We start from the raw sequence: 144,179 nt of genomic DNA, 5'->3' as shown, positions 1-144,179 counted from the left end.
CCTGGGAGAAGGGCTTGGTGGTGCCCTGCCTGGCTAACTCGTCCGCTATGCAGGCTGATAGTAAACTGATAGTAAACTGATTTGCCAATCGGTCGTGGAGAGATCTGCGACAGTCTGCTATTGTACGGGAGTTGGTGCTTGTCGAGAAGATCGATTTAATAGCCGCTAAGCTATCACTATATATGTTTAGGTGTCTTCTTTGGAGGCTAAAGTTCCCTAATCAGGTTATTGCTTCTTTAATAGCGTGGACCTCCGCCTGAAAGACGCTTCAGTGGTCCGGGAGCCTGAATGACTTCCTGATATCTAATTGTTCGGAGTATACACCTCTGCCAACGTGTCCTTCTAATTTGGAGCCATCTGTATAGAAAACGATTGCGTCCGTCGTGCCCGGTCGGCCCTGCTCCCATTCCTTCATATCTGGAATCAGGGCCTCAAAGGGTGTGTGACTGTATTCAATGGATTTGCATAGATGGGCTTTCCACTGCCCTGTGTCCCTCAGTCGAATAGCTACCGATTTGGCCCTTTCCATGCCTGCTAAGTCCAGGCTCAAGATCGCATTCAGCGCTTCATTCGGGGTGGTTCGTAGGGCTCCACTAATACACAAAGCCGCCATTCGCTGTACTTTGTGTCAGTATGCATTGTTTGTGAAGAGCGGTCCACCACAGAGCCACTCCGTATAGTAGGATTGGCTTGACTACCGCTGTGTATATCCAGTTGACTCTTCTAGGGGACATGCCCCGTCTTAGCCCAATTGCTTTTTTACAGGAGTAAAGTGCAATGGTCGCTTTCTTGGTTCTCTCTTGGTTATTTAAGCCCCATTTGGGGCGCTTATCTAATACTAACCCCAAGTATCTGGCGTGATCTCTAAAGGAGAGATTACAAATGTTTAGAATAGGTGGGTTGAGTTGTGGGGTCTTGCATCTCTTTGTAAATAGAACAAGTTCTGTTTTTGAGGGACTTACCCCAAGTCTGTTCTCTATCGTCCATTCCGATAGTTTTTTTAGTTTAGCGGTCATAGGATCGCAAAGTGCTTGTGAATATTTTCCATTAAATATGATAGCGACATCGTCTGCGTATGCCACTACCTTACAGCCTCTTCCCTCTGAAATCCGCAGAAGTTTATTTACTGCGATAATCCACAGGAGGGGTGATAGTACACCTCCTTGCGGGGTGCCTCTGTTCACTAGTCTAGTCTGGGTTGAGGTCCCTGGTGTGGCTGTGACCATTCTGCTTATCAGCAATTTATGAATCAACCTCACCATTGGAGGCTCAACCCCTAGTTCTGTGAGAGATTCTGTTATACAAGTGGGAAGCACGTTATTGACGGCTCCCTCTATGTCAAGAAAGGCGATCAGTGTGTATTCCTTGATGCTGAGTGATTTCTCGATGCTGCTTACCACCAAGTGTAGCGCCGATTCGGTTGACTTACCTTTGGTGTAAGCGTGCTGTGCTTCTGATATTTGTGTCGGGTCTACGGTGGCCCTTATGTGTAGGCTTATCATTCTTTCAAAGCTCTTAAGCAGGAATGATGTTAGGCTTATTGGCCTTAAATCTTTTGCTGTGGTGTGAGTGGCCTTCCCTGCCTTGGAAATGAAAACCACCTTTGTTTCTTGCCACTCTGTTGGTAGTTCTCCTACCAGTTAACGGCTATTTGTCCTGCTTGCTGGATGTGAGCCGGTGTTATTCCATCCGGTTCCGGCGATTTGTATGGTTTGAAACTATGAATGGACCATTTCATGTTGCGGTCTGATAGGAGTGGATCTAATTCGATTCCCTCTCCTGCTCCTCTTTCAGGAGGATGACCTTTTTGTTGGCTCCCCGGGAAGTGAGCGTCTAGGAGCAGGTCCAAGGACTCTTTACTGGAGTCTGACCATGATCCATTTGCTTTTTGAAGATAGCCCAAAGGCGCGGCTGTCTTAGAGAGTATTTTCCTGAGCCTTGCGGCATCAGTTGTTTTTTCTATGTCAGAGCAGAAGGTCTGCCATGCCGTTCGTTTTGCTCTTCTAATGGCCTTTTTGTAAGAGGCTAGTTTATACTTGTAGTTCAGCCAGTTAGTGTCCTCATTTCCCACCTTTGCTCTGTTAAACAGGCATCTGCAGTTGGTTCTGAGGATTGATAGTTGTTGGGTCCGCAAGGGGGGTTTTTTCCTTCCCCTTGGTTTCCCTGTCGGGCATGCCACTTTGAAGGCAGTGTTGCGTGCCTCTGTGAATTTATATATTGTTCCGTCCAGCTCCTGTGGGTTTGTGATGTTTCTGGCGGTTTCATGGGGAGGATGTTCGTCAGAACTTCTTTGTACCTGTGCCAGTCGGCTCGTCTGGGGTTAGCTAAGCTGACCGGCAAGGGCGAATCAAGGGACAATACGGTTTCTATGAATCTATGGTCCGAAAAGGAGTGCTCGTCAGAGACTGCCCAGTTTTTGACTGCGCCTACGAGTGAGTCTGATACCAAAGTTAGATCTATGATCGTTTGGCAAGCTTTAGTTATGAATGTAGGGACATTGCCCCTATTGCATAAAATAGGTTCGAGTTTAGAATAAAATCAAAAAGAGACTTACCTCTGTCGTTGTTGTTTGGGCAACCCCACTGGGTGTGATGGGCGTTGGCGTCACAGCCTATTACCAAACCTTTCCTGAGCTTTTCGCATTCATCTGCCAGTCCTCTGACCAGCACATCTGGGGGGTTTCCTTTTCGAAGGCCAAGTAGGCCGATAGGACTTTTATAGAGCCACTTTGCAGCTCCTGGCTTACTGCGGTGTTGTCTCCGTTGCTGTAATGGCGAAGTAGAAACCTTGCCTCCTACTACCCAAGGTTCCTGTACAAGGACTTGGTCGGCTACGCCTTCGGTCAGGCGAAGCAGAAGTGCAGACGCTGCCTCACTGTGGTGAAGGTTTATTTGTAGAAGTTTTAGTGACATCTACAGCTTCAACCTCCACCACACTGACGTCGGCCTCCTCTGTGTCGCTGAGGTCTACGTCCTCGATAGCCGGTCCGAGCGCTCGCATCTCTCTGCTTAGCGACGAATCGGTAGAGTAGCCGTCCTCCGGCCCACCAGGTGCCTCCAACTCCTCAGCAAGCAGCTGCTCGGCTGGGTTGCCGGCAGAGCTGCCAGCGGCGTTGGAGTCGCCCTTATACACCTTGATGTGGATCGCACTGAACCCGAAGGTCAGCACTCCTCGAGCAGTCTCGATCGGAGCAACTGACTCCTTGTTCAGGACCAACACCGCCTGGTTGACGTCCCCTTCATGCTCCTCCACCCTGACGACTTTCCAGTCCTTCGTGGGGGGCGCGTTGATTGCTGCTGGAAGCCAAATCCTGGCTCGGGGCCTACTGGGGACATCACACCAGTCTAGCGCGACGATGTTCGCCCCTTAATAGACCTCACCGAGCTTGCTCGTCGCCTGTTTGTACAAGTCAGCCGACCGCTGACTGTTGCAGGCCACCACCTTGACGCTGCCCTGGTACCAGCCCACGTCCATGCAGCACGGCGAGGTGCCTGGCTTCTCCCGTACCATGCGCTGGCAAATGAGGGAAAGGTGGCACTCCACTGCCTTCCACTTGTTCCTGGGGATCCTGCCCTCCGGATTTCCCCTGTCAATTAGGCCGAGTAGGACACGGTTCTTCGTGATTTCGGCGAACGAGACCGATGGCTGGATCTTAGATCTCTTTGCCGATGGTCTGGGTAGTTCGAGGGATTGCTGCCTTTTCCCCTGAGTCCCTTCTTGAGTGGGCTTATCCTGCCCGTAGTTGGGAAGCACCTTCCTTGCCCACTCTACCTTTTTTAGCCATTCAGGCCAAGGTGTGGCAACGGTGCTCCTAGTATGAGAGCGCAGAGTCTGGGCGGCAGTCCGCCTTTCTGCGTATGTATATTTGTTTGCTCCGCCGCTGTTGTTTGGGAGGGGAGATGGGTAGGTGTTGTGTTGGGAGTGGGATTCTGTAAAGCAACAATTTAGATGCGGCTGAACAACTCGCATCGTCGGTATTGCTTCGTTGCAATATACCCGCTGGCTGTCCGGGACTATTTATTTACTGGGGTTTCCGTCCAGGATTCCGTGTATGACTTCTCCCACCAGCTTATTCACAGTTGGCTTCGAGAGAGGTCGTCCGCTATCCGCAACTTGCGACCCGCTCGGTTGTCCCAGCTAGGCGACTTTGGACCCATCTCACAAGTTCCTCAGCCGAAATTTATATAGATTACTTGTATAGATTCTTACTCGCAATATTTAGTCGAAGCAGAAATTCTTAATAAACTAAACATAGAAAATAAAGTTTCAGAAATGTTACAACAATTCCCATTAGCCAAATCTTTGATGAAAGATAACGAACCAAGTTTTTCTTCATCCCAATTTAAATCCTTAGCACAAAGAAATGGGATATCTCTGTTCTTTGCGGATCCTCTACATAGAACGTCCAACGGACAAATAGAGAGGGCACACTCTACCTTAACAGAAATTGCTCGCTGCATTAAAGATGAGCTTAATTTAATTGATTATTCCAAAACTATAATTAGAGCAGCACAAAAATATAATTTTACCATTCATTCAATAACAAACCAACCACCTTTTGATATATTATTTAATAAAATCAAACATGATGAAACTCCTAAATTATTGCAACAAGCTCAAGAGAAAATGTTGCATTCTCACAATAAAGATAGACAAAATAAGAATTATCACGAAGGAGAGGTAATTTACGAAAGGAAACACGGGGAAAGAAACAAGCTTAGTTCTAAATATAAAAAACAAGTAGTTAAGGAAAATCTTCCCAATACAGTTATTATAAATAACAGAAACCGTAGGATTCATAAAGATAATATTAAATAATTTTTTTCTAATTACATATAATGATTTCAATAATGTACTTATTATTGCTGGTAGCTACAACCAAATCCGAAATTATGGATTACACGAACCATGATTTCCTTCTTTACAAGGATACCAAAGATGTTCTTATTTATAAATCATACGCAGATTTATTTCATATAACTAATATAAGCCTTTATAGAGATATAATACATCTTGAAACAGAATTTCTAAGACGGCGGAAGACAGATTTAAGCGTTGTGGGCGTAAGGGTAAGCGTGGCAAATTTTTTTTTTTGGATCAATCGATAGGTATTGACGATACCAAAGGGGTTTGGGCGGTTTGTGGGCGTTATAGTGGGCGTGGCGTATTCGCGTAACAAAATTGCGCTGCGTACAAGGCTACAAAATCTAAATCTGAGATCCCGATTCTCTATCTTTGATAGTTTCCGAGATATCCACATTCATACTTACGATTTTTTGAAGCTTGTGGGCGGTTTGTGGGCGTTAAAAAGGGCGTGGCAAACTATTTCTTGGGTGAATCGATAGGTATTGATAAGAACAATACATTCCAGCTAAAATTTTTATTCTAGCATCAAAACTGTAGGAGCCACAGTTTTGGGCGGTTTGTGGGCATAAGAGTGGGCGTGGCACTTTGCTGAAACAAACTTGCGCTGCGCAGGAATCTCAGGAAGCTGCATGCCTAATCCCAGTATTGTAGCTTTTATAGTCTCCAAGATCTCAGCGTTCATACGGACAGACGGCCAGACGTACAGACGGACATGGCTAGGTCGACTCGGCTAGTGATCCTGATCAAGAATATATATACTTTATGGGGTCGAAAACGCTTCCTTCTGCCTGTTACATACTTTCCGACGAATCTAGTGTACCCTTTTACTCTACGAGTAACGGATATAATAATAACGATCATTATAAACTCTAAAATATTTAAAGAGATAAAATCTTTATCTGAATAATTCAAAGCACCCCTTAATCATCAAGAAATTCCACTTAGAAAATATCGTCTGCGCTTGCTTACTTACGATCTTATGAAATTAATGGACACAATTACACTCGCCAAAATTTATGTATTTAATACTAAAAATCGGAACAATGATTATATACAAGAAATTTATAAGCACGAAAATAAACATGTAATTATAACAGACCTTTTAGACATATCTGAATTTAAAATCGATTTGCATCAAGATCTTATTATAGTTTACATAAAATTCCCTATTATTACCGATGTTTGTGACGTTTACTAATGAAGGAAAATTATTAATTGATAAAGCATGGTAAACTGTTTTTTTTATCAATCGATAGGTATTGATGAGAACAATACATTTCAGTTTAAATTTTTATTATGGCACTGTAGGAGCCACAGTTTTTGGCGGTTTGTGGGCGTAAAAGTGGGCGTGGCACTCTACTGAAACAAACTTGCGCTGCGTAAGAAGCTCAGAAATCTGCACGCCAATCTCAATAGCCTAGCACTCATAGTTTCCGAGATAAAATTGAAGATGCTGGATACGTTGGGGATAACAGCCCCAGCTTGTTTAGGTAGTTTTATTCTTACTAAGAATACGCGTTGAATGACACCCCATTTGTTGAAATACGATGTCTCGTTCAAAAACAATTTAAAAAAAAATTTTCTTCTTCTTCCCAAAATGAAAATGTTTGTCCCTTTGTTTCTGGGTTTGTATGCATCCCATATTAGTTTAAGGGTTTTGGAAACCCTATGGGTGTATAAAGTAGCTTGAAATAGAAAACGTTTGTTCTACGACTTTTGGAAAAACCCGCTAGTTTAGCGGAAAATCAAAAAAAGCCAGATTTCAAGTGCTCATGGTATCTAAACAACTAATGCTACAGAAACATGCTATATATCTCTGAAAAGATAATTTATTTATTTATTTTCTCAAAATTGAGTGAAACGATTTCTTTTTAAATTTTAAATCAAATAGCCCTTGAGATTCCTCAACTTTTGATGTATAACACTTTTTGCCCTAAAAATTATCCTTTGAAAGATATTAAGCGATGAAAAATGCAACTCGTTATAGCTCCGTATACGAAATATTTCATACTTATTGGAATAAACAAGAAAAAAACCAATTTGATGACAAATATTCTTATTAGACTTTTTCAAACGTAAAATCTGTTATGGTTTTAGCGTCCTTTACTTGCATGAAGCTAATCGAAATAGGAAACTTCATCTATTTGTACTACCACTTTGGAAAACCCGCTATCTCGGCGGGAAATGTAAGAAACGACAGATTTCTCTTGGAATCTGAAACTATACAGCCCTTGAGATTCCAAACTTGTGCTATTAAAATAGGTTATTGAAGCGTTAAAACTTATTGTGCCTAATTTAAGGTGGCGTTCAGCTAGGACTAGGGGTCGAATATGTGTGTTTGGTTTTTCAATAGCCAAGCCATATGTGGACGACTCCTAGTCATGATATTGAGGTACTTAAGTTCTTCAGAAAAAAAAAACTTCTGATATCAAACCAGAACACCTCTTAACGAGGTAAAAAGTAGTGGCGAACGCGCCTTTAACAAAAATATCTGATATTAACAATTGTGACGAAAAATGATATTACATTCGATAAAATAAATAAACTATATTAAATTTATGTATTCGGCACGCTACAACAGAAAATGTACGAGTGGTAAATAAATATTACTGTTGCGGGCCGAAATCATAAATGTTATATAGTTTATTTATTTTATCGAATGTAATACCATTTTTAGTCACAATTGTTGATATCAAAAATTGTTGTTAGAGGCGCGTTCGCCACTACTTTTTACCTCGTTTAGAGGTGTTTTTGTTTGATCTTATTTTATTGGGTATATCATTTTTTGTATTTTTAGGAATTTCGAATTAAATGTAATAATAATATTTGCAAGGGTATACAAACTTCGGCTTGCCAAAGTTAACTTCCATTCTTGTTTTTCTTTAAGATTCTGCTGTTTGACTCCAGCTCGACTTTGAAGAGTGGTTGCGGCTCTTTTGTCCAGTTAATGATGTAAGAGACGTTCTTTGCAGAAGCCCCGTTTTCTTTGAGAACATCGATAACTTCCTTGGGGGTTACGTCGGGCTCGATTACTTTTAGTACCACTTGCAAGCTCTTGCTGCCGTTTAGTTGCTACGTTACTACACGTACACGTTTTTTCCTAGCTTCCTGCAGGTATTTGGATACAGCTCGGAAATGTTCTTCAGATTTGGTCTGAAGCTTGATTTCATTTATATTTTATATATATTTATATTTTGTATATCGCCTTTTGTGACCGGAACAACATGCAACTTTCCATCCCCGGTCAGGGCAACCATTTTGTTTACCAGGGCATTCGAGATTTTCTCCCTAATGTAAATTGGTGAGGGTTAGGTTTCGGTTGGGTCTCTTGAGTCTGTTCTGGATCATTTTCTGCTAGAAGCGCAAATCTGTTACTGTTGGATTTTTCGGGTAATTATACACGTTACTCGTAGAGTAAAAGGGTATACTAGATTCGTCGGAAAGTATGTAACAGGCAGAAGGAAGCGTTTCCGACCCCATAAAATATATATATTCTTGATCAGGATCACTAGCCGAGTCGATCTAGCCATGTCCGTCTGTCCGTATGAACGCTAAGATCGGAAACTATATGAGCTAGGCTATTGGATTTGGCATGCAGATTCCTGATCTTCTTGCGCAGCGCAAGTTTGTTTCAGCGAGGTGACACGCTTACTCTAACGCCCACAAACCGCGCAAAACTGTGGCTCCTACATTTTTGATGCTAGAATAAAAATATTAACTGAAGTCTATTAGTCTCATCAATACCTATCGATTGATCCAAAAAAAAGTTTGCCACGCACACTCTAACGCCCATAACGATTTAATCTGTCTACCGCCCACATAACCATATAATGAGATCGCGGGTAGGTGGCTTCAATCTCAATTTCAATCTTGCTTTGCTGCTAGCATATCTCCATTTCCCTTTGGTCCCTTTAGCTGAGTAACGGGTATCTGATAGTCGAGGTACTCGACTATAGCGTTCTTCCTTGTTTATTGTCTCTTTGGTCACGGTTTAGTTTTGGCTTATTACCTACCGCGGTGTTCTGTGGGCTAAGCTTATGCTTGATATGGATATAGCGATCTAATCCGGTCTGTATGGCCGGGCCCGCTTGCTGAATTTTGTTATACCCGTTACTCGTAGAGTAAAAGGGTATACTAGATTCGTCGGAAAGTATGTAACAGGCAGAAGGAAGCGTTTCCGACCCCATAAAGTATATATATTCTTGATCAGGATCACTAGCCGAGTCGATCTAGCCATGTCCGTCTGTCCGTCTGTCCGTCTGTCCGTCTGTCCGTCTGTCCGTATGAACGCTGAGATCTTGGAAACTATAAGAGCTACAATACTGGGATTAGGCATGCAGATTCCTGAGATTCCTGCGCAGCGCAAGTTTGTTTCAAAAGAGTGCCACGCCCACTCTAACGCCCACAAACCGCCCAAAACTGTCGCTTCTACAGTTTTGATGCTAGAACAAAAATTTTAACTGAAATGTATTGTTCTCATCAATACCTACCGACTAACCTAAAAAAAAGTTTGCCACGCCCACTTTAACGCCCACAAACCGCCCACAAACTTCAAAAAATCGTAAATATGAACGCGGATATCTCGGAAAATATCAAAGATAGAGAAACGAGATTTCAGATTTAGATTCCGTAGGCTTGAGCGCAGCGCAAGTTTGTTACGCGAATATGCCACGCCCACTCCAACGCCCACAAACCGCCCAAGTCTGTGGCGCCCACAATTTTCATGGTAGATACAAAATTTAAACTGAAATGTATTGGTCTCGTCAATACCTATCGATTGATTTAAAAAAAAATTTGCCACGCCCACTCTAACGCCCACAAACCGCCCAAGCCTGTGGCGCCCACAATTTTCGTGCTAGATAAAAAATTTTAACTTAAATGTATTGGTCTCGTCAATACCTATCGATTGATTTAAAAAAAACTTTGCCTCGCCCACTCTAATGCCCACAACGCTTAAATCTGTCTACCGCCGGTAGGTGGCGCATTTGCTGCTTGCATATCTTCATTTTCCTTTGGTCCCTTTAGCTGAGTAACGGGTATCTGATAGTCGAGGTACTCGACTATAGCGTTCTTCCTTGTTTTGGTTTTGATTTGTTGTCGTAGTTTTTGTTGCCGTTGTATTTTGCGCTGCGGTCGACGACATCGCAGTCGATTCCGAAATAATAGCCGTAGCTGTGGTTGTTGTTGATTTTGTTTCCGTTGCTGTACTTGCTGATACATTGAGTGCGATTGCAGAAGTTTTACCGCTGCATGTTGTTGGTGCGTTAGGGGTGGAAACTGATGTTGGGGGGTTTTGCACTGAGAACTCTACGCCGTCGCAGTAGGAGTAACAGTAAGTAGGCATGGTGAGCAAGATCGTGCTCCTTGGCTATCGACCGTCAGTAGGGTTATTTCTTGCACTTCGCTATCCGGCGTTGAGACATACGAGAAGTACCCGTCTCTTCGGCTAACGGAGCTTAGTCTCTCTTTAGTTTGTTCGTTGCTCAGGAAGGTCCACAATCGGAGCAATAGAGGAAGTCGATTTGCTAAACAGACGCTTCCATATCTCAGAATATCTTATGCGGCTAATAGACAACTATCTACGGAATCGAAAACTGACTTATCTGACAAGAGGAGGAGAAAAATTGATGGACATCACCTCGGAAGCAGCTCAAGGATTCATACTAGGACCGGTACTGTGGTATATCAGTTATGACGATATCCTCAGCACAGAAATGCCTGTCGACGCATTTCTCGAAGGATATGCGGATGCCATAGTCGCACTAAACTAAGTCATGATTCGGGTAAACGAATGGATGGACTCTTATGGCTTACAGCTGGCTTTTGAAAGCTATTGCTAGTCACCAGAAATCAGATGCCACTGGAGATAGAATTAAGGCTCACCGAGACAACTATTCGGACACAGAAGTCATAAAAATTACCTTAGGGTCAGGCTGGACTCAAAACTGACCTTTTGATCATAAATTAATAACGCTAGAGCCAAGGCTGCAGCGACAACAAGGTCCCTTAGTAGACTTACAAGTATGCCAAACATCGGTGGACCAATAATTTCTAGACCAAAGTTTTTAATGAATACAAACAACTCCATTCTTCTGTATAGATGCGAAGTGTGGGCTGATTCGCTGAAAACAAATTTCTGACTGAAGACTTTGTTGGCTATACAAAGAACTTCTGCCTAACGAATAATAAACGCATATCGCACGGTGTCGTGTGCTGCAGCAGTCGTCTGAGCATGCGTGATCCCGAAAATCTTGCTAGCCAAAGAACGCAAGAGCCTATATGACCTCCGACAAGCTGGAGATGCATCTAGACACCTAAAAAGAGAGACCCTCAATATCTGGCAAGAAAGATGGGATTGCGAAGGCACTGGAAGATGGACAAGAAGACTTATCCCCGATGTACACAAATACGTTACCCAAGTGCTCTCAGGTCAGGGCTACTTCAGTTTCTTTTTAAACAAGATGGGCAAAACACGGAAGTCAGCCGTATTTACGTTGATTCCGAGGCCGACAACGCAGAACACTCAGTGTTTTATTGTACGAAATTCGCCCAGCAACGAAATATTCTGTTAAGAGCAATCGTACAGATTACGCCGGAAACTATAGTCCTTAATATGTGCGAAATCGAAATGAACTGAAAGGCAGTAGCCGATTTTATCGGAGACATTTTGCGCTCGACGAAAATGGACCTTGATGAAAGGGTAAAAAAGGGCCGACTGGACGCAGACGATCAGACGTGCTCTGGAGATCGCCTCTCCTTGGGTGCCAATGAATATCTACTGTGGTATATTTAAGTAGAAACGAGCCTTAGAGCTTTAAATGAGCAGATGATGGGCGCGTTCTGCGCGCAAGAGACTCCACTTTGAAGTAATGCGGCAGCTTTTCCGAATTGGATAAAGGCCTGATGAGGGGTTTTTTTAGTTGGTGAAAGACCCACATACCACCCCTACGACGGTGAGATGCAGAAAGCATTTCCCCCCCTCAGCCCAGAAAAAAATGATTATTATTATTGTTATTTATTATTATTATTATTATTATTATTATTATTATTATTATTATTATTATTATTATTATTATTATTATTATTATTATTATTATTATTATTATTATTATTATTATTATTATTATTATTATTATTATTATTATTATTATTATTATTATTATTATTATTATTATTATTATTATTATTATTATTATTATTATTATTATTATTATTATTATTATTATTATTATTATTATTATTATTGTTATTATTATTACTATTATTATAATTATTATTATTATTATTATTATTATTATTATTATTATTATTATTATTATTATTATTATTATTATTATTATTTTTATTATTATTATTATTATTATTATTATTATAATTATTATTATTCTTATTATTATTATTATAGTTATTATTATTATTATTACTATTATTATTATACCCGTTACTCGTAGAGTAAAAGGGTATACTAGATTCGTCGGAAAGTATGTAACAGGCAGAAGGAAGCGTTTCCGACCCCATAAAGTATATATATTCTTGATCAGGATGACTAGCCGAGTCGATCTAGCCATGTCCGTCTGTCCGTATGAACGCTGAGATCTCGGAAACTATAATAGCTACAATACTGGAATTATGCATTCAGATTCCTAAGATTCCTGCGAAGCGCAAGTTTGTTTCAGCAGAGTGCCACGCCCACTCTAACGCCCACTCTAACGCCCACTCTAACGCCCACAAAGCGTCCAAAACTGTGGCTCCTACAGTTTTGATGCTAGAATAAAAATTTTAACTGAAACGTATTGTTCTCATCAATACCTATCGATTGAAAAAAATTTGCCACGCCTACTTTAAGCCGCCCACAAACTTCGAAAATTCGTAAATATGAACGTAGATATCTTAGAAACTGTCAAAGATAGAGAATTGGGATCTCAGACTTAGATTCCGTAGCCTTGTACGCAGCGCAAGTTTGTTACGCGAATATGCCACGCCCACTCTAACGCCCACAAGCCGCCCAAGCCTGTGGCGCCCACAATTTTCATGCTAGATACAAAATTTTAACTGAAATGTATTGGTCTCGTCAATACCTATCGCCCATAACGCTTAAATCTGTATACCGCTGGTAGGAGGCGCATTTCAATCTCGCTTTGCTGCTTGCATATCTTCATTTCCCTTTGGTCCCTTAAGCTGAGTAACGGGTATCTGATAGTCGAGGTACTCGACTATAGCGTTCTCCCTTGTTATTGAGGGAGAGAGAGCTAGGCTATTGAGATTTGACGAGCAGATTTCTGAGCCTCTTACGCAGCGCAAGTTTGTTTCAGCAGAGTGCCACGCCCACTCTAACGCCCACAAACCGCCCAAAACTGTGGCTCCTACACTTTTCATGCTGGAATAAAAATTTTAGCTGAAATGTATTGTTCTCATCAATACCTATCGATTGACCTAAAAAAAAGTTTGCCACGCCCACTTGAACGCCCACAAACCGCCCACAAACTTCAAAAAACCGTAAATATGAACGCGGATATCTCGGAAAATATCAAAGATAGAGGAATGGGATTTCAGATTTAGATTCCTTAGGCTTGAGCGCAGCGCAAGTTTGTCACGCGAATATGCCACGCCCACTCTAACGCCCACAAACCGCCCAAGCCTGTGGCGCCCAAAATTTTCATGCTAGATACAAAATTTTAACTGAACTGTATTGGTCTTGTCAATACCTATCGATTGACCCAAAAAAAAATTTGCCACGCCCACTCTAACGCCCACAACGCTTAAATCTGTCTACCGCCGGTAGGTGGCGCATTTCAATATCGCTTTGCTGCTTGCATATCTCCATTTTCCTGATAGTCGAGGTATTCGACTATAGCGTTCTTCCTTGTTTTATTTAGGATAATTTATACAGAGATTAAGTTTTACATATTCGCTGGCGATAGCGGTGCGCAGAAGAAGAAGAAGGAAGACAATCGTTAGAGAAGTTACATTATACGATGACTTTACTATCGATAGTTCGGTATACGATATGTGAGTGTAGATCAATACGGTGCCAATTGCATTTCCAATACTTCCCCTCAATTGGTAAGGCGTCATGCAGGTATTGTGTTTTGAAGCACCGAGTCCCTTTGTCAATATGGCTGCTGGCATCTCGGTCGTTGGAATGTAGTTTACTGAAATAGTTTCTTCTTCAACCAGCTCTCGGTTGAAATGGTGGCGGATGTCAACATGCTTGGTGCGTTTTTGGAACACGGGGTTGCGTGTAAGTTGGCCAGCACCTTGATTGTCGTTGTGGATGATGGTCGTCTTCAGTTGGCCCAAAACTTCTTGTAGAAAGCTTTTAAGATGAACAGCTTCCTTTGAGGAGTCAGACAAAGCCATATACTCTACTTCTGTGCTTGATAATGCAACCGTCCGTTGCTTTCGGCATTCCCAGGATATTGCTGCACTGGCGAACTTAAAAGCAAAACCTCAAAAAGATCTGCGATCATCAATGTTGGCGGCCCAGTCACCATCGGCGTAGCCTACAAGGTCTTTGCCACTTCGTTTGTAAACCAGGCAATAGTTCTGAGTGCCTTATAGGTAATGTAATACCCTTTTCGCAGCAATCAATTGTTGTTTTCCAAAGTTAGTATTGTATTGACTCAGTGCACTCACTGCAAGTGCAATATCAGGGCACTTTGATACTGCCAACCACATTAGGGCTCCTACTAAACTCTGATACTGCACGTTGGAAACATCTTCTTTCTCGTCTTCGGCTTTTGGACACATATCAGTTGAAAATTTCTCATTCGTGTTGATTGGTGCATTTACGGGCTTACAATTCTCCATATTGAACCGTTTGAGAATATCTGCGATATATTTTGGCTGACCCATGGTAAACTCTGTTTTGTCTTTGTTTTGTTTAAACTCGATGCCCAAGCAATACGATAGCTTACCCAAATCTTTCATCTGGAATTTGTTGGACAATTCGCGCTTCATTTCTAAAAGCATTTGGGTATTATTGGTCGCAGGATTCCGTTTTGTTCATTTTTCAGGTACACGCATTTGTCGGCGGTTAGAAGTACCCATTTCGTTTCGATAACCCTATGGTTTTTCTGTCGATCAACAACTTCCCAGGTATTGTTCATATTCACTGACCTGTACTCGTTTATTAACGCCTCCTTCCATTCGATGGCATTTGTACCTTCAAGTGCTGCGCTGGCAGTTAGTTCCTTTGGGTTCGTGAAGTGGCTTCGTGGAACTCATCTTCTGATTCGGACTCAAACTGCTGATTGGGTGTGTCGATCTGGTCTGCAAGTATTTGATTCTAAATTAATCTGGGTCTTCCTGGTTTACCTGTTAGCAGCTTCCTTGGCACTCCACGACCACGTTTTACTGGCTGTCTATCGTCTGGCTCATTGTCCTCTGACTCAGGATCTTCTGGTTGGATGCTTTCGTTGTCATCTTGGTAATTTTCTGGTTGATTGTCTGCTACCGGCTCAATGTTGACATCGATCCGAGGTTCAATGAACTCTTCGATCTTATACTCGTGCCCAAATAGATTTGTGAAAGCGACGTCTCGGCTTTTAATTAACTTTTGGTTTATTACATCATACAGCCTATAAGCTTTGGCATCGGTGCAGTATCCAACGAATTCGCATTTCTTGGATTTTGCGCTGAACTTACTCTTTGATCGTTTGTCCAGTGAATATGCAATTTGACCGAATTTTTGCATATTCCTTACAATTGGGATGCGATTGTTTCACAGCTTAAAAGGCGTTTCTCCACATAGGCTCCTTCAAGGACATCTGTTTCTTAAGTAGTTTGCTGTGTTTACTGCTTCAGCCCAGTAGCTCGCAGGAAGTGCGGCCTGCAACATCAGGCAGCGAGCCATTTCAACAAGGGTCCGGTTTTTATGTTCGGCTGTACCATTTTGTTGAGGAGTATATTCTACGGAATACTCGTGCTTTATTCCCTGGGCTGCAAGATAACTTTTGAACTCATTATTAGTGTATTCTGTTCCGTTATCTGACCTGATTGTTTTTATCTTCTTTCCAGTTTGCCGTTCAACATAGTTTTCCAATTCCTTAAATTTCTGGAACACTTCAGACTTGCTTTTGATAGTGTAGAGCTCGCACCATTTTGAGAAATCCTCGTTGAATGTCAAAAAGTAGAGGGTGCCGCCGTGGCTATTTACACGCATGGGACCGCATACGTCGCTGTGTATTAGTTCTAGTACGTCTCTTGCTCTTGAATTTGATACTGGGAACGGCTTTTGGGACTGCTTCTTCTTGATACATACTTCGCAATTTGGAAGAGTCTCCTTGAGGTTTACTTCGGCTCCTTGTACTTTACCTTTCCTTATTGGTTCTTTTAGGTCCGGCTCATTAAGATGGCCGAAATGTTCATGCCATTCTTTGATGCTGTTTTGCTTACCTGCAGCGATCTGGATGCATTCGTGATTTTCTTCTATCTGGTATAAGTCCAATTTGAGACTAGCGGTGAACACTATTTCTCCTCCTGTAGCTCTAATTATTTCAGCTTTCTCCTTCTAGAAAACAATATTGAAGCCGTGATCACATATTTTTGAGACCGATAAGAGATTGGTCCTTAAATCCGGCACATAGAGCGTGTTCTTCAGGCTGGCGTTGAACTTGTTGTTTGGCGAGAACTGCACGGATCCATATCCTTTTATGTCTGTAGCCTCATCATTTGCCAGTTTTAGCTTCGGACCTTCTGCATGCTCAAGATTCACGAACATACTTTGTTGTGAGCACATGTGTGACGTTGCTCCAGAGTCTAGACACCAGTTACTGCAATCACTGCTTGTATGATAAGCTGCGTTGATGTACATGCTATCATTCTGGCTCTTTATTGGCTTCGACCTGCCCTCAGCTGCACGGTGACCGACTTTTCCGCAGCTTTAACATTTAAACTTAAACTTCTGATTATACCCGTTACTCGTAGAGTAAAAGGGTATACTAGATTCGTCGGAAAGTATGTAACAGGCAGAAGGAAGCGTTTCCGACCCCATAAAGTACATATATTCTTGATCAGGATCACTAGCCGGGTCGATCTAGCCATGTCTGTCTGTCCGTATGAACGCTGAGATCTCGGAAACTATAAAAGCTACAATACTGGGATTAGGCATGCAGATTCCTGATTTTCCTGCGCAGCGCAAGTTTGTTTCAGTAGAGTGCCACGCCCACTCTAACGCCCACAAACCGCCCAAAGCTGTGGCTCCTACAGTTTTGATGCTAGAATATTTTTAACTGAAATGTATTGCTCTCGTCAATACCTATCGATTGACCCAAAAAAAGTTTGCCTGAAATGTATTATTCTCATCAATACCTAGCAATTAAGCCAACAAAAAGTTTGCCACGCCCACTTTACCGCCCACAAGCCGCCCACAAACTTCAAAAAATCGTAAATATGAACGTGGATATCTCGGAAACTACTAAATATAGAGAATTGGGATCTCAGATTTAGATTCCGTAGCCTTGTACGCAGCGCAAGTTTGTTACGCGAATATGCCACGCCCACTCTAACGCACACAAGCCGCCCAAACCTGTGGCGCCCACAATTTTCATGCTGGATAAAAATTTTAACTGAAATGTATTGGTCTCGTCAATACCTATCGATTGATCCGAAAAAAATTTGCCACGCCCGATCTAACGCCCATAACGCTTAAGTCTATCTACCGCCGGTAGGTAGCGCATTTCAATCTCGCTTTGCTGCTTGCATATCTCATTTTCCCTTTGGTCCCTTAGCTGAGTAACGGGTATCTAATAGTCGAGGTACCCGACTATAGCGTTCTTCCATGTAAGTGATTAATTCTTTCGGTTTGCTGTTATTATAGTTCTTGTTTGCCAACAATGCTCCGGGCGTCGACTCGCTTTGATTTCTGTTTATCGCCTCGTATTCGTCTAATAACTTTATTTTAAGTGCCTCCGTTAAGATTAAGTTTACCTGCGTTTAAATCGCGATTCGAAACTGTTCATATTCCTCAGGAATACTGTACAGTAGCAAAATGGTTAACAGATCGTTGATATTCATGAGATCAACTTCGTTTATTTTGTCTACTAAATCGGAAAACATATCTATGAGGCTTCTCAGGTCTCCGCCTGCATTAATTTTTAGTACACCAGATTTCAACAGTGCGGCTTTACGGGCTGGCCCCGTAGACTGGTAAGTGCTATGCAGCTTCTTCCATATATCGTTTGAAGTTTCGCAGTTTTTTGTATGCCTTAGTTCCGATGTTGACATGACCAAAATGAGATCGGACTTAGCCTTTGCATCTTCGTTTATCCACTGCGTGTCGTTTGCTTCGGGTTTTAAATGCGTCCCGTTCACATATTTCCACGAGTCGTTCTTGACTAACAAGGCCTGCACTTGTATTTTCCAGGTGTCGAAATTATCTTTGCCCAAGAGCTCTATGCGTATACTAGCAATACTCATTTTTCTTTATATGTTGCGTTTAGTTTTGCTACACAAGCAACTATTTCACGAAGCTACACAAGCAACGAAAACTCGTATTTTTTCTATTACCAATTTGACGCCTTCTCAAAAACTAGTCCAATCTCAAACGGTGTGCTCAGGGACATGGCGACCCCCTGTTCTAACTATCGCCTTACCCGGGCATCGCGGATCTCTGCCCGGGCGGACTTTTCCCCTTCTCCGCAACTCGTGGGACCAATTATAGAACATAAAAAGCAAATTAACAACACAACACAAAACACAGAGACGGGAACTCTCAAAAAACCCATGGATAAGCTGAACACTGGTTCCACCGTCCATACCAGCACGGTCCCGAAAGGGCCGCATACCAAACTGGGGATGACGGGTGGCAGAAAGCCAGCCGCAAACGCCTCCGCCACGAGCGCATCTGCGCCTAAAGCAGCGGAAGGCACTGCCAAGGCGCTCGGGCCACCCGCTGGAGCAAACAAATACACATACGCAGAAAGGCGGACTGCCGCCCAGACTCTGCGCTCACATACCGTTGCCACACCTTCGCCTGAATGGCTAAAAAAGGTAGAGTGGGCAAGGAAGGTGCTTCCTAACTACGGGCAGGATAAGCCCACTCAAGAAGGGACTCAGGCGAAAAGGCAGCGATCCCTCGAACTACCCAGACCATCGGCGAAGAGATCTGAGGTCCAGCCATCGGTCTCGTTCGCCGAAATCACGAAGAACCGTGTCCTACTCGGCCTAATTGACAGGGGAAATCCGGAGGGCAGGATCCCCAGGAACAAGTGGAAGGCAGTGGAGTGCCACCTTTCCCTCATTTGCCTGCGCATGGTACGGGAGAAGCCAGGCACCTCGCCGTGCTGCATGGACGTGGGCTGGTACCAGGGCAGCGTCAAGGTGGTGGCCTGCAACAGTCAGCGGTCGGCTGACTTGTATAAACATCGTCGCGCTAGACTGGTGCGATGTCCCCAGTAGGCCCCGAGCCAGGATCTGGCTTCCAGCAGCGATCAAGGCGCCGGAGGACATCCTCTTTATGTTGCAATAATGCAACCCGCACTTCCCCACGAAGGACTGGAAAGTCGTCAAGGTGGAGGAGCATGAAGGGGACGTCAACCAGGCAGTGCTGGTCCTGAACAAGGAGTCAGTTGCTCCGATCGAGACTGCTCGAGGAGTGCTGAACTTCGGGTTCAGTGCGATAAACATCAAGGTGTATAAGGGCGACTCCAACGCCGCTAGTAGCTCTGCCGGCAACACAGCCGAGCAGGTCCTTACTGTGGAGTTGGAGGCACTTGGTGGGCCGGAGGACGGCTACTCCACCGATTCGTCGCTAAGCAGAGAGATGCGAGCGCTCGGACCGGCTATCGAGGACGTAGACCTCAGCGATACAGAGGAGGCCGACGTCACTGTGGTGGAGGTTGAAGCTGTAGATGTCACTAAGACTTTTACAAATAAACCTTCACCATAGTAAAGCAGCGTCTGCTGCACTTCTGCTTCGCCTGACCGAAGGCGGAGCCGACCAAGTCCTTGTACAGGAATCTTGGGTAGTAGGAGGCAAGGTTGCTGGACTAGGAACAAAGGAATACAACTTATGCTTGACCCCAAAGAAGGTAAAATTCGAACCTGCATATTGGCCAAAAGGCATCTTATTATATTTATACTTCGCAATTACAGCAACGGAGACAACACCGCAGTAAGCCTGGAGCTGCAAAGTGGCTCTATAAGGGTCCTATCGGAAAACCCCCCAGATGCGCTGGTCAGAGGACTGGCAGAGAAATGCAAAAAGCTCAGGAAAGGTTTGGTAATAGGCTGTGACGCCAACGCCCATCACACCCAGTGGGGTTGCCCAAACAACAACTACAGAGGTGAGTCTCTTTTTGATTTTATTCTAAATTCGAACCTATTCTTATGCAATAGGGGCAATGTCCCTACATTCATAACTAAAGAAGGGATTTTCAATCGACTTTGTTTCTCACTACACCTGACCCCTCCTCCGCGAGTTAGGTCTATTTTTCGAGTCCGACAGCGCCAAAGAAACTCACTTGTTGACCCAATAATAATAATAAAAATGGATCACGTGCGCGAAAAAGCTGTGCTGCTGCGGGCGATTGGAGTGCACCGACAAACAACCAAATCGCAGCTGAGCTTACAGCTGATCGGTTTTGACTCGCCGGCACTTATATACTTAAACGAACAATTAACGAAAACAAATTACGACATTTTTAAGCATGTCATGCGCCTCAAAAAACAAAAGCGCGTAGCGGCCGTCTTTACTCGCCGTGGAGACATATTTGTTAAGCCTATAGACGGAGGAGAGGCTTACTACGTGCAAAGCTCCAATGAGCTTTCTGATCTGAGTAGTGATGTGGGCGAAATCAACTCAAGCAGAGATGCCGCTTTAGAGAATAATTCATTTCGTAATTAAAATTTTTTTTATCTCTATATTAGGATTTCAAATCAGTTTAATATCTTTATCTCTTGTTATTCATATGTTTAGGATCAGTCGCATTGTTAATTTAGTAGTCTGCCTAATTTTTTGTCTGGTGTCTTGTCTTGTTTTTTTATTTTGAAATTTAAAACTATTCACAATGGAAGAAAGCCTTAATAATTCAACAGCAAATAGTCGTGCCCTATTGTGCATCCATGGCAAAGCAGAGACTTGGTCTCAAGATTTGTTATATAAGTGCCCAAAGCCTGCCAAAGTGAAACAGTGAATCTTTCATTTCCAACCCACTTCAGCAGAACACGTAACACATTATTAGATTTGTTTTTTGTGAGTGATGTTAATAAAATATGTTTGTATGATCAGATAATCGTTCCGTCCTTTTCAAAACATGACCTTATATACCTGACCTATAACTTTGACCTAAACTATACCATACAATATTTTATCGTGACTTTAATAATATTAATTACATACTGTTGAACGAAGCATTTGACCTGTGTGTATGGAACAATATTTACAGTCTTCCAACAGTCGATCGTCAACTTAAACTTCTACAACATAATATTAGCCACTTATACGATAGTTTTGTTTCAGTTAAAAGTAAAACAATTCGACCGTCCGAAAAAACATGGTTTACCAATAATATAAAATTGGCAATTATAAAACGAAATGAAGCATACCAGAAGTGGAAAAGATACAAAACACCGCAACACCACAGCATGTTTGTATCTCTGAGAAAAACGGTTACCAAACTAATCGACTCTGCAAAATCAAACTTTTTTAGCCAAAAATTTAAAAACTCAACTTCTTCGAGTCAAACATGGAAACAGATTAAAGCTCTAGGGATAGGTAAACAAAAGACATCACAGGAACTAGATGTTGACATAGATGAACTCAACCTTAAATTAGCAGAATGCCGAGTTCCTGAGGTCACAACCAACACGTACCTGAATTCAGTACCTGAAAACATCTGTGATACAAGGTTTAGATTTATGTGTGTTGACCAATGTGATGTTTTAGATAATATTCTTAAAATTAGGTCTAACGCAATTGGACCTGACGATATTCATCCTAAATTTATAAAAATCCTACTTCCTTAACTTATCCCTTACCTTACGTACACGTTTAGCATGACTCTTACCACGTATACGTTCCCTGTTTGCTGGAAAACCGCCAAAATTATCCCAGTACCAAAATCAAACAAAGAATACCGGCCGATTTCTATTCTTCCGTACCTCTCGAAGGTGTTTGAAAATATTGTCGCATCACAAATAAATAATTTTATATCTGTCAATAGCCTCTTAAATGACCATCAATCTGGATTTAGAAAAAATCGTAGTTGCACTTCAGCCATCTTAAAAATAACCGAAGATATACGTCAACAGACGGACAACTCGTATGTCACCTTCTTACTATTGCTGGACTACAGCAATGCGTTCGACACAGTAAATCATGATATCCTGTGCTCAAAACTCAAAAATTTGTATTTCTTTTCCAATACTGCCGTCAAACTTTTGTGTTCGTATCTTAAAAATCGTCGTCAGTATGTTGTATCGTCAAATACTTGTTCTTCGTTTGCCTGTCTGAAGCGTGGTGTACCCCAGGGTTCGGTTCTTGGACCACTATTATTCACACTTTATATAAATGATCTTCCTTCTGTGCTGTCGAAATGTAATGTCCATTTATATGCTGATGATGTTCAGATGTATGTTAGTCGTCCCTTAAACAGAATTAGTGACTGTTTAGATATTTGTAGAATGGAGCTTGGAAGAGTAAATGAGTGGGCCAAAAACAACGGTCTAGCCATCAATCCATTGAAATCAAAGTGCTTAATCATTTTTAAGAAGAAAATATGCAATATTGAACTGTTCCCCTTGATGATTAACAGAACACCAATTGAGTACGTGGAAACCACCAATAATTTGGGTATCACATTTAATAGAACCTTGAACTGGAATGACCACGTAAACAAAGCTGTAGGCAAAACATACGGACTAATAAGATCATTGTCACTAGTTAAATGTTCCTTACCTGTTAGTGTGCGTCTTCTAATTGCCAAGTCTTGTATAATACCCACACTCTTTTATGGTCTAGAGATCTATGCAAATTGTGATGTAGCAAGTCAACATAAGCTGAAAATAGCATACAACAGTATTACGCGTTTTATTTTTAATTTGCATAACCATGACCATGTAACTCAATTTGCTTACAAGACATTTGATATAAGCTTGGCAGATTATATGAAAAGTAGTACAATAATCTTTTTACACAAAGTTATATACACTAGGAAGCCATCGTACTTATTTGAAAAACTACAATTCTCCAGATCTACGAGAACAAAGAATATTATCTGCATCCGACACAGGTTTCTGCTTTCAAATAGACAATTTTTTATAAATGCGATTAGAACGTGGAACGAGCTTCCCAACTACATAAAGGAAACTAGGAGCACAACACTATTTAAGACAAAACTTCTCTCACACCTAAAAATTAGAAGTTCTAGTCTACTATAAGATATATTATCCTATTTTAACATTGCCACTTATCCCCAAAACCTTTTCCTTAGTTTTTTAATTTCGATTTAACTTCATTTCTATTTATCTAAATGTTCAACAATAAATGTAACAATGTATTTCATTAAATTTAAGAACCAATTTTGTCCAAATTTAAATATGTTTACCAGTTGTGACTAGCGCTGTAATTTATAAGTTTTAGAACTTGTAGCGTTAGGAAGCCTTAAACAATAAATAATAATAATAATAATAATAAATAATAATAATAATAAAGCTTGCCAAACGATAATAGATCTAACTTTGGTATCGGACTCACTCGTAGGCGCAGTCAAAAACTGGGCAGTCTCTGACGAGAACTCCTTTTCGGACCATAGATTCATAGAAACTGTATTGTCCCTTGATTCGCCCTTGCCGGTCAGCTTCGCTAACCCCAGACGAGCCGACTGGCACAGGTACAAAGAAGTTCTGACAAATATCCTCCCCATGGAACCGCCAGAAAGCATCACAAACCCACAGGAGCTGGACGGACCAGTATATAAATTCACAGAGGCATGCAACACTGCCTTCAAAGTGGCATGCCCCACAGAGAAACCAAGGGGAAGGAAAAAACCCCTCTGGTGGACCCAACAACTATCAATCCTCAGAACCAACTGCAGATGTCTGTTTAACAGAGCAAGTATGAACTAGCCTCTTACAAAAAGGCCATTAGAAGAGCAAAACGAACGGCATGGCAGACCTTCTGCTCTGACATAGAAAAAACAACTGATGCCGCAAGGCTCAGGAAAATACTCTCTAAGACAGCCGCGCCTTTGGGCTATCTTCAAAAAGCAAATGGATCATGGTCAGACTCCAGTAAAGAGTCCTTGGACCTGCTCCTAGACGCTCACTTCCCGGGGAGCCAACAAAAAGGTCATCCTCCTGAAAGAGGAGCAGGAGAGGGAATCGAATTAAATCCACTCCTATCAGACCGCAACATGAAATGGTCCATTCATAGTTTCAAACCATACAAATCGCCGGGATCGGACGGGATAACACCGGCTCACACCCAACAAGCAGGACAAATAGCCATAAACTGGTTGAAAAAAATCTTCCAATCCATCCTGGCGGTAGGAGAACTAACAACAGCATGGCAAGAAACAAAGGTGGTTTTCATTCCCAAGGCCAACACATAAGGGCCACCGTAGACCCGACACAAATATCAGAAGCACAGCACGCTTACACCAAAGGTAAGTCAACCGAATCGGCGCTACACTTGGTGGTAATCAGCATCGAGAAATCACTCAGCATCAAGGAATACACACTGATCGCCTTCCTGGATAACGTGCCTTCAATAACGTGCCCCCACTGCTATAACAGTATCTCTCACAGAACTAGGGGTTGAGCCGCCAATGGTGAGGCTAATCCATAAATTGCTGATAAGCAGAATGGTCACAGCCACACTAGGGACCTCAACCCAGACTAGACTAGTGAACAGAGGCACCCCGCAAGGAGGTGTACTATCACCCCTCTTGTGGAATATCGCAGTAATAAGCTAATATGGATTCTGGAAGGAGGAGGTTGTAAGGTTGTGTGCGATCTTATGACCGCTAAACTAAAAGTACTATCGGACGATAGCGAACGGACTTTAGGTAAATCCCTCGAAAACGGAACTTGTTCTATTTACAATTAGATGCAAGACCCCACAACTCAACCCACACATTCTAAACAATTGTAATCTCTCTTTTAGCGATCACGCCAGGTACTTGGGGTTAGTACTAGGTAAGCGCCTCAAATGGGGCTTAATCAACCAAGAGAGAACCAATACAGCGACCATTGTGCTTTACTCCTGTAAAAAAGCAATTGGGCTAAGATGGGGCATGTCCCGTAGAATAGTCAACTGGATACACACAGCGGTAGTCAAGCCAATCCTACTGTACGGAGTGGCTCTGTGGTGGACCGCCTTGCACAAACAATGCATACTGACTCCTCTAAACAAAGTACAGCGAATGGCGGCTTTGTGTATTAGTGGAGCCCTTCGAACCACCCCGAATGAAGCGCTGAATGCGATTTTGAACCTCCCTAGCCTAAGCTAACTTGCGCTTAAGTTAAGTTAGGCTTAATGAGTTCTTATGTCCAAGTGAACCAATAAACACCTATGCACGTCGCGCAAAAAACCCCAAAGTACCCCCGTGTTCTTTTGCGTACCCTTCGTTCTTGGGACTTCATCTATTTTAGCGCTCAAGCCACCCCGCCCCAACATTTTGGCCCAGTCCGGATTTAAAAATCTTTGGATTTTCATCTCCTGGAGTTTTCTTTGATTTTTCCCAGCAGGCTTGAACCGCTCCAGATAAGTTCCACTTACTATATTTTGCCGGTCATACAGTCAGTTTTTCGAACCCTATTTCGACTAACTTTCTGTTTGATATATTGTCTAAATCCAACAGTGATTAATCCGACGCAACAGCAATAAATATATGTATTTCAATTCCGTTACTTGTGCCCGACAATATTCCAGTTTTCTTTGCCCACAATTGTACACTTTAAACAATTTCAGTAAATATTTCAGTGCTACTATTTAACTAAAATAATTCTCAAATATATTTTCAATTCCAATTGTGATTTAAATATAACTCAGTCACAGTAAAAAATTCCCGATCATAAAATTGTTCCTTAAGATTTGCACTCATTATATTTTACTGTGTTCCAGCTGCGTGTGTATATTTACATAAATATTCTAGTACAGTCCACTCTAACTACTCTTTCTAATACAGTCCACTCCGGCTACCTTTCTCGACCTACAAATACGGCTAAATTTTTTTGCTAAACTCAGTTCCATTCCTAAACTTTTTGAAAAAATTATTACCTGTCAGTTGCAGCATCATTGCAGGTCTATTATTTCACCTTGTCAGCATGGCTTCACTAGATGTCGCTCTACTTCTACAAACCTACTTGAATTTACGTCTTTAATTACTAGAGGATTTCTGACACATCATCAAACTGATGTGATGTGATTAACATGTTGAATTTGAACTATTCTAAATGTAACTTTATGACCTTTTATCGTTGTAATCTATCTCTGTATTCTTATTCTATCGGAAATAACGCCCTTGAACGTATTTTTTCTGTTCAGGATCTTGGCATTCTATTTGATCATAAACTTAGTTTTAAGGACCATATATCTACTATATCTAACAAAGCCAGAAGGCTCCAGGCGTTTATGAAGCGTTGGTCAAGGGAGTTTGATGATCCATACACAACAAAGCTTTTGTATGTTTCTCTTGTTCGTCCGTCAATGGAATATTGCTCGTGTATATGGTCACCTCAAATTAGCTGTTACCAAAATATGTTAGAGTCCGTTCAAAAATAATTTCTTTTATTTGCTTTGAGAGGTTTAAACTGGGACACAGGAGGTCGATTGCCCTCTTACCATGCGAGGTTGCGCCTGCTGGACTTACCAACCCTGGACAATCGTAGAAAGTGTCATGGAGCTATGTTTTTGCATAAATTAATTAATGGTGATGTCGACTCTCCCTTCTTTCTTAGTTCCCACACCTTGAATTTACCCTGTAGAACACTTCGTCGTTTTCGTCCGTTGTCCCTGCCAATTTGTAGATCCAATTATGCCCTTCATGATCCTTTTTGGGTTCTTTGTGACGACTATAATGCACTGTGTCGCGTCTTACTGTTTGATAGCCCTAATGCAACTAATAATGATAAACTTATGTATTTTCTATCTTCCAATAATTTGTAAATTTCTATGTTACTAGCCATTCTATGTGAGCATGTATTTTAAACTGTCTATTGTTATGTCGTCTTTTTCCATGTCCGCGATTTCGTTTACTTGCCCAAATCGGTTTAGGGCTCGCGCGTAACAAGCGTTGCTTGGTGTCGTAAGGGCCACTTGTTTGTACTGACCATAGTGCATCAACGTCGAAGAATATAAACTATTTCTAAAATTAAAAACAAGGTTACAATATCCACAAATTTACTCCAGCAAATCGTCTGCAATTTAGTTGTGACAAACAAACGCACCGACTAACAAACATAAGTGAAGTCTTTACAATTCCCGCAGCGTTATTCCGCTATTCGCACCCCACATATGTACATGTGTGCAGTGTATATACATACGTATATCAATATTTTTGCCAGTGCACAGTGGGTCCAGGGGTCACAATAAATGTTCCTTTCAAACAAACAAAATTAAAATCCGTAATTCTTTACATAAGTCGGACCATCCGATATAATAAATATTTATTGACTTTACCGTATATATTTACAATCTTGATTGGTTCCTAAATTCCAATTGGATTCTTGCCCGTTTCCTTACTTCTGAATTACAAATTTTAAATTTTTTTACGTCATGGCAACATCAGTCAAATCCACTTTAACCAAATTTATGGCCACAGCTGACTGTCTGATCCACTTTGAGGCCACTGTGATTGCTCCAGGTGCTCCTACCCCAACGTTATCCGCCTGTAAAATCCGACGCGATCACTTAAATTCCTTGTGGCAAACGGTAAAGGCAGCATACGACATATGCTCCGACTGCATTATAGCTGCAGGCGAGGGCTCCGCAGACACGAAATCCACACTAAAATCCAAGTATTACCAAACGTACTCCACCTATGAAATGTTTGCCGCGCAGCTCATGGAACAAATCCAAAAAGGCTTCTCCCAAATACCTCAAGCTCCAGTAAATCCATCCCAAAATTCCACGTCGTATGACTGTCGACTCCCTCCTATCGACACAGAGGTTTTCTCTGGCGATTATCTTCGCTGGCCAACTTTCCGGGACCTTTTCACGGCAATATACATAGACAATCCGAGTCTAACGCCCGTTGAAAAATTATTCCAATTAAATTCAAAAACAAGTGGCGAAGCTCATTCCATAGTTTGGAGATCCCCACTCACCAATGATGGCTTTCGCTCAGCCTGGAAAAACCTAACTAAGCGTTTCGAAAATAAGCGATTGCAGGTGAACAGTCACCTGAAAACACTTTTAAATGTGCCTTAAAGGAACTTCAACGCACTTTTCAAGGTTGCTTAACTTTCTTAAAACTTTCCGGTGTTAATATTGAGAATTGGGATCCTATCCTGGTATATATGTGCTCGACAAAACTTCCAAAGCTCACTCTCGCATTATGGGAGCAATCCATCCAAAATAAAGCCGAAATTTCTACGTGGCTTGAGCTTGATTCCTATTTGACGGAGCGCCATCGAACTCTTGAGGCCGTCGATAGTTTCCGATCTGCCAATTTCCTCCACGTCCAGTCCAAAGGCACAAATCGAGTGGCAGAATTTCCAAAAATAAATTCCTTTAACACAAGGTTAGTTTCGATACCCAAAGGCTGCGATCTGTGTTCGAAGAAGAACCATCCCGTGCGTATATGTCCACGCTTCCTACAAATGACGGTAAACGATCGCCTAGCCTATATCCAAAGGAAGCAGTTGTGCTCCAATTGCTTTACAAGTAGCCATCAATTCCGGGATTGAACAAGCGCTCACAACTGTCTCACTTGCCAAGATCGGCATCACACAATGCTGCATCGAAACAGCGGTCCTACTACTCTGCCGATTCCATCCGACCCTCCAAGGCCAGTTCCACACACCATTTCGTCCTATTCAACGCAAGTTTCCGTACAAATAGTCCCTCCTAAAAATACTTCATCCGAATATTGGATTCCATACCCCGCCTTGGATGGCAGACGTACTCGAGGTATTAAATCCTACCAATGCCGTCTGCCAAAATATCCATCCTCTACGGAAGTGCCACCACTTTCTACGGCTAAGCCCCCAGAATCGGCTCCAGGAAGTACATATCCAGAAGTACTGCTCCAATTGCTTGGCTCACAATCATTCCAAGGACTCCTGCCGCAGCGGCCATCACTGCCACAAGTGTGGAAAGGACCACCACACTCTATTATTATTATTATTATTATAATTATAATTATTATTATTATTATTATTATTATTATTATTATTATTATTATTATTATTATTATTATTATTATTATTATATTTTATTATTATTATAATTATCATTATTATTATTATTATTATTATTATTACCCGACAAGGGCGGCGGCTACACAATTGCATTTTTTTAGATCGGCAACGGCATTAATTGAAACCCTGGTAAAATGGCTGCTGGGATAATGCCAAAGCTACCTCCGCCCTTTTTAAACGAGTATTTAAGAGAACTCCTGCTTAATACCCGTCCTAGCTCTGAACGTACCCATAAGGACCAATTCAAGGGGGCATCATGAAGGACTGTACATATGTGAGCAGATAGCGATTTAAAGTTTGTGCATGTAGCAAGCAGAACAATAATAAAACCCAAGAAGAATAGAGAGAAGCGACCCAGAAGTGTAGAAATTTGACGAGGTCGCCAGATCAAGGCGTTCCAAAAGAAGGAAAGACTTCGCAAGTGGTTCATCTCGAGGAACAACCAAACCCATCTACGGGAATACTGCACGAGGATCAGCAAGCCCCTTCTTCAGCCCAAGATGTCAGACCTATGGGGTAGGCTCCCCAAGACAAGAGCTTATATATTAGATGAGAGCCCTAGAAGAGGAAACGATCGATAAATGCAGAGCAGTGCTTCGAAAAATTAAACATTAAACATTTTGTCGGGAATTACAGGAAAAGCTGGCTGAATGCCGAAACAACAAAAGGCTAGAGGAAACTTACACACCAGTTTCGTCCCGAAAAAAGCGGACTACCTCTAGCTCGACCAAGCAAGAGGCATCTAAAAAGCTTAAAAATAAAGAAACGAAGGAAAACCAACAAAGAAAGATAAAAACCCCAAAGTACGTACCAGATCCCGCCCAGAAGCTGTATTGGTCAAGCCCGCAGAAGACAGGAGTTACGCCGAGGCGTTGAGGGAGCTTAGGGAAAACTTGAAGCCTGGCGAAATATAGATACCCTTCAGTTCCACTTGTTCACTTGTGTTTCACTTGTGATTCACCTTGTGAATCCCGTGGGACATGTCCTCTTGCACAAGTGAAGAACAAGTGACACTCCATATAGACAATTGTATGGGATGTCCGCTTTTTCACAAGTGAAAATGAAAATGAAAATTTTTGGAAGTCCCACGGGATATCACTTCTTCCTTATACTCATTTGTCGTATGGCCTGTCACGTGCCGGTGACACGTCCAACGTGAAATCACTTGTGAAATTCAGAATATTTCCAATGACTTTTCACTTATGAAATCACTTGCAAGTGACACGGCCCAAGTGAAATCACAATTCAATTATGAAAATATTGAATTTAAAATACATACATTTTTAAATACATTGTCACGTAGTTCTCTGGCCGGGGTAAAACCTCACTCGGGGCCAAGGAACCTATACAAGAAATTTATGTAGAAGGGTGGAACCTGTAGTAGGAATTTGTATGGAGGGTGATAGCACGAGGTACTGAGGGGTGCGATCGCACTGCTTGGTGGTGAACTTGGATGACTCCGACTGGGAGGTGGCAGCACGAGGTACTGAGAGGGCGATCGCACTGCTTGGTGGGGAACTTGGGGGGTCCCGCTGAGAACGCTCTCTGGTGGCAGAGCGAGGTACTGAGAGGGCGATCGCACCTCTTGGTGGTTAACTTGGATGACTCCGACTGGACTTGGCTACGGGGATTCCGCCGGGCGTGAACGGCGGGGTTTATCTACCCCGGGTGAACTGGGAGTCTACGGGGGTCCTACACTCCGGATATTCTCGGAGTCTACTCGGTTTTTACACTCCGGATGTTCTAGGAGTCTACGGGGCTTCTACACTCCGGATATTCTCGGAGACTACGAGGATTCTGCACTCCGGATGTTCTCGGAGTCTACGAGGATTCTACACTCCGGATGTTCTCGGAGACTACGGGGACTCTATACTTCGGATGTTCTCGGAGTCTACGAGGATTCTACACTCCGGATGTTCTCGGAGACTACGGGGATTCTATGGTGGGAGCTCTCGGCCAGATGCGCCGCGTGGATGCGAAACCAAACACGCGCCGTTGATCTGGGTCGATAAAGGGTATGAGAAGAAGGAGGGGGGTGTAGGGGTAGAAATAACACACGGGGTTTTTTAAGTTTCAGGTTTGTATTCGCAATTGATAAGAATGGGGGGCCCTGGCTGCTGCCCTCACAAGGGGTATGCTTGCTGACGTGTATTTTGGTGCGCTGGTCGGTGTTGCGCAGATCGACAAGAGCCTAAAACACTTAACACAAAGGTGCGGCGTCGGGCGCGGGTTCGGATCAGCGCGTATCTTGTCGCGTGTGTGTCGGTTGTGGCGTGCCGGAGGGATGTTCTGTAGTATGCATGCAACTTATGGGAAGTGCTAGTGTCAGCATATTCCCATGGCCCGAGTGCAGACACATACAAAGCATGCATGTACAACTCCTCTCGCGCTCTCAGTGCTACCAGCACAAATACAATTGAGAGCATATACTTCAATATATATGACGGCCGCTGCCAATGTTTGCAGGCAGCGCAGCCGCAAATAGCTAGCTGTAATTCATTCATATTTTGACCATTGCTAAAAAAAGATCTGTTCATGGCAATCGTAACAAATGACAATTCTTTTAATGAAAATATAATGGCTAATGCAAGAGTTCGGACCACACGTCCACTCTCGGCGAAAAGTCAAAACGGAAGAGGCCAAGCTTAGGAATCAGAGATCGCACATCAGTCGAGCGTCGCGCTCGCTGAATCAGTTCCCCACTATCGGTGGTGCTATCGATCGCGGGCCTCACGAGTGCGATAACGCGTTAGGGGGCTTTGTCTAGGGTGCGTGTCTTGGCTCGAAATGAATACTAGTTTAATTAGTTTCCTTAGTTCCTATTTAATTCATAACGTTGAACTTCATGTCCGATCTTAAAGCTAATAGCAAAACTATGAGTATGACTACAATAAACTAAATATGAATGAATAGGACTTGTGCGCCCTTGATTTAGGGCGTTACAGCATTTTAATTCATTTTAATTAGATGCTATTATTCAAATTTTCAACTAGTGGACAATTATTGCTTCTGTTTTTTTGTAAGCTTATTTTTAACATTTGTCATCGCCTTTCTTAAACCTTTGTCCGGGTCCTCCGAATCCTTGGCCAACGCTCCTGGGCACGTGTTTAAAAATGCGTTTTATTTGTTAATTTGTATATTTACCTTTTATAGCTGTGATTAACCCTTTGCAGAATTTTTATTGGCACAAAACATTTCATCATCCACTTTCGGCTAACGGAACCCATTGAATACCTTCAAAATTTTCGTACTTTAAACTAAGATCAATGCAGAACATCTTAAACTTAATGTAGCACTTACCTGACTTTATTATATTAACTAAACGATTAAAGTTACTCTGCTGCGCACAATTAAAATGGATGCTTTCAATCACTCAAACAGAATGCACCAAGTCTTCTTCTCACCCCTTTACTCGATTTCTTTTGTTTTCTCTTCGCTGTTGGCGCCTGCCACTGCACTTATACCCTTTCTAAGGCGAAATATATCCGACTATATAATTTGTACTTCTTAAGTAAAAAAACAATACGAATTTTTAAAAAAATGTTAATATTAAAATGTTTTAAATATTGAAATCAATTTTAACGGACTAATTTTCTATAACGACACAAAAAAACAAGGAAGAACGCTATAGTCGAGTACCTCGATTATCAGATACCCGTTACTCAGCTAAAGGGACCAAAGGAAAATGGAGATATGCAAGCAGCAGAGCGAGATTGAAATGCGCCACCTACCGGCGGTAGACAGATTTAAGCGTTGCGGGCGTTAGAGTGGGCGTGGCAAAGTTTTTCTTGGATCAATCGATAGGTATTGACAAGACCAATACATTTCAGTTAAAATTTTTTATCTTGCATGAAAATTGTGGGCGCCACAGGCTTGGGCGGTTTGTGGGCGTTAGAGTGGGCGTGGCATATTCGAGTGACAAACTTGCGCTGCGCTCAAGCCTACGGAATCTAAATCTGAAATCCCATTTCTCTATCTTTGTTATTTTCCGAGATATCCGCGATCATATTTACGATTTTTTGAAGTTTGTGGGCGGTTTGTGGGCGTTCAAGTGGGCGTGGCAAACTTTTTTTTGGGTCAATCGATAGGTATTGATGAGAACAATACATTTCAGTTAAAATTTGTATTCTAGCATGAAAACTGTAGGAGCCACAGTTTTGGGCGGTTTGTGGGCGTTAGAGTGGGCGTGGCACTCTGCTGAAACAAACTTGCGCTGCGTAAGAAGCTCAGGAATCTGCACGCCTAATCTCAATAGCCTAGCTCCTATAGTTTCCAAGATCTCAGCGTTCATCCGGACGGACAGACAGACGGACAGACGGACAGACGGACAGACGGACATGGCTAGATCGACTCGGCTAGTGATCCTGATCAAGAATATATATACTTTATGGGGTCGGAAACGCTTCCTTCTGCCTGTTACATACTTTCCGACGAATCTAGTATACCCTTTTACTCTACGAGTAACGGGTATAATTATATTGTAATAAAAATGTATAGTAAGTAAACATAACATTATAAGTAAGTCCAAATTACTTAATTTTATTATAATCAAATAATTTACTTTTATAAAACAATATAAGTCGTTTGTTTTCGATATACAATAATGCTCCTAAAATATTAGGGCATTCACATGTCGCTGCTCCACGAAAATTTTTCCGCCGAAATATTGGCCGCTAGCCGAACATAACGGAGAGACGCAAAAAAAACAAAGGACCGGCTGAAATTTGTTTCTGCGAGCGCGGAGTGCAGGCAGATTATAAGACAATAAAGAGAGGGAAATCTCCGAATATCTGCCTCTCTTTATTGCATGACCGTTTTCGTAGGCAGTCTTCTACGCTGCGCCGACTGCTCTGCTGACGTCAACAGCGGCACAGCGTTTTATGCACAAAAAAAAACAAAAAAGCTTTTTGCCTTGAGCCATGTCACCGCGTCCCTACTGCAGAACTGAAGGGTATAGACATCCGCTTAGTCACGAAAACAAAGTCAGGGGACTTGCTTCTCGAGTTATCAAAAGGAAGTAAGTCTGCGAATCTTTGCGAAACCATTAAGCACACAGGCTCAAAGAAAACGCCACAGTGAGGATTATAAGGCCGTTGTGCAAGTTGGAGATACGAGACCTAAACAGTCTGATAAACGAAGAGGAAGTCATCTTTGCAATCAAGTCCATAATAGGCGAGCAGAGTCAGGATGTCAATGTGAAACTGACTGGCGCAAACAATTCTGAGCCAAAACGTGCGTTCGTTATATTGCCTACAGAAGAAGCAGCTACAATTCTCAAGGAGCCAAGGATGAAGATCGGATGAACACGATGCCGAGTGAAACGGTGGCTCGAAATTACACTCTGCTTTAGATGCTTTGGGGTAGGCCACCTCCAAAGAGATTGGTCGGGACCAGACAGGAGAGATCTGTGTATTAGGCGTGGAGAGCCGGGGCACAAGATGAGGAGTTGCACCAAGTCACCGAAAACCATAAAATGTATTAATTTAAGCAATAAAGGACATATCATTTGGTGTCAGAAGTGAGTCAACGTGGCTGAGGGAAACCTAGATCTTAACAGCTTAATTGCTTCTATAAATGCTGCAATAACACAAGCAGCCGCAAGTACTGGCCAGGTTAGCAGCTCCTCAAAGACGCCGCCTTTTTAATGAAAAGCATGAAAATTGTGGGCGCCACAGGCTTGGGCGGTTTGTGGGCGTAAGAATGGGCGTGGCACATTCGCGTGACAAACTTGCGTCTAAATCTGAAATACCAATTCTCTATCTTTTATAGTTTCCGAGATATCCGCGTTCATACAAACGATTTTTTAAGTTTGTGGGCGGTTTGTCGGCGTTAAAGTGGGAGTGGCAAATTTTTTTTTGGGTCAATAGATAGGAATTGATAAGAACAATACATTTCAGTTAAAATTTTAATTTTATCATCAAAACTGTAGGAGCCACAGTTTTGGGCGGTTTGTGGGCGTTAGAGTGGGCGGTGCACCTTGCTGAAAAAAACTTGAAAAAAAAGCTCAGGAATCTGCATGCCTAATCCCAGTATTGTAGCTTTTATAGTTTCCGAGATCTCAGCGTTCATACGGACAGACAGGCAGACGGACATGGCTAGATCGACTCGGCTTGTGATCCTGATTAAGATTATATATACTTTATGGGGTCGGAAACGCTTCCTTCTACCTGCTGTACCTGTACTTTCCGACGAATCTAGTATACCCTTTTACTCTACGGGTAACGGGTATAATTACTAGGCGGGCGAGGACGTTTCGGTACGAGAGTACTTCACACGAATCGAATGCGCACTGCTAATTAGCAAAATTCCCGCTGCTGACTATCAAAACTCCATACCAGTTCACATGGGTCCAGAGCTTAATTCCGCGCTGCGAATTTTAATAAGTCCACGAAATCCGAAAGAGCTTCAGTTCAACGAGTTTAAGGAAGTGTTAATTAACCACTTCGATGGAAAAAGAAACACGTTCGCTGCGAGCTTTAAAGTCAGGCAGATTCGTCATGAAGCAGGAGAGTCAATTGCGACGTATGCTCTGCGTCTTCGACAAGCAGCAACATGTTATGATTTTAGATCTTTTCTAGATAGAATGCTAACGGAGCAAATGCTTTTTGGAATGGAGTCTCGCAGTATATGTGACGAGATTATTTCGCGAACTCTCACAGATGCTTACGAAATTGCTTGTTCCAGAAAATTTTCGCATCGATCTACGGGGATAGAAAGTGCATCAGAGTCTGTATTCAGCGATGTAACAATAAAGCCAAATCCTACTTACAAATTGGGATATTCATCAGTAAGAAAGAAACCAGGAAATACATTGGGACACACGCAGATGAATTCTGTGGTGGCCAACATCTTCGGAAGAACGGCAAGTCTAAGAATGAGAATTGGTTTTTTATGGCAAATTGGGGCACATAAGAAAGATGTGCAAATCTACTACAAACCAAATCATTGACTCCGAAGCAGATGAAAATGAACAGGTACAAGTATTGGGCCAATGTAATAAGTTGAGCACGTCAGGGAAACACGGATAGAAAATTGTTCAACTGCAGATCAATGGGAAGGAAATAGTAATGGAACTAGATACAGGGGCTCCATGTAGCATCATAAATCATATAGAATTTCGATAGAATTTACCTGCCACACCCCTAATAAGTACAAACTATATATTTGCGAGCTACACTGGTCAGGTCGTCAACTGTATAGCTCGTGCAGTGGTCAGCGTGAAATATAAAAACACCAACCAGAAGCTAAGTCTGTATGTAGTTGATGAAAACTTAGATACATTATGTGTACGAGAGTGGATTTCACCATTCGTGCGAGAAATAAATATTTCAAGCCTATTTGCGCCCGATCACACACCGCAGTCGTCCTATCAGGGAAATGCGAGTAAAGCGTTGGTCAACGCAATAGAAATACAAGCAACAGATTTGCGCACAGATGAGATGTTGCGCCTTCAACAATTACTCCAGCAATTTACAGATGTTTTCAGTACAACAGCGAGCAAGCAGATGCCAAGCCGATATTCGCACGACCAAGAGAGGTACCCTTTGGACTTTACAAACATGTCGAATTTTCGGAGTGGGTATGGAGGCATTCGCATTACAGGCAACTACAATCCAACAGTAAGCCCGCAAATGATTATCGACAAACATCCGATCCCAAGCAGAAGAAATCTTTAATAAAATGAGAGGAGCGACGATATTTGCTCACTTAGATGTAACTGATGCCTATTCACACTTACCTATCGACGAAAAATTTGGTCACGCATTGACATTAAGCACTCTTACACATGGTCTAATTCGCCCAACACGTACAATCTATAAGGCCGCAAATATACCTGCAATTTGGCAGCGTACAACAGAATCTGTGCTTCAAGGCATTTCAAACATATTACATTTTTTTGACGATATCTTGACCTACGCTAAAAATGTAGAAGATCTTCTAAAAACCTTAGAAAAAACGTACGTTCACTTAAGACACTGGGATTCAAACTGAATAAGAACAAGTGCGTGTTTGCCGCCCGATCGATCGAATTTCTAGGTCATAAGATCAATCTTCAGGGCATTAAAAACTCGAACAAACACGTTAAGCTATCCTTCAGGCACCAATGCCGAATAAATTAAGGAAAAGCAGCGTACTACACCAACTTCATTCCAAACCTGGCCAGTCTAGAAAGACCGCTTAGGAATATCCTTAAGAAAGGCAAGTTTTATTGGACCTCAGATCACAATTCGGCATACAATAGCATTAAGAAATTGTTAGTATCACCACAAGTCTTAATGCTATAATATATATAAGATAACTGACTGGAACAGAACAGCGATATCCGCAGATTGATAAAGAGGCGCTTGCTATCGTATGGGCTGTGAACAGATTCTTTAAGTATCTGTACGTAAGGCGTTGGACCCTTATAACAGAAAACAAGGAAGAACGCTATAGTCGAGTACCTCGACTATCAGATACCCGTTACTCAGCTAAAGGGACCAAAGGGAAATGGAAATATGCAAGCAGCAAAGCGAGATTTAAATGCGCCACCTACCGGCGGAAGACAGATTTAAGCATTGTGGGCGTTAGGGTAGGCGTGGCAAATTTTTTTTTTGATCAATCGATAGGCATTGACGAGACCAATACATTTCAGTTAAAATTTTTAATCTAGCATAAAAATTGTGGGCGCCACAGGCTTGGGCGGCTTGTGGGCGTTAGAGTGGGCGTGGCATATTCGCATAACAAACTTGCGCTGCGTACAAGGCTACGGAATCCAAATCTGAAATCCCAATACTCTATCTTTGATAGTTTCCGAGATATCCGCGTTCATATTTACGATTTTTTGAAGTTTGTGGGCGGTTTGTGGGCGTTAAAGTGGGCGTGGCACTCTACTGAAACAAACTTGCGCTGCGTAAGAAGCTCAGGAATCGGCTCGCCAAATCTCAATAGCCTAGCTCTCATAGTTTCCAAGATCTCAGCGTTCATCCGGACAGACGGACAGACGGACAGACGGACAGACGGACATGGCTAGATCGACTCGGCTAGTGATCCTGATCAAGAATATATATACTTTATGGGGTCGGAAACGCTTCCTTCTGCCTGTTACATACTTTCCGACGAATCTAGTATACCCTTTTACTCTACGAGTAACGGGTATAGTAAGCCACTTTCCCAGATACTCCACCCAGCGAAATCTTTACCAACGCTATGCGATTCGCGTATGGCAAACTACGCCGACTTTTTGTATAATCTTAACTTTGGCGTGATACGACTACGCCGACTATTTATCCCGTTTGCCTATCATGGAAAAAATGAACTGCGATGTAGAACCCGATGCATTTGACGTCTTCGTAATACACCAAAACAAGCAACTACCATTAACATCTACTCAAGTAGCACAGGAGACAAGAAAATATGAGCATTTGGGAAAAATAAAGGCAGCCAGTGCCTTAAGCGAGCAAGATATAAGGCTCCAGAACATCACTACCAAATCTCATCTGGCTGCCTAATTTTCGAGCAAAAAGTGGTAGTCCCGACCAAACTGAGGAAATTGGTACTAGAAGAACTTCATGGTGCACATTGGGTATCGTAAAAACGAAGAGCATTGCTTTATATACTGGATATGGAAAACATAGCCAAATTATGTAAGGGTTGCGCAAAAAATGCTCATTTTCGGCCAAAATACTCTCACCATCACTGGTAATATCCGAAAATACCCTGGGAACGCGTGCATAACGAATTCAATCGCAGCATCAGCTACCTGCGCTTTACTGGATGATCTTTTTGCGAAGTTTGGAATATAGGGTATAGAGATGGTAGTTTCCGATAAGGGAACCAATTTTAAATCCGAGGAGTTCAACGATTTTTTGACCAAGAGTGGAGTTAAGCACCATAAGTACACGTTCCATATCACCCCGCAACGAACGGACAAGCAGAGCGCAATGTACAATCTGTCAAAATTGCCCTTAATGCTATGGGTACTTCATCTAGTTCCTTAAAGGCAAATCTCAACGAATTTTCCCGTCAGTCAACACTCCACAACAGGCGAGACACCAGCGAAACTATTTATGGGCCTGGATCTAATTCGCCCTGACGGACCCCAGATCAGAGTAAACAATCAATACTATGCAAACATTCCGACGATTTGTTCCAGGTCAGAGAGTCTACTACACTCCGCGAATGGATAAGTGGGTACCTGGCAAAATTGTCTAGAATTTGGGTGACCTTCATTATGAAATCGAGCACAACAACAAAATCTATAAGCGACACATTGACCAAATAAAGAGCGCGCTGAATGGTGAAATTCGGGAACGCCAAGATGAAGTGAATATTTCGAACACCACCTCTACCACCTACGGGAAGAATGAAGAAATTAACAACGATATTCTCCCAATTAGCGTCGAAGCGGTCCTAAGCATCAATACTCCATGCAAAAACCACCTGGGCGAAGAAGCAGACGATGACCATTTTGGCACTCCACTCCACTCTAGGATGAAGAACAAAGGAAGGAGTTCGGGAGACAGGATACTCCTCAGTCGGCACCACCACCACAACAGATCCTTCGGCGTTCCGCCAGAGTTCGTAAGCCGAGAGTGATATTTTCATTATCACCCTGAGAGGGGAAGAAATGTTATGTTTAAAAGAATGGAAGCCCTATTCGTTGGACAATCTCACCTTGTGCATTAAGTGTGGCGATGTCTTTATCTTGTTGACTGTCGTACTCTTATCCCCACCTCTAACTTTGCTTTGACTCTTCGGTTTTGTGCACAATGCGAAAACCATAAAATGTATTAACTTAAACAATAAGAGACATATCAAGAACATTGCGTGAATTTGGTTATAATTCGCGAACTATATAGAGTGAAACAACCCGGTAGCTTGCTGGACAACAAGGATATGACTGCAGCTATCCCACAAAAGAGCCACCTGGGTCGCTATTTTTTACTTTATTTATAAATGACCTTCCCTCAGTTAGAACTCATTTTCGTGTACTAGTGTACGCAGATGATGTTAAATTTTGCCTGCAGGTGCAAGGATACTTCTTGCAAGTTCAACTTACAAACATGGTGCTCTGACAATTTACTGGATTTAAATGGCTCTAAGTGTAAGGTAATAATTATACCCGTTAGTCGTAGAGTAAAAGGGTATACTAGATTCGTCGGAAAGTATGTAACAGGCAGAAGGAAGCGTTTCCGACCCCAAAAAGTATATATATTCTTGATCAGGATCACTAGCCGAGTCGATCTAGCCATGTCTGTCTGTCCGTCTGTCCGTCTGTCCGTCTGTCCGGATGAACGCTGAGATCTTGGAAACTATGAGAGCTAGGCTATTGAGATTTGGCGTGCAGATTCCTGAGCTTGTTACGCAGCGCAAGTTTGTTTCAGTAGAGTGCCACGCCCACTATAACGCCCACAAACCGCCCAAAACTGTGGCTCCTACAGTTTTGATGGTAGATAACAAATTTTAACTGAAATGTATTAGTCTTGTCAATACCTATTGATTGATTGACCCAAAAACAATGTTGCTACGCCCACTCTAACGCCCACAAACCTCCCAAGAAAAAAAGCTATGACGTCAGAGCCAGACAATGCGAAATGTTTTTACGCGTGTATGTGTGTGTATGTAAATAGTTGCCGGCCGAGCTTAGCGGCAAAGAAAAAAGCCCTGCCGGCGCTCAGAGAGAGCAAAGTGCGCGGCTAACTTATTTTATTGAATAATGAACCCTTTATCCATTTGTTCCAATGACGGGCAAGAACCTTTTAAGATCTGTACATCTTTATTTATCTCTTTTAATGAATATGTATTAGCTTAATAAATACCTATAGATTGTCCCAAAACACTTTTCCGTTTTCAGTCCAATGCTCTCAAACCAAAGTAGTTAAGACAAGCCTTGAAACTAGAGCCAGAAAACGACATACATACATACATATGTATTTATGCATGTGTGTGGGTGTAAAAATTGCAAACTAATATCCGCGGCAAATGGAATTCTTTCAAACACAGCTATTCAACCAAATATTTTGAAATACAGAATGTGCCTTAAAATTGTGTATGTTTAGCAAGCATACATAAATATAAATGTTTTTTGTCTATTTTATGTGTTGCTTTCTCATTCTTGGCGCTGGCTGAAACAAAAGCAGAGCCGAAAAATGAGAGCAAGGGAGAGAGAACAAAGTGCGCAGCTAACTTATTCAATTAAATAATGAACAAAAAAATAAACTATTTGTCCTTTTTTTCCCCTGTCCTCTAACCACTTTACTTATTGCTGTAATTTTGTTGATTGCTTATGTTCAACAAACATATATTAATACAAATGTTTTTATTCTATTTTATGTTTTGCTATCTCTTTCTTGGCGCAGGCTGTAACAAATGCTGGTAAAAAAAACAATGACAGTTACAGCGCTGCCAACGCTAAGAGAGAGCAGGTCAAAAAAAAAGAGAACAAAAAGCGCTGCCAACGATAAGAGCGTACAGTGCGCGGCTAACTTATTCTATTTGTTCACGCTTGCCTCTTTATTTTAGTTGAAATTGTATGCTAAAAGATTACTCTCTATTGTAAAGCATTATGATCCACAATGAAAACGGTAAATCATAAGCTTTCTTGTTATGCACAGCCCAACCAAATGTATAACCAAAAGCAGAATACAGTCTCACACAGTACTTCGTGAAGTAAATATCATTGACTCCGTCGTTTTAATTTTTGGATCAAGCTACGCCATCTGCACAGGGGCAGAGGCGGTGCAATAACAACAACCACTGGCGTTTGCACGAGGGCAAATTTCACCTTTGGCTGCCTCCCATTAGGCAGCGGATTAAACATTGGCGACCGTGACAGGACAGCTGTCCTAAACCTTAACAACTCGGCTGTGAGGGATCACAAGGGATTGAGTAGCAGCTACAATTTCAAGCGGATCAGTTGGAATGTTATCTCAACTTGGACTTTACGGCATCACACCATTACGTCACCAGTACACCTGAGACACTTACTGGAGCACGTAAGCTTTTAAATCGGCAGATTTAACCCAGTTCATTTGTGATTTGATCTTTCGGACGCTAATAATACAAATAAAAGAAAAGGAAAAGTCTGGGTTTATCTATATATATAGGTGTGATTTATTTAACCTATGTCGTAAAAGCTTCTTAGAACACGCAGGCTTGCTGTACCCCAGTTTTACATCAAAAGGTTTCGCAGTTACTCTAAAACTGTTGTATTGTTTCAAAACTTGTCAAAGCTTCTCAAACGCATTTTTCTTACAGTTTGGCTGATCGTTCATCTCTTTGCAAACATGACCAAACCATCTGTAGAAGAACAGCTAGCTGCACTTAGGCGCAAAAGAACTCTGCTGCAACGAAACATGCAACGATCTTCGAATCGAGCGGTTGCAGACACAGCAATGGATGCTGCATCGGCAGAGTGTCACTTGGCCCTTTTGGAATCGCACTTTAGGCAATTGTGTCAAGTTCAACAGCAAATTGAAGAAATAGACTTCGAAGAAGATTCTCGCGATCAGTTTGAGGCAGATTTTATAGCAACAAAATCTACGCTTTTAAAACGTACAAATGTTAGCAAGCGCAATGGCCCTGAGGACTCCGTCTTGATAAATTCCGCATGCTTAGGGGCCAGTTCCCATAATCGATTACCTTCTCTAAAACTACCAAAATTTGACGGAAAATATGGGGAGTACAACCGTTTTATTGCAGCCTTCAATCATATGGTTCATGATGATGTCTTACTTTCTGATATTGACAAGTTTACGTATCTACTCGGATGTCTTTCTGGTCCTGCATTGAGTGTAGTGGCTGCATTTCAACTATCAGAAGAAAATTACAAAAAGGCATTGGAGCGCTGTGTTGTATATATCTGCGCTCAATTCAAAATGGATCAGTAGAATCGCATTTACTCATAGCAAAGTCAAAGGTTGCATCAATTAAAGTCCTTTCTCTTCCACGATTAGAGCTCTGTGCTGCATCAATTCTTTGTGATACGTGGAACAAAATAAAATATAAGTTCAGCAACATACAAAAGGTTGTTTTCTGGACAGACTCCAAAATCGTATTACATTGGCTCACTATGCACTCTTCCCAATGAAATTGCTTTGTAGCCAATCGGATCTCAGGAATTCAATCTTAATCATCGAACATTTCTTGGCGTCATGTGCCAGGAAAAGAAAACCCGGCTGACATCATATCACGTGGATGCAAGGTCAGCGAACTTCAAAATACAAGTTGGTTTAAGGGGCCAACCTTTCTTAAGTTGGAAGAACATCTTTGGCCGCAGTCGTTGGACAAAATCGAAACCATAGATGCGGATTTGGAAATAAGAAAAATTTCATCATTGAAATGCACCGAATCTAAAGAAAACATCCTTGATCAAATTCTCAATCGAATCTCTTCGTATCATCGTGTTTTTCGAGTCACAGCTTACGTTTTGCGGGCGTTTAACAAGATCCCTGCAAGCAAAAACCTCTGCGTGTCGCAAGCGGTTGAAATGCCAGCAACTGAGTTACAGCACTCGTTCCTGTTTATTGTAGGACTTATTCAGCATCAAACGTATTGGAAGGAAATAGATTTTTTACAGAAGGGTAAAGTCCTCAGCGCAGATCTTCAAAGGCTGACACCTTTTCTGTCGGAATCAGCTATAGGAACTCGCACGGTGACACTGATTCGTGTTGGCGGGCGTCTAGAAAATGCGCAAATCCCGGTTGAAGCCAAGTACCCACTTTTACTGCCAAAAGGTCACAAATTCACATATAAACTCGTCGAATTTCTTCACCAAACTAACATGCACGCAGGTCCCAAGGCTCTAATCGGAATCCTGCGTCTCCAAGTATAGATCGTTAATTCTCGTCGACTAGTTAGCAAAGTGGTGCGCAACTGTGTCCACTGCTATTATTACAAGCCTCATTTGCTGGACCAGATCATGGGGTCACTTCCTGCGGAACGGTTGTCACTGACAAATCCCTTTGCTATATCTGGAGTCAACCTGTGTGGTCCATTTCTGGCGTCCTATCGCATTCGCGGAAGGGCTCCATACAAAACATATATGGCCGTCTTCGTTTGCTTTGCCAGCAAAGCACTAAATGTAGAACTTGTATCTGATCTGTCAACTAATACCTTTATTCTCTGTTTAAAGCGCTTCATCGGGCGGAGAAGTTTGCCAAATCGGATGTTCTGCGACAACGCAACCAACTTCGTTGGAACCCGCACTCAATTAGAGGAATTTAAATTGAAACTCTTCAGCCAGCAAGCGTTGAAGGACCTACAAATGTTCACCTCATCCAATGGCGTAGAATTTAGCTTCATTCCACCCCGCGCACCACATTTTGGCGGCTTGTGGGAGGCGGCGGTAAAGTCCATGAAGCTTTTATTGGTAAAAAACACTGGTCACTCACATCTGACGTACGAGGAACTCCAAACTGTCGCAGTTGATGCTGAAGCGGTTGTCAACTCACGATCCCTCGCGCCTCTTTCAGAAGATCCAAACGATGGAGAAGCCCTCACTCCATCGCATTTTTTGGTCGGAACAGCAAGTGGCTCTCTCCAAAGGCGAACATAGTCCCGGGGCAGCTGGTCATGATCCATGAAGACAACGCTTCACCTTAGCAATGGCCCTTGGGACGCATTACCAATACTTGCTCTGGAGCGGACGGAAGAGTCCGAGTCGTCGATATTAAGACAGCAAAAGGAGTCATTCGTCGTCCAATTCGTAAGGTTGCGCCCCTGCCTATCTCACATGTATCTTGAAAGAACGACCGTCCTTCCAACGGGCGGAGTATATTCACGCTTACCTCTTTATTTTAGTTGAAATTGTATGCTAAAAGATTACGCTCTACTGTAAAGCATTATGATCCACAATGAAAATGGTAAGTCATAAGCTTTCTTATTATGCACAGCCCAACCAAATGTATAACCAAAAGCAAAATACAGTCTCACACAGTACTTCGTGAAGAAAATATCATTGACTCCGTCGTTTTAATTTTTGGATCAAGCTCCGCCATCTGCACAGGGGCAGAGGCGGTGCAATAACAACAACCACTGGCGTTTGCACGAGGGCAAATTTCACCTTTGGCTGCCTCCCATTAGGCAGCGGATTAAACACTATTGAATATTTAACAATTTACTCCTGTTCTCTACCCTAACACCAATTCATTGGTCTATTAATTTCAATTACCTAATTCTGATTATTGTTAGATTTAAATTGCTGAAAAGCAACAGCATGGGCGCGGGACGGAGGGCTTTTGCTCTTTGCATTTTTTCTCTTCTTAGTGCATTTTTATGCGCCAAAAGAGTAGTATATTTGGGGGAAAAGGACCGAAATCCGTGCACTTTAAATTGGCGGGCTAAAACTTTACAGCGCTGCAAATATTTATGTTGTCTTTTAAAAGATATGTATGTTTATTTATGTTGCTTGTATGTTTAATCAATGCCTTTGATTGTCAAAAAAAATAGCCAGTTCACTCCAACGCCCACAAACCGCCCAAGGAGTTGAGAAAAGCAATGACGTCAGACGTCAGTCAGACAATGTACATATGTATACATCATTATACCCGTTACTCGTAGAGTAAAAGGGTATACTAGATATGTCGGAGAGTATGTAACAGGCAGAAGAAGCGTTTCCGACCCCGTAAAGTATATATATTCTTGATCAGGATCACTAGTCGAGTCGATCTAGCTATGTCCGTCTGTCCGTCTAGGCTATTAAGATTTGGCGTGCAGATTCCTGAGCTTCTTACGCAGCGCAAGTTTGCTTCAGTAGAGTGCCACGCCCAATCTAACGCCCACAAACCGCCCAAGACTATGGCTCCTACAGTTTTGATGCTAGAATAAAAATTTTAACTGAAATGTATTGTTCTCATCAATACCTATCGATTGAACCAAAAAAGTTTGCCACGCCCACTTTAACTTTAAATATCAAAGATAGAGAAATGGAATTTCAGATTTAGATTCCGTAGACTTGAGCGCAGCGCATGTTTGTTACGCGAATATGCCACGCCCACTCTAACGCCCACAAACCGCCCAAGCCTGTGGCGCCCACAATTTTCATGCTAGATAAAAAATTTTAACTGAAATGTATTGGTCTCGTCAATACCTATCGATTGATCCAAAAAAACTTTGCCACGCCCACTCTAACGCCCACATCGCTTAAATCTGTCTACCGCCGGTAGGTGGCGCATTTCAATCTCGCATTGCTGCTTGCATATCTCTACTTTCCTTTGGTCCCTTTAGCTGAATAACGGGTATCTGATAGTCGAGGTACTCGACTATAGCGTTCTTCCTTGTTTTTTGTCGAGTCACTCCTCAATATGCGACATACACGCTGAGTGATGGCTCATTGAATAGCTCTTTTGGACCCAAGACTAAAATTTGGTGATCATATTTCGTCCATGTTTAATAAAGCGAGGAGTGCGCATCGCTTTTTTAAAAGGTGGTTAAGGGAATTTGATGTTCCTTATATTACGAAGACCTTATTTATTTCCCTTGTCCGCCCGATACTTTAGTCCCCAATACGGAAATCATGTTGATCGTATCGAATCTGTACAGAAGAACTTTTTGCTATTTGCTTTAAGGCGCCTAAACTGGGATGCAAGCCTGATTCTATCTTTTTATTCTAGTAGATTACTCCTAATTAACTTAGCCTCCCTAGCCAACCGCAGAACGATGCTTGGAACAGTCTTTATTTATAACCTTATTCGAGGCGAAATTGATAGCCCCTACTTGGTTAGCCAGCTAAGCTTTTCTGTTCCATGCAGATTAACAAGAAATTAGATTCCCCTTATTTTAAATCATTGTAGATCTATCTATGACTTGCATGAACCTTTCAGAGTATTATGTTCTGACTATGATAGACTTTACCATTATATAAAAATCTGACTCTCTGCCTCTATTAAAACTATTAATATTAAATTTTCTTGCATAGATTTAGATCCTACTTTTTTTCTACGCGACAATCATCTCGCGAATTCGTGCCATACGACACATGGCAGCGCCCCTCTGCCGGTTGGTCGGGAGGTGTAGATGTAGGATCACGCGAAAAAAAAACAAGAAAGGAAGTTAACTTCGGCAAGCCGAAGTTTGTATACACTTGCAGTTATAATTATTAAATTAAAAACAAGGAAGAACGCTATAGTCGAGTACCTCGACTATCAGATACCCGTTACTCAGCTAAAGGGACCAAAGGAAAATGGAGATATGCAAGCAGCAAAGCGAGATTGAAATGCGCCACCTACCGGCGGTAGACAGATTTAAGCGTTGTGGGCGTTAGAGTGGGCGTGGCAAAATTTTTTTTGGATTAATCGATAGGTATTGACAAGACCAATACATTTCAGTTAAAATTTTTGATCTAGCGTGAAAATTGTGGGCGCCACAGGTTTGGGCGGTTTGTAGGCGTTCTAGTGGGCGTGGCATATTCGCGTGACAAAATTGCGCTGCGCTTAAGCCTAAGGAATCTAAATCTGAAATCCCATTTCTCAATCTTTGATATTTTCCAAGATATCCGCGTTCATATTTACGATTTTTTGAAGTTTGTGGGCGGTTTGTGGGCGTTCAAGTGGGCGTGGCAAACTTTTTTTGGGTCAATCGATAGGTATTGATGAGAACAAGACATTTCAGTTAAAATTTTTATTTTAGCATGAAAACTGTAGGAGCCACAGTTTTGGGCGGTTTGTGGGCGTTAGAGTGGGCGTGGCACTCTGCTGAAACAAACTTGCGCTGCGTAAGAAGCTCAGGAATCTGCACGCCTAATCTCAACAGCCTAGCTCTTATAGTTTCCGAGATCTCAGCGTTCATCCGGACGGACAGACAGACGGACAGACGGACAGACGGACAGACGGACAGACGGACATGGCTAGATCGACTCGGCTAGTGATCCTGATCAAGAATATATATACTTTATGGGGTCGGAAACGCTTCCTTCTGCCTGTTACATACTTTCCGACGAATCTAGTATACCCTTTTACTCTACGAGTAACGGGTATAAATACAAAAAATGATATTCCCAATAGTCCCAATAGATAATATGTCAAAAAACATCGAAGCTATAATTTGTTTCATATTATTATCCCACCAATTTTTCGATAGTTCCTATGGCAGCTATATGATATAGTCATCCGATTTTGATAAAATTTATTTTGAAATTCAGAACTAATTAAAAAATGTTATTTCCAAGCGTAGGAGGTTATATGTTAAAAGGCACCGAAGCTATAATTTGTTTTATATTATTTTCCCACCAATTTTAAGATCATTCCTATGGCAGCTATATGATATAGTCGTCCAATATTGATCAAATTAAGTTCGAAACTCAGAACTAATTAAAAAATGTTATTTCCAAGCGTAGGAGGTTACATGTTAAAGAACACCGAAGCTATAATTTGTTTCATATTATTTTTCCACCAATTTTCCGATCGTTCCTATGGCAGCTATATGATATAGTCGTCCAATTTCGATAAAATGTAATTCGAAATTCAAAACTAATTAAAAAATGTTATTTCCAAGCTAAGGAGGTTATAAGCTAAAAAACACCAAAGATATTCTTTTTTAAAAATTTTTTTCCGATTATTCCTATGGGAGCTATAAGGTATAGTTGTCCGATCCGTCTGGCTCCGACTTATATACTACCTGTAAAAAAAAGAAGACTTTTGGGAAAGTTTCAGCCCGATAGCTTTAAAACTGAGAGAGACAGACAGTCGGACATGGCTAGATCGACTCGTCTAGTCATGCTAATCAAGAATGTACTTGTATATACTTTATGGGGTCGGAAACGTCTCCTTCACTGCGTTGCAAACTCTCTGCAAGGGTATAAAAATATTTAAAAAGGATCCCAGCTGCGGGTAACATACGATGTTTCGGTGATGGTAGAGGTAGCTGCAACGTACATATATGTAGAACATAAGGAATTCACCATCTTGAGTTCTAATCTAACCCCTACCGATAAAATATAAGCCTTCCAACATAAAATCGGCAAATTGGCCAATGCATGGAAGCCCTTTAGTTACTGGTGACTTCAACTCTAGAGCAGAAGAATGGGACATGCCAACGACAAACACCAGAGGCCGAAGAATTCTTAATATGTGAGTACATTATAAATTTATTGAGTAATATATCGGGGTGCGCCGGAAATGAGTAATATAGTATTTGCTAATGCATATGAAATTAATTTAATTGACAATTAATTTTATCAGCGGAGAGTATCGAATTTACCACATATTAAGGTGCACACATCAGCAAATCGCGGACTATTCACGACTACACAAGTCGCTCAGATGAATATTGCAATTGCACATACAACTACAAGACTGATGCTCGCTGCTGAAATATTTATAGTAATCTATAAAATTGTAGGATACTGAATGAATATTTATATATGTATGTTTATAAGAAAGGAACCGTGTTCCGTCAAACTTACCCTCTTTTAAAGTCCTGGGCGATGAGATCTCGACAACCGGATCCTGGGCCTTGGAAAATATTATATTGGATATGTAAAATACTAGGGGGGTGTTAGCCGCTTCTACACAACTGGGTTCCGCTTAGGTAACATGCTCTTTCTTTCCCTTTCTAGTCAGCTTAAATGTTCCAAACGTAAACTGGCAATGTTTAGACAAGGAATCTGTCCAAAAAACCCCTTCCGCCAGTCATCAGAAATCAGGTTGCTTGACCGATCATTCTCGGGCTCCAAAACCGATTTCTATTTCTCTGGACTCGGACCAATCAAACGACCTGACAAACTAGCCTAGTACGTCAGTCCTGGATCGACAAACGAACAATAGACGTGCACCGCAATGGCTGAATGTGCAACCGTAATGCTTGCCCTCCTGCTCTTTCTGGACTCGAACCTCTCAAACGACCTAGGCTAAGCCTAGCACGTCGGCAGCGTCGGCCAGAAAGCACATCTCAATTGTATTTACGTTAATTTGAACAAATAGTGGGTCGGCACGTAGTGGAAACCTCATAGTTCTTGATTAAAGGAAATTCAGGTAAATTTTGTCTATGAACATAACAGGGAATCTCTACAATTGTAAAAGACAAAAATTAAAACATCTTAAAGTTTATCCTCTATTCAAAGACAAAGTTCTGATTGAGCTGCCACTCAACACTGACAGTCACAGAAGTTGGGGATATATATTTTCCGATCGTTCCTATGGCAGCTATATGATATAGTCATCCGATTTTGATAAAATTAAATTTAAAATTCAGAACTAATTAAAAAATGTTATTTCCAAGCGTAGGAGGTTATATGTTAAGAAACACCAAAGCTATAATTTGTTTCATATAATTTTCCCACCAATTTAACGATCGTTGCTATGGCAGCTATAAGATATAGTCGCCCGATTGTGATAAAATTATATTCGAAGCTCAGAACTAATTAAAAAATGTTATTTCGAAGCGTAGGAGCTTATATGTTAAAAAACACCAAAGAAAAATTTTTAAAAAATTTTTTTCCGATTATTCCTATGGGAGCTATAAGATATAGTTGTCCTGCGAAAGAAAGAAGACTTTTCAGAAAGTTTCAGCCCGATAGCTTTAAAACTGAGAGACTAGTTTGATAGAAACAGACGGAAAGACGGACAGACGGACAGACGGACATGGCTTCATCGACTTGTCTAGTGATGCTGATCAAGAATGTATATACTTTATGATTGAAATCAAAATACCCTCTGCAAGGGTATAAAAAGGTTAAGAAAAATTACGTGCCTGTAGTAATCAGCACAAAGTGACAAAGCTATTAAAACAGCGAAAGCCGACAAGGAGGCCTGGTCCTACTCCAACATAGCACCGGAAGAGTCACCCGAGCAACATTGCGCGTAGAAAATCACCAACCCAGCAATGCGAACACTCCAAGGCTTGGCGATTCACATGAAAGAGAGCCGTGAGAGCTAGCACAAAACCAGACAGGACAGGTAGATACCCTGTCCAAAGAAAACAATCTGGACCAACTAAACGGTTTGTAAGAAACCGCCGGTGGGGAGAATCTACCCCTCGGAACGCCAATTGGAAGATCAAGTATGCTTTCCCAATACCAGAGGCACAAGGAAGACAACTTAGAGGCGAACGAGCGGCGTGATCAGAGGTTGATGGAGCTCTTAGGACAGAGCAATAAAATGCAGCGAGGCATGAGCGCCCAGATAGAAGCTCTAAAGACGCAAGTGGCAGAGTTGTAGTCTCCGTCGTCTAGGAGGCTCGAGCAGAGGGACTGCCCCCATCGCCCCGATCCATTCCGAGTCGCACCGATAGTTTTTTGAGGTATCAAGAGACGCCGCCTCTAGAACCGGTAACACAAAACATGCTCAATAGCTAGATGCACCGGTTAAGAACACCCAGACGGATGAACACCCCGTCCCACAGCCAGTCCCGAACCAACGGGATGGAGGCGAGCCACGAGCTTCACATGGCGGTAGATCGGAACCCATCGTTACTGGGACCGAGGCCAAAAGATGTCAGGCTGGACAAATGGAACCTAAAGTTCGATGGAAGCGGCATGACAGTTGAAAGTTTCTTGTTTCGCGTCGACCGGTTTCTAGAAGGGAATTCTATATTCTACTGGTAGGTGTGGCCACTAAATGGTATTGGCAGCTGATGGAGGCTGAAGACTATAATTTTGATCACTAATCATTGACCCAGGAAATGAGATGGGCGTTTTCCACTACCGGGAGTGACCTTTTGAACGTCAAGGAGTTAATGGAACGCAAGTAAGGGACGCACGAGACCTTTAGAGATTATGTCTCGGATATGCATAACATGCATTTTAAGCTGAAGCATAAAATCGCTGAAGATGAATTAGTCGAGCTTTTGAAAGACAAGACGAACTCCCAAATAAGCGGCTTGCTGCTAACATCCCCATTAACTTCGTTAGCGGGATTCGAAAGGGAGGGTCTCCGAGTGGACCGCTGGCTAAAAAATACTGCGAGAAACATTTCCAGCACTACAACGCTTTAATAATAATACAAAAGTTCTTACACCTTATAAGCATGTAAGTCAAACATTTGTAATAAATATGATTTTATCGATCGCCTGTGAGATCATCAAAGCCCAGAGTCCACGCGCCAAGTTAAAAAAAAACCGTACTACAGAATATACCTTTAACATAAAGCAACAGCATTGAAGGTATCAGCCTGGACAGCTCAGCCGATAAAACATGAGACTCTTTATTACAGGAGTGGGTCGAAATCACACCGTAATGGGCGCCTGAGAAGGAGGAGAAAAAAACACGGAACGATGGTAGTACGCAAATTACTTTTGCAAAATCATTTCATGCGGTCCGCATCGATCACTTCGAGTCTGTTACGTTCGCCCTCCACATAGAGAGATTAGCATAGAAAAACAATGACGAATATTGAGTAGGCGGGGGGAGGGGTGCATTTGACTAACCAGACGCAGACTACTAAAGGCAGAAGGAAATGCAATTCGCCAATTCACGGGTGTCGCGTGGCCAGAACAGCGGCCACGATCGACCTAATGGTAACCCTACTCCGGTAGCTGGCAAAGTGCAACAGCCGGCCGGATATCGAGAAACAGTAATCCTAGGTGGGAACACCTAGTTAATCCGATCCATACCGGCAGCCAAGTAAAAGCTCTAGTCTGGTGTAAAAGGCCATAGACAATTAGTGAAAAGGGGAGAATCCATTGGGGTGTCTTGCTGACGAAAGCCAGCAGCTCCTAGGGAAGGCGACTTTTCCAGAGGAAGTCGTCCGCGGAGTCTTTTGCCACCAGGGCCAGTCACCATACCCAACAATCCTTAAGGAGGTCACAAATAGCAGCTCGAAAGAATCGTATGTGTCGAACCACCGCCGCCATTGTCAACAAGGAACGTGGAGAGGATCAACAATTAGGACGACAACCGACATACTGTGATGTTTGTTCCCGTAGTACCCGTGATCCCCATGTTCCTGAAAATTCTTCAACTGTAGAAGCCGTTCAGAGGCGTAGTGACCAATAGCATACTTCGGAGAAAGTAGAGCTGCAATATATATTTGTTAGTCGAGCCAATCAAAGCTAAAGTAAACTTTTGCATTACCAAAGACCAATAGCCTAAAAATAATACAATTGGAGAGCAAGTGAGAATAAAAAAACATCGGAAGCATAGGCAAAGTCCGAATCATGCTGAGCAATTAGAGAAGACGAGTCTCTCCACCACCCGTTGAAGAAGTCGCATGCCTCTGGCATAATACATCTATATATTTTGTGTTTAAGTGAATTGGTACGCAGCCGTATTTTGGTGCACGTATATTTATATACATAAATATATGTAATATTTTCCAAAACCCAAGATCAGGATCGTCGAAATCTCATCGCCCAGGAAAAGGGGGCAACTTTGTCGGAACACGGTTCCTTTCTTATAAGCATACATATATAATTTCGTGCAGTATCCTACAATTTTATATACTTATATTTATTTTTCAGCCTTGTGGTTTTGTACTATTTGCTTGTAGTTGTATGTGCAATTGCAAGAGCCCTCTGAGCTATGTTTGTAGTCATGAATTGTCAGCGTTCGAAACTCTCCGCTAAAAATTATAATATGCAATTAAGTTAATTGCATATGCTTCAGCCAATACAATATTACTCATCCACGGCGCGTGCCGATTTATTTCTCAATAGATTTATAATTGCGATCAAGTGACAGCTAAGCTTGTGAAGCAGTGTGAAAAGACAACATTGAGTCAGCAAGCGGCCCTCAAATGGCATCTCGGCGAATTTAGAACAACGACTAAAAGCCAGGTATCAAAACGGCTAAATCTTCGAGTATATGTTCATTAAAGGGTTTGAACAACAGCTTCGAGCACTACACGATGCAGTGCGAAAGTCTCAATAAGTACCCTTAAAGCCTCGATATCAGCACAAGATCCTGGGATCCAATCCTGTGTTTTATTATCAGAAGAAAACTAGACCAGCAGACTCTAGAGGCACTTAAAAATTCAGCGGATGCACTTACGGATTCACTAGCGGATACCCTACGGACCCCCCAACCAAACCACCTCGTGTTACTCTGGACGGCGGCCAATGATCGGTCAGTGGCCGCCCATTCCAACCAGAAAGTGCAGTGTCAACAAGAAGCAGGATGTAGCTCTGTCGCAACATCGGTTGTCGACACCAAAGACCTACACACATACTTACACATATACTTACACTTAGAATTACGAACATTGTATTTAGCTGAATAAGACATTTTCAAGACTTGCAGCGAGGGTATACATAAGCCCAAGCTGAGTAATAAGCTTCACTCTTGATTTTAAACTCAAACGGAGTAGCAGCATTCTTTATTTTTACTGGAACCAACCAAATACTTAACATTACCGCTCACCACAAACATAGCTCGTTTGCATGTTGGAGACGATAAGCGCACAACCTACACCAACGCTCCTAGGACCACATCACCTTTGAGCGCGTACCCGTTTTCATGAAATGGACCCCAAAACGCGGTCCCAAGCTATTATTTAAGTAGGAGCATGCACAAATTGTTTGTCCACAGCTCATAAGGTTGAAAACTGTGGATCACTGGCCACTGGTCGAGTCAGCCAACAACGGCAGAATTCACTGCTACACAAAGGACCAACGAGCAGTAACCATTGGCCTATTACAAGGGCCAAACGGTCAGCTACACACTTGTCGCGCTGTAATAGATTCTGGATCACAGGTAAAACTTACCTAAAGGAAGATGGCAGATCTACAATCTCTCAAGGAAATGTCTTCACCGATTAAAATATCTGCAAACAAAGGAAAAATAACATCAGTAATTAGATCAATATTAAAGCTCTCGTCATGTACATCAGGTTTTAACAAAAGTAGAGGTATTTATTATTTCCACTGTCACTACAAGCCAACCGTCATTATCGATTGCTAACGATCGTAACATTCCCGAGGGATAGCAGATCCTGACTTTCGGAACCTGGACCCATTGACCTAAGCTTAGGGGCTGGTTATATCCTAGTTTAATGATCGGTGAACTTCTTAGACTAGGACTTAATAAGCCTCTGGCACAAGGCACAAGGCTTGGGTATCTAGTCAAAGGTTTTCTCAATAAAGAAACCTCATCTGATACGGAAATCAACCCTATTTTGGTAAAAGACGTACACGATCTGGCAGGACCGAACTCTGCTTATAAGCAAACGAAAGACGAAAATTTGGTGAATGATAACAAATTCGATATAGACGACAGCAAACAGCAGAATGAGATATCTTGCGTTGAAAAAAGAGTTAAATTAACGAACTTAACATTGATGGATTATTTAATAATAGGGCCTGAAGACATATGTTGCCAATCAAGAACTAACGACACTGACTCGTCCGAACGAGAATCAATCTCTACATATAATGGTTCCTTGCAGCTGACTGAATATCATACTGCAAGAGAAAATCCAATCTATATGGAACCGACTTCCCATCAACTTAAAAACTAGAAAAAGTCTGACTTTTGTTCAAAATTTAAAAATTTAAAATCATATGACCAATTTCTACGAGAGCACAATTTCACGGTAATGTCAGTTTTATCACAAAGGGGAGTGTTAAGCAGCATCAAGAAGATATGAAGGACCTTAATCACAAACATGAACATCCATAGCTGAAGGAAATATCCTCCAAGGTCAATGATTTGTTAGGTGCTTTCTATATAATTCGGCCAAGGCCTGACCGACATCACACCTTAATTAAGGATACCCCTCAATGGGCGGGAGAATGTTCGTACCCAAGGGTGCTTAATATGGCCAGCACCCAACAAATCAAGCAGTGGACAAGTTGGGAACAGTACCAGGCGCTCAGAAGCACCCACTGCAGATCAGAATTGCTGATCAACATAATATATATGTCCCAATAATTCACCGTCTCACCGGCTCAACGGCACACTAACCCGTCAATGCAGTCAGCACATTTTGCAGTGTCGGCCGAGCCAACTTCGCATGCTGCTACCATAATCAAAATTCCCTGACCTACTTCATATACATATATAGTCTGAGTTGTGATTCTTGGGGTTGTTTTTTCGAGTGTTGATCTTAAATTATCAAACTCGGCATATAACTTTTGGGCTGTTGCCCACGCGGGACGTGATTTGTTTGTGTATAGTAGCCACCTTATGTATGCTATTCATTTTTTTATTTTGTGGCTTACACCTCCTGCTGTTTGTTTTGATTTATTTAATTTCGGAGTGTGGCATCAGTCCTTGATAAATTGTGAGGGGCTCGACCGCCCTGATCTTTATCCAATGTTATTCGGATCCTTATCTGATGTCAAGGTCGCCATGTAAAGTGTTCAGCGATACCCTTTTGTTTGTCTATTCAGCAACTACTTTGTAAAAGATCTTGGAGCCAAGCTTTTTCTCAGTCCGTCTGCCGCTCCGAATAAACGCTTTACATTAAATATAACCTATTCGGGCGTTATTAATTATAAATATAAGGGTGGCATATTTTTTGTCTTCCCCACAAACATTGTGTGACCCCGACGTGATAGCAGTTTTTATCGGAGTCTGCAACTCGGTCACACGATTGTTTAATATAGCTTAAACAAACGCTTTGTTTCGCTGTCGTTATCGTGCATTCGGTCAAAAACACACGAACATACATAAATATGTGCATATTAAAGTGCACAGCCGGTCGTTTAATTTTTTGTACATTATGCGCTGTGAAAAAACACCAAAACTGTGTTGTGCAAATAGTTCTTAACAAAGTGAATAGCATTTAATCTTTGTTAATGGCGCATATTACATATAAATATATGTACATATAACCATACATACATTCGTTTGGCAGTTACATAAATCCGCTGTTGCTAGGCAGGCAATTTATCGGCAAGAACAACAACAACCAAGTCTTGGCTGCTCATCGCAAGTCACAATTGCCGGCTTCAACCGCTGCAAATTCAACATCTATTGACATCACTAATAATGCAGATCTATCTTTTCGATCTAGGAAGCCTTGGTTGCCAAATATGGAAATTGCTCGTTTCATGGATCCAACTCTGAGTGGCCGGATTTCCTTGCGACTTTCACGGAAATGATTATGAATCTTCGATATAAGGAATGTGCCGAAAAGAAACTGCACACTTTCAATTGTCAAAAGCTCTCAGTGGGAGCTTTCGATCATGCCATGCGATGCACCGTTAGAAAGCTGTATTAATTCTGCGTTGTTTGCATGTTCTCTTTTCACTATTCGTTTTGCACATTTCGCAATGCCTCGAATTGAAGAGCATGTTCGCCAAAAAATTGTGAACAATTACTGTACAGAAAACGGTGTTTCGTACCGAAATTTGGCAAAACGCTACAAAGTTAGTGTTAATAGTGTTAAAAATATTATAATCAAGTTTGGGGAGACATGCTCTCTAAAAGATTTGCCAAAGACTGGTAAAAAAAAAGGTACAAGGGATGCCAGCGTCGATAAGAAGGTGCTGGCCTTAATTCACAAAAATCCCACGATGTCAGTTCGAGATTTGGCCAAAAAAACGCGTACGAGTACAAGTATGGTTCAACGCATAAAACAACGGCATGGACTAAAGACGTATAAAGAACAAAAAGTTCCAAAAAAAAGTCTGCGTCAACAAAACGTCGGCAAAACGAGAGTGCGCAGACTTTATGATCGCTTGCTCACTGATGCAGTGGAATGCGTTGTAATGGACGATGAAACATATGTAAAATTGGACTCCAAAACTTTACCAGGCCCCCAATTTTACACAAAAGCCAAAGGTGAAACAGTTGACGACTCGGTCACCAAAATAGAAGTGGACAAATTTGGGGAGCAATTTGCACCTGTGGCTTAAAAACCAGCCCATTTTTTACAAAAGGCACAATTAACGCTGACGTTTATCAAAGAGAGTGCATTAAAAAACGTTTAATACCATTCTATCGAAAGCACAACGTGTCGACAATATTTTGGCCAGACTTAGCGCCAGCGCACTATGCCCGGTCAACATTGGCGCTCCTTGAGGCGGAAAACATCAAGTTTGTTTCAAAAGAAGAGAACCCACCAAATTGCACAGAGCTGCGTCCCATTGAGAGATATTGGGCCATCGTTAAGCGAAATTTATTAAAAAATGGTAGTCTCTCCCAAAACAACATAGACATGAAAAAAAACTGGATGCGTGCAGCCGGCAAGGTCACCAAGGAGGGTGTGCAGAACCTGATGAGAGGAGTTAAACAAAAAATTCGCTCAAAAATAAGATGTTATTTTTTTTTAAATTCTGTTTATAAAAATTGAACGTTTAAGTTTTGCTTTAAAAAAACAAAAAGAAAAATTGAAATCGAATAAAAAACATGAAAGTTATAGTAGAAAGAAAGTGTGCAGTTTCTTTTCGGCACATTCCTTAGAGAAGCAAAGAAGGTGCACCTTTGCAATGCAAGTCGACTCACTGCAAATATTGTCGCATGAAGCACCATTCATTATTACACATGAACCATGACCCATCCGCAACATCCACCTCATTTTCATCTCCATCATGCGATCCATCCTCGAGCTCTCAGGCATTACCATCTACTTCATCAGCATTAGTATCATGTTCGCATACATCATTGCATCCTGATCATCATTTACTAAGCCCTCAACCCAAAAAAAAACTCAAATATTTTGCCGATCGACTACGTGTTGCTTCCAACTGGTATTATCTATGTTAGAAATAGAATTGGAGCATTTATGCCTTGCCGAGCAATTTTAGATTCGGCCTCCCAGCTAAACTTCATACCCTCTCGCTGAGCTAGCCAACTAAATTTTAATCATAGAAGATCGCAAACCTCAATTTCTGGGATAGGGGAATCTTCCATGATCTCTGATAAGACTGTCGATATTCTTGTGCAATCACGCGATGCCAACTATCGTACAGCATTCACAGCGGTTGTGACTCACAGTATTACTGATTATCAGCCCCATTTCAATATAAATGCAACATTATGGAGGATACCGCAAAGCATTTCGCTCGTTGATCCTCATTTCAATCAATCACAACAAATTGACTGTTTACTCGGCGCTGGGTTGTTTTTCGAAAAAATTTCTATGGGACAAATTCATTTGGATAGGGCTTTGCCAACTCTTGAGAACACCAAGCTTGGTTGGATAGTCTGTGGAGGGTTATCATCGAACATGCCAACTCATAAATCGGTTTTACAAGCCAGCATCAAGGACCCAGCTGATCATTCCGATGACACACTTTCCGCCATAGTAAAGCGATTTTCGGAAATCGAGGACTTCACTTCGTCTAAGCCATCTTTATTGCCGGAAGACTTGCGATGTGAGCAACTTTTCACTGAAAATTGCATTAGACTCGATCTAGGTCACATGTCTCTTGTAACTAAGGAACCGTCAGAAACACAATTCTTTTTGCCCCACCATTGCGTACATAAGCAGGAGAGCACGACTACGAAGCTTCGTGTCGTTTTTAATGAATCTGCTAAATCAACTTCTGGTGGCTCTCTAAACGACTTACTTCTGGCAGGACCAACAATTCAACAAAAAATCTTCGATTTTTTTAAGTTGCCCTTTGTGGAGATATCTGCAAGATGTACCGTTGCGTGCGTGTTTCGTACCCGGATGATTTCTTGCAGTGCGTTGTTGGAGAGAGAGCTCCACGGAAGAGTTGAGTGTTTTTAAATTGAACACGGTGACTTATGGAACCAAGCCAGCTGCCTTCTTGGTTATAAGAGCCATGCATCAACTCGCTTACGATGAGGAGGAATCATTTCCTATTGGAGCAAAAATTGTTCGTAGAGATTTCTGTGGATGATTTAATATCTGGTGGGGACTCATTTGAGGAGGTGAGAGAAATTCGTCGTCAGGTGAAGGAACTACTGTCGCGAGGCCACTTTCCAATCCGCAAATGGTGGTGAATGCGACAAGGAGCAGTTTATCAAATTTCACGATGGATCGGATGTCGCCAAGGCATTGGGAATAATCTGGGATCCATCTTCTGATCAACTCCTATTTATTTTTTCTCAACTGCCAACCAAGCAACGACCCACTAAGCGGGTTGCATTGTCAACGATTGCAAAATTCTATGGTCCACTCGGCTTAATAACTCCAATTATCACAAAATCTAAGATTTTTCTGCAATCTCTATGGAGGGCGAACGTGGATTAGGATGACGCACTGCCAGAGCCCATTCTTTCGTCATGGGGGGAGTTGACCTCACAGTTATCGGTCGTACAGAACTTAAAGTTTTCACGCCAAAAAAGCCATAGATTTCGATTGCACCTTTCATTGCTGGTCGGACTCGTCTATTGTGTTGGCGTGGATTCGGCAACCTTCGTGGCAGTTTAACATTTTCGTATCAAACAGAATCGCGAAAATTCAGGAGATGACGAAAGACATGACTTGGCATCACGTTCCTACAAACGTGAATCCGGTAGTATGACGTCTGGAAGATGTACCCCAGGAGAATTGTTGGAACATTCCCTTTGGGCTAACGGGCCTCCATTCCTTCTGCAAAGCTCGTCGAGTAAAGTAAAGGATCTTCCAGAGCGCCGTTCTGTGACTCTAATTGGGGCCGTTTGCATAGACAGTTCATCAAACTGCAAATTCCTCAACTCTTTCGATAAGTTGCAGCGCGTATTTGCAGTTTGATGAACTGTCAATTGTTGGAACATTCCCTTTGGGCTTACGGGTCTCCATTCATTCTGCAAAGCTCGTCGAATTGGCCGTCATTGCTAGACTCAGTAGAGGATCTTCCAGACCGTTTAGACAGTTCAAACTGCAAATTCTTCAACTCTTTCGGTAAGTTGCAGCGCGTATTTGCATACATTTATCGGTTCTGTAAGGATGCTTTCTCGGCCGGGATAGAGATCTCAGTCGGATCCAGAGTCCTTTACAAGAAAATTTGTAAATCACCGAAACGCCGGACTAGAGGGTTCCACTCCACAGGGGAACGGGTAACTTTGAGGGGAGTCTTCACCAGAGGTCCTTATTTATGTCGAAGAAAAAGCAGATGACGTTGGTTATGCAGAGTCCGATTCCTGGGCTGCGACCTAACGGGCTGGCCGGAGTCTTGCACTTCGCGTCAGAGGCGAAAAATCCACCGGGCTGGACCTTCGGGCGAGGCCAAGCCGGCAGATTACTCGGCGGGCGTAAGTCTTGGGCTTCGCGTCGGAGGCGAAAACTCCACCAGGCTGGACCTTCGGGCGAGGCCAAGCCGGGAGATTTTTTGGCGGGCGTAAGTCAGCACGAGGGCGGGGCCGCGCACGGGCCCCAGGATGGCGAAGGAGGCGGTGGGAAAGCTAGAATTGCGTATACGGCGGGAAGGGTGTCCACGCACGAATCCAAAAACTACGGGGGAGGCAGGAAAACTAGGCTTGTGGATACGGCGGGAAGGGTGTCCACGCACGAATCCCAAAAACTACGGAGGCGACGGGAAAACTAGGATTGCGGATACGGCGAGAAGGGTGTCCACGCACGAACCCCAAAACTGCGGAGGAGACAGGAAGACTAGGCTTGTGGATACGGCGGGAAGGGTGTCCACGCACGAACCCCAAAACTGCGGAGGAGACAGGAAGACTTGGCTTGCGGATAGGGCGGGAAGGGTGTCCACGCGCAAATCCCAAAGACTTCTGAGGCGGTGGGAAAGCTACTGGACCGGACGGGAAGGGGGTCCACATCCAGGTCCGAAGCAGCGGTGTGAGCGGGGTAAAGTTAGGTTAGCTTTGGTACCTGACTACGAGAAAGAAACACACGATCGAGAGATGCAATAAGATATTCTTCACCGTTTATTCATTTTATCCTCACTCGGGTCCGCTACGCTGTTTTGAACACATGAGAACCTGATCGTACTAACCTTAGCTGACTTGCTTATATATATATATGTGTCTTGTAATCGCCCGCGTGGCCACTCCGTAGAACTTGATCGCCTCCGGTTGGCGATCTCGAGAAGCACGCGTGACTTTCGAAATCCTCGCTAAGCCGTGTCCCAATCACACGTCTTTTCCGTTCCGCGATCCCGAGAGAAGAGAGCCGCCACGATCGCCGCGTGACCCTCCCTCATTTTCTGGCCTTTTACTCTATTCGGGATTTCTAGAATTTTCCTACTTCTGGTATTTTAGCTCCTTTGCTTTTCTAGTATTTAACATGTCTTGATGAACTATCGGTTGGCGTTGCCACCCAGGGTTCTGAACGTAGCTATGACTTATTTATTCTTAATTCGACTTAATATTTATTGTAATTCACTGTATTTCTCTTAAAGCTATAATAAAGAAAGTAGTACTTATTGTGGCGCACGTGCCTTCTAGGCGGGTTCGTCACAGTTCATTTCAAATTGCAGAGCCAAATATGCACCGTTAAAAGGTCGTCTTTCGGTGGAGGAGATCAACTCTGGAACTGTACTTCTTTTGAGGAGCATCCAACAGGTTAACTTGGCGAAGGAGTATGGATATCTTAGCCAGGGCAAGCCGTTTCCATAGAAAAGCAAGCTGGTTTCGCTTAGGCCTATACTCGGCTCCGATGGGTTACTTCGCGTGGGTGGAAGGATTCAGAACGCAAACTTGGACTACGATACGAGGCATCCGATACTGTTGCTCAAGGATCATCCAGTCACCAAGGCGATCATCGTTTATTATCATGCGAAATATTTGCATGCAGGATCGCAGGCGCTGCTTGGAGGCTGCAAGTTCGTGGGCAGCGTTATCAACAAATGCATCCGATGTTTCCGAATGAAGCCTGTTACTTGGGAGCACGTCATGGGTAGCCTGCTTTTGTCTGCTTTTCCACGAAGGCTGCTCATCTGGAAGTGGTCCAGGATCTCACGACGGATTCTTTCATCGCAGCGCTGAGGAGATTTATCAGCCTTAGAGGCAGTCCGCGTACCATTTGGAGCGACAATGCTACAAACTTTGTCGGTGCAAAGAGCGAGCTTGCCGAGCTGAAAGAGCTTTTTTTGAGCGAGCAGCAGACAGCATCGATATCTTCCGTCTGTTAAGCTGATGGGATCGATTGGAAGTTCATCCCTCTGCGTGCCCCGCACTTCGGTGGTTTATGGGAGGCTGCTGTGAAGTCAGCTAAATTTCACTTCTGCAGAGTCGTCGGTGCATCCATCTTAGCCATCGATGAATTAAGAACTCTTGCATATGAGATTTCTGCCATCCTTAACTCCCGTCCCCTCTGTCCAATTTCAGAAAATGCTGAAAGATTTTTTTTCTGAAGGGTTCCAGATCTGCCGCTCCAAATAAACGATATACATTTAATATAACCTATTCGTGCGTTATTAATTATAACAAGAAAGGAAGTTAGCTTCGGCAAGCCGAAGCTTATATACCCTTGCAGCTATAATTATTAAATTTAAAAACACAAAAAATGATATTCCCAATAGTATAAGATAATATGTCAAAAAACACCGAAGCTATAATTTGGTTCATATTATTTTCGTAGCAATTTTCCGATCGTTCCTATGGCAGCTATATGATATAGTCGTCCGATTTTGATAAAATTAAATTCGAAATTCAGAACTAATTAAAAAATGTTATTTCCAAGCGTAGGAGGTTATATGTTAAAAAACACCGAAGCTATAATTTGTTTCATATTATTTTTCTACCAATTTTGCGATCGTTCCTATGGCAGCTATATGACATAGTCGTCCGATTTTGATAAAATTTAATTCGAAATTCAGAACTAATTAAAAAATGTTATTTCCAAGCGTTGGAGGTTATATGTTGAAAAACACCGAAGCTATAATTTTTTTCATATTATTTTTCCACAAATTTTCCGATCGTTCCTATGGCAGCTATATGATATAGTCGTCCGATTTCGATAATATTTAATTCAAAATTCAAAATTATTTAAAAATTGTTATTTCCAAGCTTAGGAGTTTTTATGCTAAAAAACACCAAAGATATAATTTTTTTTCATTTTTTTGTCCGATTATTCCTATGGGAGCTATAAGATATAGTTGTCCGATCCGGCTGGTTCCGACTTATATACTACCTGCAAAAGATATAAGACTTTTGGGAAAGTTTCAGCCCGATAGCTTTAAAACTGAGAGACTAGTTTGCGTAGAAACGGACGGACAGACGGACAGACGGACAGACGGACAGACGGACAGACGGACAGACGGACAGACGGACAGACGGACATGGCTAGATCGACTCGTCTAGTCATGCTGATCAAGAATATATATACTTTATGGGGTCGGAAACGTCTCCTTCACTGCGTTGCAAACTTCTGACTGAAATCAATATACCCTCTGCAAGGGTATAAAAATAAGGGTGGCATATTCGTTGTCTTCCCCACAATCAGGTATTATGTATTTTTTGACTTGACCAACGGGTCAATATGTAATATTTATTGTTGAATGTTCTAATTGAGAGTGTCTTAAACTCCAGCGGATCGCGGCTGTGTTGCCCGCTGATGCCGGCAGCGTTCAAGTATATTGGAATATCTATGCGCGAAAGAGGTTGTACATGCATACATCGGCAGCGGGCAGGTCATGGGAATATGCTGACACTTGCACTTTCCATATGTCTGTCTCTGAGGCAAGTTTGGGTAATCGCATTTCAATTGGCCATTTGAGTTTTACGGCCGGGACTTTGTGTTTACTTAAGTACACTATAAGAATATATTGCCATTAATGCAGTGGGTACTCCGTATATGCATACTACTCTTTTCTCGTAGGAATTTATTCTCCGAGACGCAGAATTTGATGTAGATGCCTTGGGCTGAGACTGACTAGACGGTCGCACATCATCTATGGCTTGTTGTGTCCAATGACGCTCTGTAAGGAAGACGTGTAAAAAGTTTTATTTATCTAGTGTTCAAGGCTTCGGCTCGATTGATCAAAAGCAACCTCGACACCGGCTCCTACGCTCGCTTTCCTCATCAAACGGCACAGTGTCAACATCCTGCCGACGGCCTTGGTCACCCCGAGACCGGCCCTAAGACCTTCGACCCATCCACCCTTATAGACCTGTGTACCCCGACGAGCTGCATCGATGCAGGTTTGTACGGTGACGATTCGGTCAAAGGTGTAGGAAGGGACTAAGTTGGAGGTGGTTCTGAAGATTGAGCCAAACGATCCGAGCGCTCTCCGAAACGATCGTCGACAAGTTTAAGGATTTCCAGCTGGCCGATAAGCAGTTCTACCTGTCGACAACGATCTCCTTGAACCTGGGTGCGGATGTGTACAAAAGGGCATCCAATCGTAATTCCATCTGGTCGACGATGGACTGCCTGTGGTACAGAATACGGAGTTTGGCTGGATCCAATCCGGTGCCTGCAACCAGGGAAAATAATGTTGCAACGCCAGTGGTTGCACGGGGGTGGAATGTTTAGGCCGCAAAAGGGGGCCTAGACTCCACTCCCCCGCTCTCCCACTCTCGCGACTCAAGCAGCTTCCAGCGTACCAACGGGGCTCTCGCATAGCTTAAGCTAGTTTCTAAATTTTAGTTCTTTTTGTCAACGACTTGAATAAAGTGCCCGCCCGGTCCGGACTTTCAACAGAAAAGACTTCCTCTGTGTTCTCCCACTTCTTTTCGCATTCAACGATCGGGCCCGCCGAGTGCATTTTTTTCCCCACGGCTTGCCACCAAGAGCCTAGAGCTGCACCCTGAAGCTGGCTATCGAAGACGTTGACAACTACCCGCCCAAAACAGGTATAACAAGAAAGTACGCTATAGTCGAGTGCCTCGACTATCAGATACCCGTTACTCAGCTAAAGGGACCAAAGGGAAGTGGAGATAAGCAAGCAGCAAACCAAGACTGAAATGCGCCACCTACCGGCGGTAGACAGATTTAAGCGTTATGGGCGTTAGGGTGGGCGTGGCAAATTTTTTAGGTCAATCGATAGGTATTGACGAGACCAATACAGTTCAGTTAAAATTTTGTATCTAGCATGAAAATTGTGGGCGCCACAGGCTTGGGCGGTTTGTGGGCGTTAGAGTGGGCGTGGCATATTCGCGTAACAAAATTGCACTGCGTACAAAGCTACGGAATCTAAATCTGAAACCCCGATTCTCTATCTTTGATAGTTTCCGAGATATCCACGTTCATATTTACGATTTTTTGAAGCTTGGGGCGGTTTGTGGGCGACAAAGTAGGCGTGGCAAACATTTTTTTAGCTCAATCGATAGGTATTGATGAGAACAATACATTTCAGCTAACATTTTTATTCTACCATCAATGCTGTAGGAGCCACAGTTTTTGGCGGTTTGTGGGCGTAAAAGTGGGCGTGGCACTCTACTGAAACAAACTTGCGCTGCGTAAGAAGCTCAGAAATCTGCACGCCAAATCTCAATAGCCTAGCTCTCATAGTTTCCAAGATCTCAGCGTTCATCCGGACAGACGGACAGACGGACAGACGGACATGGCTAGATCGACTCGGCTAGTGATCCTGATCAAGAATATATATACTTTATGGGGTCGGAAACGCTTCCTTCTGCCTGTTACATACTTTCCGACGAATCTAGTATACCCTTTTACTCTACGAGTAACGGGTATAAAAATTCATAAATATTATCCGAAATATTTGTTTTTTCCCTTTTTTTGTTCTCTAAAAATTCATATTTTATTTATTCTAATTATTTGTTCAAGCAGTACATTTTGAGATACACTAACGTACAACATTTACATTATACATTTTCAATGATACTTAGTCAAAGTATCAATGTTAAATGGTCTCAGTAAAAGAGTTTACGGTATAATTAAAATGTTGTTTTTATGTAACATATCAAATAAGCTTAAGATATTATTTTAAATTGTTTAAATAAGATCATGAAAAAATGCTTGATTTTATGTCGAAAGACATTCTTATCATTTTTTCTTCGAAATCACAGTATCACGTGCCTCTCAAGTACTCATTTTGAAGTTCCTAGCCCTGCATGAATCAACAGTGGTAGGATCATTCTGTCACAGTAGGTTTCATATGTATCGGTGTTTCGTATGACTCGAAGTCTAAATGTTTTAATGTTTCAAAACATTATATTCGAAACATCTTGAAACAGTTACACAAAATGTAAAAACAATTAATTACAAAATATATTTACAGCAGGGACCGTTAATTACACTTGCTTACAGCCAAAATGCACCAAGAAGGATGCTGGTAGTTCCTGGTAGATCATATGTTCCAGCTTAAATCTATAGTTCAGAATCTATATTCAGAAACATTTGAAAGGATGGATGAATGTTTCTGAATAAATGAATAAGCAACATTGAGTATATTGTGAACCTCGTAAGTAGGCTGTTTGTCTTTAAATTCGCTTATGTCGCTGCTATCTAGGATAGCCGAGCTAATTGTTTTACTATTTATCAATTTATTATTTTCCAAGTGAGAAGGGTAGCTTTTCGAGTGGTGTAGGTTTATTTTAGGATAGTTGTGTTGGATATAAGGTTACATATAGAAATTATAACTATAAGTGTTCTGCGCACGTTCTGCTCTTGAGTACGACTCTGTCTCGACTACCTTACATTTGTAGAGTCTGGTAACATTATAAAAAAGGACTTATTCTACACTAATATTGAAGGTTTGGTATATACTATATTAGGCGCTGTTCACAGTCGGCCTCTCCTGACAAATCTCTGCGTCCTCGCAGGATTCATGGGGTGGATCATCTTCAAAGTCGTCATCTTCATCGGGCTCCTCCGGTGGCAGCTCACACCAGCGCTTCATCTTGTCGGACGAAAACACCGACTTGTAGTGTCTCTGCTTTCTTTGTGCGTGAGGGATATCTTCTACAAGATATCTGTCGTTCGGCAGGACCTTGTTGATTATAAAAGGACCTTTGTAGCGCGGCTCCAATTTGCGTGATGTGCCCGTGCTGAATGGCTCATTCTCGACCAGCACAAGGTCTCCAAGGCTGTAAACAGTTGGCTTAGCATGTTTGGCATCGTAGCGTTTCTTGGCAGCAGCTCGGTGATCGTTGACAGTTGTCGCAGCATCTGCTCTAAGTTGATCCAATTCCGCATCGGTTAGCATCTGTTGGTTATCGCGTTCTTCAGGATATCTCGAGGTTCATACCCGTACAGGAGCTGAAAGGGAGAGCATTTAGTAGTACTATTTACCATGGTATTAATGCTCCACTGGATTGATCGGATATTGTCATCCCAACGCTTATCGATGTCATTGGAAGGCAACAACATTGACAAAATGATGCGATGGGTGCGCTCTGCGTGACCATTGGCTCTGGGTGTTCTTACAGCATTTAAAATGTGCTTAACATTGTTTGATTTGCAGTACTTATCGAAATCTTTTGATGTAAATGCTGTACCACGATCTGTTACAATTCGATCTGGCATTCCCAGGTAGCTGGATACATCTTGCAGGACATCCAGGACGTGTTTAGTGGCTGTACTTTTCACCGCTCGTACAATGGTGAACTTGGTGAATGCATCGACTATTACCAAAATATGCTCGTTTCTCTTGGAACTCTTTGGAAATGGCCCCAGGTGGTCCATGTGTATCGTGGAAAAGGGAATCGGCTTGATGTCATCGTAGTGGTACTGACCTTCCTGACGTCCACCTGGTGTTTTATAAAACGCACAGCCCACACAGGATTTGATGTAGCTTTTGACATAGTTTCGCATTCGGGGAAACCAAAATAAATTTAGAATTCTTGCCATAGTCTTATCCGTGCTCATATGTCCGGCCTTATCGTGACATTCATGTAAAATGTGGAATCTCAACTGCTTCGGCACAACCCATAATAAATTGTTGCCATGTTTTCGAAACAAGCGATCTTGCTCGATCACATACTCGTCGCTCTCAAATTTCTTTTCCAATGTCATGTTTGCGACAATTTTCTGTATTTTCTCGTCCTGTAGTTGTATGGAAAATAGCCAGTCCTCTTCGTCGATTATCGTTTTTGCTATTTTCAGACTTGCGGTATCCATCTCTCGAGCATCTTTGAACGGAGCTCGACTGAGTGCGTCTACGTGGTTCATCTGTGTTCCTGCTCGATGAACGATATCTATGTCGAATTCTTGAATGCGTAACCACCATCTTGCAATCCGCGGTATCAGTTCTCGTTTCTCCATCGACGTCTTTAGGGCATTGCAGTCTGTGATAACCTTTATCTTCTTGCCATAGATGTAATATTTGAATCGCTCCAACGATTCCACGACGGCTAGAGCCTCAAGTTCGTAGCTGTGGTAATTTTTCTCCGGCTTAGAACTAGCTCGGCTATAATAAGCGATTGGTTTCAGCTGGTCCTCCTCACGTTGTAGCAAAACTCCGGCTAAACCAACGGCGCTGGCATCGGTATGTAGTTCATGTTCTGCGTCTAGACGATAGCTGGTGACAACTGGATTTGTTATAAGACATTTTTTTAATTCGTCGAAGGCTTCTTCTTGTGGCGCTTTCCACGAAAACGGCTGATCCTTGCGCAATAGGATTCTTAATGGCGCTGAAATGATGGCATATCCAGCAACGAATTTTCGGAAATAACCAGTGAGACCCAAAAACTTTCTCACATCGGTAATATTGGCTGGTTTCGGGAACATTCTGATGGCGTTCGTCTTAATTTCTCCAGGACTGATTCCTTCTGCGTGTATCTGGTGACCAAGGAATGTTATTGACTGCTTATATAACTCACATTTGTCCAGGTTTAGCGTTAATCCGCACTCCTTTAAAACTTTTAGGATCCTCTCAAGCTTCTCGTACATCTCATCAAATGTTTGCCTGCCAATAAGGATGTCGTCCATGTAGTGTATCATGTCGCCTTTCTGCACTCTCTTTTGTAACTCTGCCATGAGTCGATTAAAAACCGCAGGTGCGTTCTTCAATCCGAACGGAAGTCGCTTGAATTCGTATAATCCATCTGTGGTGATGAAGGCAGTAAACTTTCGGCTCTCTGGGACTATCTCTATCTGATAGTATCCACTGTTGAGGTCTAGGGATGAGAAGTACTTAAACCTTTTCGCCTGCTGCAGACGTTCTTCGATGTTCGGCACTGGAAAATTCTCCTTCTTGATCAGCTTGTTTAGGCGGCGGTAATCGACGCACATTCGATCGCTACCATTCGGCTTCTTGATGAGCACCACCGGGCTGGCGTACTCTGATGTTGACAACGTGATGATGTCCTGCTTTAGCAGCTCGTCGACCATGCTGCTTACGATTTCTTTCTTTGGCTCGGATACTCGGTATGGGGCTTGTGCTACTACCTGATTGCTTTCGACGGTGATGTGTGCTTTGACCACGCTTGTCTTTCCTATGCCTTCCAATCCTGTCGAGAAAACATCGGCGAAGTTCTCCAGTAGGCTGCGCATCTGCTTACTTTCTTTGTCGTTCTGAAAATTTTCTAGCAGCTTCCCGATATTGGTGCTTACAGGGGTTGTCGGCTGATGGACTGCTCGTTTGATTTTAGAATCGCCTGACTCAAAGTTCAGCTCGAGATGAGCGGAGATGATGATGTCCTGTCCCAACAGAAAGTCCTCCTGCAATATATCGTTGTCTGCTATATACACTTTCGCTGTAATCGTCTTCCCATCGATATCCATATCCACAGTCATCGCTTCTGTGAGGATACATGAACCTCCGCAAATGCCTCTAATCTTCATAGAGCACTTGTGGCGCTTGGCGTTTATTTGCTCGGCAACCGATTGTCGGATGAGACTGGCTTGACTACCCGTGTCGATGAAGGCGCCGTGCGAGTGTACGCAGATTATCCTCGTGAAAAGTTTGTCCTGATTTGCGGCTCCTAAACGCATGACATTGGTGGCTTGGCAACTTCCATTTGGCTCGTGGAACTTGTTGCATTTGGTACAACGTGACTTTTTCTTCTCCTTTGGACACGAATTGGCAAAGTGTCCTTTTTCTCCGCAGTTGTAGCATATAACGGATTCCTTTGTCCTTGGTGGTTTAACATCGCTGTCTGGTTTCTGCTCGAAGTTGCTGGCTTTCGGTGAATACTCTTTCTTGCTCGTATTTGGCCGACATCGATTAACGAAATACGATTCGGCTGCATCACGAAGCTGTTTCATTGTGGCGAAATGAATAGCTGCAATACTGTTTTGCAATTCACGATGCTGTAGACCTGCGCGAACATATCTGATGATCGCTGCCTCGCTGAGCTTGTAGCGCACCCCAAGGGCTGACATCCGGAAACAGTACTCCTTTACCGTCTCCTTTGATCGCCTGGTTGCATTGGCCATGTTGAAATGCACTTCTGCTTCGTCTGGATTAGCGCCGAACTCCTCCTTTATAGCTTCGGCGAAGTTTTTCCACGTAGTGTGTAGAATGGGTGATGAATCAAGCCACATCTTAGCTGGAACTTTAAGCTTTGTATAAATGGCGAGTAACAGGAACTTCTCGTCCCACTGGTAGGCATCAACCACTTTGTTGACACGATCGATGAACTGATTGACTGAAATGGCGTTGTCGTCGTTGGGATCAAATTCTGGCAAGGTGTTGGCAATTTCCTTGACTGAAGCTAGCCTCACGTTGTTCGTAGCCTGTACAGGAATGCTCTCGTTGTTAATCTCGTTGATATCCAAATCGATTATTTGGTGCTGTTGCTGACTTCCTGCATGTGCTGGTGCTGCGTTTCCCATTTGAACGGTAACTAATTGAGCTAACATGTCCTTTAGTTCCTTCATCTCGTTTTGCAATTGTGAAATTGCCGCTGACTGTGCTGACATCGCTTCTTCTTGCTGCATGTTGATACCCACTGCTGCTGGCAGTTCTACGTCCCCCGATTGTTCAAACGCTATTAATCTTTGAACCAATTCGGCTCTGGTGCCCGAAACTGACACGTTTCTAGATCTCAGCAGGAATCTTAACACGTCGCCTTTAAGATCTGCTATCTTTGGCATATTAATGTTGTTTTTAGCGACTAGGTTGGCAGTCCTCTTTGCGAGCGAGACAACTATATGTACCTCAAAAAGTTCTGCATCTGCTTTCTCCCTTGACCAATACACACAAACTCCTTGTATGCATGTATGTGCTCCGGCTTCTAGAAAATTCTGACTTGCATCGACTTGTAAAATTCACCAATACTCACAGCCGCTTTGTGTGTATGTGCTTTGGCTTCTCTTGAGACTTCTGCTGCTCTTGAGACTTCTGCGGCCACAGGCTCACTAAGAATCCTGATCTAACTGATGTGCTTAACTCCACGGGTTCACTAAGATTCCCGATCTGCTTTCCTTGAATCCGCCTGCCACGTAGAACTGGAAAACATCCGTAATTTGCAATTTTAGCTGTCACATTGACCTGTGAACACATCCCATTGCAAACTTTCCACGCCGACGATTCTTGCTGCTTTCCTTAGAGTTCTTGGCACAACTCCTCCGCTTCACACATATCCAACCACACTGATCCCACTTCTGAACTGAGAAGGGTAGCTTTTCGAGTGGTGTAGGTTTATTTTAGGATAGTTGTGTGATAGAAATTATAACTATAAGTGTTCTGCGCACGTTCTGCTCTTGAGTACGACTCTGTCTCGACTACCTTACATTTGTAGAGTCTGGTAACATTATAAAAAAGGACTTATTCTACACTAATATTGAAGGTTTGGTATATACTATATTAGGCGCTGTTCACACAAGTCTTTAATAGTAATTATATTTTTCGCTAAAATAATTTCTAAGGGGTGTGTCTTCTAATCTTTGTCTACTTTTTGAATTTAGTTCGTAGAATTTTCACGTGCATATAAACGTTTTTAAAATTTGGTATTTAACTCACATTGTCATTCATCAGCTTCAAATATTGCGGTTGAACAGCTTGTAGGTCGCAACAACACTGATCGCTGTTGTCTGTTTCTCTCTTGTCAAGAAAGTGATTGAGTGGATAATAGAGATCATAGGTTGGCGCAGCACCCGTTACCGTTGTTTAGAGGCCAGAAGAGGATTCAACAGATTGCGTACTGTACGTAATGACAGTGTTTTTTTTTTGTTGGTAAAGATTTAAGAAAATGATCAATTTAATAAGGGGATTATAAGTTAAAATCAGCACTGCTAACAAAGATAGCCAACTCTCTAAGATGGAGGTGCTCTTTTTTTGCTAGTAATTCTATTAGACTTTTATATCTGAAAATTTTAAACTTAGATCTCAAATTGACATGTTTCGGCAGTCGAAGGTCGAATGTTCGACATATTCGCATAGATTCGACTCGGCAGCCTTAGTCCGGTGAAGAAAAACGTTGTCATACCTATTTTCGGTCATAAGTATATTTATTACTTTAATGTTTTTAGCTTTCCACCGGAGGTCATGGTGCCATCATATCTGGAATGTTCTAAAAAATGTGGATCAGATTGGAACCTTTGATTTGACATTGGTTATTGTATTCTTCATTTCATTTAATATTTACAATGGTTTTAATTCTCCTTAAAGTCTTCCTGATGTAAATTTATATAAATGTGACCGTCCAGAAGCTTAGTGAGAAAGCACAGAACTCACGGGTTCGTAGTGGGCTTATTGCGGGTATAATATTACAGCGGCTTGGCAGCTCAGCTGGCCTTGATATCGGCACTCGTGGCATTCGGTATCTCCGAAGGCTCCTGGTCGCCTCGGTGATTTCTCGCCTCGTCGACTCGGTGCTCCGGTTCTGTAGCTCCCTGAAGACTCTTGAAGCTCCCTTAAGACCCTCGGCGCTGCTCGTCTCTGATGCGTTGACTCGACGACTGCTTATGAAGTCTTTGACTCGCGATGGGGTCAGCCGTGCGGGCTTAGGGAAAATTCACCGTTCCCAGAGTAGGGTGAACAGGTGCTGCGCTCTCCAGGATCACTCCTTTCGACACACAGCCGCCTGTCCCTTGCTCTGTCCCGGATGGTCCCACTGGGGTTTCTGCTCAGCCCGCGCGGACAGTCGAGGCTACACGCCAGGAAGCTGCCTCGCGCTTCACTTCGCTTCTACGCCTAGTGTAAACGTACGTTCCACCCTAGCCTCACCCTTTTGTTTATTGTCCGGGACGTTTCCGCGTGGCTCGATCTAACTTGCGTGGCTGTCGTGACGTGGTGGCTGCCTTGCTGCTGACAATATCCTGCGCACTGTTCCTGGCTGTGCTGGCTGCGCTGCTGGACGTAGCGTGGATTCTGGTACTCGTGGTTTCGGGCATACGCCGATCCGGAATTTCACGAGTCGAATCCGTAGGGCTCTCCTGGACGACTCCACTCGAGACCGCACCGATCGACCGATCCAAAGTTCACGGCAGGGTCCAAAGACCGGTGGAGTTCCGTTATTCCCTTTTGCACACGGCACTCTCGCTCTGCCCGCCAAGTCTCCACTCTCGCATTCTCCGCACCTTGGTCTCCAAACTCTCTCATTCTCCATCGTTGGTCTCCAAACTCTCTCATTATCCATCCTTGGTCTCCAAGCTCTCATATTCTCCCATCGCTCCTCGCCGGGCCATTAATACGCGAATTCGCCACGTATCTGGTAAGCAGCCGGCCATCTGTTGTTGCTGCTGCTGGGATTTGTGGGGAGTTATTCAACTCACCACATCCCCCCCCCTTACTTCAGGAAACATTTAAAAGCTCGTTTCTAATCTCCAGCGTTTCCTTGCATATCCTAGCCTTCGAGGCCTTGCGATGCTCCTGCCGATTCCCCCGGCGCTCTCTCGTTGCTCCCTCGTTGCTCCCTCGTTGCTCCCCCGATGCTCCCTCGACGCGTTTAACTCCATTGAGTTTCTACAGCGCTGGTCGTCCTTCTCGTAGCAACTTCAAATCTCCCGCGCCGATCCTCCATCTGTTCTCACTGGGCACCGATACCCATCAGCTATCGATAATCCAGCGGGACTCCCCATTATATCGATACCCATCACCCGATATCGCTGGGGCGGTTGCTTGCTGCTATATTCACCATGAACGATGTTTCCACTTTGCTTGTGCCCATCGATCGCACTATCGTCCAGTGCCAATCGACCGCCTATCGAGGCGCCCCCTTCCCTGGTTCATGGATTTTGCAAGTTTCATGGGTAAGTTTCCGAATTTCTTCACTCCTTTCTCTCTCCTTTCTTTCTCTTTCGCCCTTCATTCGTCGACCAACTTGGCCTGATCATCGCGCATGAGTCGCAGGAAGGCGCTATTGACGCCATCGCTGAGCTCCGGAACAAGAAAGACCTGCGTTCTCCTCCTCCATCAGGGCTCAACAGGCCAGCACAGCATTGGTGGCCTTCAACGCCGCTATTAGCAGTTCATCGGACTGCTGCAGAATCCTGCCCAGATTCTGGGCGGAGTTTTCGAAGGCGGCAAAGCAGACTTACCAGTACACAGCGTCCTCCAGCTGCTGTTCGAGTGGCGATTCCGGCTGCAGCTTCACCAATTTCAACACCGTCTGCAGGATGAACTGACTGCTGAACATCGTTTTGCAGGCTGGGGCAGAGGCGTCGCTCTACTTGTGGGTCGCATTTTCCACGGGAGGCACATCGCTTTCCTTGGCGACCTCAGCTCTCTGATCTGTGCCGTCTTCCCCCTTTCTTCGGCAGACTGCTGATGCGTGTTCTCCGATCAGTACCAATCGAGTCTTTGGACGCTCTGGTCTGCTGCCTTTTGTGTTCTTGTCGTTCTCCTGTTGTCCCTTACGTATTTGCTTGCACCTTTGTAGATGCCCTGTAGTATCCTTGGAGACTCCTTGGATTTATCTTATCGTGTCCTTGTAGCTATTTCGTAGTATCCTTGGAGCGTCTCTAAAGTTATCCTTGGAGTCACTTCGTAGAATCCCTTTAGAATCCTTGGAGTTATCCTTGGACTCTTTCGTAGTATCCCTTAAGAATCGTTGGAGTTATCCTTGGACTTTATCCGCAGTATCTTTGACAATCCTTGGACCCTTTCCGTATTATCCTTTGAAAATCCTTGGGCTTATCCTTGGATTCTTTTCGTAGTATCCTTTGAGAATCCTTGAAGTCTCTTCGTAGCATCCCTTGAGAATCCTTGGAGTTATCCTTGGACTCTTATCGCCCAGGTTGGGCGCCAGATGTAACGAACTAATTTTTATGGTCTGTTCGCTACGAGATTCGTGCGGCTAGCTCAGTAGATTGTATGTTCGTCCCACCAAATATATATAAACGTTACCGCCCAATAGCTCAGTGAGAAATCACATAATTTACGGGTTCGTAGTGGGTTTGTTGCGGGTATATTACTACAAATGACTTGGTAGCTTGGTTGGCTTGATATCGCAACTTGTGACCTCTCGTCTCGTTGACTCGATGCTCCAGTCCTGTAGCTCCCTGAAGATGCTCGCTCGCTGCTCGTCCCTGACGCGTTGACCAGTGACTGCTTGTGACGACTCGGACTCGGAAAGGGGGACTAGCCGTGCGGGCTTAGGGAAGCGTCAGCGTTCTTAGACTACGGTGAACAGAAGCTGCGCTCTCCAGGATCACTCCTTTCGACACACCGCCGCCTGTCCCTTGCTCTGTCCCGGATGGTCCCACTGGGGTTTCAGCTTAGCCCGCGCGGACAATCAAGGCTACACGCCAGGAAGCTGCCTCGCGTTTTACTTCGCTTCTAGGCCGTGTGTAAACGAACGTTCCTCCCTAGCCTCACCCTTCTGCTTATTGTCCGGGACGTTTCCGCGCTCGATCGCTCTGTGTTGCGTGGCTGTCGTGATGTGGCGGCTGGCTTGCTGCTGACAATGTCTGGCTAGTAATACTCGGGATTCGGACACGCCGCTCCGGGACTTCACGAGGCGAAACCGTAGGGCTCTCCTGGACAACTCCACTCGAGACCGTATAGATCGATCGCTCTCCTTTCTGGCTTGTTATACTCGGGGTTCTCCAGGCGTAACGCCAGGACTTAGTTGATATGGATAAACAGGCCGCCTTGACCTAGCCGTGTGATGCCCTCTGGACCTCAGCTACCTGCGTCTCAATTAGGAGTTTCCTGGTATCCCAATCCCGAATGTCTCGACGTAGCGATCTTGCTCCCTGTAGGCTCCCATGGCGCTGCTTTTCCGACGACTCTACTTGTTGTAACTCCCTTGTAGTTAATTTGGTTGACTGACTGTTCACTTTGGTATATGGACTGATCTTGATGGTTTGACTCCTCGTGATCGACTGATCCTGCTTCCAGCGCTGGGCCTACTTATATAGGGCTCCTGGTACCGTTAATTCTTGGCATCTGCGCACGGCACCACTTCAGGGTCCAAAGTCCGCGGTTAAACCGTTCGACCTTTCGCCCTCTGCCCACGGCCCCACGCTAGGGTGCTAAGCGCGGCGATCTACCGTTAACCCTTCGCTCTTTCTCTCCAAGCTCTCTTTCCTCGTACTCTCCAAACTCTCTTGAGCCGAATTCTCCAAGCTCTCTCGTTCTAAATTCTTCAAACTCTCTTGAACTAAATTCTTCAAACTCTCTTGAACTGATTTCTCCAAACTCTCTTGAACTGAATTCTCCAAACTCTCTCTTCCCGCAGTGCCGTTACTAAGCGTATTCGCCGCGTATCTGGTAAGTGGGCGGCCATCTGTTACTGCTGCTTCTGAGATTTGTGAGAAGTTATTCAACTCCTCACAGCTCATCCTTGGGAAACAGTTCGGAATTTTGACAAACGGTAAACTCCGGTTCCCACAGAGTACACCCACCACCCTCCTGCGGATACCGGGTAACGTGAAGAGCAGCTGCTTATCGAAACATTAAAGTTATCTTATTATGTTATGAAATTTTCAGAGCTCGAAAAATATTAAAAGTAAGTACACTACGTGTTAACCTGAGTTACTCCCTTTGGAGGAGATGTAACGAACTGATTTTTATTGGTTTGCTCAGTAGATTGTGTGTTCGTCCCACCAAATTTATATGACGTGACTGCCCCGTAGATCATTGAGAAAGCACAAAATTCAAGAGATAACAGTCAGCTTATTTTCATTTTACTTATTACTGCGGGTGGGTCGCTCGGTTAGTCTCGGTGTCGCCTAACGCTGATTCCAATGGATGCTAATGATGCTCGAATTGGCTCACCAATGCGTTGACTCGGTGATCGCTGACTCCTTGTAGTATCTCGACACGCTCGTAGTTTCCTTCGACTATGCTCGCTCGCCGACGCCTTGACTCGAGACCGCTTGTCGCGCCTTGGACTCGCAGAAAGATCGGCCTTGCGGGCTTAGGGAAGCGTAACCGTTCCCAGACTAGGGTGAACAGGTGCCTCGCTCTCCTTTCGAGACAATGACCGCATGTCCCGTGCTCTGTACCGGACGGTCCCACTAGGGCCTTGCACAGTTCGCGATGACAGTCACGTTTAACGCCAGGAAGCTGCCTAGCAGTTCACTTTGCACTTCACCCTATTGCTTGACGTCCGTGACGTTCCTGCGCTCCTCAAAGAGTTCGCCGCGGCAATCGTGACGTGGCTGTCGGCGATGTTTACTGATGTCGCTGCCGATGTCCTCTGCTCTGCACCTTATCTTGCTTGCTACGGCACTCGATTTATCGTGGTCTCTGCCCCTTGAGGTCTTGGACGATTGCCGTTCCGGGACTTGCTGAACCGTTGTGCCTCTCCAGAACAACGCCTCTTAAATGCTTCAACCGGTCGACTGCTTGCCCTTTCTGGCTGGTAGTGTGGTTCTCTGGCACTCAGGGTTTTGATCGGTTACTGTTCCGGGACTTCGCCGGTAATTGCTGGGCTTCCCAGGACAACGCCTCTTAAAACCGCAAATCAACCGCTCGTCCTTCGCGCCAGGTCTTGCTCAGTCTGGCAAAGCACACTGGGGCTACGAGATTCGTTCGGCTTGCTCAGTAGATTGTGTGTTCGTCCCACCAAATTTATATAAACGTGACCGCCCAGTAGCTCAGTGAAAAAGCACATAATTCTCGTGTTCGTAGTGGGTTTATTGCGGCTATATTATTACAAACGACTTGGTAACTCGGCTGGCCTTGATATCGCCACTTGTGGCCTTCGGTATCTCCGACGGTCCAGGTAGTCTCGATGACCTCTCGCCTCGTTGACTCGGTGCTCCAGTCCTGTAGCTCCCTGAAGATGCTCGCTCTCTGCTCGTCCCTGACGCGTTGACTCGTCGACTGCTTATAACGAATCGGACATGGGAAACCGTAGGGCTCTCCTGGACAACTCCACTCGAGACCGTACCGATCGACCGCTCTCCCTTCTGGCTTGTTATACTCGGGATTCTCCAGGCGTAATGCCGGTTAGTTGACAGGGATAAACAGATCGCCCTGAACTAGCCGTTTGGTGCCCTCTGGACCTCAGCTACCTGTGTCTCAATTCGGAGATTCGTGGTATCCCAATCCCGAATGTCTCGATGTAGCGATCTTTCTCCTTGGAGGCTCCCACGGCGCTGCTTCGACGACTCTACTTGTTGTGGCTCCCTTGTAGTTTACTTGGATTCACTTTGGTATCTTGACTGATTTTGATGGTTTGTCTTCTCGTGATCGACTGATGATTTGGTGCCAGCGCCCTGCGGCTTTATATAGGGCCTCCGGGAACCATTATATCTTTATCTACGCTAAACCGTAGGGCTCTCCTGGACAACTCCACTCGAGACCGTACCGATCGACCGCTCTCCCTTCTGGCTTGCTATACTCGGGATTCTGCAGGCGTAATGCGGGTGAGTTGACAGGGATAAACAGATCGCCCTGAACTAGCCGTTTGGTGCCCTCTGGACCTCAACTACCTGTGTCTCAATTCGGAGATTCGTGGTATCCCAATCCCGAATGTCTCGACGTAGCGATCTTGCTCCTTGGAGGCTCCCACGGCGCTGCTTCGACGACTCTACTTGTTGTGGCTCCCTTGTAGCTTACTTGGATGACTGACTGTTCACTTTGGTATCTTGACTGATTTTGATGGTTTGTCTCCTCGTGATCGACTGATGATTTGTTGCCAGCGCCCTGCGGCTTTATATAGGGCCTCCGGGAACCATTATATCTCTTTTGCGCACGGCCCGCTGAATCTCTCCACTCCGGGTCCAAAGTCCGTGGCTCCTATTTGACCCACTTACCCTTTACGCACCGCTTCCAACCGAAGTTCTGCCTAATGCTGCCGACACGCTGGTTCCCATGATGCATGTGGCACGCCTGTGTGCAGCTCCGCCGCCGAGATGTGGGACTTCTTTCCCCGGTCCAAAGCTCTCGGCAGAGTTCAAAGTCCAGTGGAGTTCCGTTGTTCCCTCTTGCACACGGCACTCTCGCTCTGTCCGCTAAGTCTCCAGTCTCTCATTCTCCGCATCTTGGTCTCCAAACACTCTCATTCTCCATCCCTGGTCTCCAAACTCTCTCATTCTCCATCCAAACTCTCATATTCCCCCACCGCTCCTCGCCTGACCGTTAATTCGCGAATTCGCCGCGTATCTGGTAAACGGCCGGCCATTTGTTGTTGCTGCTGCTGGGACTTGTGGGGAGTTATTCAACCCAAGAGCGGGAACAAAACACTGGAAAAGCTACTGGATCTACACATCAGGAACGATGTAGGAAGACTTATGTCATCCAACCAGCACGCCTACACTAAAGGGAAATCTGTGGTAAGGGCCCTACACTCGATAGTAGTAACCGTTGAGAAAGCCCTACACATTAAGGAATATACGCTTGGAGTATTCGTAGACATATCCGGAACATCCGTTTTGACATTGTTTAATGCTCCGGATATATCTACGAATGTGTACTATCTATGTGTACCCCGCAATAAGCCTCTGGGTAAGAAACCTGCTTGGCTGTAGGCGGGTACATTCAGAGTGGGGCACTGCTTCCATGGTAAATGGGGCACACAGAGGCACACCACAAGGCGGGGTCCTCTCGCCTCTCCTATGGAATAACAGCCTATCCGGACGGCATAGGCATAATTATTACGGGAGTCTGTCCATCGACCCTCAGCTCCATAATGGAATCAACACTCAGGGAGGTATGTGAGTGGGCGGAAAAGGTGGGACATAGTATCAACGCGGACAAGACGGACCTCATTCTCTTTACTAAGAGATACAAGGTACCGAAATGGACCCCGCCCAAAATTGGCGCAACCAGGTTGACCCCGAAAACACAGGTCAAATACCTCGGCACAGTACTGGACTGCAAGCTGGCATGGAGACCCAATGTAGTGGAAATGGTGAAAAAGGCCACAGTGTCGCTATATGCATCCAAGAAGATGCTTAGCAGCACATGGGGCCTGTAACCTGCCCTGATGCACTGGATCTACATCTCGGTGGTGCGTCCGACTCTGCTGTATGGAGTCTTAGTGTGGTGGCAAGCCTCTAAAAAGTCGACCCATAGATATCGACGCTCAACTGAATGCAGGAAAGGCAGCACAACGTCTAGTTGCATCAGATAACATGACGACGCAAAGTTTTATTTTAATCGGCCGAAACAAGATCAACAAAACGGTCTACATGATCCCCAGAACGTGCCCGGTGGCTAAAACAACCTCGGTTATGGAGCCAGACGACTGGAAAACGTGTCGGGACCAGACTCAACACCTCAACATAGACACAGACGGCTCCAAGATGGAAGGGAGAGTAGGAGCGGGCTTATACTGTACAGACCCTTAAATAAGGCTATCCTATAAGCTACCCAGCGATGGCAGTATATTTCAGGCAGAAGTCAGAAGCCATTAGAAAAGCGGCAGAAGTGACTTCAAATATAAACCAACCACATGATGTGGTCAACTTGTTCGTGGACAGCCAAGCGGCCATAAGATCCATGCAGTCGTCAACGGTCAGTTCCAAAAAAAAAATGGCGAGCAGGGAGGCACTAGACAGCCTCAGCCCGGCAAAGTCAGTACGGATCTATTGGGTTCCCAGCCACCAGGGCATCGATGGCAACGAAACAGCTGATGTTCTTGCAAAGGAGGGCGTAGAGCTGACGAGCGACAGAATGGAGAACGTTCATATCTCCCTCCGAACGCTACAAAGCGCCCTGGAGATACAGGCGGACACGCGAGTAAAAAGCACGTGGAGAAATACCAAGACTTGCCGAATCTCAAGAATTATGTGCAAAGGGCGCAACGATAAACTCAGCCACTATGTACTGCATATACCACGGAAAGACTGCAGACTGTTAGTGGGAGTCCTCACAGGCCACTGTCTGGAAGCATCATACGCAACCACACTCGGATTACTCAACAGCCGCACCTGCAGAAAATGCGACAAATCGGGGGCTATTGAAACCCTGGTACATTTCATCTGCAATTTCCCGGCACTCTCACGAGCAAGAAGAAGTAACCTCAGTGCCCCAGTACTGGCATCCCTAGGAGACGCCTCCAGCAGGAAACCAGGCGAACTTCTTGCCTTTGCCAAAAGCACCTCGACCCTTGCGTACATAAAAACCTCTTAACTCATCTCAAGGTCCAAAAAAATCAACTGGACAACTAAGGGCCATATTGGCCTATGCGTGGCCCCGTGAGGGCCGTCCGGGTAAACCTAACCTAACCTAATTCTGCGGATTTAAGACTAAATAAGCTAATACTATTTTATTTTTTATCTTTTCCCCGTTATCACTTCTCCCCTTTTCTCCGTACCCCGTTGCATTTTATACCATTTCACCAACTGGCTTTGTCGTTAAATTAAATTTTTATTGATGAAGACAGGTTCGAGGATTTCCTCGTAGAGTAAAAGGGTATACTAGATTCGTCGGAAAGTATGTAACAGGCAGAAGGAAGCGTTTCCGACCCCATAAAGTATATATATTCTTGATCAGGATCACTAGCCGAGTCGATCTAGCCATGTCCGTCTGCCCGTATGAACGCTGAGATCTCGGAAACTATAAAAGCTACAATACTGGGATTAGGCATTTCTGAGATTCCTGCGCAGCGCAAGTTTTTTTCAGTAGAGTGCCACGCCCACTCTAACGCCCAAAAACCGCAAAAACTGTGACTCCTAAAGTTTTGATGCTAGAATAAAAATTTTAACAGAAATGTATTGATCTCGTCAATACCTATCGATTGACCCAAAAAAAGTTTGCCACGCCCACTTTAACGCCCACAAGCCGCGCACAAACTTCAAAAAATCGTAAATATGAACGTGGATATCTCGGAAAATACTAAAGATAGAGAATTGGGATCTCAGATTTAGATTCCGTAACCTTGTACGCAGCGCAAGTTTGTTACGCGAATATGCCACGCCCACTCTAACGCCCACAAACCCCCAAAACTGTGGCTCCTACAGTTTTAATGCTAGAATAAAAATTTTAACTGAAATGTATTGTTCATATCAATACCTATCGATTGACCCAAAAAAAAGTTTGCCACGCCCACTTTAACGCCACAAACCGCTCACAAACTTCAAAAATTGTAAGTATGAACGTGGATATCTCGGAAACTATCAAAGATAAAGAATTGGGATCTCAGATTTAGATTCCGTAAATTTGTGCGCAGCGCAAGTTTGTTACGCGAATATGCCACGCCCACTCTAACGCCCACAAGCCGCCCAAGCCTGTGGCGCCTACAATTTTCATGCTAGATATAAAAACTTTAACTGAAATGTATTGGTCTCATCAATACCTATCGATTGACCCAAAAAAAATGTTGCTACGCCCACTCTAACGCCCACAAACCTCCCAAGAAAAAAAGCTATGACGTCAGAGCCAGACAATGCGAAAGGTTTTTACGCATGTATGTGTGTGTATGTAAATAGTTGCCGGCCGAACTTAGCGGAAGCGAAAGAAAAAAGCCCTGCCGGCGCTCAGAGAGAGCAAAGTGCGCGGCTGACTTATGTATTCTATTAAATAATGAACCCTTTATCCATTTGTCCCATTGACGGGCAAAAACCTTTAAAGATCTGTACATCTTTATTTATCTCTTTCAATGAATATGTATTAGCTTAATAAATACCTATAGATTGTCCCAAAAACACTTTTCCGTTTTCAGTCCAATGCTCTCAAACCAAAGTAGTTAGGACAAGCCTTGAAACTAGAGCCAGAAAACGACATACATACATACATATGTATTTATGCATGTGTGTGGGTGTAAAAAATTGCAAACTAATATCCGCGGCAAATAGAATTCTTTCAAACAAAGCTATTCAACCAAATATTTTGAAATACAGAATGTGCCTTAAAATTGTGTATGTTTAGCAAGCATACATAAATATAAATGTTTTTTGTCTATTTAATGAGTTGCTTTCTCATTCTTGGCGCTGGCTGAAACAAAAGCAGAGCCGAAAAATGAGAGCAAGGGAGAGAGAACAAAGTGCGCGGCTAACTTATTCAATTAGGTAATGAACAAAAAAATAAACAATTTGTCCTTTTTTTCCCTTGTCCTCTAACCACTTTACTTATTGCTGTAATTTTGTTGATTGCTTATGTTCAACAAACATATATTAATACAAATGTTTTTATTCTATTTTATGTTTTGCTCTCTCTTTCTTGGCGCAGGCTGTAACAAATGCTGTTCAAAAAAAAACAATGACAGTTACAGCGCTGCCAACGCTAAGAGAGAGCAGGTCAAAAAAAAAAGAGAACGAAAAGCGCTGCCAACGATAAGAGCGTACAGCGCGCGGCTAACTTATTCTATTGAATATTTAACAATTTACTCCTGCTCTCTACCCTAACACCAATTCATTGGTCTATCAATTTCAATTACCTAATTCTGATTATTGTTAGATTTAAATTGCTGAAAAGCAACAGCATGGGCGCGGGACGGAGGGCTTTTGCTCTTTGCATTTTTTCCCTTCTTAGTGCATTTTTATGCGCCAAAAGAGAAGTATTTTTGGGGGAAAAGGACCGAAATCCGTGCACTTTAAATTGGCGGACTAAATATTTACAGCGTTGCAAATATTTCTGTTGTCTTTTAAAAGATATGTATGTTTATTTATGTTGCTTGTATGTTTAATTAATGCCTTTGATTGTCAAAAAAAATAGCCAGTTCACTCCAACGCCCACAAACCGCCCAAGGAGTTGAGAAAAGCATTGACGTCAGACGTCAGTCAGACAATGTACATATGTATACATCATTATACCCGTTACTCGTAGAGTACAAGGGTATACTAGATTCGTCGGAGAGTATGTAACAGGCAGAAGGAAGCGTTTCCGACCCCATAAAGTATATATATTCTTGATCAGGATCACTAGCCGAGTCGATCTAGCCATGTCCGTCTGTCCGTCTGTCCGTCTGTCTGGATGAACGCTGAGATCTCGGAAACTATGAGAGCTAGGCTATTAAGATTTCTGAGTTTCTTACGCAGCGCAAGTTTGCTTCAGTAGAGTGCCACGCCCACTCTAACGCCCACAAACCGCCCAAAACTGTAGCTCCTACAGTTTTGATGCTAGAATAAAAATCTTAACTGAAATGTATTGTTCTCATCAATACCTATCGATTGAACCAAAAAAAGTTTGCCACGCCCACTTTAACGCCCACAAACCGACCACATACTTCAAAAAATCGTAAATATGAACGCGGATATCTCGGAAAATATCAAGGATAGAGAAATGGAATTTCAGATTTAGATTCCGTAGACTTGAGCGCAGCGCATGTTTGTTACGCGAATATGCCACGCCCACTCTAACGCCCACAAGCCGCCCAAGCCTGTGGCGCCCACAATTTTCATGCTAGATAAAAAATTTGAACTGAAATGTATTGGTCTCGTCAATACCTATCGATTGATCCAAAAACTTTGCCACGCCCACTCTAACGCCCACATCGCTTAAATCTGTCTACCGCCGGTAGGTGGCGCATTTCAATCTCGCTTTGCTGCTTGCATATCTCTATTTTTCTTTGGTCCCTTTAGCTGAGTAACGGGTATCTGATAGTCGAGGTACTCGACTATAGCGTTCTTCCTTGTTTTTTATTGCTAACGTTAATTCGGGCACTATTTTTGTTCTTAATCCTAAAAAAAAAACTTTAAAATGAAGCACATCAAGGTTTTCAACATGAAGTGCCCCTCTCATTCGTTTTACGACTTACCTGACTTAAGAGGGTAAGTATTCCTGTGTTTTGTTAAAATTGCTCTCGCTCTCTTTGCTCTCGCCCTCTTGGACCTTCAGCATTACAATGCGATCCAATAATGTAAAAAATCTAAAAAAAAAATCTTTTAATATTCCTTAAAGCATGTTCGCTAAAAAAAACTTGGGCATGTGGTCTTGATCTAAAAATAATCTTAATCGGACAAACGGGGTAATTTTTACACCCGTTTTTCGTAGAGTAAAAAGGTGTACTGTATTCGGGTATGAGTATGAGTAAGTATGTAACAGGTAGAAGAAAGCGTCTCCGACCCCATGATGAATATCTATTCTTGATCAGCATCACTATCTGAGTCGACCTAGCCATGCCCGTCTGTCCATTTCACGATTTCATTTCAGGAAAAGGGCTGATTCGAGTGTACATAAACACCGTTTCATGAATTCTACAACTTATAAAATTGTGACAATTTAACTTTGGTAAATCTATATAATTATCGGAGTTGCCAGATCGATAGAAATACATAAATACGCCTAAATCTAAACAAGTTGTTTCTCCATTCTATTAGTTAGCATGTTTTATTTTAATGGTAAAGAAAAGATATTATGGTTTTCACACACTACTTCTTTAATATATCAAGTTTATTACATGCGAATGGATCACACGTTTTCCCACCGGTCCCAGCTTAGTTATCGCTCTTTCAAGATTAGTATCTTTGCTGATTAGAGCAGGTACCATATTAAATGTTTCATCTATAATTGTAACGCTCCCACGCCACTATCTTTTTACTTTAAAGAACTTTTTCTGCGTTGCAATAGCTTTGAATTTTCGGGAAAGCCAGCCACGATTTGGTAATCAGAGGGTTCAACGTTGTTTAAAGATCAGTGATAAGCTGACTAGAATATCATTGTTTCTAAAATACTTTTTCTTGTGGGTATTCTCATTGACTTAAAATGTACCTTTCAAACTTTTAAAAACAGAGAGAACATATCAAACCTTAACCACAAACCTAGGACATATTCGCAAATTGGGTGCTAATCTTAAGGTCGACCACAAGGATACTAGGTGTATTTTCTTAATCGAAACAGCACTTATGGTCATTGCAGGAACTACCGACTGCAAAAACATTTATTTGATGCTGAAAATAGGGACAATTTGAGTTAAGAACTTAGTTTCCAAAACGTTTATATGCACTTAAAAATTCTATGAACCAAATTCAAAACGTAGATGGAGATGAGAAGACATACTTTAGAAACTATTTTAGCGAAAAAAAGAAATCTTATTAAAGAACTCCAAAATATTAAATAAAAATGGGTCTAGCCCTAGCGAACCTTCTTAAGCCCGGCTATCCTAAATAGCAGCGACATAAGCGAAACTAAAGTCAAGCAGCCAACTTACAAAGCTCGGTTTTTAAAATTTGTCGACTTGAAGCTCACAATTGGAAAGGATGATATTATAGTTGTAAACTGAAACATATGATCTACCAGGCACTATCATCATTCTTTTAGGAGCATTTTGGCTGTAAGTTAGTTTTATTTACGGTCACTGCAATAATTATATTTGGTATCTAACTGTTTGAAACCTTGAAACATTTGAGACATTGAGACCGATACATATGAAATCTACTGTAACAGAATGATCCTAACACTGTTAATTCATGCAGGGCTAGGAACTTCCTATATATCAAGATGTACGTACAGCTGTGAAGTCCACTTCATAAAAAATATGTTCTAAAATTGTTCAAAAACACTTGATAGTACATTGCAATATCCATTTTCATAAGAAATCTCGAGTCAAAAACAAGGAAGAATGCTATAGTCGAGTACCTCGACTTTCAGATACCCGTTACTCAGCTAAAGGGACCAAAGGAAGATGGAGATATGCAAGCAGCAAAGCGAGATATAAATGCGCCCCCTACACGCGATCTCAATATATGGATATGTGGGCGGAAGACATATTTAAGCGTTATGGGCGTTAGAGTGGGCGTGGCAAACTTTTTGGGTCAGTCGATAGGTATTGACGAGACTAGTTCATTTCAGTTAAAATTTTTGTTCGAGCATGAAAATTGTGCGCTCCACAGGCTTTTGCGGTTTGTGGGCGTGGCAATCTTTTTTTGGGTAAAAAGTTTTCTTGACTCTCAAAGTGAACGGTCCTGTTTTTCTGCGCTCCGAATGTTTTTGTTTTTGTGTTTGCCTAGGACGGCTCAACTAAAAAATTTTAAAATTTGGTCCTTAAATTGATTAGGATCACTATTTCGTTCGCTTTGCGAGTGAATTTATTCTATTCTGTGTAAATTCTGAGTAAATCCATTTACAATTTGAATTTTATGTTTTCTTTTTTGATATTGTGATTTATATTGCCTTGTGTGTTGTCCGTAGAAGCTGCAGTAATATTTTGTGCTGTTGTTTTCTGCATGCACATTAACTGCAGTACGCTCCCGCTCTCCCACGTACTCTCTGTCTAAATTTTGTTTCTGTAATTTCCATTGTTACCTTTTGTGCGTTGTCCGTCGTAGCTACTGTGCTGCTTGGATGCTAGGATCGGGAGCTGAAAAAAAAAAACAAACTGCAATCTAAATCGTATGCAATTGACTCACCAGTTCGTCCTACACTAAATGACACCGTCAGTTAATACAGATCCTATTCTACCGGCACAAGTTGGCTCTGCAGAAACACAATCTGGCGCACCAAAACTCCAATCAGTGGTTCTGCCAAAAAACAAATATTTTATTCTCGGCTTTCCTCTGACCAAACGTCCTCCGAGGTGTTGGACTGCATACAACATAAAACAAAGGCCAAAAATATTTCCGTGAAAAATTTTATTTTACCTATGACAGGAACACCTCGTCTTTTAAGGTCTCTGTTCCAAACGAGCTCGTTTCAACCATATGTTCTGCAGATTTCTGGCCTGCACTTATGGCGGTAATGGAATTTAAAACTAATAATAGGAATTCAAGTAAAAGAAAAAGACCCGTAGAAACAAAACTCAAAAAACTAAAGACTAGCTTAAATTATTTCTATCAGAATACCAGAGGCTTGCCTAGCAAGCTAACTAAATTGTATTCGGATAGTCTTTCTTTTGCATCTTACATTATTGTGTTCACTGAGACCTGGTTAAAACCGGATATCCTAAACTCCGAGATCCAGGCGAGGAGGTGAAGTCTTAATTGCCGTGTACTCCACCCTGAAGTCGGAAGAGATACGTGTTGAGAAATTCAATAATACTGAATTCGATGAAAAAACGAATGTCTCACTTCCTTTAGCTCATAATGAAATCACTGAAGGTGCCTGACATATCTTTATCTCAAGTTAACTACATTTTAAATTCCTTAGGCCATTTACTGGATCCCTGCTTTATAACTAATCCGGACTGCGTGTTTCTGTCCAAAGTAGGACCTCTTACACAACACGAAGATCCATGTCATTCTGCTTTCGAGGTCTCAATCGACAATGGCGCTGTGTTAGAAGAAAAATCAGACAAATCAACTAACTTTCAGCGGCTAAATCTTTATATATGAGGCTTTGTTTGGTCCGATATCTGTTCATCCCAAAATATGGATGATGCTATAAATATTTTTTATAGTACAGTAAATTCAATTTTCAATTCTTGTGTTCCGTTATACTACTCATCAGTCTCCAGCACGCCACCTATGTTCAGTAAAGAGTTTGCAGAAATAAGAAGTCCTGATTTTAAAGGAAATTCATAGAAACCGGTTCTTTCTAGATACTTAAGTGCTCGGTCTAGTTTTACCGTATCAAGAAATAATTTGTAATTCCTCACCAAAAGAAGGGTGGCAAAGCGGAAGCATGCAATTATAGAGGTATCTTTAAATTGTCAGCGATCCAAAAGCTCTTTGAAATTATTATTACTCCCTACTTGCGGCACCCCCGTAGGTCAGTTACATCTCCGTGTCAACACCGGATTATTGAACGTAGATCAACAACCACTAACATTTTGGAACTTACATCGTTTGTGATAAAGGGACTTACAAAACATATTCAAGCAGACACCATCTACATTGACTTTAGTAAAGCATTTGACTCTCTTAATTACGTTCTTCTGGTTGGAAAACTGGATTAATTAGCGTTCCCTATTGATCTTTTAATACGGATCTTAAGTTATCTGAACTGCAGAACACAAAATATTAAAAATTCTCTCTCTTGTATACTTCACGTTACCTCCGGTGACCCACAAGGGAGCCACCTGGGGTCGCTACTTTTTACTTTATTTATAAATGAACTTCCCTCAGTTACAACTCGTTCTCCTGTTCTAATGTACCCAGATGATGTTAAATTATGCATGCAGTACAAGAATACTTCTTGCCAGTCCAACTTACAATCTGATTTGAAAAATTTTAAAACATGGTGCTCTGACAATTTACTGGATTTAAATGACTCTAAGTGTAAGGTTATTACTTTTTGTCTAGTCAATCCTCAATATGCGGCATATACGCTGAGTGAGGGCTTATTGGATAGAATAACTCTAGTAAACGATTTAAGCGTTCTTTTGGACCCAAGACTAAAATTTGCTTATCATATTTCGTCCATGGTAAATAAAGCTAGGGGTGCGCTTAGCTTTATTAAAAGGTGGTTAAAAGAATTTGATGATCCTTGTATTACAGAGACCTTATTTATTTCCATTATCCGCCCGATACTTGAGTATGGATTTCCCGTCTGGAGTCCCCAGTACGGAATTCATGTTGATCGTATCGAATCTGTACAGAAGAACTTTTTGTTATTTGCTTTAAGGCTCTTTAACTGGGATCCAAGCCTCATTTCTTATTCTAATAGATTACTCCTAATTAACTTACTCTCCTTAGCCAACCACAGAACGATGCTTGCAACAGTCTTTATTTATAACCTTATTTGAGGGGAAATTGATAACTCCGACTTGGTTCGCCAGCTTATCTCTTCTGTTCCGTGCAGATTAACATGAATTTTCATTCCCCTAATTTAAATTGCATGAACCTTCCAGAGTATTATGTTCTGACTATATTCCTGATCAATAATATATAATCTTTATGGGGTCGGAAACGCTTTCTTCTCCCTGTTACATACTTTTCGACGATTCTAGTATACCCTTTTACTCTACGAGTAACTTGTGTATCTTTCGAAGAAAGAATGATAAGAATGTCAAAAAAAAAATTTTTTAAATATTAAATAGGCGCATAAATTCGTATATTTATTTGAAAAAATTGGTACATTGTTACGTGGACATTTTAGTGCCCGAGTCCTGAACGGGACTTGGCCCGAGGAGAGGCGTCCGAGCTTAGCTGCCGCTTGATCATAATACAATCGGGCGGTGTTTCGATCATATTCCCTCCCCTTCAAAGATTCGTGTGCCAAATGGATTGTCGCGGGCCGTTCAATACGATCCCCTATTGTCAAGATTGTTCGTCGAAAGTTATGTCGTTGACCTAGTCCACTTCCCGCGTCAGCATATCACCCTTTTTGTTAAGGCTTAGCAAATCATGGTTTTGAATTCTTTTCCACATTATAAGTTTATTGAATAGTATATCGGCGTGCTCCGTATATAAGTAATATGGTATCGGCTTATCAAATGGAATTAATTTAATTGATAATTATTTTATTAGCGGAAAGTATCAATTTTATCACCTGAAAAGGTGCACATATTAGCAAATCGCTGACTTTTCACGACTGCAATCCTCGCTCTGAGGGCTCTTGCAATTGCACATTCAACTATGATAAAAGGCTGACACTCGCCGCTGAAAAGTTGTTTATCTAATTAATACATAAAAATAGTAAGCTTATAAAAAATATGGTAAGTATATCCAAATGATTATGTATTTTCGCTTATTTACTAGAAATTAATTCTTCAATTTAACTATGAATTATAGTAATATTACCCAATAATATGTTTTTATCCAAAAGAAAAAGGACAATGACTTTCGGTACGGTAGAGATGACAATAGCTTTTTTTATCCTGTGACATTGTATAAACGGTTAGAAATATAGAAAGAAGGTCTCAAAATATATATGCTGTTTATTTGGACACTTTGAAAATATAACTACTTAAGCCTAGCTTAACTTATGCGCTCCAGAGAGGGATAGCGAAGGGCAGTGCGAGCGCGTGAGATTTAGACATCTGGATTAAACTGCCGCTCGACACTGCCTGAACATTCCCTTGCGAGGACACCCGTACCAAGATCCTCAGGATAGTAGGCTCAGAAGTATGATGGAAGTGAATATCGGTCGTCTGGTGGCCCTTTCCACAATTGTGGCAGTCATGATCACTGCGGCAGGAGTCCTTGGAATGATTGGGAGCTGTGGGAGCCTGTACCTCCGATGATCTCTGAGAGCGAGAGAGCGGGTCATTATGACTCTCAATAGGGCTATACTTTGACTCTCGACTATTCTTGTTTTCTAGTCTAATTCTTTGAGCCGCAGTGAACAGACCACCGCGCATAAATATTTATATAAAGTCAATTAACAATTTTTGGTATTATTGGTACGGTTACCGGGTTAATACATTGGCGACGAGGTAAATAAAAAAAAGTAGTGAAAGTAAAAGAAAATAAAATGTATACAAATGAAAATAAACGCAGAATAAGGAAAAACAAGAAAGGAAGTTAGTTTCGGCAAGCCGAAGCTTGGATACCCTTGCAGCTATAATTATTAAATTTAAAAACACAAAAAATGATATTCCCAATAATAGTATAAGATAATATGTCAAAAAACACCGAAGCTATAACTTGTTTCATATTATTTTTTTTTTACCAATTTTCCGATCGTTCCTATGGCAGCTATATGATATAGTCGTCCGATTTTGTTAAAATTAAATTCGAAATTCAGAACTAATTAAAAAAATGTTATTTCCAAGCGTAGGAGGTTATATGTTAAAAAACACCGAAGCTATAATTTGTTTCATATTATTTTCCCACCAATTTTTCGATCGTTCCCATGGCAGCTATATGATATAGTCGACCGATCTTGATAAAATTAAATTCGAAACTCAGAACTAATTAAAAAATGTTATTTCCAAGAGTAGGAGGTTATATGTTGAAAAACACCGAACCTATATTTTGTTTCATATTATTTTTAGTAGGGTGGATTTGTATGTTCTGGACCGCTGTGGGGTTTGTATGTTCTGGACCACTTTTTTATCGCTGGTGCGGGGGCGCTTATCGCGAGCGGAAGTTGTTGTTGTGGAAGTTTCTGGGGCCGCGCTCACTTCCCCTCCCCCTTCCCCTCCCGCTTGTCCTGGGGCTTGACTCTCTGGGGGGTTGCGCTCACTTCCCCTCCCACTTCCCCTCCCGCTTGTCCTGAGGCTTGACCCTCTGGGGGGTTGCGCTCACTTCCCCTCCCGCTTGCCCTCGGACTCACACTCTCGTTTGCGATAGCGCCCACTCCGCCCTCCCCTCCCACTCCCCCTCCCACTTGATCTCTCTCACTCTCGTTTAAAAGCTATGCATGTATATATATTATTTTCTTTGGTTTACAAACTCCTGTATTATGTGAATATTAATATAGTACAAACAATTTGTACCCATAAAAAACAATATACTCTTTTTATATCAATTTACTTTCTCTGATTTTTTTTTTTTTTTTTTGAAGCGTTTTATGTATATTTTTTTCTATGGAATACAAATCGTCGTATTATGTGAATATTAATATAATACAAAGAGTTTGTGCCCCATAGAAAACAATATACTCTCTTTTTTTATCTCACTTCACTTTCTCTGCATTTTGAAGGCTTTAAATATATTTTTAAAGTTATCGTGTTTAGAGATCTATTAAATATAGTAGATTTTTCCACATGATAACGTTAAAACAATATACTCTTTATCTCACTTCACTCTCTCAACATTTTGAAGGCTTTAAATATATTTTTTGATGTCATCGTGGTGCAATATCTATTAAATATATTAGATTTTTCCACACACAATAACAAGTTATGCGAAAGATAACGAAGGAAAAAAAAGGGATTTAAATTTATTGGCTGAGTGTGTGATTTAAATTCACAACTGCGCAACAAGTGAGTGATAAAAAAAATCCCGGTCTCGCCCTCCCTCCCGCTCCCGCTCTCCCTCTCGCTCTCCCTCCCGCTCTCTCTCCCGCTCTCCCTCCCCCTCCCGCTCACCACAATATTAAATACGATTTTTAATTTCACCACAATATGAAATATTAGTATTTTAATTTATTTTTAATTTTTTTTTTGTTTTTTAAATATTTTGAGGACAATAAACATTATTAAGTTCGTGATTATTATTTCGAAGTGCTGATGCTGTATCTTCAGTCATCGCAACTTTGATGCAGTCTATATAACAAGAAAAGATTATTTGAAATATTACAATTGCAAGATAGACTATCAAAAGCAATAATAAGAGTATAATAGTAATGTTAATATGATTGACATATTTTGGTACAAATGGTGTTTTTGAAACGTCATCGTTGTCTGCTGCTGCTGCTGCTGTTGTTGTTGTTGCTGAGGCTGGTGCTTTGGTGCTGGTTGTTGTTGTTGTGTTGTCTGGTGCTACTGCTGCTGCTGCTGCTGCTGATGATGAGTCTGGTTCTATGATGCTGCTGGTTGTTGTTTGTGTTGCTGCTGTTGTGTTGTCTGCTGCTGCTGCTGATGAGGCTGGCTCTTTGGTGCTGGTTGTTGTTTGTGTTGTTGCTGTTGTTGTCGCTGTTTCTGTTTCTGTTGTTGTTGTTGTTGTTGTTGTTGGGGGTTGTGGTGTTGTTATAGTTGTTGTTGTTGTTGTTGTTTGATTTGAAGTGATTTTAGCGACTGCGCATACTAACAGTAATAGGAATACGTGAAAATGCATTTTTTTTGTTCGAAATGCTGGAGAGAGAGAGACTCGAGAATAATTTCCAACATACTAAATCTACTGACCAACATACAGTCAATTTTATAGCTGAATCTATATACTATTTTCCCATTTTCTTTGTTTCCTTTTTACAATCTCTCGCTCTATAATATACACACATACACACAACACAGGAAGCCTCTCACTTATTATTCAGATATACTAGATGATGACGATGATGACGATGATGTCGATCTGAAATATATAAATCAAATAAAATAATTGATATAGTATATATATATATATTTATTAGTAGTATACTTACAAAATTTGATAGGAGGTCATAATTTGTAATGCGTCATGTTCATCAACCAATTTTTGTTGTATGTATTTGGAATGTTGTTCTTTTTTACAATCTACTACATCATCAGCAGCAGCAGCATAAGTTGTACTCATCTCTTTATTCGCTTCCATTTGATTAAAGGTAATATTTAAATTTTTAATATGTTCTAATCGCATATGTATACTTTGGAGAGTTTCTTTATCCTCGGGCGACAGAATATGTAGATAATTTTGAATGAAATCAATAATTTTTTTTGTAAATGTCATTTTTTTTTTTGTGATGTTATTATTGAATATTCATATGCAAGATCTGTTGATAATCATTGATGTTATACGTTCCGATGTGACTCTCTAACTGAAGGTGTGTGGGGTTGGCTTCATCGTAATTATCATCTCCCTCATCGATGGTAAAGTCTCGTTCAAAAAAATAATTTTTCTCTAATAGGTTTCGCTCATTGATATTGCTTACAGCATTATAGTGATGACAAAAAATTCGTAATGTTTTATTTGTGAAATCGCTATAATAATTGCATCGAATATTGACAATACTTCTCAAGTATCTTAATTTGAAATATCTACAAATTACAGCGGGTGCATCAATTATTCCACCAATATCCTCTTCTTTTCTAATTAACTCTTGACGGAAATTTTCAACTACCTCATCGATCGTGGGGAAAGTATGTGGCATTTGCTCGAATAGTATCAAATCTCGTTTAAATCTATTATCATGTTGATTTTTGTTGTTGTTGTTGTTGCTGGTAATGCTCTCCCGAATCACTTCCAAAAATGCGGTATTAAGTTCAAAAATTAAATTTACTTTGACAGTCAATGTTTCGTTTACAACGAGATCAAAACTAGAGTATTTAATTTCCGTTTGATAGGGAATTTTTTTGATATCAGATTCGCTTTTTACTCGCGTTATTCCTCCGACGACGATTCCAAGTACAAATAATAATATCAAAACCATAATTATTTTCATTTTTTTTTGTATTTTATTAATTTTTAATATGCGATTATATACTTTCCCTGTGGGCGAATGCTTAGAGACTAGTTTTACAGAATTGTGATTAAAGTAAAAAATGCATGAATGCATGTATAGTATATAGGTATAAGGAATATAAATTTTTTTTGTCGTCTCTCTCTCGGGCTCTGGCTTTGGCTCTCTACTGATTATTGAGTATTAGATGCATTTGTTAGGGCTGATAGCTTAGCAACACACTAGTAAGTAAATGCATGAATAAAGTATGTGTATATGTGTATAAGTATAAAAAAAGATTAAGAAAGTTTTTTTGTCTGCTCTCTTTCTCTCGGACTCCGGCTCTCTCCACTGCTTATCGTTTATTGGCTGCGTCTGTTTGTTTGTATTGTCATCGACTTCTAGCGCGTGCCCCTCTCTCAAGTGATTGTCATCGTCGCAGTTTGTACATAGTTGTTGATGTCTTCGTTGAGGATAATGTTCTTCAGGGTGTTGGGGTTTTTTTCAACAAATGTTTGTTCTACCTCACCGTTTGGTAATAAACGTTCAATTAAGACTGTTTCAATATATTGCTGGCATTTTATATTTAGTGTTCTCTTCTCATAATTGCTTTTATACAAACAACGAATTGATATAGCCGACTCTTTATATTGGAGATTAAAGTGCCTATAGAATGGTACTGTTGCATTCAATATTCCTCCAATATTTTTCTCCTTTTCTATTAGGTTTGCTTGGAACAATTCGATTACTTCATCCACCGTTACTTTAATATTATCCTCGGCATTGTCCTCATCGTTAGCTGTTGATGTTGATTCTGCTGGTGGTGGTGGTGCTGGTGGTGGTGTTGACGATTCAGTTATCAATTCCACCAACCCAATGGGTTTTATAGTTGTGGTTGGTGGTGGTGGTGGTGTTAATGATGATTGTTTCAAAAATTGTAATGAGAGGTTTACTTTTAACACCTCGTTGTTCGATAATGTTATATTAAATTCTACACTTTTTGTATTTGCATTGATACTATTGGTGATATTCAGAATAGAAGCAAATTCAGGATTCGGAATAGGATTACAGTTTCCTCCCGAATTGCAACCGAATAGTAAAATAATTGTAATGATTATTATTCGCAACATTTTTATTTATATTTTTTTTTGTTCTTATTCTAGTTTTGATTGTAGTTTCTAGCTTGCAGTTCGACTTGCTACTAATGCTTGCTTGCTTGCTTGCTTGCTTGCTTGCAATCTCACAGAGAACGAAATAGAAAAAATATTCACATATACGTACATATATTTATATATATATATATATATATATATATATATATATATATATATTTATAATATTTTTCTGACCTCGTTTGATAGCGGTGTATATTCGAATAATTTATCATGAATTATGAGACAGTATGCAGATGTTTTTGAAGGGATATTACTTTGTGTTTTAATCTCAATTCGTATATCAATGGGTCCACTTTTTACTGCTTCATTTTGATGTGTAACATCTAAGACAATAATGGGAGCCTTATTTTTATAAGTCTCTAGCGATAATAACGGTTGTGACTCACAGCCGTAGTAACTTTTTTGAAAATTGATATACATATCGTATAATAGTGCATATCTATTATAAGAAAAATTTTGATTTAATCCGTCATACGGATATACTTCAGAATTGAGATATACTTTCACATCGACTAAATCACAATGAACATACTTCTTATTGTTTTTAAATGCGATAATAACATAGCGAGGGCGTTCAGTTTCAGCAGCTAATTTAACACTCCAAATAAATGTAGTAGTCTGTGGAACTACTGGGTTATAATATATATCCCAACTCCTGAAGGGAATCAATAATGGCGTTTGTTTGTTTATCACATTAAACATATACAATTTATAAGCATCAGACAATTGTACATGGGGCATTTTCCAAACAATGCTCGAAATCGTCATTTTCAATTGACTCATTGTTAAAGCTACAGCAGTGCTCTTATAAACATCATCGTTATCTTTTCCTCTTAATAGAACTAGCTCGTGTTTCCCATTAAGCAATATTTTATTGTAGTCTTCAGCAAATCCAAGTAACAGATTCAACGGTACACAAAAATTAAAGTTTCCTCTTTCAAGTTTTAAATTGTCTGTGATGGACCATCCGCAATTTTCGAGCAAGTGTTCTTGATTTCGTTTAATTGATAAATAATTTTTTAAATCGCTTGTTACACCCAAATGTCGTGTTCGATCAATTTCAATACCATTCAATTCGTATCGAATTTCACTAAATAGATACGCCATACAATTATTCAATAATGCTATTGTGGTTTCGATTTGATCATCAACTTTTGTAATATGCCCTTGAATGAGAAGAAAACTTTCGCTCGGCAACACATACAAATCTTGATTTTGTATGGCAATCCGAATTTCGTCATTGTCCTCATACGATCGCAAATAGGGTGAATAACTATGATAATCTTTCTTTATTATTGAATTATCAATAGTCGGTTTCTCGAGCACGTTAATTATATGTGACATTTTTTTTTGTTTTTAATTTGAGTCCTAAACTCAATAAAAATTTTTTATTGCACTCCGTTAATGGGATTTGTTTTTGTTGTCGTCGCCGTCGTTGTTGTTGTTGTTGAGTAGCTAATCTGGTCAGCGTTGGTGAAGCGAGTGAGGGAGAATTGAGTGATAATGCCTTTTTATAGACGTTGTTGTTGTTGTTGTTGTATATAATCATTTTTTTTTTTTAAATTGGTTTTAAATGTAATCTTATTGTAATTCTTTCACCGCGAAAATTAATCAGATTACCGTCTTGATCACAGATTTTTAAAGTTATCGAATGTATTTCTTTTGTGTTTACTGGTAGATATATAACATTTTGTGGTACCTCAGTTATTTTATATCCAGGACTAACGACAAGCGCAAACTGATGTAGTGTGTGTGTTGTTTCGTTGTTTATATATGTACCATTTATAATATTGCATTGTACACAAATGGTATTAATTTTTGTGATATCAATTGCCTTATCAGAAGTATGTAATATATTGGGGCTTAATATATTCGAGGTGAATCCCAATAAAGAGCCGATTGACTTTTCCTTATTAAAATATATTTCATCAGTTGCAGAGAAAATTTCTGATTGCAAAGTGTTATAGTTTGGAACTAGATAAAATTTGGGACTTCCGTCGGCCACATTCTGTGTTAACTTTCTATATTTTCGCGTCAATAGGTCGTTAATATCGCTGATTTCGTAGGAACCTACGGGGATTTTTATCAAATGTTTGCCAATATGAAATAAATTATTGTCTACGTCAACGTTTGGAATCGAATTATAAGTGTCCAGGCTGATTAACGCACACTGATAGTTCTGTTCAAGTTCAATTGGAGGAAAATAATCTGCAACAAGTACTGACGTATTGCCTGTTAGTGTTAATGTTATCGACATCTTAACGGTTCGGGAGGAAATGAAATGTTTATAGACTTTACACATACACATATATAGTATGCTGCGTGTGTGTGTGTGTGTGTGTGTGTGTGTGTGTGTGTGTGTTTACAAATCAATCCAGGAATTATGCTCTGATGAGAATCCCAACCATTTAACGAATGCTCTACCATTTCGACGTCTAATAACCTTCTCCACTAGATATGTATCGGGAAATTTAGTTTTCATCAGCTCATATTCGTAAAATCCTCCCTTAATATCATTTCCCTGATAATCTTTCAATATATACGTGATGGGATTGGTATTTTGTATCCGTTTGATTTGGAATATCTCTGTTGTCCAGTTTGGAGTATAACCTTTTTCGAACACATGTTTATATTTACTTATTCGCACATAATCGTCAACTTTGAATTTTGGTTTATGAGTGATTTTCAGATGATTGTAAACGGTTTGGAGGAGTAATTCTTCATTTAGAAAACTTACATCGTTTGGTGCCATCAGAATTGTTTTATGGTATGTGTTATATGTTGTAATCCATTTGTAGCTACCTTGATAGCTGAACTCTTTCCACATCATATTTTTGATGGTTCTATTAAATCGTTCAACGATGCTGGCTTTTAAAATACTATACGTTGAATAATGATTAATATGATTTAATTTCATCAGATTTTGAAATGTCTTATTGAAAAATTCTTTACCATCATCTGTTTGTAAGTTTTTCGGTTTTCTTTGTGCGTCATCGAAAATGCTTTTCATATTCTTTGTGACGCTGTCTCCTGTTTTGTTTTTAATAGCAACAGCCCATGCTTGCTTCGAAAACGTATCAATAACAGTTGAAAGATAACGATATCCCTTATTATATAATTGATAGGGTATCATTTCAACTAAATCGGCTTGCCATAAATCATCTATCCCCTTCATTATCACACGTCGTCTGATAAAATTTTTTCGTCCTTGTCTATGCAACTCTTCGGTGAGTTGTCTTTTATCCGCATTCAAGTTATTGTTGTTGTTGTTGTTGTTGTTGTTGTTGTTGTTGTTGTTGCTGTTGTCACTCATTTTGTATATTTTCAATGCCTTTGATAATAATAGGAAACTGTACTTTAATTCTTTTCACCTCATCTGAAGGTAGCTGTGTAGAGAGTAATTTAAAGAGAACGTCCTCAAGCCGTTGAATATTGTCTTCTAATCGCTCTATATACTTAGTATAAATATCTTGAGAGTAGTCCTCTAGAGCTAATTTTATAATATTCGCACTTTCAGTGACATCTGATTGAAGGTTTGTTTCCAATGAAATTATTTTGCTTTTCAAAATATTTATGCTCTGTCTCAAGCTGTTTAAATCAATATCCGTTTTCTCTTGTCGATTTAAAATATATTTTTTTAGACTTGCTCCTCCTCCTACTCCTCCTCCTCCTCCGGACGATAAGCTTTCACCAAATTTATTAATCTGATTCATTTTATTATATTTGCCTCTCTAAGCTCTTCAATAATGGATATAATTTCGTTTTTGTGATTGGTATTTCCAGCACTCTCGGATGCTAATAGTAATCTTAATCTCTCGATTAATTCATTCGGATCATCCCAATACTTGTATCCTCTATCCTCCGTGGAGTAAGATTTTGTTGTTGCTGCTGTTTGTGTTGTAAGCAAACCTTTACCAATAAGTTGTGTTTTCGGTTTGAATAGATTTTTTATAATATGCTGATACTTAAATGATTTAGACCCCTTAACTTGTGAACTATTCTGATATTTTCGTTTGTGTGCGTTTGTTCTTAACAGAATATCTCGATAATTTTTCAAGTCCAGATTTGAATAATGCGCGGGCTTTGTGTGAAATAGCAATTGAAATAGACCAGGAGTCAATTTCCATTTTTCCTTATCAATAATAATTGTATTATTATTATATTTCAATTTACTATTGGCAAAATACCATTCACCATTTTCTTTTATATTCAGACCATACAACATGTCCAATTGTTTTTGACTTTTTAAGAGCTGAATATTATGCAAAAACGGTGATTTCTTGATCGAAACTTTTCTCTTGATTGCATTTTGTTTTTCCTTTTTGATCACATTGTTGTTGTTGTTATGTTGTAGTTGTTGTTGTTGTTGTTGTTGTTGTTGTTGTTGTTGTTGTTGTTGTTGTTGTTGTTGTGGTTGTTGTTTTGTCTTGTTATATCTTGGATATCTGGGTCCATTTATCAAAAAACTTTTCTCAAGCATAGAATCTCTTTTTTCGATTAATTTCAATCTTTTATTAGAGGAAGAAGAAGAAGACTGAGGCAGAGGTAAATTTTCTGTGTGAGCACTTCGTTTTTTTTGTGTGTGTGTGTGTGATCTCGGTGTAAAATTTATAATGTTCGACGACGACGATGTCTGTCCTGTTTTTTTAAATCTATTAAATTTGGGACCATTGACCTTACGACTTTTTTCAAGCATAGAATCTCTTTGTAGCAGATTAAAAGGTAATTTGTATCTCTTGTTATTAGGCTGGAGTGCTGCTGCTAAAGATAAATTCTCAATGTTAGCATTACGTTTGAGATTTTTAAAAAGACTTAATTTTTAATTATAATCATCATCATCAACAGAAGCATCAGCAGCAGCAGCAGCAGCAGCAGCAGCAGCAGCAGCAGCAGCAGCAGGGCGAACTGGGGGGGCAGGGGGAGCAGGAGGGAGAGGGAGAGGGAGAGCAGCAGATGTACTACTACTAACTACTGCATTGTGGTCGTCGTCGTCGTCGTTGCCGTTTTGTGTATATGCAGGACTGTTTTTTTCTAATAAATTAGAGTATTTTGCTCTTTGACTATCCAAAAATGAAGTATAGTCTGATAGGATATCGTTGGAAGTATCTATCAAGTCGGGTGGGTTGTTGTTGTTGTTGTTGTTGTTGTTGAGTATTGGAAAACTCGTTATTTGCGGACGATTAAATTCCATATCAAACACATTAGCATCATCATCATCATCATAATCAGCATTAGCAGCAGCAGCAGCAGCATCCTCATGCTGGATGTTTCTTCGTTGATAAGGTCTTCTTTTCCTTCTGTTTGCATTAAGGATTTAAATTTTCCCACTTTTATCCCCAAATCGTTGTTTTGTGTGTTGTCGGTGTCTAGTCTTCTTCGCATAACCCTCTTTGGAGAGTATCGTCTTTTGTGTTTAACCATTTCAACATGTTGTTGCTGCTGCTGCTGCTGCTGCTGTTGCTGTTGTTGTTGTTCTCCTTCTCGATGCCCCCGATGCTGATGATCATCATATTTTATCAGTTCACGCTTATTATTGTTGTTGTTGTTGTTGTTGTTGTTGTTGTTGTTGTTGTTGTTGTTCGGGTTAGTCGGATTCTCAACGTTGTATTTATTTGCCTTCTTGTTCTTTTTTAGAAAATTTTCCGCAATCACATTCAAAGGTTTTGTGATTGGTTTAAAAGTATTTTCCAGCATATTAATTCGATCCATTTCATTCGACTTCATGCTCTTCAGTTTCTGTGTCAACAACAATCTGGTTTGAACCAGATCATCCAACACTTTAGACTTATTTTTTGATTTCACCATTGCTGCTGCTGTTGTTGTTGTTGTTGTTTGTTTAAAAACCAATTATTTACTAGTAAAATATATGATATTATATATATATATATATAACTGATCCAAAGCTGATCCAAAGCTGATCCAGAGCTGATCCAGAGCTGATCCAGAGCTTATCCAGAGCTGATGCCGAGCTGATCCAGAGCTGATCGAGAGATGATGATGATTATAGATGTATAAAACTATCGAATCCTTTTCTATATCGTCCTTTATCAATATCATTATCTTTACTTATGAGAACAAATTCATATTTTTGCTTCCAGCATTCCTCACAAATTTTTATAAATTGCTTAAAAGTCATATCGCCTATAACATGATCATTGTAAATATGTTTAATATTCATTTCATCTTGTTTAAAAATTATAATCAAATTAGCGTTGTCACGTATTAAGTGTTTTGGTATTTTTGTATAAGTTTGACATAGATAGAAGGAGTCTATGTGTTTGTGGCGACCCATACAGAAATAATCTCTTATTGCTGTTTGCTTATCACAGATTACGTCATCAAATATCATTATTGAGTGTGGTCTAGCCCTTTCTGGACTGACGACTTTTTCCTTGTCTGAAAACGTGAACATGTGTATCCCCTTTATTGGTTTAATCAATTTCATTAAATATTGATACTTTGGCTGATACAACGATTTTGAATAAATGTATATATTTTGAAATTTAAGTCCATTGGAACTTTCGATCAAACTTATCATTACGTTTGTCTTTCCACAATTAGATGGCCCCACAATTAGAGCGCGTATCGAATTCGGTAACAATGGGCTATGTGTAATTTTTCCGCTCCTCTCCCCCTCACCACAAATTTGATCGACATTTCGAACTTTAATTTGTCTGGTTTGTTTTATAAATCTCATTTTGTTGTTGTTGTTGTTGCTATTGTTGATGTTGTTGTTCTTGTTGTTGTGGTTGTTTTATTGAACAAATTTTTACAACTACTAATGAATATACTATAAATATTTGAGTATATATTTCGTTTTTGTTTAATATACGATTGTCATTGAAACAGAATAGTCATAAACCAAAAAAAAACAGAAATTCAATAATGCGTATAAATTGCAAGCATAAATTAAATTCATATCAGTATCGAATTGGTAGTGGACTCGTTAACAACTTGATTAACACACTACCAATTGAACTTCATTTGCCAGGATATCAATTTTGTGGACCAGGCACAAAACTTGCAGAGCGTTTGAAACGTGGAGACAAAGGGATTAATCCGCTAGATGCGGCGTGTCGAGAGCACGATATTGCATATTCACAATTCAAAGACCTGAAAAATCGTCGTCAGGCCGATGATATATTAGCTAATAGAGCGTGGGAACGTTTTAAAGCAAAAGATAGCGGTCTAAAAGAACGTTCTGCTGCTTGGTTTGTGACTAACGCCATGAAAACAAAAGTTAAATTCGGTCTAGGTATGTCTAAAAACAAATCTCGTCGACGTCAACGTAAGAGGAAACCAGCTAGTAATAAAAAAAAAAACAACGTCGACGTCATCGACAAACAAAAAAAAAATCATTCGCAAGCATTGTGAGTCAAACGAAGCGAATTTTGAAACGAAGAAATCCTACGAGTATCGATGAAGCAATTCAGATATCTCAACAATCAATCCCACCAAGTTTTCATCGAGGTCAACGAGGACGAGGTCGACGAGGTCGACTAGGTCTAGTGAATAATATCTCCAATATTCCGAGGGTGATACCATTACCAAAAATTGGGGGATTCCTACCGTTGATACCAATATTGACTGCACTTGGCGCAGTTGGTGGTCTTGCCAGTGGTGGATCTGCTGTTGCTAAAGCAATAAACGCTGTCAAAAATGGTAAAGAACAATTAGCCGAAGCGACACGTCATAACCGCTATATGGAATCAATTGCGATGGGAAAAGGTCTTTTCCTGAAACCGTATAAGAAAGGATATGGACTATTTTATAAACCATATTCACCAAAAAACTAATAAATATGCTACCCAAACAAGCACTTACCGATATTGACTTAATTGATTTTGGTAAACAGCATTTTAGACACTTTCGTGGTGTTTTTATGCGTGATCGTCTCCCCAAGAAACCATGGACCAAGGAATGTGGGACAATTAATTTACATAACGAAAGCGGTAGTGGCACGCATTGGGTAGCATATTTCAAGAATAGAAATTATAAAGAATACTATGATAGTTTTGGTGATTTGCAACCGCCCATTGAAATTGTGAAATATTTAAAACCACCCATTGAATATAACTATAGAAATGAACAAAAATTCAATACATATAACTGTGGTCATTTATGTTTAAAATTTTTATTTCGAAAAAATAAAATGTAATATATTTGTATAAAAAAGACAATATTTTTTTTATTTTTAGCTTAACTTCGTAGGCTATATATCTTTGTGTCCCCATGCAAGTGTGTCTATATTATTCTCTTTTATATAGCGCTTATCATCTAAATAGTTTAGGGTGACTTTTGTATACTCTTGTGTATAAATTTGATGTAATTTCGATTTAAATAAGTACATTGTTCCAACTTGCTTATTTTTTTTATACAAACAATCTCGAAAATCGTTAATAGTTAATTTTGAGGTCACACTCGCCTTTACTCCTTTAATTTTTTTGATCTCCCTTATTTCAGCATTATTTATATTAGAGACTTGTATTGAATACATTTTAGCTCTGAGTCCAATAAATTCTTTTATTATATCCCCCCTGCACTCATCTTTCATCATACCTAATTTTTTTATGTTTATCAATGGTAATTTAAAAACATTATCCTTATCATATTCTGAAGTATCGAAATGCTCATCAATTTCAAAACGAATGTCATCATAAAAATCTATAGTCTTAATATCATAGATAAAAGAATCAGTATCCATATACATTAAATTGATATTTTCTTGATATTTCGGCTTCATATAGTCATAGTGAAAATTGTACATTTTAAATTTTGATAATTCTAGAACGGTGAAGCCAATGTAGACAGGCTTATCATAGACAACATGCACTTTTTTCATTTGAATTGCAAAGAAATCATCGGCTAATTGCAATACATTCTTAAAATTAAATTTTGAGATAAGTGCTCTAGCTCCCAATTTTTTACCATCACTCTCCCACCTGGACACTAATTTAATTGATTTTCTCTTGTCGACATTCTCCATTGTCTTGCCATAGACTGCGTTGTTTAGCAATTTGAAAAAATTCTTTTCAAAATCATTAACAGCCAATGTTCTGTGATGATTGTTGCAATCAATATATTTTTTAAGCCAATCAGATTGATCAAATTGTAATATTCGATGAATTTTCTTTAAAATCAGTCCATGTCGAAGACATTGCTGCAAATTTCTATAGTGAATTATATAATTATATTTGTTTGTCAAGTCTGCAATCAATTTTGATTGTTGCATATTTTCATTTTTTTTGTTTTGCGGACAAAATGGTAAATCATTGCGCTGGCTGTGTAAGTTTTCAGTGTATTCCAAATCTACCTCTAAAATATAACCAATTGATTGATCATCTACGCACGTGTTTAAATCAAAATTTTCAAAATTTCCCTCTTCTGTTTCTTTTAGCCATTTAAAATTTTTATACGGAATAGCTTGTGACATAGCATACCCATATAAATTATTAACATCTAAGTATACAATATAATTTGATTCTTTCTCACAATCGTAATCGTTATTTAGATATTTGTTATTTGCAATAGAATGACGTTTACTACATTGAACAAGACCACCTCTAATACCTTTCATTATAAAATTATACATATCAATATCTGTGAGTAGTTCTAATTCAATTTTAGTTGTCTTCAACATAGCATCCCATGATAGACCAGGGGTTGTATAATATTGACAAGGATCTAAATTATAGATTTTTTTACATACTTTTCTAAAGTTCTCAAAAACATCGCATAGCAACAGCACATCTACCTTCAAATATAACAATAAATAATCTAATAAATTTGTGCACTCGAAGGCATTCCAAACGTTTTGAGCGTGCTGATAACTCTCTTCAGAACAGTGTCTATCAGTTAATTGATTATAAAAATTTTCGCGCAACGGTAATTGTGTATCTGACAAGCGTTCAACTGAATTTAAATAGCTATACGGAAATATACCTTTACGTTTAACCATTTGAAATTTGTTCGGGTCCGTGAAAAATGACTTTATTGTGATTAGATTTTCTTCTTTTAAATAACTGGCTAAGCTGTCTAAACTGGAAGGCATAAATCTAAATGAATCTAAAAATCGAAGTTCTAACGTTTCATTGGGATTTATATAAATTTTCTTTGACATCGAAATATAAAACTCTTTGTTTAGCGGAATTATAGAAATATCACCAGGAATTTTAATTAATTCTTTCACAAATAAATGAGCATCGTATGCCGAGAGATTATGGAAAAATATTGGGAAAAATTTTGCTATTTTATAGTTTAAATTGCAATCATTATGAGCTACACCTCTATATTTGCCTGTTAAGTGACAATGGTCTAGAACTCTTTTAGTTTGATCAATGATTAAATTACCGCATATACTACAATTTTGTTCTAAGTCAATTATTTTTTGTTGCTCCATTGATAGCGGATGCAAGGGAATCGTTACACTTAAGTGATTTTGATATAACACTAAACAATCATTATATATGCTCTCAACAAAATGTGCTGCACAATCTTCACCATAATATATTCGATATATATCCAAACTATTGTCAAATGAACACTTTATATAATAACTATATGCATACGGTATGTGCTTTTGAATTAAATTTATGTTATCCGAAGTTTTCAGATTCATCCCTTCTAAAATACACTCAAAATCAGCATATGCCACAAAAGGAACATCTAATTGATTTTTTAAATTTTTAAATCTTAAAATCGCTGTTTCATTTGAGGGCATCTCAGTTATAATTCTATTACACTCCATACTATGTCGATCCAGTTTGTCGCTATCATCGAAATGTAGAAAACAGCCTTTGCATAGATGAATCTTCCTCGTACTTTTAGTTATTTGTTTGCGAAGTAATCTAATGGAGAAGCAAAGAAATAAATATATTTTTTTTTAAATTTTTTAATTTAATACTTACTTGGAAATGTTTTTAATCCAAGCATAGTGATATTTGTCATCCTTCTCGAGAAGTAGTAGATATATAGTGTGTAAGACGTTGCTAGTTTTATTATTAGTTAAATAATATGGGCCGATAATTGTCTTTTCATCGCTGTCTACACCCAACACAGTTATACTAATTTCAGGATTATTTTCTTCAAATATGTTTATGCTGTCGACCGGTGTGGGGAATTTTAACCCACTAAAATTTAACGATCTATTATTTATATTTATTATATCCGACCTAATGTTGTAAATGCCTTTACGTTTATATTGACTGGGTCGATTCTTATGATGAGGACATTTCACAAAAGCCGATATTAATGCCCATTTAAAACAATATTCGTCTCTATTTTGTACGTTGATGCAGGCTTTTCTGCTTACTATTTCTCTGGGCAAATTAATGAAATTAGAACCCTTTATGAGTTGGTATTTATTTATATTAACTTCTAAATGTACTATTTCAATTAGGGACCAACCACTGTCTCGTTCTTGAAACTCGCTCATCTCACTTTTTATATAGTCATTTAAATTATTGATTATTTCATTTAGACTTTCAGTCTGACTCGTTGTTGGATTTAAGACTTGCATTTTTGTTTGAAATGACTTTAGATTTATTTGACAATGATTTTCACTCTCTTTAATCAAAACATAATTACAGAATTGCTCAAAATTAAATTTGATATTGATGTGTTTTTTTTGAGCTTCTTGGAGTAGAGTGATCACTTGTTCTTTGATTGATTGTTGAAATAATTTGATATCCAAGCACTCCTTATTGTGATTTGTGATTATATAAGTTTCAATACGATTCCGAAATGCACTTCTTATACACCGCAAGTTATCACTTATTTGCGCGCCAGATAATTGTTTATGCAAGTTGGTGCGTAAGTGATGCGACCAACTAATTTTAGCAACATTTAGATTACAGACATCACAATATCGTATTTCACTAGCGTTAGGATTTGTGTTACTAGACCCAGGATTGTTATTGTTATGTAAAGCATCAGCCATTTTTGTTTTTGTTTTGTTTTTTAAATGTTAATTAAAAAAGTTTATTTTATTTATTTTTCTTATTCGTTACAAAAATTTAAAACATAATTATCCCCATCCGATCTAAGTTTGACTAGCTTGTAGCCCCCCGTCGCCATGTGCTCCACAGCGTTCGCTGACAGCGTACTAAACCGGTCTGGCAAGAACACCACAAAATCTTCAAATGTAAGCATTATTTTATCGCCGTAGCGTGTCCGCTTCACTTCAGCGTTCTGTATCACAAGCGGTGTGTTAAAAGGGAGAGCCTTAACACTTTTAATCGGGGGTAGAGAGACGGCCCAAGCTCGTTAAACTGTTCTCCAAAGTCAGACATGTTGCTGTTGCTGTTGCTGCTGCTGCTGCTGGTGTTAATGCTAATGAAAGATTCTTCAAATAGTGCGAGTGACTTCTTGCTCTGAATTTGACTTCTGCTTTCTGAATTACTCCAGTACTCTACATCTCATATTTATACCAGTTTGCGAGACGAACAAATCTGAAAAGAAAGAGAGATAAGTACTTATGTATATTTAAATAAAATAAATACTTGGGGTAAGTAAGATAACAAGAATATATATAAATATACACACAACAATGTTTTACGATAACAATATATATATACATGCATAGCTTTTAAACTAGAGTGAGAGAGATCAAGTGGGAGGGGGAGTGGGAGGGGAGGGCGGAGTGGGCGCTATCGCAAACGAGAGTGCGAGTCCGAGGGCAAGCGGGAGGGGAAGTGAGCGCAACCCCCCAGAGGGTCAAGCCTCAGGACAAGCGGGACGGAAAGTGGGAGGGGAAGTGAGCGCAACCCCCCAGAGAGTCAAGCCCCAGGACAAGCGGGAGGGGAAGGGGGAGGGGAAGTGAGCGCGGCCCCAGAAACTTCCACAACAACAACTTCCGCTCGCGATAAGCGCCCCCGCACCAGCGATAAAAAAGTGGTCCAGAACATACAAACCCCACAGCGGTCCAGAACATACAAATCCACCCTACTATTTTTCCACCAATTTTCCGATCGTTCCTATGGCAGCTATATGATATAGTCGTCTGATTTCGATAAAATTTAATTTGAAATTCAAAACTAATTAAAAAATGTTATTTCCAAGCTAAGGAGGTTATTTGCTAAAAAACACCAAAGATAGAATTAAAAAACAAGAAAGGAAGTTAGCTTCGGCAAGCCGAAGCTTATATACCCTTGCAGCTATAATTATTAAATTTAAAAACACAAAAAATGATATTCCCAATAGTATAAGATAATATGTCAAAAAACACCGAAGCTATAATTTGGTTCATATTATTTTCGTAGCAATTTTCCGATCGTTCCTATGGCAGCTATATGATATAGTCGTCCGATTTTGATAAAATTAAATTCGAAATTCAGAACTAATTAAAAAATGTTATTTCCAAGCGTAGGAGGTTATATGTTAAAAAACACCGAAGCTATAATTTGTTTCATATTATTTTTCTACCAATTTTGCGATCGTTCCTATGGCAGCTATATGACATAGTCGTCCGATTTTGATAAAATTTAATTCGAAATTCAGAACTAATTAAAAAATGTTATTTCCAAGCGTTGGAGGTTATATGTTGAAAAACACCGAAGCTATAATTTTTTTCATATTATTTTTCCACAAATTTTCCGATCGTTCCTATGGCAGCTATATGATATAGTCGTCCGATTTCGATAATATTTAATTCAAAATTCAAAATTATTTAAAAATTGTTATTTCCAAGCTTAGGAGTTTTTATGCTAAAAAACACCAAAGATATAATTTTTTTTCATTTTTTTGTCCGATTATTCCTATGGGAGCTATAAGATATAGTTGTCCGATCCGGCTGGTTCCGACTTATATACTACCTGCAAAAGATATAAGACTTTTGGGAAAGTTTCAGCCCGATAGCTTTAAAACTGAGAGACTAGTTTGCGTAGAAACGGACGGACAGACGGACAGACGGACAGACGGACAGACGGACAGACGGACAGACGGACATGGCTAGATCGACTCGTCTAGTCATGCTGATCAAGAATATATATACTTTATGGGGTCGGAAACGTCTCCTTCACTGCGTTGCAAACTTCTGACTGAAATCAATATACCCTCTGCAAGGGTATAAAAATTTTTTTCCAAATATTCCTTTGGGAGCTATAAGATATAGTTGTCCGATCCGGCTGTTTCCGACTTATATACTACCTGCAAAAGATATAAGACTTTTGGGAAAGTTTCAGCCCGATAGCTTTAAAACTGAGAGACTAGTTTGCGTAGAAACGGACGGACAGACGGACAGACGGACATGGCTAAGTCGACTCGTCTAGTCATGCTGATCAAGAATATATATGCTTTATGGGGTCGGAAACGTCTCCTTCACTGCGTTGCAAACTTCTGACTGAAATCAATATACCCTCTGCAAGGGTATAAAAATATACGCATAACAAGCACATAAAATTTTCAATTGCACTATCCTTTTTGCACACCGTTCGTCACGTAGGCATAAAACCGGCGTTGCCACACGGGCATAAATATATGTACGTGTATGTACATACATAAATGCATGTATGTGCACATACAGCTGCGGCAACAAAAATAGCACCAATGTGTAGGCAATTCTTCTTTGTGCTACAAAATGGTAATTTTTTGCAATATTTTTATTCTGTTTGTATGGGTAAGTAGGTTTACATATCTTTTAACTAAAATAAAAGTGGTTACGCCCACAATGCGGATGGTTTTTAAAATTTCGACACACTTATCAAAAAAAATAGCAAAGTTAAGCGGCAACAAAAATAGCACCACGCCCACTCTTACGCCCACAAGCCGCCCAAAACTGTGGCTCCTACAGTTTTGATGCTAGAATAAAAATTTTAACTGAAATGTATTGTTCTCATCAATACCTATCGATTGACGTTTGGCGTTTGCCACGCCCACTTTATCGCCCGCAAACCGCCCACAAACTTCAAAAAATCGTAAGTATGAACGTTTATCAAGGATAGAGAACTAGGATCTCAGATTTAGATTCCGTAGCCTTGTACGCAGCGCAAGTTTGTCACGCGAATATGTCACGCCCACTCTAACGCCCAAAAACCGCCCAAACCTGTGGCGCCACAATTTCCCTAACGCCCACAACGCTTAAATCTGTCTACCGCCGGTAGGTAGCGCATTTCAATCTCGCTTTGCTGCTTGCATAAATCCATTTTCCTTTGGTCCCTTTAGCTGAGTAACGGGTATCTGATAGTCGAGGTACTCGACTATAGCGTTCTTCCTTGTTTTATTTATGCAGGTACCCCTGCATATAATACCCAAAATAGAAAAGAAGCTAAAATAGAAAAAATTTATAAAAAACGACAACATTTTGAGGTAAATACCAAATTTAAAATTACACAATCCTTATAAAAATACAGGAAATATAGAACAAATACATACTCTCCAACTCTCCCGTGTACAGTCGCTTCATTGAACGCTCTATAAAATAAACGATATTCCACGGAAAATAACATTTATTAAATGGAAGAAAGTCTATAACCGCCTAATATACCACCAGCTCTATCCGCGAACAACACAACATAGTGCTAATAAACAAAGTTGACTCTATAAACCAGAAAATAAATTCTTGCTGAACAACAAGTGCGGTTGTGCGTGCATTTTCAGTGAGAGACAATCGGTGCGGCAGCATCTTCGGAGTGCAAGAGAGAAAAAGGTTGCCCCATCAGCTACGCTATCGCCGATAAAGCAGCTATTCACCATTGTCGATAAGGCAGATTGTCGGTAAAGCAGTGAGTGCAAGCTAAGCTACAACTTAAACTTAACGATTAAATCCGAAAGATACAATACAAACACAACCGACAAATACACCCAACTTTAATTAAATCAAACAATAAATACACTTAATAAAGTCATGGGTTCTTCTGCTCCACCCGCAACAATGCTGGATCTGCCAGCGAACGCATCTCGGATGTAAATTCGCCTCAGCTTCTGGAGCTCCTAAAGACTCGCTTCGAGGAACAAACCGAGAAAATTGAGTCGGCCGTTCGGGAAGCTGAACAACGAATGCTCAGAAGCCTTATGGATCGCTTGGACATAATCGCCGGGGAAGTAAAGCAAATGGATGCTCGTGTCCTGACGTTGGAGCGCGAGGTTGCCGATCTTCGCTCCATGAGGGACCGAATGGGTGAGCGGGTTGAGACGCTGAACCGGGAGGTAGAAAATCTACAAGCAGCAGGTGAGAGGGTGGGTGCACTGGAGGCCAGGCTGGCAACGCAAGCTCGTGTGATCTGAGAGTTCATGGAGTTCCCTATGTCGAAGGTGAAGATCTCAGAGCTCTCTATCACAAGCTATGCTTCAATCTCCAGCTGACTCCACCACCAAAAGTCTGCGATATCTTCCGAGCAAGGAAATCACAACAAACACATGTGGATCCAGTGATAATAATTAAAATGATAAACCCACGCGAAAAGATCAAGCTGCTTGGTCAAGTCGGAATGTACAGGCGCGAGCACAAGAAACAACTTAGCTTGCAGTTTCTGGGTTTCAATTCAGAAGCGTTATATATATTAATGAGCAATTGTTAAAAGAGCATTATCTCATCTTTAAAGAGGCTATGCGTACGAAAAAACATAAAATCCTTAGGGCTGTCTTTACACGACGCGGCCTTGTGCACGTACGCTGCACTCGAAGAGAGGGTGTATGTTGCATTAACAGTATGGAGGAACTATCGTCCATTAATCATTCGCCCGATCCACTTTCTACATCTCTCACTAACGCTTCGGCTGGACCTGAAGCTGATAGCTTTCGTTCTTAAGCGTATAAATCGTATCCTCTTAATTAAGATGGGTTTAAAACTAGTTTACTTTAAGAAATGTATAAGATGCTCATTGAATATTGAGATTGCGCCCCTAATAATCATTGATAACGACAATGCAGGATGAGGAAGTTTGTTCCATAGCTAGTGCCATGATAAAAACTATAAGTAGTTATAAAAATGGTCTCAAAATCGTTCACTTAAATGCACAAAGTTTGCTAAAGAAGATTGATGAGTTTAGATTCCTTTTCACTCAGTCTAATGTCGATTTGATATGTGTGTCTGAGACGTGGTTTGTAAATGATCTATGAGATTCGTCTATTCGTCTTGGTAAGGCTTTAATGTTTATCGGTCCGATCGTACTGGTCATGCAGCAGGTGTTGCTATATACGTGAATGTGAAGCTGAAATGTAAAGTGGTACTTAAACAGCCAAGTGACAGTACTATTGAATACATTCTATTAGAACTTCCCAATAAATCCCATGGAAGAACCCTTCTAGGTTGCATATATAGACCGAATCGGACAAGTGACTACGGGTCATTACTTAATGTTGTTTCAGACATTTCGTTGAAGTACACTGACATCATATTGGCAGGTGATTTTAACAGCAACCTATTGTCAGAAAGCCATCTCGTAGATAACTTTAAGTCCCTATTTTGTTTTCCGTAAACGAAACGATCCCTACGCACTATAGCAGCCACTGTGATACATTACTTGACTTATTTCTTATCAATGACCCTAGCAAAATCATACATTATGACCAGGTTTCTGTACCAGCCTTCTCCAGACACGACTTAATATTTTTAACATACGACTTGACCTTTGACAGCAAAATCAATTCTTTTACGTATATAGATTATAAAAATATAAACTATAATGAATTAAAAACGTAATTTTTGTGTTGTGACTGGTCACGTATTTACCAACTTCGTCATGTAGATTGTCAAATAGAGGTTTTAACCAACAATGTCCAGTATTTGTTCAACAAGTTTGTGGCCCTAAGGACCAAGGTGATTAAGCCAATGCAAAATCCATGGTTCAGTAGTGAAATCAAAAACCTAACCCGTCAGCGAGATGTAGCTTACCTCCGGTGGATGCGATACAAAACTGATGAATTTCGAAAACAATACAAAGAGGCTAGGGTAAAAGTAAACAAAAAGATAAAATCAGCAAAGAAAGAGCATTATAACATATAATTTAATAACTGTGTTAACTCAAAAAACAGATGGAACAAACTAAAACGGTTAGGTATTGGAAAATGTAAGCAACAGACAGAGTCTGAGGTGGATGTCGAATTGTTAAACAAAAAGTTTTTGGAAATTGATGTACCTGAAGCAACATGCAATCCGTACCTGAATACTCAACCCCTCTGTGATAATAGTTTTAGCTTTATATGTATAAACCAAAGTGATGTCCTAGATAGTATTCTGCATGTCAAGTCCGATGCTGTTGGTCTCGATAATATGAGTCCCAAATTTGTTAAGCTTTTGCTCCCCTTAATGTTGCCCCATGTTACATATATTTTTAACACTGCTATTACAACGTCTTTTTTCCGACAATATGGAAAAACGCAAAAATTTTCCCAATTCCTAAGCTAAACAATGACTTTAGACCTATTTCAATATTACCTTTTCTATCAAAAGTCTTTGAAAACCTTATGTCCTCACAGATTCAACTATACTTAGCTAATAATTCTCTACTTGATGAAAAACAATCTGGATTCCGTAAGAAAAGGAGTTGTATTACTGCAATCACTAATATTGTTGAGAATATAAGACAAAAACTGGACAGTAACTGCGTAACGTTTTTGAAGCTACTTGACCACAGTAAGGCTTTTGATTCTGTGAATCATAACATTCTCTGTACCAAGCTTAGGAATATGTTTAATTTCTCAACTAATGCGATGAAGCTTATTAGGTCGTACTTAACGAATAGATATCAAGCTGTCGTCTCTGGGACGCAAGTTTCTTCTCTCCGGAACTTATCCAGGGGAGTGCCACAGGGATCTGTGCTAGGCCCTTTATTGTTTTCTATATATGTCAATGATCTCCCTAGTATCCTGTCTGAGTGTGAAGTACATTTATATGCTGATGATGTCCAAATATATGTTAGTAGACCCGTAACTGAAATACATGCCTGTGTTCGTATAAGTAATAAAATGTTGTGGCTAATTGAAAAATGTGCAAAGGAAAATGGCTTGGGTATAAATCCTATAAAATCAAAGTGCTTGGTAATTGGTAAAAAGCAACTTTCAACACTTTCACTCCAAAAATTATATATAAACCATACGCCGATAAGCTATGAAGTGTATGCAGTTAATCTAGGGATAACATTTAACAATACTTTATCATGGAGCAACCATATAGTCAAAGCGACAGGGCGTACATATGCTCTGTTGAGAAAATTTTCATTCTCTAAATCGTTCCTAACTGAGGAAGTTAGACTATTAATCGCCAAAGTTATCCTCCTGCCCACTCTCTTTTACGGCATAGAAATTTTTGGAAATTGTGATGCGCGGGATTTGCGCACACTAACTGTAGCTTTCAATTCAATTGTCCGTTATGTGTTTAACTTAAGACGTTTTGACCATGTATCAGAACTGACATATAAAATACTTGACCTTTGGATTGATCTCAGAATTGTAATCTTCTTTCACAAAATAGTGACGAGTGGAGAACCAAAATATCTTTTCAATAAACTTACCCCAGCCACATCTGTAAGAACCAAGAATTACATATGCCCTCGAATACAAACACTGTGTTCCAGAAGGCAATTTTTCATAAATGGTATCCGGTTATGGAACAATCTACCGCACCAATACACAACAATTAGGAGCGCAACTCAATATTACAATAAAGTTAAAGATCTTTTAAAATACCAGTACACATAAGTATAAAAACAAGGAAGAACGCTATAGTCGAGTACCTCGACTATCAGATACCCGTTACTCAGCTAAAGGGACCAAAGGGAAATGGAGATATGCAAGCAGCAAAGCGAGATTTAAATGCGCCACCTACCGGCGGAAGACAGATTTAAGCATTGTGGGCGTTAGGGTAGGCGTGGCAAATTTTTGGATCAATCGATAGGCATTGACGAGACCAATACATTTCAGTTAAAATTTTTAATCTAACATAAAAATTGTGGGCGCCACAGGCTTGGGCGGTTTGTGGGCGTTAGAGTGGGCGTGGCATATTCGCATAACAAACTTGCGCTGCGTACAAGGCTACGGAATCTAAATCTGAAATCCCAATACTCTATCTTTGATAGTTTCCGAGATATCCGCGTTCATATTTACGATTTTTTGAAGTTTGTAGGCGGTTTGTGGGCGTTAAAGTGGGCGTGGCAAACTTTTTTTTGGGTCAATCGATAGGTATTGATGAGAACAATTCATTTCAGTTTAAATTTTTACTCTAGCATCAAAACTGTAGAAGCCACAGTTTTGGGCGGTTTGTGGGCGTTAGAGTGGGCGTGTCACTTTACTGAAACAAACTTGCGCTGCGTAAGAAGCTCAGGAATCTGCTCGCCAAATCTCAATAGCCTAGCTCTCATAGTTTCCAAGATCTCAGCGTTCATCCGGACAGACGGACAGACGGACAGACGGACAGACGGACAGACGGACAGACGGACAGACGGACAGACGGACATGGCTAGATCGACTCGGCTAGTGATCCTGATCAAGAATATATATACTTTATGGGGTCGGAAACGCTTCCTTCTGCCTGTTACATACTTTCCGACGAATCTAGTATACCCTTTTACTCTACGAGTAACGGGTATAATTAAATGAAAAAAAAAATAAAATAAATAAAAAAAATATATATATATATATATATTTATTAAAAACAATAATAATAGTAACTAAGAAAATTTGATGTTAGTCATAAATATTAATTAAGAGAGCGAGAGAAATTGCTTAAATAATTTAAAAATAATAATAATATAAAATATCAACTCAATGTGACTAGCGCGATAATTATAAGTGTGCACTTGTAACGCTAGGATATAAACAAATAAATAAATTAAATTGAAATTAAATTGGAATAGATAATGATCATTTTGAGGAAACTAACAGTGGTCGAAAAATAAAACATTACAAAACAAACTTCCAGAGACAAAAGAAAGTTAATAAAAGTAAATATTTGCAGGAGGACCCAGATCAAGAGCCAGCGCTTCGACTTTTATCTTTCTGACATCAACGTTAATAATAATGATGCCAATGGCTAACAACCAATTTATAGAAATTAACACTTTAAAATCATACAATGCCTATTTGAAAAAATGACCGACACAATCAACATCCTAGATAGTTTTGATTACCATTGCCTCACAATTAATATTACAAAAACGGAAGAAACTTACACAAACTTGCTATCACAAGCGTTTGGCTTTAAGGAAATAATACAGATTAAATATTTAACGGAAAAACTACAAAGAGAAATGAATGGGTTAAAAATTGTTAGGAGAAACAAAAGAGGATTAGCTAATTTTGTAGGAAGAGCTTACAAATATCTTTTTGGAACATTAGATAATAATGATAAAGAAGAATTAGAAGAAAAACTCAAAACAGTGTACAGGTAAACGAACTAAATAATATAATCGATACAGTTAACAAAGGCATCGATATAATAAACAAGCATCTCGAATACAACGAAAACGAAAAAATACTTGAATTATTGATTTTTAATTTAGAACATTTCGCAGAATACATTGAAGACCTGGAAATGGGAATGCAGTTAGCAAGATTAGGAATATTTAATCCAAAGTTATTAAAACACGACTACTTGACAAACATTAATTCTGAGATACTTCTGAACATAAAAACCTCAACTTGGCTTAAGTCAGATTCAAACGAAATTTTAATTATATCCCACATACCCAGAGAAATAAAGAAACTTCCCGTATACGAAATATTACCTTATCCAGATGAAAATAATAAAATATTACAAGATAACACCCAAAACAAATATTACGTGTACAGAAATAGTTTGTATAACAAAGAAACAAAAAAACCTGTTACCAACGCATGTCTTTTAGGTCTTGTTAATCAAACAAATACTAGTTGCAGGTTCACAAAAACGCTATTAACTACCCAAATTAATTATGTCGAACCAAATATCATAGTTACATGGAATTTGTCAATAACTATACTAAATCAAAATTGTATTAAAAATGAAATTGTAATTGAAGGAAACAATATGATCAAAATAATTGCAATTAACGATTTATCCATAAGCAATTCTAATTCTAACTACACACAAAGCATATACACAAGAAATATTGATACCAAATTAGAACCAACATCATACATACAAGCAAAAGAAATATTTTTTAAACAAAATAAAGAAAACCAGATTTACAAAATAATTGTAATTGTAGCACTGGGTATCTTAATATTAAGTATATCACTGTACCTACTTTATAAATTTAAAGAGATATACCTAAAAGAATACTTATTAAATACAATAACACAAAAGATGACGACCCAACAATAGAAACACAAGAGTTACAAAACTCACAAGAGTTACAAGAAATACCAAAACTATGCCCCAAAATCACATAAATAACCATATGATTTTTTCTAAGTGTTGGGAGTGTGACGTACCTGCATTGCAATTTCTCAACGGCCACCAGTTCAAAGAACGAAACCGATCACAAATAAACAGAATCGCCAATTTCGGCTTTGATTAAAAACGATACAGAAGCTTGAGATCCCGCAATGCAAACAAACAAAGAAAATTGATTAAGTCCGAACGTCAACAATGACGTAATTCCATAAAATCCAATAAGATCGAAAAATCTAACAAGACCGAATTATGTAAGCATAAACAAAGAAGTGGCGATCACATTATTCACATGCGATTACGTCACCTAATGCACTAACAGTAAATTCTAGGACGCAAGCCGAGGTTTCATGCTAACCAATTCTGTAACTTTTTCCTTAGTTCTTAGTCTTAGTCTTTTTCCAACGTTCTAATAAAGAATAATCAATAAATATAAAAAGTCTCAAGATTTTTTATTTGGGCGAAGAGCAACTCATGTAAATATATATGTATATATATATATATATGTATATATGTATATATATATATATGTATATATGTATATATATATATATATATATCTATATATATATATATATATATATATATATGAATATACATATAGTGACGTGTCTGCACTGCGATTTCTCAACGGCCACCAGTTTAAAAAACGAAACCGTTCACAAATAAACAGAATCGCCAATTTCGGCTTTGATTAAAAACGACAGAAGCTCGAGATCCCGCAATGCAAACAAACAAAGAAAATTGATTAAGTCCGAATGTCAACAATGACGTAATTCCATAAACGTAAAAATCCAATAAGATCGCAAAATCTAATAAGACCGAATTATGTAAACATAAACAAAGAAGTGGCGATCGCATCATCCACTTGCGATTGCGTCACCTAATGCACTAACAGTAAATTCTAAGACGCAAACCGAGGTTTCATTCTAACCAATTCTGTAACATACAATTAGTCTTTTTCCAACGTTCTAATAAAGAATAACCAACCAATATAAAAAATCTCCTGATTTTTTATTCGGGCGAAGAACGACTCATGTAAATGGCCCAGTCGGTAGGATCTCTTTAAAAAAAACAAGGAAGAACGCTATAGTCGAGTACCTCGACTATCAGATACCCGTTACTCAGCTAAAGGGGCCAAAGGAAAGTGGAGATATGCAAGCAGCAAATGCGCCACCTACCGGCGGTAGACAGATTTAAGCGTTGTGGGCGTTAGAGTGGGCGTGGCAAAGTTTTTTTTAAATCAATCGATAGGTATTGACGAGACCAATACATTTCAGTTAAAATTTTTTATCTAGCACGAAAAATGTGGGCGCCACAGACTTGGGCGGTTTGTGGGCGTTAGAGTGGGCGTGGCATATTCGCGTGACAAACTTGCGCTGCGCTCAAGCCTACGGAATCAAAATCTGAAATCCCATTTCTCTATCTTTGATATTTTCCGAGATATCCGCGATCATATTTACGATTTTTTGAAGTTTGTGGGCGGTTTGTGGGCGTTAAAGTGGGCGTGGCAAACTTTTTTTTAGGTCAATCGGTAGGTATTGATGAGAACAATACATTTCAGTTAAAATTTTTGTTCTAGCATCAAAACTGTAGGAGCCACAGTTTTGGGCGGTTTGTGGGCGTTAGAGTGGGCGTGGCACTTTTCTGAAATAAACTTGCGCTGCGCAGGAATCTCAGGAATCTGCATGCCTAATCTCAGTATTGTAGCTCTTATAGTTACCGAGATCTCAGCGTTCATACGGACAGACGGACAGACGGACAGACGGACAGACGGACAGACGGACATGGCTAGATCGACTCGGCTAGTGATCCTGATCAAGAATATATATACTTTATGGGGTCGGAAACGCTTCCTTCTGCCTGTTACATACTTTCCGACGAATCTAGTATACCCTTTTACTCTACGAGTAACGGGTATAAATATCCTTGCGAAAAAACAAAGTCAGTAGCTTACTGATCAATTAAAAGGATATTTCTAAACAACTAGGATATCCAGATCAGCGCGTGGAATTGCCCACAAGTATGCAATTTATTCGACTAGCTCGGAAGTGCAACTAAGAGATCCGCAAAAGAACCTAAGTGCAAATTAAAGGCACTGAACAAAAAATATAAAAAATTAAATTTCAATCGACTACTGAATAAATCCAATTCGGTCAGTAATAAAGTAGAGTGGAATTTAATTAAACACAACAAAATGGACCAACAACCACCAGCTCAAGGGCAACCACAAATTGGTGTGGCACCCAACCCATTGACGGAGCAAAACTTAAATCAGCTTTTGTCCCAGATCCGGAATATTCCAACGTTTGAAGGAGATCCATCTACCCTAGGAACCTTTGTCAGAAGAGTTAACTACCTTTTGCGTCTGTATCCTACAACCAATGATCGACAGACAAGCGTTATATTTGGAGCAATTGAACTTCAAGTCACCGGTGATGCCCAGAGGATTCTGCAAGTTCTACAAGTCAACAACTGGCCAGATCTTAGAGCAGCCCTAATCGACGAGTACAAAACGCAAACACCTGTGGAGGAACTATTAAGGCGATTATACAATACTAATTTTCAAGGTAATCTAAGAAAATTTTGTAACGAGATCGAGCTTAAGCAGTTAGTTATAATCAACAAATTAGAACTAGAGGGAAATCCAAATGAATTAATATTGTACACAGAAGCAATGTTTAGGACTACAAAGATCCTAATACAACGAAAATTACCTGATAGAATTTTTATGACATTAGCAAGAAGCGATATTTCAACAGTACTTAAACTGAAACAAGCGGCTCAGCAAGAAGGGCTATACGAAGAAAATGAAAATTTAAAACATTATAACATCAATGTTAATAAAATTCAAAAGCATCAACAAACAAATTATACACGTAACCCCTACCCTTTCACTAATTTGTACAACACCCAACAATTTAATCCTGGCCCAGCTCTTTCAATTCAACCACACCCCAACCAACCCCAAAGAATGGTTCCACAAAATTATAGGTTCCAATCGAATAACCGAAATAATACTTTTGACCAAAATAGGGGGAGTTACCAAGAGTTTCGAAGAAATTTAATTCAAGGACAGCAAAATAATACAATGAATCAAAGCCAACAGCCAAGTGGACGATCGGGCTCAGTACCCAACCAATCACAAAAGAGAGTCAGAGAAAGTAATAGTGGACAATCAAGAATGCAAGTAGACGAAAATTATCATCAAAATAAGGAGTACAAAGAAGATGTTTATAATGAAAATGAAAATTTTCCATCGCAAGCTTCGGACCAATTACATACATAGAAATAACTATAAATAATCATAATTATCGTTGCCTCGTCGACCGGTTCATCAATTAACTTAATGAAAAAGAATTTTCTCAACGGGAGCATACATAAAGATCCGACAATTATACGCACTATGACAGGTCATTATGAACTAAATGAATTTGTAAAAGTTTCACCTAATAGTTTATTTACTCAAGAACAAATATTTTATATTCACGACTTTTCTTCCAATTATGACATACTACTAGGGCGAAAGTTACTAGAGGCAAACCAGGCAAATATTGATTATTTAAATAGTCGCACTACTATTAGTGGCCGCATTTTTTTACACAAAAACTTTAGTTTGAAAAATCCAACACAAATAAATGATTTTGAGGCATTGCTAAAATCTAAAAATTATACTGATGAAATAAATTATGCTGTTCAAAATGAATTAGCAGAGGGAAAAAGTTATCGCTTAGAACACTTAAATGAAGAAGAAAAAGTTAAATTATTAAAATTAATTAACCAATATAAATGCATTCAATATCGTGATGGTGAAAATTTGACCTTTACGAATGTTGTTAAGCATGAAATAAAAACTCATCATGAAAATCCAATTTATAAAAAACCGTATGGGTATCCTTTTTCATTTGAAAAAGAAGTTGAGTCTCAAATACAGGATATGTTAAAGCAAGGAATAATTAGGCACAGCCAATCACCTTATTGCAGTCCATTGTGGATAGTACCAAAAAAAGAAGATGCTTCAGGTAAACAAAAATGTAGACTTGTAGTAGACTATAGGGGCTTAAATGAGATCACTATTAGTGATAAATTCGAAAAACTTAAAAACGCTAATCTAAAATTACAACTAGACAAATGTGAATTTTTGAAAAAAGAAACAGAATTTTTGGGACACATAGTTGGATCAAACGGTGTAATGCCAAATCCAGAAAAGGTTAAGGCAATCAATAAATTTCCAATTCCCAAAACTCAAAAAGAAACAAAATCATTTCTTGGTCTTTGCGGTTATTACAGAAAATTCATTCCAAACTTCGCAGACATTTCAAAACCTTTAACTAAATGTTTAAAAGCTGGTTCTAAAGTGACATTCAAAGATGATACATTTATTGCAGCATTCAATAAATTAAAACAACTTATCATAAACGATCCCATACTGATTTGTCCAGATTTTGGAAAAAGGTTTCAATTAACTACTGATGCTAGCAACTTTGCATTAGGAGCAGTTCTTTCTCAGGATAACAAACCAATCAGTTACATTAGTAGGACTCTAAATGCACATGAAGAAAACTATAGTACAATTGAAAAAGAATTATTAGCTATAGTATGGGCAACAAAAACCTTAAGACCCTATTTATTCGGAAGAAGATTTGAGATATTAAGTGACCATAAGCCGTTAGTCTGGCTAAACAATATCAAAGAACCTAATATGAAACTGCAAAGATGGAAGATAAGGTTAGGAGAATATGACTTCGAAATAAAATATTTAGAAGGAAAGCAAAATCACGTAGCCGATGCATTGTCAAGAATCAAAATTAACGAAGTATACTATGGCAGTAACAAAGCAACATTACATAGCGCTGAAGAAGATAATGAAAATTTAATAACAATTACTGAAAAACCAATCAATCATTTCGCAAGACAGGTAGAAATGATTCGAAGCAATACAGAAGGTGAAGAAAGTGAAAATTATTTTAAGAAAGTCAAGATTAAAATAATGTTTAATGAATTAAACATCGAAAAAGCTAAGCAAATATTAATAAAACACTTTTGTACCAAGTCAAGTGCACTTTACATCGAACACGACTGTGATTTTGAAATCATTCAAGAAGCTTTTAAACAGGTTATGAACACTACTACAAAAATTGTAAGAGCAGTAAGTAAATTACAGGACATAAAAACTTACCCTGAATTTAAAGAAATTATTGTTAGCAACCACGAAAAACTATTGCACCCAGGAATTGAAAAAATGGTAAGGCTTTTCAAAGAAACCTATTATTATCCCGACTACCAGAATTTAATTCAGAATTTAATTAATGAGTGTAATGTTTGTAACCAAGCAAAAACCGAACATAGAAAAACATCGCTTTTATTAAAAACAACTCCAGAAACAGAATTTTGTAGGGAAATTTACGTCGCAGATATTTACACGATCAAAAATCAAAATTACCTAACTTGTATTGATTTATACTCAAAATTTGGAAGCGCAATTGAATTAAACGGAAAGGACTGGATGGAAGTTAAAAGAGGACTTTTTAGAATATTCAATTCAATGGGAAAACCCAGAACCTTGAGAACAGATAGGGATAGTGCTTTTATGAGTATAGCGCTTAAAAATTGGCTGGACACAGAAAAAGTAAATATTCAGATAACAACAAGTAAAAATGGAGTATCAGATGTAGAAAGATTACACAAAACAATTAACGAAAAAATACGTGTGATCGAGACCAGCGACAATCCGGAAAATAAACTTATGAAAATGGAAGTAATACTGTATACTTACAATCATAAAATAAAACACAATGCAACAGGTAGAACCCCAGCTGATATTTTTATTTATGCAGGTACCCCTGCATGCAATAGCCAAATTATAAAAGAAGCTAAAATAGAACAACTTAATAAAAAACGACAACATTTTGAGGTAAATACCAAATTCAGAAAGGCTCCCATAATTCACGGGAAATTACACAATCCTTATAAAAAGACAGGAAATATAGAACAAATAGATAATGATCATTTTGAGGAAACTAACAGAGGTCGAAAAATAAAACATTACAAAACAAACTTCCAGAGACAAAAGAAAGTTAATAAAAGTAAATATTTGCAGGAGGACCCAGATCAAGACCCAGCGCTTTGACTTTTATCTTTCTGACATCAATGTTAATAATAATGATGCCAATGGGTAACAACCAATTTATAGAAATTAACCCTATAAAATCATACAATGGCTATTTATTATTTATGACCGACACAATCAACATCCCAGATAGTTTTGAATACCATTGCTTCACAATTAATATTACAAAAACGGAAGAAACTTACAAAAATTTGCTATCACAAGCGTTTGGCTTTAAGGAAATAATACAGATTACATATTAAACGGAAAAACTACAAAGAGAAATGAATGGGTTAAAAATTGTTAAAAGAAACAAAAGAGGATTAGCTAATTTTGTAGGAACAGCTTACAAATATCTTTTTGGAACATTAGATAATAATGATAAAGAAGAATTAGAAGAAAAAATCAATGTAATAGCTCAAAACAGTGTACAGGTAAACGAACTAAATAATATAATCGATACAGTTAACAAAGGCATCGATATAATAAACAAGCATCTCGAATACAACGAAAACGAAAAAATACTTGAATTATTGATTTTTAATTTAGAACATTTCGCAGAATACATTGAAGACCTGGAAATGGGAATGCAGTTAGCAAGATTAGGAATATTTAATCCAAAGTTATTAAAACACGACTACTTGACAAACATTAATTCTGAGATACTTCTGAACATAAAAACCTCAACTTGGCTTAAGTCAGATTCAAACGAAATTTTAATTATATCCCACATACCCAGAGAAATAAAGAAACTTCCCGTATACGAAATATTACCTTATCCAGATGAAAATAATAAAATATTACAAGATAACACCCAAAACAAATATTACGTGTACAGAAATAGTTTGTATAACAAAGAAACAAAAAAACCTGTTACCAACGCATGTCTTTTAGGTCTTGTTAATCAAACAAATACTAGTTGCAGCGTTCAAAACGCTATTTACTACCCAAATTAATTATGTCGAACCAAATATCATAGTTACATGGAATTTGTCAAAAACTATACTAAATCAAAATTGTATTAAAAATGAAATTGTAATTGAAGGAAACAGTATGATCAAAATACACAATTGCTCAATTGCAATTAACGATGTATCCATAAGCAATTATAATTCTGACTACACACAAAGCATATACACAAGAAATAATGTCACCAAATTAGACCCAATATCATACATCCAAGCAAAAGAAATATTTTTTGAACAAAATAAAGAAAACCAGATTTACAAAATAATTGTAATTGTAACACTGGGTCTCTTAATATTAAGTGTACCACTGTACCTACTTTATAAATTTAAGGAAATACCTAAAAGAATACTTATAAAATACAATAACACAAAAGGTGACGACCCAACAATAGAAACACAAGAGTTACAAGAAATACCACAACTATACCCCAAAATCACATAAATAACCATACGATTTTGTCTAAGTGATGGGGGAGTGACGTGTCTGCACTGCGATTTCTCAACGGCCACCAGTTTAAAGAACGAAACCGTTCACAAATAAACATAATCGCCAATTTCGGCTTTGATTAAAAACGATACAGAAGCTCGAGATCCCGCAATGCAAACAAACAAAGAAAATTGATTAAGTCCTGTTGGGGCGGTGCGGCTTGATCGATGGAAATAGTTGAAGCCCCAAGACTGAATGGTACCCAAAAAACACGGGAGTACTTTTGGGGTTTTTACGCGACGAGCGTAGATGTTTATTAGTACACTTTGAAACATGAACTGCCTAAGCCTAACTTAACTTAAGCGCTCCAGAGCAGAGCGGTGACTTAGGGGAGAGATGGAGAGGGAGAGCGGACGGCAGTGCGAGCGCGCGAGATGTAGACATCTGGATAAAACTGCCGCTCGACACTGCCTCCTAAATTAAACGCCCTTTTGACGTGAACATTCTCCCCCCCCCCTTTCGAGGACACCCGCAGCAAGAACCTCAGGATAGTAGGCTCAGGAATACGTTGGAAGTGTAGATCGGTCGTCCGTATGTAGGAGAGTGTGGTGGTCCTTTCCACACTTGTGGCAGTGATGACCACTACGGCAGGAGTCCTTGGTATGATTGTGAGCCAAGCAATTGGAGCAGTACTTCTGGATATGTACTTCCTGGAGCCGATTCTGGGGGCTTAGCCGTAGAAAGTGGTGGCACTTCCGTAGAGGATGGATCTTTTGGCAGACTCGGCATTGGTAGGATTTAATACCTCGAGTACGTCTGCCATCCAAGGATGGGTATGGAACCCAATACTCGGATGGAGTATTCTTAAGAGGGACTTTTTATACGGAAACTTGCGCTGAATAGGACGAAATGATGTGTGGAACTGAGGCGGTTACTGGCCTTGGAGGGTCGGATGGAATCGTCGGAGTAGTAGGGCCGCTGTTTCGATGCAGCAATGTGTGATGCCGATCTTGGCAAGTGAGACAGTTGTGAGCGCTTGTGCAATCCCGGAATTGATGGCTACTTGCAAAGCAATTGGAGCACAACTGCTTCCTTTGAATATAGGCTAGGCGATCGTCTACCGTCATCTGTAGGAAGCGTGGACATATACGCACGGGGTGGTTCTTCTTGGAACACAGATCGCAGCCCTTGGGTATCGGAACTAACCTTGTGTTGAAGGAATTTATTTTTGGAAATTCTGCTACTCGATTTGTGTCTTTGGACTGGACGTGGTGGAAATTGGCAGATCGGAAGCTATCGACGGCCTCAAGAGTTCGATGGCGCTCTGTCAAATATGAATCAAGCTCAAGCCACGTAGGAATTTCGGCTTTATTTTGGATGGATTGCTCCCATAATGAGAGAGTGAGCTTTGGTAGTTTTGTCGAGCACATATAAACCAGGATAGGGTCCCAAATTTCAATATTAACACCGGAAAATTTTAAGGAAGTTAAGCAACCTTGAAAAGTGCGTTGAAGTTCCTTTAAGGCTGCTCCCGACTCCTGTGCTATGGATTGCACATTGAAAAGTGTTTTCAGGTGACTGTTCACCTGCAATCGCTTATTTTCGAAACGCTCAGTTAGGTTATTCCAGGCTGAGCGAAAGCCATCATTGGTGAGTGGGGATCTTGAAACTATGGAATGAGCTTCGCCACTTGTTTTTGAATTTAAGTGGAATAATTTTTCAACGGGCGTTAGACTCGGATTGTCTATGTATATTGCCGTGAAAAGGTCCCGGAAAGTCGGCCAGCGAAGATAGTCGCCAGAGAAAACCTCTGTGTCGATAGGAGGGAGCCGACAGGTATTTGGGAGGAGCCTTTTTGGATTTGTTCCATCAACTGCGCGGCAAATATTTCGTAATACGTGGACTTTAGTATGGATTTTGTGTCTGCGGCGCTCTCGCCTGCAGATATAATGCTGTCGGAGCATATGTCGTATGCTGCCTTTACCGTTTGCCACAAGGAATTGAGGTGATCGCGACGGATGTTACAGGCGGATAACGTTGGTGTAGGAGCACCTGGAGCGTTCACAGTGGCCTCAAAGTGGATCAGACAGTCAGTTGTGGCCATAAATCGGGTTAAAGCGGATTTTACTGATGTTGCCGTGACGTTAAATAATTTAGAATTTTAATTCAGATGTAAGGAAACGGATTGGAATCAAATTGGAATTTAGGAACCAATTAAGATTGTAAATATATACGGTCACACTGTCGGATAGGCAATAAATATTTATTATATCGGATGGTCGGACTTATGTAAGGAATTACGGACTTTAATATTGTTTGTTTGAAAGGAACACTTTTTGTTAGCCCTTGACCCACTGTGCACTGGCGATATACGTATGTATGCACACTGTACATATGTACATATGTGGGGTGCGAATAGCGGAATAACGTTGCGGGAATTGGAAAGACTTCGCTTATGTTTGTATGTCGGTGCGTTTGTTTGTCACCTGCACAACTAAATTGCAAACGATTTGCTGGAGTAAATTTGTGGATATTGTCACTTTGTTTTTAATTTTAGAAATAGTTTAGCCGTATTTGTAGGTCGAGAAAAGTAGTTGGAGTGGACTGTATTAGAAAAAAGTAGTTCGAGTGGACTGTATTAGATTGTTTTTGTAAATATACACATGCAGCTGGAACACAGTAAAAAATAAAGAGTGCAAATCTTAAGGACAATCTTTATGATCGGGAATTTTTTACTGTGGCTGAGTTAAATTTTACACACAATTGGAATTGAAAATATATTTGAGAAATATTTTTGTTGAATAGTAGCACTGAAATATCTTCTGGAATTGTTTCAAGTGTACAATTGTGGGCAAAGGAAACTGGAATGATGTCGGGCACAAGTAACGGAATCGAAATACATATATTAAATGCCGTTTCGTCGGAATAATCACTTTTGGATTTAGACAATATATCATACAGAAAGTTAGTCGAAATAGGGTTCGAAAAACTGGCGTATGACCGGCAATTATAGTAAGTGGAACTTATCTGGAGCGGTTCAAGCCTGCTGGGACAAAATCAAAGAAAACTCCAGGAGAGGAAAATCCAAAGATTTTGAAATCCGGCTCGAAGGACCAAAATGTTGGGGCGGTGCGGCTTGATCGATGGAAATAGTTGAAGCCCCAAGACTGAATGGTACCCAAAAAATACGGGAGTACTTTTGGGGTTTTTACGCGACGAGCGTAGGTGTTTATTAGTACACTTTGAAACATGAACTGCCTAAGCCTTACTTAACTTAAGCGCTCCAGAGCAGAGCGGAGACTTAGGGGAGAGATGGAGAGGGAGAGCGGACGGTAGTGCGAGCGCGCGAGATGTAGACATCTGGATAAAACTGCCGCTCGACACTGCCTCCTGAAATTAAACGCCCTTTTGACGTGAACAAGTCCGAATGTCAACAATGACGTAATTCCATAAACGTAAAAATCCAATAAGATCGCAAAATCTAATAAGACCGAATTATGTAAACATAAACAAAGAAGTGGCGATCGCATCATCCACTTGCGATTGCGTCACCTAATGCACTAACAGTAAATTCTAAGACGCAAACCGAGGTTTCATTCTAAACAATTCTGTAACATACAATTAGTCTTTTTCCAACGTTCTAATAAAGAATAACCAACCAATATAAAAAATCTCCTAATTTTTTATTCGGGCGAAGAACGACTCATGTAAATATATATATGTATATATATATATATGTATATATTATAAAAAACGAATACATTTTATTCACGATATATGTATGTACAATGTACATATGTGTGTGTGCAAATTGAAATAAAAAAAAATGTGCGGAAGTGAAAGAATATCTGACAAAGATCAGAGGCAGTTAGCCACAAACTAAGATGACAAAGGTCAGAGACAGTAATAATAATAATAGAAAAAAAAAGAAAAGAAGTAATCTGAAAATAAGTTTTCAGAGGCATTTAGCCATACATGTACTAAGCTGATAAAGGTCAGAGACAGTAACAACAATAAAACGCAGTTGGACACAGATTAAACTGACAAAAGAGAGATAGATAGAGAGAGGAAAAAAAAAGTACGTATGTACATAGTATATATAAGTTAACACCGGCCAAACGCCCCCTTCCCTTCACCCTCTCTCGGCCACCCAGCAACATCAAAACATTCGAGTGGCTGCAGCCGCTAAGTTATGGTACCAGCAGCGATGGAGCAGCAGCGGGCTGGCCGGCCGGCTTCACCTTCCCCCCGCCGCGATGCCGACGCAGCGCGGAAACATGCGCCGGCCGGGCGCTGACCTAACTGCCCCCCGCACCCCGTGCCAAGTCAGCACAACGACATCCGCTGGCCTGGCTCGGGAACGCTGACCGTTCGCCGTGCAAGTGGAGCACGGTGAGAACTGCAAGGTCGGCAAAACTTCAGCCGGCCGCTGACGCTGACGCCGACGTCGACGCCGGGACCGGACTCACCGGGCTCTAGCAGGGGTCGACGCAGAAGACTGGCGGCAGAGCCAATTGGACCGGCAGACCAAGACGACGTATCAAATTAGGTTTATCAAATAAAGAATTATAACGAACTCTAAAGGCCGACGCTTATCATTGGGAGGAGCACTGAGACACATAAAGGGCAACTCCACCGATCGCGAAAAGCGAGCTATCATTGGGAGCTGCACGAGTAACCGGAATGGCTAGGTATTGAGTCGGTCCTTCCCGGGGACATCCGAGGCCCCTCGGGAAGGACTTAACTGGCGCCCGAACAGGGACCTCTCCATTAAGCGATGAGGATCCCTAGGATAAAAAGTGGGAGGTGAAAACTGTGTGTGTCGTGTAAAAATTTTTTTTTTTCCAAACGGAAAATTTTGTTTTAAGAAAGAAGAAAAAAATGAAATAAATGTGGAAAAAAGTATATGACAAGAAAATGCGTTCCCAGTCGATTCCGAGACAAATGAACGAGAAAAATAATTAATTAAAGTGACCGACCCGCTGCGGTGATATAATTCACGACCGCAAAAGGTTATAGTGAGACAAAAGAAGCGGCCAAACCGCCGCGGTGGTTGTGTGTTGCAAATATAAAAAAATATAAATTTTGATAACCGCTGCGGTAACTTGTTTACGAGCGGCCCCCCTCTATAATAAAAACAAGGAAGAACGCTATAGTCGAGTACCTCGACTATCAGATACCCGTTACTCAGCTAAAGGGACCAAAGGGAAATGGAAATATGCAAGCAGCAAAGCGAGATTTAAATGCGCCACCTACCGGCGGAAGACAGATTTAAGCATTGTGGGCGTTAGGGTAGGCGTGGCAAATTTTTTTTTGGATCAATCGATAGGCATTGACGAGACCAATACATTTCAGTTAAAATTTTTAATCTGGCATAAAAATTGTGGGCGCCACAGGCTTGGGCGGCTTGTGGGCGTTAGAGTGGGCGTGGCATATTCGCATAACAAACTTGCGCTGCGTACAAGGCTACGGAATCTAAATCTGAAATCCCAATACTCTATCTTTGATAGTTTCCGAGATATCCGCGTTCATATTTACGATTTTTTGAAGTTTGTGGGCGGTTTGTGGGCGTTAAAGTGGGCGTGGCAAACTTTTTTTTGGGCCAATCGATAGGTATTGATGAGAACAATACATTTCAGTTTAAATTTTTACTCTAGCATCAAAACTGTAGAAGCCACATTGTACCAACATGCACGGTACCTCGTTGGAAAGGAAATTCATTTTACTAATTAACAAATGCGGTTTGGCGAACGAAAAGCCGTCAGTTGTAGAGAAAAAAGCATAGTGCGTGGCTTGCATCTCATTTGTAACAAAATTGTTCCACCCTGTTCTAAGCTCCCAAGACACTAAGCATATGGGAAAAATAATGTTTCGACGCTATCTCTATTTTTAATTAATTTGACTTTCACAGACGTTGTACCAACATGCACGGTATATTGGCAGATTGGGGATCGCCTAAAGCAAGTTCAGTGCAAAAATCATAACGATAAAGCCGTCAGTTTTTGAGAAAATCGCTTTACAGTGGGGAAAGATAAATAAATAAAAGAAGTGGCGCCAGATTAAAATTTGAACCAGTAAGTTCCAAGTCATGAACCACTATGTAAAAAATGTATTCAGGACACTAACCATATGGGAAAAAAATAATGTTTCGACGCTATCTCTATTTTTAATAATTTTGACTTTCACAGACGTTGTACCAACATGCACGGTACCTCGTTGGAAAGGAAATTCATTTTACTTATTAACAAATTCGAATCGGCGAACGAAAAGCCGTCAGTTTTTGAGAAAAAAGCATAATGCGTGGTTTGCATCTCATTTGTAACAAAATTGTTCACCCTGTTCCAAGCACCCAAGACACTAACCATATGGGAAAAAATAGTGTTTCGACGCTATCTCTATTTTTAATTAATTTGACTTTCACAGACGTTGTACCAAGATGCACGGTACCTCATTGGAAAGGAAATTCATTTTACTAATTAACAAATGCGGTTCGGCGAACGAAAAGCCGTCAGTTTTTGAGAAAAAAGCATAGTGCTTTGTGGGCATCTCATTTGTTCCAAAATTGTAACTAGGAACACATTAACCTTATATCGATACCCTTTATAGATACTTCGATAAAGGCAAGCTGAAAGTGTGGCATCACTCCCGATTCGCGGGAACTTTTTATTTCGCAAAAAAAAGAGAATGTCGAGGGTGCTGCTGGTCAAATGCGTAAGTAATTTATATGTATTAATTAAAAAGAACTATTAATAATTTATTCTTCCCATTTACAGAACGTAGACAAGTTAATCGTTGGAGAGGATGGCGAGGGGGGGGGGGCTCCCCCCAAACGCAAACAGCAAAAGGCCAAAAGACCACAAAAGCGCCGCAAGACTGCGAAGGCGGCTGATCAGGAGGGGGCGGCTAATCAGGAGGCGGCTAGCCGGGAGGCGGTTAGCGAGGAGGCGGCTAGCCAGGAGGCGGCTATCCAGGAGGCGGCTAGCCAGGAGGCGGCCGCCGATAAGGCTGATGGCCAAACGCAACCAGCAAAAGGCCAAAAGGCCACAACAGCGCCGCAAGACGGCGAAGGCGGCTAGCCAGGAGGCAGCCGTCGATAAGGCTAAATAAACATGAATAAAATCATCAGAAGTAAATGCGTCTAATTTTTATTTTTATACCCGTTACTCGTATAGTAAAAGGGTATACTAGATTCGTCGAAAAGTATGTAACAGGCAGAAGGAAGCGTTTTCGGCCCCATAAAGTATATATAATCTTGATCAGGATCACTAGCCGTGTCCGTTTGGATGAACGCTAAAATCTTGGAAACTATAAGAGCTACACCCAAAAAAAAAACCAAAAGTATACACTTAATAAGCGTGTTAAAAGTATACTAAAGTTAGTATAAAAATGTAAGTATTAACTCAACACTAATTAGTTTCAACTGTATACTTTGTAGTGTAAATGCTATACCAAAGAGTATAAAGCGTAAACCTGTAGTGTTATTTTTAAACTAGTCATATTTGACTACTTAGTTTATAATTTATACTTTTGGTTTCAACAAAAACTTGATGTAGTATAAAGAAAATGTAGTTTCAAGTTATTACAAAATAGTTTCATGCCAACACTTTATAGTATTAAGCTTATACTAATTATTATATGAGTGAGACTCAGTAGCATAAATAGTATACTGAACATTAAATAGTTTTTCATGGTGTGAAACTAGGACAATAGCGATTATTCGAACATATATTTTGGTGTAAAACCAGGACAATAGCGAGTATACGAACACAGAAAATGCTACCGGAGTTGGCGTTGCTTGACGCGTTAATTATTATTGCCTTCCGGACGACGCAGCGCTCGTCATTGCAGGCCAAGTTCCCCTATGTGAACTGGTGCGGGAGCCACAGAACCAAGACCGAGGTGAAGAGGAGTGCCAGGATGCAGAGCGTCGACAACTGGCAGGCAGCCTGGGACAACTCCAGCAAGGGACGCTGAGCGCAAGGGTAAATAGGAAGCACGGCCAGGTAGATTTCTACCGCACGCAGGCGCTGAGTGAACATGGTTGCTTCCGAAGCTTCCTTAAGCGCTTCGGGCACGACACGGAGAACGGTTGTCCAGAGTGCGGCAGTGGGATTGTTGAGGACGATCAGCATGTCCTATTTTAATGTCGCCGCTTCGGGTCTGATCGCCAAATGCTGATGAAGACCACCGGGGCAAGAGTTCGGCCAGCGACGGCAGCCTACGCAGCGAGTGTACTGCGAACGCTGCGTCGCATCGAGAAGGAGAGGAGAGAAGCTACAGCCTAGGTGGCTACCATTGCGCTAAGCAATACCTTGCGCTGATACCGCGCAATCACAGCCCCTACTCTTGATGCTTGAACTTGTTTTAGTCTGTATATACGTTTTAGGTAAAGAAATTAAAAAAAAAACACGAAGGAGCTAAAAACATGTGTTATGTGTGCTGCGCAATATATGAATATTTATGAAATAATAACAAAATAATATGTGAAATAGTAATAAAAGAAAAACAACATACAACTTGATTTTATTGGGTTTGGGATACCACGAAAAACAAAATAGTATAAATTTTATACTACAGGCAACGGGGAAATCGTATAAGTTTTATACGAAATAGATGTCCGTCAAATTAGCGTCGGTGACTTAGCGGCGCTGGCGGAACGGTGGAATCTGGAACACGGGGCCAATTTTTATACCCGTTACTCGTAGAGTAAAAGGGTATACTAGATTCGTCGGAAAGTATGTAACAGGCAGAAGGAAGCGTTTCCGACCCCATAAAGTATATATATTCTTGATCAGGATCACTAGCCGAGTCGATCTAGCCATGTCCGTCTGTCCGTCTGTCCGTCTGTCCGTCTGTCCGTCTGTCCGTCTGTCCGTCTGTCCGTATGAACGCTGAGATCTTGGAAACTATAAGAGCTACAATACTGGGATTAGGCATGCAGATTCCTGAGATTCCTGCGCAGCGCAAGTTTGTTTCAAAAGAGTGCCACGCCCACTCTAACGCCCACAAACCGTCCAAAACTGTGGCTCCTACAGTTTTGATGCTAGAACAAAAATTTTAACTGAAATGTATTGTTCTCATCAATACCTACCGACTGACATAAAAAAAAGTTTGCCACGCCCACTTTAACGCCCACAAACCGCCCACAAACTTCAAAAAATCGTAAATATGAACGCGGATATCTCGGAAAATATCAAAGATAGAGAAACGAGATTTCAGATTTAGATTCCGTAGGCTTGACCGCAGCGCAAGTTTATTACGCGAATATGCCACGCCCACTCCAACGCCCACAAACCGCCCAAGTCTGCGGCGCCCACAATTTTCATGGTAGATAAAAAATTTAAACTGAAATGTATTGGTCTCGTCAATACCTATCGATTGATTTAAAAAAAAGTTTGCCACGCCCACTCTAACGCCCACAAACCGCCCAAGCCTGTGGCGCCCACAATTTTCGTGCTAGATAAAAAATTTTAACTTAAATGTATTGGTCTCGTCAATACCTATCGATTGATTTAAAAAAAACTTTGCCACGCCCACTCTAACGCCCACAACGCTTAAATCTGTCTACCGCCGGTAGGTGGCGCATTTGCTGCTTGCATATCTCCATTTTCCTTTGGTCCCTTTAGCTGAGTAACGGGTATCTGATAGTCGAGGTACTCGACTATAGCGTTCTTCCTTGTTATTCTTTTATTTTCTCGGCTTCTTGGGGCCGATTCGAAAAATATTAAATGCAAAATTGTTTAGAATAAAAATATCTATCGATCTAGATAGCTTGCAAACATATCCGACTTCTAGAAATGTATTAAAAATCTATTTAAAAAATCGGGTCCCCACAATTTTGTTTATTGCTCCCCTCACAGAGGTTGTACCAATATGCACGGTAAACCTGGTTATTGGGCGTTAATTCAAGTTTCTTGTCAGAAAGTATCATTGAGCTAAAGCCGTCAGTTTTTGAGAAAATAGCTTAACAGTGAAGGCACCTCGGATTTTCCCCATACAAAAAAGGGGGGCAAATATTAAATTGCACAGGGCTCCACTCTCAGACGTTGTACCAACATGCACGGTATATTGGCAGATTGGGGATCGCCCAAAGCAAGTTCAGTGCAAAAATCATAACGATAAAGCCGTCAGTTTTTGAGAAAATCGCTTTACAGTGGGGAAAGATAAATAAATAAAAGAAGTGGCGCCAGATTAAAATTTGAACCAGTAAGTTCCAAGACATGAACCACTATGTAAAAAATGTATTCAGGACACTAACCATATCGAAAAAAAATAATGTTTCGACGCTATCTCTATTTTTAATAATTTTGACTTTCACAGACGTTGTACCAACATGCACGGTACCTCGTTGGAAAGGAAATTCATTTTACTTATTAACAAATGCGGTTCGGCGAACGAAAAGCCGTCAGTTTTTGAGAAAAAAGCATAATGCGTGGTTTGCATCTCATTTGTAACAAAATTGTTCACCCTGTTCCAAGCTCCCAAGACACTAACCATATGGGAAAAAAATAGTGTTTCGACGCTATCTCTATTTTTAATTAATTTGACTTTCACAGACGTTGTACCAACATGCACGGTACCTCGTTGGAAAGGAAATTCATTTTACTAATTAACAAATGCGGTTCGGCGAACGAAAAGCCGTCAGTTTTTGAGAAAAAAGCATAGTGCGTTGTGGGCATCTCATTTGTTCCAAAATTGTAACTAAGAACACATGAACCTTATATCGATACCCTATATCGATACTTCGATAAAGGCAAGCTGAAAGTGTGGCATCACTCCCGATTCGCGGGAACTTTTATTTACCAAGAAAATGTCGAGGGTGCTGCTGGTAAAGTGCGTAAGTAATTTATATGTATTAATTTAAACGAACTGTTAATAATTTTTTCTTCCCATTTACAGAACGTAGACAAGTTCATCGTTGGAGATGGCGAGGGAGGGGCTCCCCCCCCCCAAACGCAAACAACCAAAGGCCAAAAGGCCGCAGAAGCGCCGCAAGACTGCAAATCAGGAGGCGGCAAATCAGGAGGCGGCTAGCCGGGAGGCGGCTACACCCAAAAAAAAAACCAAAAGTATACACTTAATAAGCGTTGTGTTAAAAGTATACTAAAGTTAGTATAGAAATGTAAGTATTAACTCAACACTTATTAGTTTCAACTGTATACTTTGTAGTATTAAGCTTATACTAATTATTATATGAGTGAGACTCAGTAGTATAAATAGTATACTGAACATTAAATAGTTTTTCATGGTGTGAAACTAGGACAATAGCGATTATTCGAACATATATTTTGGTGTGAAACCAGGACAAAAGCGAGTATACGAACACAGAAAATGCTACCGGAGTTGGCGTTGCTTGACGCGTTAATTATTATTGCCATCCGGACGATCTCGGACGACGCAGCGCTCGTCATTGCACGCCAAGTTCCCCTATGTGAACTGGTGCGGGAGCCACAGAACCAAGACCGAGGTGAAGAGGAGTGCCAGGATGCAGAGCGTCGACAACTGGCAGGCAGCCTGGGACAACTCCAGCAAGGGACGCTGGACGCTGGACGCAAGGGTAAATAGGAAGCACGGCCAGGTAGATTTCTACCTCACGCAGGCGCTGAGTGGACATGGTTGCTTCCGAAGCTTCCTTAAGCGCTTCGGCACGACACGGAGAACGGTTGTCCAGAGTGCGGCAGTGGGATTGTTGAAGACGATCAGCATGTCCTATTTTAATGTCGCCGCTTCGGGTCTGATCGCTAAATGCTGATGAAGACCACCGGAGCAAGAGTTCGGCCAGCGACGGCAGCCTTCGCAGCGAGTGTACTGCGAACGCTGCGTCGCATCGAGAAGGAGAGGAGAGAAGCTACAGCCTAGGTGGCTACCATTGCGCTAAGCAATACCTTGCGGTGATACCGCGCAATCACGGCCCCTACTCTTGTTGCTTGTACTTATTTTAGTCTGCATATACGTGTTAGGTAAAGGAATATAAAAAAAAACACGAAGGAGCTAAAAACATGTGTTATGTGTGTTGCGCAAAATATGAATATTTGTGAAATAATAACAAAATAATATGTGAAATAGAAATAAAAGAAAAACAACAAACAACTTGATTTTATTGGGTTTGGGATACCACGAAAAACAAAATAGTATAAATTTTATACTACAGGCAACGGGGAAATCGTATAAGTTTTATACGAAATAGTATAAAATGTATACTAACGATTTCGATAAATAGCTTAAAAAGTATACTACGGCCCTCTAGATTAGTATAAAATGTATACGAAATAGTATAAAACGGAGACTACATAGGATAGCTTTTATACTAAATAGTATAAAAAGTAAACTATCAGCATAAATTTCAGTACACTGAGTGAGTATAAATTGTATACTCGTTAGTTTAACTTTGATAACTTCGAAAGTTTCAGTTTAATACTTTGGGTGTCATAAGGTTAATACGCATCTTATCAAGATATTTTTGACACTCAATAGTTTATTTTTAATGTACGAATAGTTTAGTTTCTATGATCATTTTTTTTTGGGTGTAGCCGGGAGGCGGCTAGCCGGGAGGCGGCTAGCGAGGAGGCGGCTAGCCTGGAGGCGGCTAGCCGGGAGGCGGCTAGCGAGGAGGCGGCTAGCCTGGAGGCGGCTAGCCAGGAGGCGGCCGTCGATATGGCTGATCTAAAAATTTCAGAATAAATAAATACATATGAAGAAATAAAAACATCTAAAGTAAATGCGTCGAATTTTTATTTTTATACCCGTTACTCGTAGAGTAAAAACCCTTTTAAATATACCCATACTAGATTCGTCGAAAAGTATGTAACAGGCAGAAGGAAGCGTTTTCGGCCCATAAAGTATATATAATCTTGATCAGGATCACTAGCCAAGTCGATCTAGCCATGTCCGTCCGGATGAACGCTGAAATCTTGGAAACTATAAGATCTAGGCTATTGGGATTTGGCATGCAGATTCCTGAGCTTCTTACGCAGCGCAAGTTTGTTTCAGCAGCGTTTATTAAAAGTAAGGAAAATATCTAGTTTTTTTAATTTTATTTTTTGTAGGGTATGACAAATTCGTGTATTTTGTACAAATTCTGAGTTCCTTAAACGGGGTCAGCTACACAATGCTGTTTCCCACCGATTTTCATTACAATTGTTTTTTTATAAAATACACTAAGGAAAATATCGAGTTTTTTTAATTTTATTTTTTGTAGGGTATGACAAATTCGTGTATTTTGTACAAATTCTGAGTTCCTTAAACGGGGTCAGCTACACAATGCTGTTTCCCACCGATTTTCATTACAATTGTTTTTTTATAAAATACACTAAGGAAAATATCGAGTTTTTTTAATTTTATTTTTTGTAGGGTATGACAAATTCGTGTATTTTGTACAAATTCTGAGTTCCTTAAACGGGGTCAGCTACACAATGCTGTTTCCCACCGACTTTCATTACAATTATTTTTTTATAAAATACACTAAGGAAAATATCGAGTTTTTTTAATTTTATTTATTGTAGGGTATGACAAATTCGTGTATTTTGTACAAATTCTGAGTTCCTTAAACGGGGTCAGCTACACAATGCTGTTTCCCACCGATTTTCACTACAATTGTTTTTTTATAAAATACACTAAGGAAAATATCGAGTTTTTTTAATTTTATTTTTTGTAGGGTATGACAAATTCGTGAATTTTGTACAAATTCTGAGTTCCTTAAACGGGGTCAGCTACACAATGCTGTTTCCCACCGATTTTCATTACAATTATTTTTTTATAAAATACACTAAGGAAAATATCGACTTTTTTTAATTTTATTTTTTGTAGGGTATGACAAATTCGTGTATTTTGTACAAATTCTGAGTTCCTTAAACGGGGTCAGCTACACAATGCTGTTTCCCACCGATTTTCATTACAATTGTTTTTTTATAAAATACACTAAGGAAAATATCGAGTTTTTTTAATTTTTTTTTTTGTAGGGTATGACAAATTCGTGTATTTTGTACAAATTCTGAGTTCCTTAAACGATTCCTAACAGCGATGCGCTGTTAAATGTTATACAAACCCACCTAAGTATCTCACGTGTTTTATCTGCAAAGCAATAAATAAGAGGATGTAGCCTAAAGATGCTGAGCACGCGGGCAATGTTGAGTCGACATAGTCTTTCTGTGCGCTCCAAAGCAATCGTGTTCGTCACAGGCTTTACCTTATCTTCTGATTCGTCTGAATAGCTAGTTTCGATGGCACTGTCGAGCGTCTTATGACTTCGTTGTGAATCTGAGTATGATCATTTCCGCCTTTGACTTGGTTGAGACACGCCTTCCTCCATTTGTGTTGATGCCACCATCCACATTTGATGCGGTTAAGAAACGTTTCCCTAGCTTAGTGTCGACTTGACATTTCTTTGATACCACTATCGATCATCCGCTCCAGAGCATTTGAAATAGCTTTAAGAGCTCGTGGACTATGCCTAATGGGGACACCACGTTAAAAAAAACTCTACCTCAATGGTGGTGCGGAAACGTGTGAAAAGTTAAAATGTATCGATTTAGAAAAATTATCAGAGCAGCTCACTGTATAATTCCTCTAATACAATCATACAAAATATAAATATTGAAGACTTCTAAATCTAATTTTAGTTTTCATTGATTGGTTTGCCTGCACAACATCGGGGACAAACGGGACTCGGTCTACATGGTGCTGGAGTTTATGTGGCGCGCCGACTTACAGTAGCAAGCTGCTGAACGAGGAGACGTCGAAGCTATACTGCTACCAAATGTGCCCTTGCAGAAGTACCTTCACAATCGAGGTAAGACAATTTTTAAAATCAATTTGCACTAAGATATTTTGTTATTTTCAAATAATTATTACACGCTAAGTAGCTTTGTTTATTGATGTAGTACTTCTTTGACGAGGAGACCCTGCCGAAGGACTTTGATTGCGGGCTGAGCAAGTTCGCCCAAAAGGAGTCGGTAATGCGGACGTGGCTCCTGAGAGTCTGACAACCGGTGGTCGAGAAGCCTACAAAAAGGAGTGGTGCCCTTTCCTTGGAAAGCAAAGCGCATCATCGAGAAGTCCAGAGAGCACATTTTTGCCGGTGCCGGTGAGCCGCATTTGGAGATCTGTCTGAAGGATCAAGCACGACTACGATGTGACCGAGGCCTGTAAGATCTATTGGAAAGGCCTTCCCTCACTGAGTGTTCGACCATTGGCAGGTGCTGCCCGGTCACCCGAGCGAGACCTCCAGTAAGACCTACTTGACGCTTCAACAGCGCCTGAACCAATTGTAGCTTCGGAATCGACATCTGCAGAATGTCATTAAGCAGCACTACACCAAGTCCCTGGTTCAGCGTGAGTGGATAAAAGGGTTACTAAAGAAGAATATTTACTAATTTATATTATATTATCCAGAATCGAAACCTATGCTCGCCGATCATACACACCGCCTGCAGAGTGCCGATCGTGGTTAAGGATCTGTAAGTGGAGCGATGGTAGCAGCAGCGGGCTAGGGTGAACCTTATCCAGCAGACTTCGAACATGCGACTATTTATATAAGCTTACATACTTATCTTAACACTCATCCACGCGCAAATACGGAACAAAAAACTCGATATTTTCCTTAGTGTATTTTATAAAAAAACAATTGTAATGAAAATCGGTGGGAAACAGCATTGTGTAGCTGACCCCGTTTAAGGAACTCAGAATTTGTACTAAATACACGAATTTGTCATACCCTACAAAAAATAAAATTAAAAAAAGTCGATATTTTCCTTAGTGTATTTTATAAAAAAACAATTGTAATGAAAATCGGTGGGAAACAGCATTGTGTAGCTGACCCCGTTTAAGGAACTCAGAATTTGTACAAAATACACGAATTTGTCATACCCTACAAAAAATAAAATTAAAACAACTACATATTTTCCTTAGTTTAATAAACGCTGCTGAAACAAACTTGCGCTGCGTAAGAAGCTCAGGAATCTGCATGCCAAATCCCAATAGCCTAGATCTTATAGTTTCCAAGATTTCAGCGTTCATCCGGACGGACATGGCTAGATCGACTTGGCTAGTGATCCTGATCAAGATTATATATACTTTATGGGGCCGAAAACGCTTCCTTCTGCCTGTTACATACTTTTCGACGAATCTAGTATACCCTTTTACTCTACGAGTAACGGGTATAAAAATAAAAATTCGACGCATTTACTTTAGATGTTTTTATTTCTTCATATGTATTTATTTATTCGGAAATTTTTAGATCAGCCATATCGACGGCCGCCTCCTGGCTAGCCGCCTCCAGGCTAGCCGCCTCCTCGCTAGCCGCCTCCCGGCTAGCCGCCTCCTGATTTGCCGCCTCCTGATTTGCAGTCTTGCGGCGCTTCTGCGGCCTTTTGGCCTTTGGTTGTTTGCGTTTGGGGGGGGGGAGCCCCTCCCTCGCCATCTCCAACGATGAACTTGTCTACGTTCTGTAAATGGGAAGAAAAAATTATTAACAGTTCGTTTAAATTAATACATATAAATTACTTACGCACTTCACCAGCAGCACCCTCGACATTTTCTTGGTAAATAAAAGTTCCCGCGAATCGGGAGTGATGCCACACTTTCAGCTTGCCTTTATCGAAGTATCGATATAGGGTATCGATATAAGGTTCATGTGTTCTTAGTTACAATTTTGGAACAAATGAGATGCCCAAAACGCACTATGCTTTTTTCTCAAAAACTGACGGCTTTTCGTTCGCCGAACTGCATTTGTTAATTAGTAAAATGAATTTCCTTTCCAACGAGGTACCGTGCATGTTGGTACAACGTCTGTGAAAGTCAAATTAATTAAAAATAGAGATAGCGTCGAAACACTATTTTTTTCCCATATGGTTAGTGTCTTGGGAGCTTGGAACAGGGTGAACAATTTTGTTACAAATGAGATGCAAACCACGCATTATGCTTTTTTCTCAAAAACTGACGGCTTTTCGTTCGCCGAACCGCATTTGTTAATAAGTAAAATGAATTTCCTTTCCAACGAGGTACCGTGCATGTTGGTACAACGTCTGTGAAAGTCAAAATTATTACAAATAGAGATAGCGTCGAAACATTATTTTTTTTCGATATGGTTAGTGTCCTGAATACATTTTTTACATAGTGGTTCATGTCTTGGAACTTACTGGTTCAAATTTTAATCTGGCGCCACTTCTTTTATTTATTTATCTTTCCCCACTGTAAAGCGATTTTCTCAAAAACTGACGGCTTTATCGTTATGATTTTTGCACTGAACTTGCTTTGGGCGATCCCCAATCTGCCACTATAC

The sequence above is a fragment of the Drosophila subpulchrella genome, unplaced genomic scaffold, assembly GCF_014743375.2.
Source record: "Drosophila subpulchrella strain 33 F10 #4 breed RU33 unplaced genomic scaffold, RU_Dsub_v1.1 Primary Assembly Seq365, whole genome shotgun sequence".
Lineage (NCBI taxonomy): Eukaryota > Metazoa > Arthropoda > Insecta > Diptera > Drosophilidae > Drosophila > Drosophila subpulchrella.
Note: the sequence above shows the minus strand (reverse complement) of the source record.